At 43.7% G+C, this 121,896-nt stretch overlaps 4 protein-coding genes and 1 non-coding gene across 10 annotated transcripts in view; all 5 read right to left on the reverse strand.

Moving 5' to 3' along the window:
* The window catches only part of LOC143506057 (uncharacterized), a 6,162-nt gene extending 3,648 nt beyond the window's left edge, over positions 1-2,514 (reverse strand). The window contains exon 1 of the mRNA XM_076996237.1: positions 1,382-2,514. Coding sequence (XP_076852352.1) covers positions 1,382-1,943 — 562 coding nt within the window. The 5' untranslated portion in view covers positions 1,944-2,514. The remainder of the gene's footprint in view (positions 1-1,381) is intronic.
* Positions 2,515-5,251: 2,737 nt separating this feature from the next.
* LOC143505770 (transient receptor potential cation channel subfamily M member 4-like) lies at positions 5,252-45,901 on the reverse strand. 4 transcript variants are annotated; one of them, XM_076996209.1, is made up of 30 exons: positions 45,810-45,901; positions 45,607-45,724; positions 27,920-27,981; positions 27,000-27,174; positions 26,062-26,239; positions 25,364-25,533; positions 24,253-24,430; positions 23,374-23,438; positions 23,029-23,262; positions 22,759-22,861; positions 22,403-22,521; positions 22,023-22,280; positions 21,840-21,941; positions 20,563-20,691; positions 20,295-20,424; positions 16,675-16,820; positions 16,418-16,530; positions 15,384-15,464; positions 15,203-15,271; positions 14,931-14,974; positions 14,581-14,813; positions 14,177-14,292; positions 13,895-14,027; positions 13,576-13,750; positions 13,317-13,482; positions 12,770-12,951; positions 11,381-11,513; positions 10,537-10,609; positions 6,303-6,390; positions 5,252-5,807 (listed from the first exon to the last, which is right to left on the reverse strand). In XM_076996209.1, exons 2-30 carry the CDS (start codon positions 45,670-45,672, stop codon positions 5,773-5,775), a joined length of 3,756 nt encoding a protein of 1,251 aa, XP_076852324.1. In that variant the 5' UTR covers positions 45,673-45,724; positions 45,810-45,901; the 3' UTR covers positions 5,252-5,772. The 4 variants fall into 4 exon arrangements, with proteins under 4 accessions (XP_076852324.1, XP_076852323.1, XP_076852325.1 ...); XM_076996208.1 differs by lacking the exon at positions 45,810-45,901 and having other exon boundaries at positions 45,607-45,803; XM_076996210.1 differs by lacking the exons at positions 45,607-45,724; positions 45,810-45,901 and adding an exon at positions 41,463-41,839.
* A 4,484-nt stretch (positions 45,902-50,385) lies between these two features.
* On the reverse strand, positions 50,386-50,492 carry LOC143509012 (U6 spliceosomal RNA). The gene has a single exon (XR_013129588.1). It is a non-coding gene; the product is annotated as a U6 spliceosomal RNA (small nuclear RNA).
* A 22,746-nt stretch (positions 50,493-73,238) lies between these two features.
* LOC143505744 (transient receptor potential cation channel subfamily M member 4-like) lies at positions 73,239-96,381 on the reverse strand. 2 transcript variants are annotated; one of them, XM_076996206.1, is made up of 29 exons: positions 96,182-96,381; positions 93,561-93,622; positions 92,859-93,027; positions 92,204-92,381; positions 91,787-91,956; positions 89,509-89,686; positions 88,644-88,708; positions 88,326-88,559; positions 88,042-88,144; positions 87,689-87,807; positions 87,309-87,566; positions 86,700-86,801; positions 86,115-86,243; positions 85,137-85,266; positions 80,435-80,580; positions 80,213-80,325; positions 79,915-79,992; positions 79,728-79,808; positions 79,554-79,600; positions 79,224-79,456; positions 79,014-79,129; positions 78,774-78,906; positions 78,505-78,679; positions 78,198-78,363; positions 77,256-77,437; positions 76,845-76,977; positions 74,765-74,837; positions 74,078-74,168; positions 73,239-73,626 (listed from the first exon to the last, which is right to left on the reverse strand). In XM_076996206.1, exons 1-29 carry the CDS (start codon positions 96,245-96,247, stop codon positions 73,592-73,594), a joined length of 3,765 nt encoding a protein of 1,254 aa, XP_076852321.1. In that variant the 5' UTR covers positions 96,248-96,381; the 3' UTR covers positions 73,239-73,591. The 2 variants fall into 2 exon arrangements, with proteins under 2 accessions (XP_076852321.1, XP_076852322.1); XM_076996207.1 differs by lacking the exon at positions 79,915-79,992.
* Positions 96,382-106,196: 9,815 nt separating this feature from the next.
* scaf1 (SR-related CTD-associated factor 1) lies at positions 106,197-114,976 on the reverse strand. Of its 2 annotated transcripts, XM_076996203.1 has the most exons (10): positions 114,796-114,976; positions 113,799-113,852; positions 113,546-113,662; positions 113,318-113,394; positions 112,911-113,011; positions 109,060-112,818; positions 108,320-108,402; positions 107,888-108,193; positions 107,648-107,776; positions 106,197-107,350 (listed from the first exon to the last, which is right to left on the reverse strand). In XM_076996203.1, exons 2-10 carry the CDS (start codon positions 113,850-113,852, stop codon positions 107,192-107,194), a joined length of 4,785 nt encoding a protein of 1,594 aa, XP_076852318.1. In that variant the 5' UTR covers positions 114,796-114,976; the 3' UTR covers positions 106,197-107,191. The 2 variants fall into 2 exon arrangements, with proteins under 2 accessions (XP_076852318.1, XP_076852319.1); XM_076996204.1 differs by lacking the exon at positions 113,799-113,852.
* Between the last annotated feature and the right edge of the window lie 6,920 nt (positions 114,977-121,896).

The following is a 121,896-nucleotide window of genomic DNA, read 5'->3' on the forward strand; positions in this document are numbered from 1 at the left end:
AAGTCTCTGGGAGTGCAGAATTTAGGTGAATTCACATTCTCTCTCTTTTGCTACCTCTCTGCTGGTAGCCACACAGCCAGGTGTTTTAATGCTGCGTACAGACAGTGTCCCCAGACTAAAATGAACCAGACGTCATACAGTGTTTGCATAGTTCTTATATGTGGGACTAAAGCATAACAATTAACATATTCTCACACCAATTAATTAATTAATTAATTAAGTAATTAATTAATAAGCCATTAAAATATGAAATATATTAAATATTAAAAATGAAAACATCAAATTCCAATAAATTACAGCATATGCATTTAAAGATAACCTTTACACAGAGGCTCAGGAAATGTGTTTTTGTTGACTAATACTTAAAGAATGAGAGTATAGGTAATCTTTTAGTTTGCAAACATGTTTAAAAAAAAGAATGAAATAACTAGAGGTTAGCATGAAACAGGGTATGTAAATATGACAGTAAGCCTATATGGTAGATAAATATGGCTTACAAACACACAGAAGTTACAAAATTACAAACCAGGGTAGTACACATTACATTTGCTTTGACGCTATTTTACAGACATTTACGGTGGATCTCTACAGAGAAAGAATGAGATGTGAGAGATGTAGTGAAAGAGAGAGAAACTTGAATCATTCAAACCAATCAGTCTGTTATCTGGGTCTCCCCAGAACTATCCAACCTCCTCCTGTCTCTCTCTCTCTATCAGCCCCCACTATACTCTCTTCTTCATTCTGTCCTTCTCTCTAGTGTCCTAGTCCCCTGCTAACATCTCCCTCTCTCTCCTTCTTTCTCTGTAGTATCACATGGAGACACGATTGCAGATAAATCCAAATTCAAACGGGAAGGGTGGAGGGAAGAAGGGACCCCACTCTTACAAACGAGACACAAATCAAAAAATGATCTGCTCTATAGGGGCAGCGTGAGGCGTGGGCTCACACCGCTGGCGCTGGGTTTGCTTTTTTCTCTTTTAAGTCCTCAGTTCATAAGTACTGCACTGTACTGCACTTCAGGACTCGACACAGTCCGCCTTCACAGGGCCCACAGAACTCATAGCTCTATTTAAGCAGGGAAGAGAAGACAGAGAGAATCAGAGACAGCCAGGTTGATGGAAAGCTAGAGAGGGGAGGAGGGACTACTGCAGAGCTCTGAGCGTTCTGATTGGATAACAAAACTGACCGGGGTAGATCTATGAGTGGTGGAAAACAGCATGCCTGCTAGAGCTAGGGAGTGGCCAAATGCTCCCTGGCTCCTCCCCTCTCTTACCCCAAATAGGTGAAGATCAGCGAAGGAGGAGTAAGAGGGGGTTCGAAGAACTAAGAAATAAGGGGAATACAAAGCAAACATTAAGGTAATGTGTGCAAGGCTACATACCTTCATGGTCGTCGTCGTCATCATCGTCATCATCATCATCATCGTCATCATCATCATCGTCATCATCATCGTCGTCATCATCGTCGTCATCATCGTCATCATCATCGTCATCGTCATCATCGTCGTCATCGTCGTCATCATCGTCATCATCGTCGTCATCGTCGTCATCGTCGTCATCGTCGTCATCGTCGTCATCATCGTCATCGTCGTCATCGTCGTCATCATCGTCGTCATCATCATCATCATCGTCATCATCATCGTCGTCATCGTCATCATCATCGTCGTCATCGTCATCATCATCGTCATCATCGTCGTCATCGTCATCATCGTCATCATCGTCGTCATCGTCATCATCATCGTCGTCATCATCGTCATCATCGTCGTCATCATCGTCGTCATCGTCGTCGTCATCATCGTCGTCGTCATGGTCTGCCATCAGCCCCTCCTCACGGACGAGAGGTAACTCCTGGGCTTTGACAGCAGCAGAGGGAGCAAGGGGCGTCTGGAAGCTGCAGAGAAGGACCAGCAAGAGCCCCAGCAGCCAGCTCTTCAGGGTAGCCATGACTGTACGGCGCGGCGGAGCAGACCCTCAAACACAGATCTCACACTCCTCAGTGCAATGCCCCTGCACCAGGACCTCACAACTCAAAGACACTCAACAGACACCTGGTGGCCTCCTCAGTATATCCACCACTCACCCAGTGACATGCACTCGCACTCACACGCTGGGGAAGCTCTGGGCACGGCAGTGGTAGCACAGGTGACCAAAGCAAAGCCTGGAGTTACAAAGTATTCCAACAGTCCAAATCCACACGCTTGTTCCCAGTGCTAGACAATCCCCTGGGATTCAGGTGTCCCCTCTAGCTTCTGAAAAAGCACCACACGCAGGCGGATTGTGAAAGCTTGGAGAAATGGAAGCGTGACGATGATGAGCCCACCGAGCGGTGATTTAGCGTGTTGAGACAGGAGGAGAGGAGTGACAGGCTAGGCGGCGACTGCAACACAGACCTCACTAACAGTGCGTGGAGGAACAGAGAGACAAACCCGGGGGTAAGATGAGATGGGGGCGGGGGTCATGAGGCATGAGTGACAGGGCCAAGTGTTGGTCGGCTTGGGCCACAAGTACAGTCCATACGCTTAAGAGAGAGGGTGAGAGACAGAGGGGGGCATATATTGCTCGCTTTTCTGCCGTCATCAAATGTTGGGGTTTAACTTTAGAGAAGGCAGTGGCTATGGGGGTAAGGAGAGGATGACCATATATCGTGAGCTTGTGGGTGGAGGGAAAGAGTGTGAGTGAGAGAGGGAGGGAGAGAATATCTGGTCTATATCAAGAGGATGAGTTGTGAGAGAGGATCATTTAATAAGTCCATATGTGAGACGTAGCGATTAGCATATAGGATCGTCTGCACAAGGCACGATCAAGTTCATGCACTTTTGAACACACGTCTGCGGGCTCACAAGGGGACAGCAGTGACAACAATGTGCCGCATGCCGTGGTGTTCTCTCTCATTGAACTCATGAGAGTAAATTCATAGTCAGACGCTTGCCCAATGTAAATCAGGTGGGTGGGCAAATGGAAAGCAGTAAAGTATAGATTCCAAGCCCTGCAGAGCCAGGGAGAAGACCCCTGATATATGACTGTTGTGTTAAGTGATCAAAGGAAAGATTCACTCAACCCATGTTCCTGTCCTCTTAACTGTAGGAAGGTTGTACATTCATTGGAGACCCATCTAAATGCTCCAACAGAATAATGAGCCAGCACATTTAATAACCCACCCATACACACATCCATACCCACACCCGCACTCACACACACACACCCACACACAAACACACACACCCACACACACCCACACACAAACACACACACCCACACACAAACACACACACCCACACACAAACACACACACCCACACACAAACACACACACCCACACACAAACACACACACCCACACACAAACACACACACCCACACACAAACACACACACCCACACACAAACACACACACAAACACACACACCCACACACAAACACACACACCCACACACAAACACACACACCCACACACAAACACACACACCCACACACAAACACACACACCCACACAGGTGGATCAGAATTCTGCTTTCATATTTGAGACCACAGTAGATCCACAGTGAACGTATCCCTCCAAGTGCCTTTTTACCCCTTGGTCTGTGCATGTCCTTAAAATAGTGCGCTGAAAGCAGGCTGGGGGAATAGCTCCCTCTATTTAAAACCCAACACTACCACCGTCAGGGTAATGTGACCTTCTCTGGCCCAGTGTACCACTGACACCCAGCAACACTCACTCAACTACCCCCACAGCTCCACCACGCTCTCCCTGTGTCCCCCTTCTCCACCCACCTGCTCCCATAGCAGCTCCTCATCTCCTGACATCCCGTTTCTCACCTCCTTCTCTTGGGGCCGCACGCTGGCCTGCGTTTCAGCCGTCTGGTTTAGTCTGCAGCCATGCACGAGGCTTTGCCCACTAGGTCTGTAGGACGAATGCCAAGCTAGGCGAGAGGCCGTCGCCAGTTTTGTAACTGTTGACTGTAAAAAGTGGATGTTTCAGGGCTCTGAGGAACACTGACAGTAAGGAAAAGGGCAGAGGATTAGACATGGGGGGGGGGGGGGGGGGGGGGGCGGCAGAAAGTGCACAGTGGCTGAAAGTAGAGATGCATCCCAACGTGCCTCTGAGATTTTTGTCCCCCCCCCCCCTCTTCCCTTTCAGCCCTCTCTCTCTTCCCTCAGCCTAACAGTGGTGGCTAAGACACACAACCTGGTCTCAGTGTTTGACCCACATATTGAAACTACAGCAGGATCAGGCCAGAAGTCATGAAAACCAAGTCCTGTGCCCTGTTTGGGTCAGAGCTGCCGCACATGCTTCCTCACACTCCTCACACTGTGGCAGCATCAGTGTACAAACCACTGCTGACAAAGCCACATGAAATCATGACTGCACTGAATGGAGTCCAAAGTTACAGTTCATAGTCACTGTAAAATCTTTACAAATTTCAATGTCGAACTCTTATTAGTATTATTACTAGTGCTGTCAATTCCAGGTGCCACGATTAAAAGTCCTCACCAGGATTTTGCTCAGGCTTCCTGGATTGTGTTGATTCCACTAATTTTACCTGGATTGCTAATTAGAAAATCTAGCAAGCTTGAGCAAAATCCTGGTGAGGACTTTTAATCGCGGCACCTGGAATTGACAGCACTAATTATTACTATAAGATTTTGTACACATAGCAGTTAATAAATAAGGATTTATATTAGGTCTTGTATTGATTAAAATTTGTGCAGAAATTTTTAAGGAGGACATTCCTGATCCCTACAAAGACCTCAGCAAAATACTGCTGGAATATAAAATATGCCTCAGTGTAATGAAGAAAAGTATGGCAGAAAATTCAAACAAAGCGTACAGGTCTGAGAACTGGCCCGAGCAATTTGCCATGGATTAATGTATCTAATTTTTATGTCAACTGACGTCAATAACATTGTTTTTTTTGTCATTACTAAAAATGCCTGCATCAGAAAAGACGAAAACTTTAATGTAGACGGTGCATGGCAAACTTGATGAATTTGCAAATATGCCTTTTAGGTGTAGGGTAGTGGCCAGATCTTCACAAGGATCTTGGACACAGCAGGCAATTCTCCACGGCTAGTGAACATGAGAAGACGATCCTGATCTGGCCCCCAGTCTTCCCTTGTATGGTTCCTGAGAGACCAGGCACACGCCACCCTTGGAATCCGATGATCCCTGAGACAAGGGGGCGGGGTCACCAGCAAAGACACCAAGGAGAGTCTAAGAGCGTAATTAAAGAATGAGACAGACACAAGAGCCACCCACGGTACTGCAGAAATTATTTATATTTAGATATTAATATAGCCCTTAGTGATGATATAAAAGAGTTATGAGCAAATATGTACCTACCTATAAACCATAGGACCCCGTCAACCCCCCAAAGAAACCTCCATCACCCCACAAAGTTTACAAAAACAATGCAAAATGAAAACAATGGACTTAATTAGACCTTTCCTCATAGTCAACATGAGCATTACAAACACATCAGAGTTGCTCATAAAGATTTTTAGAAAATTTCATTTATCGCACTTTAAATCAAGTAAAAAAATAACATTATTACAAGATTATGGCACATAAATGTTAGGGGAGATAATGCAGAGAGGAAAACAACCAGGAGATGATCAGACGTACTTATACAAAACTGAAATACAAAGACCATCCAGGAAATTTCCCCCTTTGACCACAGCTGAGACAACCTGGATATTGATGCATGTGTGTGCTTATGGGCACATGCTCGTCTCCTGTGGCATTTTTGAATTGCCGGTGTTTTAATCACTGCTCCATCAGCTCGTTGAAGAGGGGTGGGTCAGGTTCATGTCTGGAACAGCAAACACAGTGTAGATCAGACCTACTGCACTGAGCGGAACTCAATTCAACTCAACTCAACTCAAGAGCAAGTAAAATGACAGAATCAGACTTTAGTGAACATGATGAAAACAGAGCTCTGCTTTATGCGAGGACCGGATAAAGCCCCTCCGTATGCCAGCATGTACACCACTCGCATTTCTGATATCTGTGTCTGTCCCAGTCGTCTCCCTGAAGTCAGCAGGGTGCCAGTGGTCTGATCAGAGTCGTCTTTAGACATGCAGCACTGAATATAAATCAGTTCTAAGAGCTTTCATGAGGTCTGTTTCAGCAATGTGTATATATAAGGGTGATCTAAAATAAGCAGAACTCTGTTAAGTCACCGAGAAACTTAAGCCTACAAGTGCCACTGCAGTAAGATGGACACACACACACACACACACACACACACACACACACACACACACACACGAGAGAGAGCGAGAGATGGAGAGGGAGAAAATGACACCTCTGTGAACAGGACGAGGGCGAGTCGGTTTCATCAAATGTGCTAGCCCTTCCATCATCCAGCAGAGGGAGTTAGAGCAATACTCCAACTGGAAGAGAGTAAGACAGATAGAGAACGACACAATAAATCCAAACTATTTAGAAGGAGACCTGAGGCACAGCTGCATTTATAACCATGTAACATTGGCCAGCTAATATACACTGACGGCACTGGAATGCAGTGTGTGTGTGTGTATAAGTGTGAGTGTGTATAAGTGAGAGACAGTGAAATGATGGACGGTCAGCAATGTGTGCTGAGCAGGCAAACTCGACAGCTGTGACTCAGATGAGATGCTCATACAAATGCATGCAGTATGTAGAATGCTAACACACAAAAAAATACAGTATGGAATACACTAACACAAATATATGCAGTATGCTAATACATACATTATGCTGTATACTAACACACTACATACAGTATGTAGTATACTAAAACACAAATACATACAGTATGTGTCAAGTTGAGGACCCTGGCCCCTTTTGGGCGTGTGTATACGTTGTTCACGTGCATTGTCTGCGTCAGTGGATCTCCGTGGTTAGGGTTATGTAGTGTGATAATATGTCTCACCTGTGACTTGTCTCGTAATCACGTGGGGCTAATGTGGTTTGTCCATTTAATGTGCGCTTGCGCAGTGTCCTGTGCTCGTCGTTGTCTAATGTTTACACGTTACTGCGTCTGTTTCGTCTGTTTCGTGTAACATATACCGCGTATATGTTAAGTGAATAAAGTAACGTTTACTGCTACGTTGGATTTGTGTCTCGTCCTTCTCGCCAGTGCCATCGTTACAGAACGACGAGCCACCAGAGACACAAGACAATGCCAGGCTATAAAAGTAAGAACAAGCCAAAGAAGGGCAAGAAGCCCAGCAAGCGGCATCACCGCTCTTCATCCTCTCCCCCGCGCCGCGAAGTACCGCCGACACTGGTGCAGCTGGAAGAGGACCCGTTCTGCGGAGCCATGCTGCGTCAGGCTCGAGAAGCCAGCAGCGCTGAGCAGGCGGAGAGCTTCCACGAAGCTGCGGAGCGATGGTGGAGACAGCAACACCCCTCTCCATCCCAAGACCCCTCGCCCCTGGGGGTAGGTCACCTCGAATTCTGCTCAACGGAGAGGACCCCCGAGAGCGAGTTCGGGGAGGGGGACTCTCCTAGCGAGGCGGAGGAGCAGGAAGACGAGGAGGAGGTCTACCCTCCGTCCTTAGACGACGCCTCCACGGTCGACTACGGTGGAGAGGGAGAGGACTACCCCCCGTCGCTAGAAGACGCGTCCACCGTCGACTATGGGGAGGAGGAGGAGGAGTCCGAGGAAGAGGACTACCTCCCTCCGCCCGTAGGTCCCTCTACCACCATGAAGGAAGGCGGGGAGGAGTACGACGAGGAGGAATACCCTCCGTCGGAGTGCTCCGCATACCCTGAGGAAGAGGGCTCCTATACCGAGGAGGAGGAGGAAAGCCCTCCCCCCTCGGAACTGTCCGCCGGGACGGTGAAGAGGAGGAGGTGTCCAGAAGCGGGCCCATCCCCTCATGGACTGTTCCTGGGGTGGCAGCTCAGGGCAGCCCATGAGCTGGAGCCGTGGCAGTGAGGAGGAGATGGAAGCAGAGGAATCCACTCCCACTGCCAAGTCCAGAGGGAGATCCCCGGGCGAAGAGGGATTCCCGTACCGCCCACCGAGGGGTGGGACCAACCGCGCTGCACCTGGCGCGTCGGCCAACCGCGCTGCACCTGGCGCGTTGGCCAACCGCGCTGCACTTGGCGCGTCAGCCAGCAGCAAGGGTAGGAGGAGCACCGTCCACCGCAGCGCCTGCAGCACCAGTGGCTCCCGGTCTCTCTCCCCTAATCGCCCTCCTCCTGGCGCGCAGCCTGGCGCCACTGTCATGTGTGTCCGTCCCAGTTTTCGTCTGTCTTCCCGTATGTGTACCGAATCCCTTTTTCCCGTTTGTTCCTTTGTGTGTAAGTGTTCCTGTGTGTATGTTTGTAAATGTACCGTTTAATGTGTCTAACGTCTTTTCCCCCGTCTTCCCAGGGGGGGTGTGCTAGGCGATTCGTGGCGGATGCTTTGCCAAGGGCAGTCACCTCCCAGACGCAGGACTGAGCGCGTCGGATCCACCCATCGTTGTGGGTTCGGGGCACTCGGTCCTGTTGGCACCCCGGGACGGGTAGTGCCCTTGGAGGGGGCCCGTTGAGGACCCCGGCCCCTCCCTTTTGGGCGTGTGTATACGTTGTCCACGTGCATTGTCTGCGTCAGTGGATCTCCGTGGTTAGGATTATGTTGTGTGATAATATGTCTCACCTGTGACTTCTCTCGTAATCACGTGGGGCTAATGTGGTTTGTCTATTTAATGTGCGCTCGCGCAGTGTCCTGTGCTCGTCGTTGTCTAATGTTTACACGTTACCAGAGGTGGGTAGGAACGTGTTACATTTACTCAGTTACATTTACTCAAGTAGCTTTTTGGACAACATTGTACTTGTAGGAGTAGTTTTAATATGAAAGACTTCTACTTTTACTTGAGTTACTTGAGTATGTGGTGAGAAAAACGCGACTTTTACCCCGTTACAATCGGATTTGCGCCGCGCTACCGTTACTTTCGTTTTGTAAATAATTAGTCTTTTCAGTGAGAAGACTGACCAACGTCTCGTCACCTGAATATGAGTGACCAATCAAATGAAGCCGGTCAATCACGTGATCACATACGCAAACTTTCTCCACCGTAGCAAGAAAGTGACAGAAAAACCTCCCGAGCATCCCTGACCTCATACAGCCAATGTTCACATTACAAACGTGTAAAAGGACAGCTATATAATGCGCTGCAAGGTTGCCAAGTTTTCAAGATCACTTTTAGTGAGATTTAAACCGGGGTGAGGGATGGGGGTTTGGGTGGTGAACATAAATTGTTGACGGGGAGGGGGGTGTAAAATGGACACAAATTAAGTATTATATCGATCGATCGCCAGTGGTTGGCGCCAGAGTGAACTAGTAACTCATTGAATCATAGATGTGGATCAGAGGTAAATAAACTAGATTTTTTTCGGCATGAGAATTCGGGTGTGTGCCGTGTAAGCGTGTGAAGACAGTCAAATGCGTGTGTCTCACGCTCAATGCGTGAGAGTTTGCAACCTTGGCGCTGCCAATCGTGTCTGCAAACGTCTGGACATTTCAGCCTACAAGAACTCAACATCAAATATGAGGAAACATGATGCGATAAGTTTGCTGTATGTATAATTTTGTGTAATGCTGTATCTCTGAGGCATAACGTTTGTATGATGTAATTATTAAACGTAACGCAGTGCAATACTAAAAACCAGTTCTCACACTGATTGTACACACTAGCAATATAGGATGATTAAGTCTGCTACAAATTGATTCAGTTGGTGTCAAGTTGTAGCTACACGTATTGGCTGACAGTCTCATCAGTTAGTGCCTTTGTGGAACACATTAAAGTTACACAGGCCTAATAATTAGGAACAAACAAAAATACATATTATTTATAATAAATAATTTATATATAATATTTATTTATAATACATTATTTTTATCATTAAAAGTCATTGTTTCCCGTAATTCAATTTCCCATGATGTAATTTACTGACACGAGACAGTACTCATGCATTTACTCACTACTTGAGTAGCTTTTAATCAAAGTACTTTTTTACTTTTACTCAAGTAAATTTTTGGGATGCATACTTTTACTTTTACTTGAGTAACATTTGGTTCAAGTAAATGTACTTTTACTTTTTTTGTTGAATACTCTACCCACCTCTGCACGTTACCATGTCTGTTTTGTGTTCTCCGTGCACTTTACGCACTATATGTTAAGTGTGAATAAAGTAACGTTTACTGCTACGTTGGATTCGTGTCTTGTCCTTCTCGCCAGCACCATCGTTACAGTATGCAGTATGCTAACACACAAATACATACTGTATGTAGTATGCTAACACACAAATTTATACATTATATAGTATACTAAAACACAAATACATACAGTATGCAGTATACTAACACACAAATTCATACAGTATGCACTATGCTAACACACACAAATACATAAAGTATGTAGTATGCCAACACAAATGTACCTTGGAGCAGAGGAATCCTGAAAGGAAATGAACACGACACACCAACACAAACACTCACACACACTCAACGCCCGTCCTCCCCCAAGCAAATGTATATGGTGTAGAGAAACAGACAGACTAACCTGGGACTCCAATGCTCGCAACCTGCGGTCATGGTCTCGAATCTCAGCCATCTGCTTTAATACGTTGTCCACCCTAAGAACACACATACACACACACACACACACACACACACACACACACACACACACACACACACACACACACACACACACACACACACACACACACTTTACTGAAAAGTTTATTCTTTTTTCTCTACTCCCTTGCCAGTGTGGACATTCCAGGTTAAGAAACTAAAAGTCCCCACCAGGATTTTGCTCAGGCTTCCTGGATTGTGTTGATTCCACTAATTTTACCTGGATTGCACTAATTAGAAAATCCAGCAAGCTTGAGTAAAATCCTGGGAAGGAGTTTTACTTTCTGAACCTGGAATGTCCACCTCTGCTCCCTTGTACGATTTTAAAATGCCTGCCACTCTAGAGCATCATCTCAAAGGATCTGCTGATAATGACCCAGAGATCCACAGAGAACACAACTTTACACCTCTTTTAACACTGAACCACCTGCCCACCTGTTGCCATGGTTATATGTTTTGACACACAGACACTGCAATTTCATTCTGATGTATGAACAGATTGACAGTGGATTTAGTCTGATGTAGTTTACAATGCTGTTCTGCCCAATATGGGAAATCCCTCTACAGTGCAAATGACAACAACACTGTAGATATGATTAGTTATTAGTTACTCAGAATACATCCCTTTTTTGTATATACAGTTTTAACTAAAACTGTAAATCCTGTTGTGTGCATAGTGCATACATGGTGGAAACTGCTGGTATTCCTCTTTAAAACACCAGAAAAAGAGTGTAGTGTGGTTCCAGCAGTGAGGAAGAAGGACTAACTTGACAGAGGTGCGTTTCAGTCGCTCTGTGTCACTATCACGCTGTTTTTTGCTTCGTGTGGAGAGCAGGTTCTCTTTCTGCAAAGACTCCCATGTGGTCAATCTACTGACCATTTTGTCCTGAAGATCCAACACTAATGGAGAGAGGGAGAGAGAGAGAGAGAGAGAGAGAGAGGGAGAAAGTGCAGATGGACAGTAGAGATACAAGCAGGTGATGATCAGGAGTACCCGTATACATGTGGTTGTCAAAGTCCCACCGTGCAGGGCCAGACCTCAACTCATCTGATCACACTCCTTAACATGCACTCTATCAGATGTGTGACATGAAATCATCTGAGAACAGCAAAGCTAACAGGAAACCCAAAGACCACATGGTCAGTCATGTTTGGACCTCAGTGGCGTCAGAAGACATCCCCTCTGAGCAACTCTGATGAACCAGGACACTTGAGCCTAGGCTACATCATATGACAGCTCACTCAACCAACAGTGATGCCACTGGTTCTGTTCTGTATTCACGAAAACAGTTAAGGAAGCAAATGGCATGACAGGTGTTGTTGAGGGAACTGTAACACCAGCGGATGGGCAACCACGATAACTACTTAAAATAAAATAACAGTAATTGAATTTGTGTGGAGGTTCTGCCATTTCCTGTCCAACACAGTGCACTACATAGGGTGGAGGAAGTGACTTGAAATGGTGCCATTTATCTCTGTTCCTAAGAAACCTGTCCAAGGAACTGTTTGTAAAATAGAACTGAAACTGAGTTTCACTTAGGAAATTAAAATTTAGAAGTGATTCTGTGAATAAAACAATGCTCACTGCTGTTCATAAATATACATCCTCAGTAACTGACACCAGGATAATTTGTCTTATCATTGTTTGATATAGTTCTTATTTTGCATTTGTTCTAGGTATAAGCATTGATTCCTGTATTTAGCAGTATTTTAGTTCAACAGTATCTGTAATCTACTGTACTGGCTAGGACGCTTTCTATGAGTAGATGAGAAAGCATGTTTGTAAGTTACGTACACTAATTAAGAGCACCTGCTGAATGCCAAAAATATAAATGCAATATGTAAATGTACTATGCATATTTAGCAGAGTAGTTTACTATTTTACGTGATGTAGGTCACAGTTCTCCTGTATGGACTCACAAAAGCGTCATTTTACAGAACATATGCTGGCTAACTAGTATGCTTGATTTAATGGGATGAGTGTTAATGAAACAGGGATCATTTAATGATCATTTCCATCATATCCATTAAATAGTAAAGTCTATTTATTTTCAGAATTCTTTTACTGTTTGTGTGTACTTAAAAGTCTTAAACATGGGTCATTCGCTGGTGCTTATGGTAAAACAAACAAACAGACAAAAACCTGGTAAACTTACTAAAATGTTTTAACTTCATAGAGGGCTTGTTGCAAATGACCCTTTTGCAGAAAAGGTGCAGGTGTGAGATGATGATGAAGGGCGGGGCCAGACAGGGTCTGGAGTGATACTCCACTATCAGGTTGTAGCGCTGGAACTTCCAGTACACGTCACTGTTCCCCTGGACCTTATTAAACGTGTAGCTGCACAAAGACCACACATACAAACCATTGATTACTAATTACACCACATACAACTCCAGAGTCCACATCAGGAATCTTCAGTCCTCCTACAAAGCTGCCTTTCTGGAGAGTACCATTTCATACAAATTCCACAAAACTCTCTACACACCATCAGTTACTAAATATCTTTTACATAATTTTGGATACCAAGAACCCCACATGCATCATAAGTTACTACTCAGCACTTACATCAAATGCAACAAGTTCACCGGTGAACTTTAGACATGCAGCCTTCACACGTCATTGTATTTTAACACTAAATCAAAATTTGACTCTAATTTAAAAAAGGACATTTCAAAGAAAAACAAACATCAGACCGCTAATACCTGAACATGGCAATGAGCAGGTTGAGTAAGAGGACGTTGGTGACGAGGAGGTATACAGACAGCAGTACAAGCACAAGCCAGTTAGCTTCATGCTGTGGGCATGGCTCCTCCCCCTGATGGATAAGGGTGATGTTGTCTGTGCATGTCTTCTCTCCTCGCTTTAGAACTGGAAAGAGAGTTCAGATAATGCACAATCCACTAGAAATTAAACAATACAGTGTGATTTGTTTTCCTCTATCACAGTCACTCACACACTCACCATCTATTTCATCCAGTGGTATTTGTCCATAGATGTGCAGATATGGCCTGTAGAAAACTCTACGAAAGATCCAATAAGGTCGAGGGTCATAAGAGTATAACAGCGCCTGATTGGCTACCCCATAAGCCATCAGCCAGACTCCCAGGAAGAACAAAAAGAAGAATACATCTTTCACCTAAGGGAAAACATAAAAAAATTTCTTAAGATAAGAAATACCTTATTGTGTGTGTCAAAGTTTCTTCCATGGAGAAACAAGGTGTCCTGACCCTTACCATGTCTATGAAAGGTTTAATCCACTGAGGTATCATGGTATTCTTACCATTTTTCCAACGATGATGATTTTTGGTCCCAGCTGTTTGTGCACAGCAAATATGTGAAGGAGGCGAAGAGTGAAAACCATGTAGTCCACACACAGCACTGGACGGCCAAACTCATACGAGTAAGGGAACATCCTGCAACACACACACAGTTGTGCATGTCACATGTCAACATGTATATCCCTTTTTCAGAACAATGAACACAAACACAAACACAAACACACACATACACACACACACACACACACACACACACACACACACACACACACACACACACACACCTGCAGATGAGTCCAAGACAGAATAACACGATGGCTGTGAGGTCACACTTGTTCCACCAATCTGTGATGTATAACTTCATACTCTGAGAGAAACTGGTAGTCTCTGCAGCATAAGACTTTGAAAAGAGAGATAAGCCATTGTGTGTATGTGTACATATGCACACACATATGTATGCATATCATATCTGTGTCATATACTAGGAGTCATATACTGACTCCTGTAGTTTAGTAGTAGTCTTAATCAATGGTGTCTTGAATTCTGGCCTATTTGTACTATTTCCTAGGATGTATTCTGTGATCAGAAGCAAAGCACTTTGTAAGTCGCTCTGGATAAGAGCGTCTGCTAAATGCCGTAAATGTAAATGTAAATGTAAATGTAAATCTGTGCACATCTGGTTCTGTACCTGTCGAATCTCCTCACAGACCAGAGTAAACACCCAGAAGTACAAAACAAACTCTATGGGGGCGGGGCCATTTGGGGGTGGAGGCTTGAACTCAACCAGTAGAACGTAGGCAAACAGGAAGAGGAAGAGGAAGTACATCAGCACGTTGCCTATGAATGAAGTAACCGGGGCATACCAGAACTGCTTCCATCGATACAGAGTGAAAAGATATTTTGGAATAGCAGGATCGGACTCTGTAATAGAACAACCAAAAATACATCATTCCCAATAAAAACATTATACCAATAAATACATTTTCCTCATGACATATTTACAATAAAGTTGTAAATAAATGTATCCCTCTTGTCTACCTGTGGGATCATTTAGAGCAGGACCATCTTCAATATCCTCGTCCCTGAAAAAGATAGATAGATAGATAGATAGATAGATAGATAGATAGATAGATAGATAGATAGATAGATAGATAGATAGATAGATAGATAGATAGATAGATAGATAGATAGATAGATAGATAGATAGATAGATAGATAGATAGATAGATAAGGGATTATACACATTTCTATTAACAGAATGAAATTCTAAATGAAAAATGTAATGGAGATGTGTAGAACATGCTTATTACATGTGTGGGACATCAACAAGAGGAATATCTACAGTGTCGGCTTCATTGCCATCCACCTGTTCAGAGTCACTGAAACCAGAGAGTGAGTCAGTCAAGAACAGATGAAAGTCGTTTACTACATGGTTGTGTTGGAGACACCATATGACACATTTGTATGAACACCCATGGTTCTGTAAATTACATGGGCTGTGTAGTATCATCCACATTGAAAGGTCTCGAGTTTGGTGCTTGCAGTCTGTCTGTGTGTCTGCTGTGATGTTCCCTAAAAATGAAAAAAAAAAAACAAGAAGCATAAGACGTTTACTGTCTATGCTTGTTCTGTAATAATTTTAACACCCAGTTGATATTCAATCTCAATATAGGAACGCATGTTTTTTGCGCTTTTACTTTTCAGCATTTAAAATATTACAGAATCGAATAATGTCTCACAATTCCAGCTTGGAGAAGGCAAGACCAGACACTGACCTGCAGAGGACAGGAGAGATCAGGACAGGATGGGAAAGGAGGGAAGAGCACAGGAGAGAAGAAGAAGAAGGAGGAGAAGCAGAATGAGAAGGAGAAGGAGAAAGAAAAGGAGGAGAAGAAGAAGAAGTAGGAGAATGTAATGCCTAGCTGTGCCCCCCCCCCCCCCCCCCCCCCCCCCCCCCCCCCCCCCCCTTCTACGTGCAGTCTTTCTGTCTCCCTGGTCCACGTGGTTGGGTTTTCCCTGTTCTAGCTCTGCCTCGTTGCCCCGTTTCCATAGTCCCCTGTTGTCTGTCACGCCCCTTGTTCCTTGTGCCCTCGCCCGGGTAATTATCGCTCTCACCTGTGTCTCACGATCCTCCCTGTTTTGTCTGCATTTATACTCCCTGCATTTCCCTTGTCCCTTGTCGGTGATTGTATGTAGTCGTTGTCTCCTTGCTCCAATTTTCTGCGCCCTGTTCGATAGCATTTTTACCTCATTTACTCTAGTACCATCCACGTCGTGTCTTTTGTATGCCCCACTGTGTTTTCCTCATTTAAGTTCCTGCTTACCCTCATCCATACCCTCCCTTTGTTTGTTCGTTCGTTAGTTTTCTGTTTCCCTGCTTCCCCGTAGTATTATGTTTTGTTTCCTAGTGATTTTGTTTAGTTTTCCCTTCCTTTGGTTTGTTCTAGTTCAGTGTGTTTGTTCAGGTTTTCAGGAGGAGAAAGGAGGAGAAGGGGAAGGAGAAGGAGAAAGAAAATGCTCCTCACCTGAAGCTGAGAAGGTTGGTGTAGATAAGGGGCGGGATGAAGAAGCACATGACCACCTTCCAGACTTCTGTCCTGCTGCTCATGTCTCCCCACCAGATCTGAGACAGCAGATTCTGTCCCCACAACAGAAAACCATCATAGTCAAAGAGAACCAACGCCTCTATCTAGAGGAAAATGGGATCTTAAGAGCACACTTCTGTTGAACACAAGTGAGACAGCAAAAGGCCGAGCTCGGAGCACAGGGCAGAGCATCAGACCTGTACACCATCATGACTGAAGAAGAGGCGGGCGTCAGCCGCCACAGCCATCTGTAGACAGGTAACTCCGCCCCATGAGGGGGATATCCTTATGAGTAGAGTGAAGGAGCGGTCCTCACTGCTCTGGTAACAGGCTGAAAACACATCTGTGGGAGATGAAGGTGGTTCAATCACATACACTGGTTTCATAATGGATGCACACTAAGAAAACCCTTCTAGCAGCAACTTATCCAGTGAAAACTGCCACAGTGAAAATTCTGATGAGGTACATGGATAAATAAACATCCACATTTGGCAAATCCACAAAATTAACCTCACCAAGCTTAATTCATGATGCAAATGTCTCCACAAAAAATGTCTCAACAACATTAATGCTACATTAAAGCTATCATTCAGAGATTCTGAGACAACTGTACTACAAACAACATGGTGATAAAAATCTTCATAATCTTCATTAAACTTAAATTATACCCATTACTGGGCTCACCTCCTCTGCTAATTAAATTTGTAAATTTGTAAATGTGCCATATTTTGTCAATTGTGATCTTTTACACCGCAATCGAAACTTGTCCTCCGCTTTTAACCCATCTGTGCAGTTCACACACACACACACACATACACACACACACACACACACACACACACACACACACACACACACACACACACACACACACACACACACACACACACACACACACACACCAGTGATTACTAGGCGGCTGTGGTGCACACATGCCTTGCTCAAGGGCACCTCAGTCAGTGCCTCAGGTCTGGGAATCAAACCCACGACCCTCCAGTCACAAGACCAGTTCCCTACCACCAGGCCATGACTAATTACAAATCATCAATAGAAATAAGATGCCAGCCATAGAGTTTGGTCTCGTTAACAGACCCTATCCACACATGTAATAAGCATGTTGTACACATCTCCATTACATTTTTAATTTATAATTTCATCCTGTTAATAGAAATGTGTATAATCTTTACTTTGATGCTAGTATCTCGGGAAAAGATGGATGTCCCCCAATATCCACCACGTTAAGATTATTTTACACTGTGACAAATAACTGTCATGGAAGTAAAACAAGCGATACTTTCTATGGTAATATATGTAATATATTCTATGTAAATATTTTTCAGATGTGATTTTTTGCTAAAATAAAGTGCAAGACAGGAGCTTACATTTTTTTGAAAATTTCCAACAGTATTGGCGATAAGAGACACAGAAAATATGCAATACGTGGAAGTGGCCAATAATGAACTGCCAGGGTAATATATAAAATAGTTACTTTCCATCTCCTGTCCCCAAGCTTATCCTGGTATTAACTTAAGACTTGACTTGGATTCTAGCCAAAAGACTCCTGACTTGACTTGGACTATTTTTTTAACTTTTGAACATCTCTGGCCCTATCTGCACCATCTCCAGTGTAAGTATGGATAAGGCCCTATCCTCACTCTCTCCAGTGTAAGTATGGATAAGGCCCTTCCTCACTCTCTCCAGTGTAAGTATGGATAAGGCCCTATCCTCACTTTCTCCAGTGTAAGTATGGATAAGGCCCTATCCTCACACTCTTCAGTGCAAGTATGGATAAGGCCCTATCCTCACTCTCTCCAGTGTAAGCATGGATAAGGCCCTTCCTCACTATCTCCAGTGTAAGTATGGATAAGGCCCTATCCTCACTCTCTCCAGTGTAAGCATGGATAAGGCCCTATCCTCACTCTCTCCAGTGTAAGTATGGATAAGGCCCTTCCTCACTATCTCCAGTGTAAGTATGGATAAGGCCCTTCCTCACTCTCTCCAGTGTAAGCATGGATAAGGCCCTATCCTCACACTCTCCAGTGTAAGTATGGATAAGGCCCTTCCTCACTATCTCCAGTGTAAGTATGGATAAGGCCCTTCCTCACTATCTCCAGTGTAAGTATGGATAAGGCCCTATCCTCACTCTCTCCAGTGTAAGTATGGATAAGGCCCTATCCTCACTCTCTCCAGTGTAAGTATGGATAAGGCCCTATCCTCACACTCTCCAGTGTAAGTATGGATAAGGCCCTATCCTCACACTCTCCAGTGTAAGTATGGATAAAGCCCTTCCTCACTCTCTCCAGTGTAAGTATGGATAAGGCCCTATCCTCACTCTCTCCAGTGTAAGTATGGATAAGGCCCTATCCTCACTCTCTCCGGTGTAAGTATGGATAAGGCCCTATCCTCAATGTCTCCAGTACAAGTATGGATAAGGCCCTATCCTCACTCTCTCCAGTGTAAGCATGGATAAGGCCCTATCCTCACACTCTCCAGTGTAAGTATGGATAAAGCCCTTCCTCACTCTCTCCAGTGTAAGTATGGATAAGGCCCTATCCTCACTCTCTCCAGTGTAAGTATGGATAAGGCCCTATCCTCACTCTCTCCGGTGTAAGTATGGATAAGGCCCTATCCTCAATGTCTCCAGTACAAGTATGGATAAGACACTATCCTCACTCTCTCCAGTGTAAGTATGGATAAGGCTCTATCCCCACTGTCTCCAGTCCAAGTATGGATAAGGCCATATCCTCACTCTCTCCAGTGTAAGTATGGATAAGACCCTTCCTCACTCTCTCCAGTGTAAGTATGGATAAGACCCTATCCTCACTCTCTCCAGTGTAAGTATGGATAAGACCCTATCCCAGGGGTGGGCAAAATTGTTGACTTGTGGGACACAATGGGTTCTAAAATTTGACAGAGGGGCCGGGTCAGGAGCATTTGGACATGCGCTTTAATTAATTATTTTTACACATTTCAATTGAAGGTGCAAAGTTAATGAAATCAACATTTACTGGAAAAAGATAAATGGAACACTTTCAACATTCAAAACATATTACCTAACAAAATACTTGAGTTCAATAATTTCTAATAGTTTTAAACCCCGCAAAATCCTGGACGGATTGTCTGCCTGCAGCAGAAACTAGAAAGGGGTCTTTAAATTGAGAGCGATGTGCGGCATGTTAATTAAGCTACTGTACCCCTGCTGTACGTAAATGTGCACATTGCGCTTAATTAAAAGAAACTCCTCCAAACTTTCCATATGCATTTTTTTCATAATACAGTAGAGAAACTGCCAACCTCTGAGCAGTAGCTGCTCGTCCTTCTGTTCACTGCTTGCAAGCGTAGTTTGCATGCTTCCTAGCAAAGTGACGGCTGATTTTACTCTTTGAAAACTGCAACCGTTTCTTGGCATACATCAGACATCATCATACATACAGCCGTTGATCAGACCTCAGTGATTTTGTTGTCCACTCCTTATTAAACACTCAGCACTCAGTGTCCACTTTTCTTTTATTTGGTCCGCTCATTTTTACCGAAGGCCAAAAACAGCAGCGGGAAAGTTACACTGCAACAGAGGTCAATGTGTCTGGACTAGTGGAGAAACGAGGGTATTGCAGGGGAAAGGGTGAAAAGGGGAAATAAGTTTTTTTATTTTATAACTCTTTTATTAATTTAAAGAGGTTTTTACTATAATTTGGACAAGTTCGGCAGGCCAGATTAAAAAACTTAAAAGTGGCTGTATATGGCCAGCGTGCCGTAGTTTGCCCATGTCTGCCCTATCCTCATTATCTCCAGTGTGGTGTGGTTTGAACTGGCTCACCTTGTGCCAGATTCTCGAACTTCTGCGCCAATTCTTTCATGGACAGCTTCGTCTCTGCCTCATCCTCCAGTTTGGACAGCTCCCTCAGGATCTTGCATGCACTCAGAGCACTCAACACAGACTCTTCTGTCTGGAAAATTGATGAAGAGCAGTACCAGATAGACATATTAAGCTCTGAGTCAACAACATAGAATTAGTTAAAAACATTCAACAGACTGAATATATATTGAGGGATGTGACCAAAATGATGGGAGAGAGGATCCGTTACCATCTCCCAGAAGAACATGGCCATCTCGCTGCGATTCTGCAGAACAGCCCAGATGAAGAGGGAGGCCCAGGGGTGGGCACACGTTTTGTGGCGATACGCACAGTCACTTTGCAGGAGCTTGGTCACGTGCTGGAGCAACAGATTACACAGTTAACACATGCAACTTGCTAAAGGCAACCTATACCAAACCCATCCTCACAGACCCGGAGACAGGTCGTCTCTATCCAGAGTCCTCAGACAGAACAAAAATTGACCATCTGCGGAACCCTGAGGACTACAATGGTTCCAATACCCACTATTGCAGGGGTGTCAAACTCATTTTCACTGCGGGCAATGTCTGCATAACCGTTGCCCACAGAACTTGTAAATCTTCTCCTTAAGGTTAAATAACTCTGAATTTATTACTTATTCAAGTTACAAATATTACATATATATTTGCATAGATATAAAAAATGTTTGTTGTTGCTCTGTTAATCCTTTTAATTTATTATGTTATGAAAACCACATTACTCCATCAATGAACGATCAAACTATCTTTCTTTAAGTGAATAAAGAAAAATAGCGTCAAATATATCACATTTACTTTGTTCAAAACTTCAAATATCAAATAACTGTGAAAATAGCAATTGTGCTTCTAAAACACTCTCTTTGAAAAACACTTTGAAGTACGTGTGATTTCTTCAGCCACAACAAATCTAGCTTTTACTGACACATTGTTTGTGGTTGTGACAGAATGTGACAGAATGTGTTTCCCAAACACATTCTGTTGCGATCGCAGTTTGCCTTTTAATTCTTTGGCAATTTGTTGTTTTTCTTGTTTTTCATGTAGGCATACTTAGCTCCGTGTTTGGGCTCAAAATGCAGACGTAGATTGTACTCTGACAACCACCACTGCTTCATAACACAAAAGACATGCCGGTTCGCTTTCCCATCTTTCTTGAAACACCCTTCCATCTGCACCGATTATTCTCTTCCTGGAAATTTTGGGATCATCATTTGTATTTCTCAATTTAACTTATTGGGAAAATCGCATTGATGTGGAAACACTGCAGTGTCGAGATGCCGTCACTTCGCGGGTAACATAATTGTGGGAAATGTAGTTTTTGGTTACTGCACGTATTTGACATTTTTTTTAGACAATTAGGCTTTTTAAGCTTTTGTGGGCCACATAAAACATTTGGCCTACGGGCATTGAGGTGGACATCCCTGCACTATTGTTTTGGTCAGTGTGTTGGTAAAATGGTTCTGATAGATGATGTGACAGAGGAGAAAGGTACCCGTGAAGCTTTCCTGGAGCTTGCTCCTGGCTCTAGTCCCAGCGCTGTATAATAAAAATGCTGGCAAACACCTCCAAAAATTTCCCGCAACAACCGTGAAACCTAGCAAACAGATGACACAAATTATGTCTACCAAGAATTAGATCTCCACATACAATTACAACCACACACCCACACTCTCACCTCAAACAGGCTGACTCCATGGCTACAGGAGGGCCCCTGTACAGGCTTGCTGGACTGTGAGGGACTTTGCCGTTCGCTCAGGTACGTCTGCAACAGCGTGTACACCAGGGTGTTGTCTGGTAGCGACTGGTACAGACTCTCCAGGCGCTCGTACGTCAGGTACTGCAGGATGTTCAGGCCGTTCTCTGTGAAGATGCGCACAAACTGGGGCTTGTCGTTCACCAGAGCATCTGTCATGGACTCCTCCAGATCATCGTACTGCCACAGACAGAAAGAAAAAGTGACTAAAGCATTAATGGGATAGGATGTGTATACTTCACAGAAGTTGTGTAGGTCTATTGTGGTATGTGTATGCCAATTATGCTTGTATTTACTCTAACCTTCCACTGGATGTCACCATTGAAGAGTTCACTATTGGCAATGTCTACTCTGTTCCAGGCTACAGCCAACTTAAGCTCTTCAGTGTACTCCCTGGCACTACTGCTTAACTGCTTACATGCTGTGCAATTTCACACACACACACACACACACACACACACACACACACACACACACACACACACACACACACACACGCACACGCACACGCACACGCACACGCACACACACACGCACACACACACACACACACAAACAAACACACATAAAAACAGTTAAAAATAAAAGAACATGCATAAATCAAACAGGTTAACATGCACACTTATTGTAACACAAAAGGCAATATAAATGTGCTTACCTTTCACCAGAGCTTTCAGAACAACTGTGTCAAAATCATCAGGACCATCCTGATCACCATTAAAAACACTAATCAAAGCTTTATTCTGATAGATGCTCAAAGCCTAGAAGGAGAGAGTGAGAAAGAAAGAAAGAGAGAGAGAGAGAGAGAGAGAGAGAGACATTATTTGGCCAATCTTAATTAATTTCTTTGTCCCTCTTGTTAGCTAGCCTTCCATACACCCACCCCCACATGCACACACTCACACACACCACTCACTACTCCTCTCACCTGGTCCACTAGCTCCTCAACTGTTTTCTCGAGGGGGAAGTGTCTTTTGATCATCTCTCGGACTCTGTCTCTGAGCTCAGCTTTAGAGCTCTCTCTAGCTTTAGAGGCCTCCCCATCCACAGGGGGCTCTGTGGGGCTCAGTTCACTCAGGAGCTCTGTGATCAGATCAGCTGCTGGACCCGATCCATTCAATACCAACCATGGTGTTACTTTCTTCAGGGACGCATGCATTCTCTAAAGATGGACACAGAGACATAGTATAGTTCCAGTGGTGTATTGTAGTTACCTTCAGGTAATACACGTTCAAACTTAATCCGAGTTATATAGAAACAATTTCCCACATACCTTCAACACTGAAGCCTCCCCAGAAACCAGCACACACATCACAGGTATCTCAATGTTACCGCTGCCTGTGTGTATGTGTGTGTAACGGACAGAGTTATTGCTGCATGCAACATAGTTTACAGACCATAATACTTCACTGATATCACTAGTTGGAACCATTTACAACTGGATTATATATAAATATAGACAGTAAATTCAAGAGTTTCTGTCACCAAGGTTACTGTTTTTAAAGTGAATGAAGACCCTGGTCTGAGTTTTTCAGATTCCCAGAACAAGCTGCAGTGACCTGATGCTCACATGTAGCCATAGGGCAATATGTGCCTGGCCAGGGCAGTAATGTGGGTGGGACAGTAAAGGGAGACGTAGCAGACACCCCCAGCCATGTGGGTAGGGCTTAAACCAGCAACATCTGCATGGATGTGTGCTCTTACACAGGTGAACCCTTACATTCACTCTAATGAGTGGGGTTCTTACAGGGCAGAACATGTGCAGGAAAACACCTACTGTTTTTGTTTCATTTATTTTCATTAAAATGTAAATTGAGCAATTAAAGTAAGTCAAAATGATCTCACCCTGACTGTAGATGCAGTGCATTTGGTACTTTGATTAGGACCCTGCACCCCTGAGACAAGCTCTGTAACTCTGTTATTAAGTCTTTCAACCATTGTGGGAAAATTATTATGAAATATACTGAAGCCAAAATGTGTGATGTTACACTTAATATTAATACTGTCATTTATCTAGCCATTTATCTTTACTATAGAAAGTTGAGCTTCATAAGATGCAAAGGGAAATAGGGACCTGATAACTGCATGTAGTCAATCTGTTAAAAACCCTGTTTTTTGTGGGGGTTTTTTAGGTGCTGCTTGTTTTCCTCACCCCATATTCCAGTTCGTTGATGGGAAATGTAGTCCTCCAGGTTTGTTAAGAAGCTCATCTCTCCACCTCGACGGTTTACACTACCATCATCCACCAGGAGGAAGCCCTGATAGTTATTATTCAAGTAAAGAGAGTCCTGTGATGTGTTCTGAACGTAATATTTTGCTGGGAAGCTACCCTGCAAAAGAAAAGGTGGAACACATCTCTTAGAATATTGCAGACATGGACAAGTTTGACAAGTGTATTTTGTTAAATCCAAGTTATGTATAGGCAAATTAATTTTTTATTGGAAAGATTGGTTTGACAAAGGTATTATGATATTATGAGATTCGTATAGGGATGGTCTGATAAGAATGGTATATTTGAGTTATTTTCCAGACAGATGCTTCTGATAATATTTGGTTCTACCAGTTAAAAGATGCACCAAAACCATGAAAGATGATAAATGAATACATAGGCTATGTGATGGTCCTGTACCAAAGTCAAGCAATTTTGGGTTAAGGTGGATGATATGTAATATAAGGTAATGTAATATAATGGTATGCACATTTTGTCTGTTTTTATTGTCTTTATTGTCTGTTTGATTGTTGGGTCAATCAGCGTTGGACAGGAGAGACAGATGTATATATAACTGGATACAAAGTTCTATTTGAATAAATATCCAGGGGGACTGGATGACAAAAATGGAAAGAGTAGGAGCTTTCGAGAAGGCTTGGTCTGTACAGACAGGGAAATTATATGTATATACCAACTGCATTGAGGAAACGGTCTAGGTACTTGTTATGCTGTCCCCGACTCCCCATATATTAGTTCATGTGTGTCTGTGTGCGTTATTCGTTACACCAGTCCTCGTCTTGTTAGTGTTATGTGCTCCTCGGTAATGTTTGTGTATTTAGCTGTGCTTGTTACATGTGTTTGTGGTCAGTTGTCTTGATTTTGCCTTTCACTTTGTTATATGTGTTCTCTGTTTAAAACAACAATGAAAGTGAAGAAATATTCTGTTGATTTGGTGTCCTGCCTTGTTCCTCGTTTATTTATTAAAATAAATAAAATGTGAGTAAATAAATAAATAATATTTGAATTAGTGCATAAAAAGGTGGCCAGTCCTCACCTTTGGGTTGACAAGCTGCTCCCGGCTGCACACCAGCCCCCAGGGGGCGACACCCAAGGCCACAACTTTGGAGTGTGAGGGGGATGAGGCGGCAGCTCTGTGGTCCCTCACCGCCTCTCCCACACAGCGCGCTACACCCTCACTCAGCCCACTGGTTACGATCCAGGCTCCTGATGCCTCAGCAAAACACACACACACACACACACACACACACACACACACACACACACACACACACACACACACACACACACACACACACACACACACACACACACACACACACACACACACACACACAACCATGCAGTATGTAGTGACATCACCAACCCACATTTGTGTAAAGAATTACAGATTTGAAAATTCTCTGATAATTATTTGTGATTTTTTTGTAATTAGTAAATTACAGTTTATAAACAACTACCTTAAAATATTTGAGGATAATAATACAGAGATGTATTTAAGAAGATAAGATCACAGAGTCTAGATGATATGATAAAAATATTTATGTTCCACACTTGTTCAGGAAACACAGTCAAAAGGTAAAACAAAGTTCCATTATGAATGAAACTAGTTTTTTAGCATAGCCAACTCCTCCCACTGTTTCTGACTATACACACAACTGCCATGGTACACAACCATGACAAATATGTGCACTGACATGAGGAGGAAGTGACAGTGCAGAAGGCAAAGGTCACCTGTGCTCTGTGCTGCCCGCACCAAGCCTTGCCTCAGAACCTCTCGAACCCAACCTTTGATCTTCTCATGACTCCCACCCACAACAGAAAGTACCAGGTTCGGGGCTGCCAGACCCCAGTCTGTAGTCATCAGATCGTAGACAATCTTAGCAGGGGTGTCACAGGACAGGCGTAAAAACTGGGGATTTAAATACAATGTAAAATTTTATTTGTGTGTGTTAAGGGAAACACTGAGAATGTGCAGGTGTTGCTTTAGGACTATGTTTGGAGTGCGCAATGTTGCTTTAGGACTGTGTTTGGAGTGTGCAGGTTTTCTTTAGGACTGAGTTTGGAGTGTGCATTTGTTGCTTTAAAACTGTGTTTTTTGGTCAACTGAAAGGCACACAATGACACAAAGTTTATCACATAGCCACATTTCAAACTACGGTCACATGACAAACTTCTAAGATGGATATCTGGCCTGTCCTGTGACACACACACACACACACACACACACACACACACACACACACCAAGCCAACATGCTTACACAGACATATTTCCTAATACTATGAATGAATAGAATAGTATGAATATATACGTGAGTTGTATATATATATGAATATATATCCATATATGTGCATATGCAATCACATGTTTCTTTATTGATGGCTGATGAGACACATCACTGTTGCCACAGAGACCTTATTGAAATACACCATAGCCAGAACCCAGCAGAACTAGACATATCAATCTAAATGAGGTCTCCAGATTACAACACTTTCTTGATGCTACACCTAAAGTATTAATGTATTCATGAGACATTACTAACAAATTAAGAAAAGCTATAGTTAACTAGAACTATAAACTGCATAAAATATACTTTGCATGCATGTTTGAAAAAAAATTACAAATTAATAAGATCTATTTCGAAGAGTGTGGGTGTGTGTGCCACCTACATGACTGTGTCTGTTGCCAGCACCAGCAAACTTAAGCTCTCCAAAAGCGTCTGTGGGGTACTCAGAGGTGTGCACGGCACTGTCCCACTGACACACCATAGCGGAGCTGAAATAATCCCGTGTGGCTGTGGCACCATGGTGCCCCTGTTCTGCTCCACACTGACACATCCCTGTACTGGAGAGATGAGAGCAGGAAAGATACAAAGGAAACAAACAAACTGAACCTTCATGGCAGGGAGAAAAGACACAAGTCCTCCCTCTCTGTTATTGGTGGGCATTCAGCTTACATGCCTTGTTAGAATTTCAAATACCTGACATGAATAAAACATGCTTAGTCACAATTTATTTGCTTGAGCATTCTTGTAAATCAAAGAGCTAAGCTTTCTTCAGTGCTGGTCAGTTTACTACATGAACATACCCTTCATATCAAAATAGATTATAGACACACCCACGCTCACACAGTCATAACTCCTTATCATAGTGAATATAACCTATGTTCTCTGAAGTGTTTTGAAGCTGAAGGTTTTATCTCATTAAACCCAACCTAAAGAATGACATTTTCTAAAGAAACATGTGGGTTGGTAGAAAACATGCAAAACATGCAAAACTCATTGTATCTTCTCCTTAAATGATAAAAGGAAGTGACTGGGACTAAATGAAAGCTCGTCGTATTGCCTCACTGTTCAGCTGTTGTAACTCCTTTTTGTCTTCTTTTTACGTCCCGCCTTCATGAGCCAGACCAGTGAAATGTTAGGCTATTGTTTTTTGTTACCGGCCAGTTTTGGAAAATTCCATAGGTGACAACACAAGAGTGTTAACATAAATCAGTGATCACTCTGATATTAACAGGTCCTGCTGACAGCTCAGAGCTCAGATACATAGACAAGAGAGATCTTGTCCCACAGCCAGGACTTCCATACCTGCTTGTGTCTTCCACAAATGTAGTGCACACCCTCTTCTTTATTCCACGTGGTTGCCGACTCTGCAACACAACAAGCAGGTGGCATTAGACATCAGCCCACCACTCCTGCTGCCAGTAGCTATGTGATGCACTTTAGCAGTGGCAGAAACAGAAAGGACTTGGACTGTCCAGTCAGAATGTTTACTTCTACCATATAATCTATGCGATGTGGATTAAATAAAATTCACAACTGCATTTGACTGCATTTTAAGGCGTAATGCTTTGTGATCAGATCTTAAGCACAACTCTCTGAGACATTCATAAGTCAATTACACAAGAATTTAAGTTACTACTGGTGTAAAATCCCTGGTGCTCAATATCCATGTTGTATAAAAGAACCATCACCAGTCTAGTTAGTGTCCAACTGTGAAGGTAGTCTGCAAAAAATAAGCTCTTTCAATTACACAGGAATAAATGGTCAAACAGTCTATGAGAAGGCTAACTGATTAAATGGCTATGTTAATATAACTGTCTGGAGTATGAGCCTGGAGTGTCAGTCTGGAGTGTCAGTCTGGAGTAGGCTATGTCTCTGGAGCAGTGGTGGACAAAGTAAATATATTTCGTTACTGTACTTAAGTAAATTTTTTGTGTTTTTTTTATTTATTTTATTTTACTTTTACTCCACTACATTTGAAAGTGAAATATCTTACTTTTTACTCCACTACATTATGCGAAAGCTGTCTCATGTGTTCAACAAAGTAACGTCAAAACAAAAGAAGCGCAAAGCACGTGCAGCAATCAGCGTTCAGTTCAACGGTAATGCAAACGGCATACACTGAAAGAAAATACTTTAAATGGATGCAGGGTTGCCAACTCTCACGCATTGAGCGTGAGACACACGCATTTGATCGTTTTCACACGCTCTCACGCCACACTTCCGATATCTCACGCCGAAAAAAAATATCCAGTTTATTTACCTCAGATCCACATATATGATTCAATACGTTACTAGTTCGCTAGCTCTGGCGCCATCCACCGGCGATATAACACTGAATCTGTGTCCATTTTACGTTCGCCGCCACACACCCCCCCCCCCCCCCCCCCCCCCCCCGCTCAACAACTTTCGTTCGCCACCGGCTCCAGGTTAAAATCTCACTCCAAGCGAACGTCAAAAGTTGGCAACCCTGTGGATGAATCTACTGATTGTAATGCGCCACACGTAACATGGCCTTTTTAAAGTAGTCGAGGAAAAAAGACTCAAGTGCCTCTCTGCCTGCTTCAGTATCATACGATTTCTTCTTCTAAAAATTCCCCATCCAATTTTAAAAAGCATGTAGAGGTAAGATAATTTCTTAGGCCTACTGGTCATTTATCTTAATGAGAAATCTAACAATATCTTGCAGCAAACCGTTTCTTTGTGTATGTTAAAATTAATCCGACGTTATAATTGTATCCATGGTTAGTTAGCTAGCTAGCTAAGTAGGCTATTGCTAGTACTCAACCGAAAACTGTCTTAGCGCCACTCAGCATGTAGCAAGTTAAGTTAGCTAGCTAGTTATTTGTTTTACCATAGTTCATTGTATTTGGAGCTTACAACTAAATGCATTGATATTGTAAAATAATAAACATTTGAACATAGCACTTTACGTTAGAAAACAAATTATATTTAACCCTAGGTTTTACATGCAGAGCATGGTGCTAAAACATGACTTTGACTGACTTTTGACTAAAACAGTTAGCAGGTAGCCGCTAGTTGATATTTTGTCTTAAAGTTTGTGCTTTTGCATATACTAAATCTGTCTAAAGTATTCTGCAATAACTAAATTATTCTGTATCCTATTTGGATTGTGCAGTAAAATACAGAAAATGTTTATTTTATTCATCAAATAGAAAGAGATTGATATTGCAATTGCAAATAAATCTTTAACCAAAATATTGCTTGTTCACAAAAAATGACTTGATAGCCACTTGATCCTACCAAATAGAAATTACATGCCTTCTTTGTTTTCTGCTTATGATAATTTTAATAAACAAAAAAAAACTAAAACTATAGCCTAATCATAGAATTAATAATATTAAAATATGTGTGTACAAAGAGTCGAGGCTGTCCACATTAATTAGTTGATTATGCAAGAGTCATGGTATAGAGATAACAGGATATTAAAACCTTATTTATAGAGCCCAACTGATGGAACATTACCTTCAGTACTTTTGAAGGCCAATACTTTTGTACTTTTACTCAAGTAGAAGTCTAAAGGGAGGACTTCTACTTGTAGTGGAATAATGTTTTACCTTGGGTATCTGTACTTTTACTCAAGTACGTGGTTTGTGTACTTCATCCACCACTGGTCTGGAGTGTCAGCCTGGAGTGTGAGTCTGGAGTATAAGGCTGGAGTATGAGTCTGCTGCAAACAGTGTGATTGTCAGTCTTTACACACACCCTCTACATCTGTCAGTGTCTACACCTTCAGGCACAATGGCCATTGTTACAGTCCGTTAGGCTTGATTTTCTCTTGACATTTCCCCCCTTTTGCCAAGTCTGACCTAGAGGGTATTTACCCTGCAAAGTGAAGGATGTTAATGTGTATGATAGTAATTATGGTGAATATATATATTCTCTATCAGACAAGTTGACCAATCTCTTTGCTCAGCGGATTGCCACTAGCTGCCGGCCCATAAGCATGGTTAGAAACCCTATCTCAAAGACTGACTTTTAGTCATTACTTGGGTAGCTGTAACATACTGATCAGGCAGACAAGGATCCAAGTGCGGATAATAGGTGCTTTTATTGAAACAACGATCACAGAGCTATCAAACAGGTGAGTTACTCCGTTCAGGGTGTGTTGTGCAGGAATGTTGTAATCATAGTCAGGACAGTCCAGGGTCACGCCGGTAAGACAGAAGCCAGGAGGTGCAGAGGGACTAGGCAGGGAACGAGGTCTAGGAGGAGAGCAGAGGTCGGTACACAGAAAGGCAGTAACACAGAGAGAACGCTTGGTACGTGGCATAGCAACAATACTTCACAACCCGGAAGAGAGAGGGGGAAACTTATATAGTTGCAAAGGGGAGGGGCAATGAGTGGCAGGTGAACAGTATCTGCATGGTGATTATGTGCTGTTAATGACAGTAGCACGCATATTCTGATTGAGCCATTTTAATCTAGATTAATTAGTGGCGAACGTAATTTGTCGGGTGGGTGGGTGGGGTGGGTGGTTGAACGTAAGTTGTTGTTTCTCCGCCAGTTGAGTATGATGAGGCTCAACTGATGAGGCTCAGGGATTCCGTGTCATACAGCGCCGTGCTCAGGGTCCTAGTGCCTGTAGAATTAATGGCCTGGTTAACGTAATTTAAAAACCAGGATATTTCCACAGTTTTAAAAAATATCCCGGGACGCCCGGGACAGGACGTGAAATACGGACATGTCCCGGGAAATATGGACGTTTGGTCACCCTAATGTATGGAGACCCATTTCCAACAACCATCACTCTAGTGTTCTAATGGTACATTGTGTTTGCTAACTGTGTAAGGAGGCTATTGGATATTTAGAAAACCCTTGAAAACCCTTGTGCAAGTAGGTTAGCACAGCTGAAAACAGTTTTGCTGATTAGAGAAGCTATTAAACTGACCTTCCTTTGAGCTAGTTGAGAATCTGGAGCATTACAATTGTTGGGTCGATTAAACTCACAAAATGGCCAGAAAAAAACAACTTTCAATTGAAACTCGACAGTCTATTCTTGTTCTGAGAAATGAAGTCTATTCCATGCGAGACATTGCCAAGAAACTGAAGATTTCCTACAATGGTGTGTACTACTCCCTTCAGAGGAGAGCACAGACAGGCTCTAACCAGAGTAGAAGGAGAAGTGGAAGGCCCCGCTGCACAACTGAGCAAGAAGACAAGTACATTAGAGTCTCCAGTTTGAGAAATCGACACCTCACAGGTCCTCAACTGGCAGCTTCATTAAATAGTACCCGCAAAACGCCAGTGTCAACGTCTACAGTGAAGAGGCGACTCCGGGATGCTGGCCTTCAGGGCAGAGTGGCAAAGAAAAAGCCATATCTGGCTAATAAAAGAAAAAGAATAATATGGGCAAAAGAACACAGAAATTGGACAGAGGAAGACTGGAAAAAGTGTTATGGACAGATGAATCAAAAATTGAGGTGTTTGGATCACACAGACGAACATTTGTGAGACATACTTTTTACTTGAATTTATAATTCATTAATATAATAATTTATATTAACTTATATATATTTTTGCTGATGCTGGTCCAGTGTGTCGCGTGCCAGTGATTATGCCTCGTGCCATAGGTTGCCGACCCCTGCTGTAGACGGTCAACCAGTTTCAGCTGTGGAAAATTCAATCAAAGCAGGCGAATACACCACAATTAAGCCAACTACAGGAAAGTCTGATGTATGGAAGTCATATTCCATTGTAATTAATGGAGAGGGAAATCGGCTTGTTGTGATTGATATCAGAAAGTGTTGGTGTACGTCACCTGACGGCATGTGTTTGGACTGTGGTAAGAAATGGGACAGCGCGATCCATCGCTATATTGCTGTTTTAATAAATACATAAGAAAATTTCAAGTACTAAATCTAATTAATTCAATTCATATTAGGATTGCGGGCGGGGGCGACAGAAATGTGTATGTGGCGGGCGGGTGCGGGATTAAAACAAGCGATTTTTTGGCCGGTGCGGGCGGGAGCGGGACTAAAACAAGCAGGTGCGGGCGGGAGAGGGATTAAAACAAGCGATTTTTTGGCGGGAGCGGGATTAAAACAAGCGGGAGCGGGCGGGAGCGGGATTAAAAAAGCAGTCCCGTGCAGCAAAAGAATCGATATTTTTGCCGTGGTATCGATCTGATACCGATCCTCACCTTTGTATCGATACTATCGATATAAATATTGATCCGCCCACCCCTACCATTAAGCCAATCAAACTTGTGGGAGCAGCATCTGGAAGCATGGGGTGAATTTTCTCCAGATTACCTCAGCAAACTAACAGCTAGAATGTCAAAGGTCTGCAATGCTGTAATTGCTGCTAAGGGAGCATTCTTTGACGAAAGCAAAGTTTAAAGTAGAAAATTATTTCAAATAAAAAAAAAACATTATTTCTACCTTGTCAATGTCTGGACTATATTTCTATTCATTTTGCAGCTCATTTGATAAATAAAAGTATGAGATTTCAGGGAAAACACAAAATTGTCTAGGTGACCCCAAACTTTTGAACGGTAGTGTATATATTTTTTAGGGATGCAACGATGCAAATTATTAATCGACTTTAGATTAATTGTCGATCAAGAGGTTGCTCGATCAAAATGTATTAATCGCTAGAGGGCACTACTGTAGTAACTTGAACAGAGTGTAAGAACAAGAGGTGAACACATGTCACGAGAGACCAGGGTGGAAAACAAAATGAAGCGGCCGAAAAGAAGTGCGGTGTGGGACCATTTCAACATTGTTAATTTAATCAAAGAAGTCAACAGTTCTCTGTGTAATGAGGTATTGAAATACAACAGTTCCACTAGCTCACTCAGTTATCATTTGAACACCGTGCATGCAGCTGTCCTGCATGGCACCAGTGGACCTGGTCAACCTAAAATCACAGCTACACTGGGAAGGCGAGTGTGTGATGAGAGAAGGGCGGAGGGCATTATAGAGAGGATATGCAGCATGATCGAGAGAGATTTGATGTCAATCAACACAGTTGACGGTGCAGGATTTCAGGATCTCATTGCGTTCCTAGAGCCAGGCTACAATATCTCTTCGAGGCCATCAATAACCTCCCGCCTCGAAGCTCGCTACGAAAAAATGAAGAGTGAGCTAAAAACAAAGCTAGCTACTGTTGTAGCCCTGACAACAGATTGTTGGACGGCTCTAACAACAGAAAGTTACATTACTGTGACGTGCCACTACACTGACAAGAACTGGCAGCTAAAATCTGCAGTGCTGATTACGACGAACATGTCGGATAGACACACCGCTGACAATTTAGCTGACAAGCTCAATGATGTTGTGGAGACTTGTTGGGACTCCCCGGTCGCGTTACAGCGTGTGTTCACGACAACGCTAGAAACATTGTCCAAGCAAACAACCCCACACGAGTCAGCTGGAAATCAGTTGCATGTTTTGCACACACACTAAATCTCGCAGTCAATGATGGCTTTGCTGGAGCTGGGGTAAGCAGAACAATGGTGGCAGCGGGAAGGTTGGTGAAACATTTCCACCACAGCACAAAGCCCTGGAAGAAAAGCAACAGCAAATGTAGCTTCCACCGCATCGCCTCATTCAATCTTGTAAAACCAGGTGGAACTCCTAGTCATCGCCTAGTCGAACAGCGGAGGGCCGTGTTATATCCTATGCTGCCGGATCCACCTCCTGATCCTCCGGGCCTGGATTTGGCTACCACCTCACTCTGGCCCCACCCCTCCACTCAGGCCTTGTGGATATATAAAAGGACGAAGATCCCAAGATGGAGGGGGAGAGAGATTAAGAGGAGACAGAGAGGCTTTGTGTGTGATATTGGTGTATGCTGCTGTTCGGATATATTGTGTGCTAGCTCTTGTGTATTTGTATAACTTTGTGTCTTGGTGTGTGTTCTGTTAGTCTTGTATGAGCCCTGTGGGAGAATATTTGTGCTTAGACACTAGTTGTAGGGAGTGGTGCCTTTTTTTTTGTGGGTTTGTGGTTGTTTGCTGTCAGTGTAGGTAAGCATTGTACTTCTTTTGTTTTAGGATTAGTTATATTATTTTGGGGGGGTTGTTTGTAACGGTCGCGTTACTGTGTGTGTGTGTGTGTGTGTGTGTGTGTGTGTGTGTATATATATATATTAGTGGTCGGCCGTTAACGGCGTTCGTTAATTTATATATATAAAAATTATAAAATTAAGATATAAAAATGATCGCCGTTAATCTATTCTTAAAGTTGGGTTGGGAACTGGGTCAAATGGGTAAGCAAACTATGATGACTTTCAACTTGATAGTAGCTCGGCTGTATTCCTAACAAAATTGCACAGTAGGGGCGAGAACGAGTTTTCAAACCTGTGAATTACAAATCGTACGTGTACACGGATGCAGCCACGAAGTCGCCAGGTTTGCTTCATAGAAAATTCATTTTAGAAACGTAAAATGTTACCGGAGCGGAGCTCGGAGGGGTCCTTTACTGCACGGTCCTAGCGCTAGATTCGTCGCTATTTAAATATTTATTTTTAACCGTTAAAACTGCAGAGGACCAAAACCGACTTTTGAAAAAGTCCCCCCCCCCCAAATTACATCCGTGAGGTTAAATGTACTAAATGTTGGCTTACATTTCAAATATCATGTTTAGCTGAATAAACATGTTATCAACCCCTTTTAATTTACAGTATTGTAGCGTCGGCCCAATGGGGGACGGCTCTACTTTCCCATGAGCCCCTGCGGCTCCGGTTCTGGTTCATGTTATATGTAATGCTATGATGTGTGTTATTGATTATGTACCTGATTATGTGTGTGTTATGTAGTTTAAGCCACCCTGTATTAGTTTATGTAGTTGTGTACTGTCTGAATCAACCTGCCATGTGTGTGTGATGTTACTGTGCTAATGACCTGCCCTCATGTTTCATGTCTTATTCGAGTTTGTTCCACGTGATCATTCCCCAGCAGTCTGATTGCGATTGATAGGTATTTGAATAAAACCAGTCTGTTTTGTCAAATGGATCGGTTTATTGCCTCTCCTTCCTGTACCACGCCTCAATTGGTGTCAGAAGTGGCCCTAAATGGAGAGATGGGACGCATCTCGGAGGAGATCGAACGGCTGAGGAGGGAGATGGAGAAACTGAGTGGCGCGTCGAAGAAAAAGCAACAGTTGGACGGCTCAAGTGATGGCGGCCTGCCGCCCTGGGCACGGCGGACGACGGCGAGGAGGGGCGTGACAACAGCAGTAACCCCGCCTACTCACGCGTGGGCAACAGAGCCGGTGGCTAGCACGGCGCGACGGCTTAACCTTCCGTGCTACAACGGCGACGCCGACTGGGCGGCATTCGAGGCCCAACTGGAGGTCGTGGCGTGCTGCGAGGGGTGGTCTGACGCAGAGACGGCGGCGCAACTCTGCTTGGCGCTTCAGGGTCCCGCGCTCAGGGTCCTGGTAGAGTTACCCGCTGAGTGTCGGCGCGAACTCGCGCCGCTGAAGAGGGCACTGATGACGCGGTTCGGGAGACAACCCGACGAATCGGCGGCGAAAGAACTTCTTAGGAACCGGACGCGGGGCCGGGGGGAACGGATAGGCGTCTTGGCCTCTGAGGTGGCCCTGCTGGTGCGGCAAGCCTACCCGTCTTTCCCACGGGAGGCCCAGCAACAGCTCTCCCTCGACTACTTTATGCGCGCGCTTGAACCAGGCGAGCTGCGGGTGCACGTCAGGCTGGCAAACCCGGCCACCATCGACGCTGCTGTGGACGAGGCGACCAGAGCCGAGACGGTACTCTCCGGCAAAGTTGACGGATGGCCCGCGGCGGTGCGGCGCAGGGTCGGCCCTGCTGACAAGACGCTGACCTGCTGGAGGTGCGGCGAGATCGGCCACAAAGTGAGCACATGTATGACACCGGGAAACGGCACGGGAGCCGCCCGGTGAGGGACGCGGCGACTCCCCAACGCCCCAGAGAATCCTCCAACATTGCCTCGCGAGTTACGGGACTACCTGGCTACTACATTAACTGTGAGTTGAGCGGTACTTTCTTTCTCGCACTTATTGATACGGGGTCTTCGGTCTCTCTGCTTAGGCCTGACCTAGTGCCGGATGACACGGGGGGAGCCTTAGCGTTTTCGGGTAGGCGCACCGAGCTGACAACGGTGACGGGGGACCGCTTTGAACTTCTCGGGCGCGTCTCCGTGACGCTAGATTTCGGGCACGGGCCGTGGAATCAGTCCTTTTGGGTTGGGGGCATCAAGGACCCATGCATTTTGGGCAGCGATTTCCTAGAGAGAGCGGGGGCAGTAATTAACTTCGGTAGCGGTAGCCTGACTCTTAATGGCCGTGAGGTCGCAATTCACGGGGGTACCGAGACGGTGGAAAGGCCGTGTACTGTGGCCGTGCGACAGGCGGGGAGTGACACAATGGCGCCGCTTGGTGTGGACCCGGTTCATGACCTGTGGGAGCGTAGCTGTGCGGGGCTATCTGAAGAGCAGGGCCAGTCGCTGTGGGCGCTACTCGAGCGGTTTAGAGAGGTGTTTGCGGTTAGCGAGCGCGAGTGCTCGAGGACGGGTCTCGCGGCCCACGCCATTGACACGGGGGACGCGCTGCCTGTTCGGCTGAGGCCACACCGTCTACCGCTCGCTAAGCGTTTGGCAGCGGAACAACTGGTTAGCGAGATGGCTGCCGCGGGGGTGATTGAGCCCTCAAGCAGCTCGTGGTCTGCACCCGTTGTGCTGGCCAAAAAGAAGGATGGCAGCTGGCGGTTCTGCGTTGACTACCGCCGGTTGAACGCAGTGACGAGAACCGACTCGTATCCTATGCCGAGAGTCGACGACACTTTGGAGCAATTGGTGGGTTCGGACTGGTTTAGTTCGTTGGACCTCCGCAGCGGGTACTGGCAGGTTCCCCTGGCAGGGACGGCGAAAGAGAAGACGGCTTTCTCGATCGGTACGGGACTGTGGCAGTTTACCGTCTTGCCGTTTGGGCTCTGCAACGCACCGGCGACCTTCGAGCGCCTAATGGAGCGGGTTTTGGCGGGGGTAGCTAGAGAAAAGTGCGTTGTTTACTTAGATGACGTGCTAGTACACGCTGCCGGGTTTGAGGCTGCATTGGCGAACCTGGAGCTGGTACTGGGCCTTATCAAAACGGCGAGCCTGTCGCTTAACCCTGCCAAGTGCAACCTGTTACAACGCCGGGTTAATTTTCTCGGGCATGTAGTGAGCAGGGAGGGCATCGCGACTGAACCGAGTAAAACGGCTGCGGTCCAGGACTGGCCCACACCCCGCACGGTACGCCAGGTCCGAAGTTTTTTGGGGTCCGCATCCTATTATAGACGGTTTGTGAAGGGTTTCGCGGAAATTGCTACACCGCTGCATCGTTTAACGGGTGGCGGGAGTACCAAGTTCCGCTGGTCCAACGAGGCGGATAGAGCGTTCCTCACACTGAAGCAGAGGTTGTGCAGCACACCGGTTTTAGCGTACCCCACACCGTCGGGACAATTTGTGGTCGACACTGACGCCAGTGACCACGGGCTGGGCGCCGTGCTCTCGCAGATGCAGGACGGGACGGAGCGTGTGATCGCCTACTTTAGCAGACGGCTAGATAAGGCTGAACGCAATTACTGCGTAACACGGCGTGAGCTGTTAGCGGTCGTGGAAGGGCTTCGGCATTTTCGACCGTATGTCTACGGTGTCCCGTTCAAGCTGCGCACTGATCACGCGTCGCTACTGTGGCTGTTGCGATTCCGCGAACCCGAGGGGCAGCTTGCGAGGTGGATTGCGAGACTACAGGAGTTTGATTACGCGGCTGAACATCGTCCGGGTCGTAACCATGGAAACGCTGATGCCTTGTCCCGCCGTCCGTGTTCGGAGTCGAACTGCGCGTACTGCCAGCGAGCGGAGAGCAGAACTGCTGAGGTGGGGCATTGCGCGGCGGTTGGTCAGGCCCCCTTTGCCCCACCGACGCTTTCGTGCTTTACCAGGGAGGAGTTGTCCACGGCCCAGAGAGGGGATTCTGAGTTGGAGTGGGCACTACGCGATATTGAGGCGGGGTCGACGCCGGATTGGGACGCTGTAGTACGGCTGGGCCCCGTAGCCAAAGCTATCCGATCAAGCTGGAACAGCATGAGGGTGGTGAAGGGCGTCTTTTGCCGCGTGTGGGAGGATCCGAGAAACGGGCGAAGACTGACTCAGGTGGTAGTGCCGCAGCGTCTCCGTGACACTGTGCTGCAAGCGGTGCACGGGTTGCCAGGTTCAGGGCATTTTGGCATCACAAAGACGCTAGGTAGGCTGCGGCAGCGGTTCTGGTGGCCAGGGTGCCGTGCTGACGTAGAACTCTATGTCCACTGCTGTGACGTCTGCGCCGCAAAGAAGGGTCCTGCTAAGGCTGCGCGCGCTCCCCTCCAACCGATGCAGTCAGGCTCCCCCATGGAGAGGGTAGCGGTGGACGTTCTGGGCCCATTCCCGGTCACGGACACGGGGAATAAGTTTGTCATTGTGGCCATGGACTATTTCACCAAGTGGCCAGAGGCCTATGCCGTGCCGGACCAGAGCGCGGTGACAACAGCAGAAGCCCTGGTGAACAATTTCTTTTGCAGGTTCGGCGTCCCTGAGGTCCTGCACAGCGACCAGGGGCGAAACTTTGAGTCGGAGGTGATGGGGGAAGTGTGCAGACTCATGGGCGTGCACAAAACACGCACGACTCCCCTTCACCCGCAGTGCGATGGGCTGGTTGAGCGGTTTAACCGGACCCTGGCCACTCAGCTAGCCATTGCCACCATCAGCGTGATTGGGACAAGCGGCTGCCCATTGTGCTGCTGGCCTGCCGCTCAGCGGTGCAAGAAACCACGGGGTTCACACCAGCCATGCTCATGTTCGGGCGGGAGCTGCGGTCCCCCGTCGAGCTGGTCTTCGGAGCGACGTGCCGCCCGGACCCCTTTTTGTTAGGGACTTGTTGGGCCGGCTGCGCGATGTACATAGATGGACCAGGGAGAACCAGTCTGCGGCTGGGGACAGGCAGAGGCGCGCATACGACATGCGATGCTACGGCGCGCCTCTGCTTGTGGACTCGGAGGCCTGGCTATACAACCCCCAGCGGAAAAAGGGACTGTGTCCTAAGCTGCAGTCGGCCTGGGTCGGGCCATGCAGGATCCTCAGCCAGTTGGGAGAGGTGGTCTACAGAATCCGTTGGGGGCGACGGCGCCTCGTGGTGCACCGCGATCGCCTGGCCCCATACTGGCCAAAACTGTTGGGCGCTGTACGTCGCCCGGACTCTCCTGCCCCCATTTCTCCCTGTGCTTCCCCTGTTACTCCCCCCTCCGTGTCACCCGTGACCGAACCGGCCAGACCGCAACGTGTGCGGAGACTGCCACACCGCCTGCAGGACTACGTATGAGTGGCTGAGTCATACTATGTTTGGGTTATGGGAAACGACTATGGGGATGTTAAGGTGTTATACTGTGTATTACATGACTGGTCTGTCTTACTGTTTTGCTTTGCCGATGTTTAAAAAAAAAAAAAAAGGCGAGCTCTGTTATTGTTGGTGCTCCGTTGTACTGTGCTGTTACTGTTTTTTTATCGTACTAGGGATTATTGGGCATTGTTAAATACTGGTGGTGTTCCGCTGACATACTGATGCGCCCTGTTAGTCGCCGAGGACGGCTGACCTCTTGGGGGGGGGGGGGGGGGGGGGCAATGGGGGACGGCACTACTTTCCCATGAGCCCCTGCGGCTCCGGTTCTGGTTCATGTTATATGTAATGCTATGATGTGTGTTATTGATTATGTACCTGATTATGTGTGTGTTATGTAGTTTAAGCCACCCTGTATTAGTTTATGTAGTTGTGTACTGTCTGAATCAACCTGCCATGTGTGTGTGATGTTACTGTGCTAATGACCTGCCCTCATGTTTCATGTCTTATTCGAGTTTGTTCCACGTGATCATTCCCCAGCAGTCTGATTGCGATTGATAGGTATTTGAATAAAACCAGTCTGTTTTGTCAAATGGATCGGTTTATTGCCTCTCCTTCCTGTACCACGCCACAGTATGTAGGCTTACAAATTCATGTTTAACTGAATAAACCGTTGAACACAAGTAGCCTACATTTTATTGAGCATGTTTTTTTTTTCAAGTATCAAAGTAGAACAGCTTTCTCAAGCAGTCATTGATGCATTTTGGAAACAGGAGATGAGCCCCTGGTCTAATGCACCCTCTGTATTAAGAAACCCTATCTCAAAAACTGACTTTTAGTCATTGGGTAGCACGCATATGAGCCATTTTAATATAGATTAATCTTCTAGATCTAGTGCGGGGGGCGCCGATAGTATGTTTGCATACACCTCAGAAAGTATGTAATTGCAACCCTGATGTATATATGTATGTCTATTGTTTCAAATGCAAGAACTGAGCCAGTCCTTAATTTACTTCTTTTTTTTATTAAATGTATTTTGTTATGCCATAAAATGTCTGCTTTCTTTTCCTAATGCATAATTACTTGAGGAATCTATAATACAATATAATACAATATAATTATCATAATATAAGATATACTTTTTGAACTCAGTGTTTTAACTATTTAGCTGATATTTTTAAAGGCCATATTGAAACACTGAAATTCAGGTGAAAAATGCTGCTTATCAATTAATCGAAAGATCAATCATTTGTTTTTGCATCTGGAAAGCGTCCTTGAGCATCTTGAAAGGCGCTATACAAATGGAACTTATTATTATTATTATTATCAATCAACTAATGATTAATGAATGTATTGATAATTTGCATCCCTAATATATTTATTTATAAATACCATAAAGATAAAAGTGACTTGTAACGTTGCATGCGCAACGGAGCGAAGAGACGGACACAAATGCTGAGAAGAGCGAGATATTTTATTAAAGGACATACCGTATGCAGAGTCGTTGTCACAAGCGGGGGTCGTAACGGGAGAGCCATCAAGGTGGGACAAATACAGGGGCATAACGAATCAGGTAAAACAAAATCAAGGCAGGGTAACACAGAACAGAGAACAACGGGCGATCAGGACTAAGTACAATGACAGTGTGAACCAACACAAACCGACAGAGTAGACAAAACCACGGATGACTCGACTGGGGGAATGACGGGACTTAAATACATAGAACTGAAACAAGGAACAGGTGATAACAATGACACGGGGCGTGGTAACAAACGAGGAATCACGGAGACAACGAGTAGGGCGGGACAAACAGGCAGGGAATACAGACATGAGGGAACCCAGAGTGACAGCTACGAGAGGGGGCGTTGCCCTACGTGACATAACCCCCCCTCAAAGCGTGCCACTCCGGGGCACGCAAGGGCAGACAGGACAGGGACAGCGGACACAGGACAGACCGGAGGGACAGGACCAGACAAAACAGGACGAGGGACCTGGGACATGGCCGGGACTGGAGACAGGGAGACAGGCCAAGAGCCGGACAGGGACGTGGTACGACACGGGACACAGGGAGGCCGGACAGGAGCAGGAGCAGGGCCGGACAGTACTGGACTGGGGACAGACACGGGAGTGGGGCCAGGGGACAGGGCAGAGGCACACACTGAGGCAAACACGGCTTGTACAACCGAGACTGGGACAGGAACAAAGTGGGTCACAATCCGGGGAACAGACACGGGAACCGGGACAGAGAGGACACCACTGGAACCAGACACAGGGACGGGCACAAGGACACGAACAGGCACACAGACAGGGACTGGGACCAACACAAAACCAGGGACAGAACATGGGAGCAAGGGGAACATGGGCAAAGAGACAGGGGCACATGGCAGAGCAGGGGGCACAAAGAGTCCAGGCCCAATAGAGGGCAGCACAGTCTCAAGGGGAACAGGCGCGGTCCGCTGGCGGGCAGCGGGGACAGGCGAGGTCCGCTGGCGGGCAGCGGGAACAGGAGCCGGCAGGCGGGCAGCGGGAACAGGAGCCGGCAGGCGGGCAGCGGGAACAGGAGCCGGCAGGCGGGCAGCGGGAACAGGAGCCGGCAGGCGGGCAGCGGGAACAGGAGCCGGCAGGCGGGCAGCGGGAACAGGCAGGGTCCGCTGGCGGGCAGCGGGAACAGGCAGGGTCCGCTGGCGGGCAGCGGGAACAGGCAGGGTCCGCTGGCGGGCAGCGGGAACAGGCAGGGTCCGCTGGCGGGCAGCGGGAACAGGCAGGGTCCGCTGGCGGGCAGCGGGAACAGGCAGGGTCCGCTGGCGGGCAGCGGGAACAGGAGCCGGCGTAGACGACCTCTCCTGGGTCGCAGGGACAGGAACCGGCATGGACTGCTGATGGGCAGCGGGGACAGGAACAGGCGTGGACTGCCTACGGGCAGCGGGGACAGGAACAGGCGTGGACTGCCGACGGGCAGCGGGAACGGGAACAGGCGTGGGTGACCTCCTCAGGATCGCGGGAACCGGCCGCAGAGGTGACATGACGTCCTCGGGGGGCGGAGTCGCCGCACTGACGTCCTCGGGGGGCGGAGTCGCCGCTCTGACGTCCTCGGGGGGCGGAGTCGCCGCTCTGACGTCCTCGGGGGGCGGAGTCGCCGCTCTGACGTCCTCGGGGGGCGGAGTCGCCGCTCTGACGTCCTCGGGGGGCGGAGTCGCCGCTCTGACGTCCTCGGGGGGCGGAGTCGCCGCTCTGACGTCCTCGGGGGGCGGAGTCGCCGCTCTGACGTCCTCGGGGGGCGGAGTCGCCGCTCTGACGTCCTCCCGGGTTTCAGCCTGCCACTCCTTAGCTGAGTGGCTTGTACGACCCCCCAAAAAATTCTTGGGGAGCCCTCGGGGTTTAGCTTCCGGGAGTAGCGGAGGGAGGTCCTCTTCTGGCAAGATGACTTCTGCATGCGCTGTGGCGACGGGGCTCTGAGTCGGAGGCGTGGTCTTCCTCCTTCCCCGGTCTGGTCTGCGCCTGGAAGAACATACAGACACAACTGCTTCTCGGTGGCTTTCATTGTGACTCCGCCTCGTCGGAGGTATCGGGAGCTCACAATGGCTTTTGAAAGCCAACCGAGAGCCAAGCCAACGCTCGTCTGCACATTCATTCCGTCTGCTCGACTCTCGCGCTACAGGCTGGAGTCGGGCAGACACATAGCGCTTATCAGGGAGCTCGTCGCAAAAGCTGGAAACCGAAAGTGATTTCGCTTTGTTTTCATAGCGACGAGACTCCCCTGTACCCACAGCGCAAGGGGAATTCCTGTCTCTGGTTCGTTCACGCTGTAATACCGGAGAGTCGAACCGAATTAAACCAGCCAACATCTCATTACAGCGATTGAACTTACCAGAGTCTCGCTCTCTCGCTGTGTCCTGGTAAGATCCGTGGTTATGTAACGTTGCATGCGCAACGGAGCGAAGAGACGGACACAAATGCTGAGAAGAGCGAGATATTTTATTAAAGGACATACCGTATGCAGAGTCGTTGTCACAAGCGGGGGTCGTAACGGGAGAGCCATCAAGGTGGGACAAATACAGGGGCATAACGAATCAGGTAAAACAAAATCAAGGCAGGGTAACACAGAACAGAGAACAACGGGCGATCAGGACTAAGTACAATGACAGTGTGAACCAACACAAACCGACAGAGTAGACAAAACCACGGATGACTCGACTGGGGGAATGACGGGACTTAAATACATAGAACTGAAACAAGGAACAGGTGATAACAATGACACGGGGCGTGGTAACAAACGAGGAATCACGGAGACAACGAGTAGGGCGGGACAAACAGGCAGGGAATACAGACATGAGGGAACCCAGAGTGACAGCTACGAGAGGGGGCGTTGCCCTACGTGACATGACTAAAGTGCAGTTTATTGTTCAGGTGTTTCCTTCACCATGCATGTTATCATTCACCACAATAGTTGCACAATTTTTAAAATTTTACTTTACTAAAAGTTGTTTGTTATTAACCTCAAGAGTTAAAATGTTTTAAAGTGAGTCATTAGCTGCTTATGACAGGGAGACGGTGTTAAAAAGCAGTGTAAAATTGCGGTGTTCATATTACAGATTTATTTACCCAAGGAGTTTCTGACAATCTGTCTTCAGTTTCTGTCTTCAGACAGACAATAAAGACTTCTTATTCTTAATAGATTTTTTGAGCTTCTATAAATAAAGGTATATTTCGTTGGGTACAGTTTAAAAGAAAGAAATACTCATAGTCCTGGTAATGAACTATTAGGCCTTTAGCGTTTAGTGTTTATAAATGGGTTTATAAATAGTAATATATACCCTGAGGCTTTGCGCAAGCTTCTAGTTAGTTTAAAATGTAAGCTGTGTGCACAAATGGTTGAGAGAGAGACAGAGAGAAACCCAAAGAAAGACAAAAAAGAGCATTATCCAAGCATTAAACTTTGAATATAATCGCTAATGAATTAATTATTAATTTATGAAGTTTCGGTTATCAGAAGCAGTATTTTCTCAGCCCTATAAGTTATTACAAATTATCTGATTATGCATCTAGACAATCGAGTTTACGTGTCGTGTGTCTTCGGTCACATGATCCGTATTCTAAACGTTTTAGACGAATCTCAGTCCCTGCTGTCGTGGTATGTATGCAAGTCAGTACCTGCAGTTATGCAGTCTAACCGCTATTCATTTAGCGTCGCAAAGAAAAGAAAAAAACTGCGCGAGGACACCTGTAAGGCTTGGTCGCGAGAAGTTCGTCTATGGCATTCAGCACAGCTGTGCTTAAAACACGCGCAGCTTCATGAAACACATAATGATCCGAGGCTGTGTCAGACTGCAGGATCACTACCGAGTTGTAGTCATGAAGTTACTTTCAGGCTGTTAGTGTATATATAGCCTAGTATTTGTATTATTTAATCATCTGCGGTTTTAGTCCTCAGGGCCACTGAGATAGCCGCAGAACTCCTACAATTGTACAAGGAATTAAAAATCCCTTGTACAAGGAATTAAAAAATATCAATAAACAATGTATATAATTAAATAATTTATTTTGGCAAGTCAGTATGAATTTATTTTTAAGAGAGTGTCGAAACAATAAAAGCGACCCATACCGTCTCATGCAGAGTTGATATGATAAACCTACCTGACAGTTGTCGGATTTTTTAGATCCATCTCCGATCGCATCGTTTTCTTTCTCCAGATGTGTCATGGCAGCCTCTTTGGTCTACGTCCTATGTTATCGCTTCGTTCCCACAGGCTTCCTGTGGGATATTCACGATCACTTTTAACTTCTTTGACAGCAATATACACAATGAGTGGTTTCAAAACCTTGCTGCTAAAGCCAACCTTGCTGCTTTGCTCCACCCACACACCGCCTCTGAAATGTACCTTTCCTTCGCAAAAATTCGTGACCCCCACAATCCCAAATAGGATCTCTACGTTACATATTCCGGCTACGCCCAACACAGGTGTAGGAGGTTGGTCTAGAAAAGAAAACGCCTAGTACCCAATCGTACCAACGTTATTAGAAACGCTAACCTTGTACCTACACGCAGTAGCCACTAAATTAGGTCTTTAAAGGTGCATTTACAAGTATCCAGTCACTCTGTAGTGCTTTAAGAGAATGTATATAATGATATACATTCATACATTATACATACATTATACATTTTTGGGGCAATTTTTTCCTAATGCAAAAACCCAGAATATGATTCATTATCGTTGTTAATCCATGACTGTTTGTTTTTCTTCTTGCCACATTAATGTGAATATTCAGTGTTATTATTTAACTTTTAACTTTGTAAAACAAATATATAAAAAATAAATAGGACTTGTAAAAATTATAAGTAAATAGGACTAGTAACTAATCTTTTTAGAAATGTTCAAACATTCCAACATGAATGCATTTTATATCCAAACTCTTTAAAAATTACGTTCTGAAAGTGTTTGAGTAGGCTAAACTGTATGAGTGCTGACCAGTACCTGGGTTTGTTATCATGGTTCTATACTGCAATGATGTTCTTCATGGGATGTACCCATGCCTAATTTTATGACTACGTCCACAATATGTGTGTGTGTGTGTGTGTGTGTGTGGTGGAGGATGGGGTTGGGGTGGCTTAAGTTATTGTTTGAATTTTCAACCTCCCTTTTGGTAGATCATGTTTCAGAAGCTTGCATGACCGGTCGTGCTGTTTTTTTGGAGGGTGGGGGGATTTGTACTTGTTTTTTGTATTTGTTTTGTGTAACTGCTACTGGCTGTTAAATTTCCTTTGGGATCAATAAAGTATCTATGTAACAGGGAGTCAGTCCTCACACTGGTCATGTACTCCATATGACATACAGGAGATTAGCAAAATCCTGGTCTGTTCTCCCAGAGTAAACTGACGGCTTCAAAACTGGCAGGAAATAATTCTCTCAGACAGCAAGGGTGGGGCGTAGTAGACTGCTAGGAGGAGGGCATTTCCTGCCCTCTGTGAATAAGCACTAGGGAATCTGCACAAAAAAGGGCCAAAGCTCATGATAGCATGCCACTACGGAAATATAAGTACACAGCTCATTCTGACAGCACAACACTACTGAAATATAAGTACATTAGTGGTTCTCCTTCCAAAAGAAACGTGATAGATAAGATACCCTTAAACTGCACTAAACTTGGGGAGAAGAAGGTGTTTTTTAAGTGCTATTGCACTGCTGTAGGCTAATGAGAGCAGTTTCTAGATCCACCTTGCCCTGCAGTGCAAGAGCTTTGAGATCATGACGTCCTGCACAGCTCCAGTCATTTGCTATGATTACTTAACGATGTTAAGTAACTACAACCATGGGTGAGGCTGAGGAATGTGTGCATTCAACACTGTGGCTCGTTGTCAACAACTCTGTCATATTAGTAGATCATGCACTGGAGAGAGAGCACTGAAGTGAAATATGTAGAGTAGTAGGAACCTAAAGGGCCAGACACAGAGGCAGAAGGAGAAACAAACACATTTTCATATTGGCCTGTCTCTGGTCACAGCATCTCGAAAGAAAACATACTTTACAACCACATCCACTGTGACTGAGCAATTTTTACGAAATACATAGGGATGCACCAATATGGTAATTATGGGCCGATGCAGATATCCGATATTATACATGCACATATCTGCAGATGCCGATGCCGATATACATGGACATTTAAAAAATATAGTATGATACCCCACATTGTTATGCAAATAAATGTCACATTTATTAACATTTTAAATTTCAATCATCAATCATAAACTATTCATAGTTTAAACTATTTTTAAAAGTTAAATAAAATATTAGCATTATACTAAAAATTATAAATTAAATTAAATGAATAAATAAATTAAAATTAACTTAAAGCAAATGCTTAAACATAAACAAATATGTTTCGTAGTACAATAATTATCCTTCAGAACTGCCTTTGTGCTTCTTCACAATATCAAAAAAAAGTCTGAGCTAAACATTTTTTCTGTTTGTTTCATAAGGAGAGGAATTTTTATACTGAGCTTATCTAAATGCAAAAACACAAATCAGTTATAAGGCACTGCACAATCATTAAACTGAAATAGATCAACAACCATAACATAATTTACAATGACTTTCCTCTACTCGAATATAATTAACAATGTTTAAGAATATAAAATACTTATTATACAAAGGTATTAAAAATTTTAAGCATATATCCTAAATGCGAAAACACAAAAACAGCAAATCACTGGGCCGACATGCGCAGCGGCAGAAGCCATGGTACGACCTCAGATCGGGTCGGGCTCTGGCAGAGAATCTAAACTCTACATTAAATTCTTATTGTTGGCAATTATAATTTTAAAAACGATAAAAAATAGTTTTTTTCTCTGATTTAGAGCTCATTTCCGCTGTTGTCTGGGTGTTTTCCTGAGGGGCCTGCGTTTCTTCCAGAATTTCGTCGTACATGTCAAAGAGGGAGCACGTCACTTCGTTGTCCTAGCTCTTTATTCTCGTGGACAGTAGCCTATTGTAGCTCACTTGTTTGCCCTGAGCGCTCACTCGATGCTTTCTCTATCTCGGTTTGGAACGTTTTGTGTGCCTGTAGTTTCACTTCTGCTGCAAAAAAGCGATCTTTGTAACTTGGGTCGACAATTAGACGAAGGTAATGAAAATCTAGGTTTTTCTGTAGGTTTCCCAAGCCATAAGACTATGCGCATAGTCCAAATTGGGTTTCCGGTTCAAATGTTTTTTTGGTTTTTTTTCCCCTTTTGATACAGAACAATATACAAAGATACAAACTCTCATCAAGGATGTAATAACTACAAATTACAAGCTGGGTGTAAAATATGATTACAAAAAAAAGTACAGCAGAGCACAGCCAATCAATGAGAGATCTGCATCTCTCTCTACATCTGCAGCCACAAAAGGCCACCCGAGTCCCTTGGTCTTAGCAAAGTCCCTGTTGAGTACCATGACCTCCGGGATGTATTCAGCAAATGGCAGGCAGGTTTTCTACCGCCCCACTGGTCATATGACATAGCGATCAACCTGCTGCCAGGAACCAGTCCCCCACGTAGCCGGCTTTTCTCCCAAGCGGTGCCCGAGCGGAAGGCTATGGAGACTTACTTAAAGGAGTCCCTGGCCGCAGGACTCATTCGGCCATCTACCTCCCCTGCCGGCACAGGGTTTTTCTTCGTCAGGAAGAAAAACGGGGGCCTAAGGCCCTGTATAGATTACAGGGGCCTGAACAAAATAACAGTAAAAGACCGTCATCCTATGCCTCTGATGACTGCTGCCTTCGAGGCCTTGCAGCAGGCTACAATATTCACCAAGTTAGACTTGCGTATTGCCTATAACTTGGTCCGAGTACGGGAAGGCGACGGATGGAAAACCGCTTTCATCATGCCATCAGGGCATTATGAATACCTCATGATGCCATTTGGCCTCATGAACGCCCCAGTGTTTTTTCAGGGGTTCATAAATGAAGTACTGCACGAAGCGCTAGATCGTTATGCATTCGTCTATTTGGATGACATCTTGATTTATAGCCGGTCTCGCCAGGAACATACCAAACATGTGCGTCGGATTCTCCAACTGCTATTGGAGAACCACTTGTATGTCAAGTTGGAGAAGTCAGTTCAGGGTAGCCCAGAATAGGTTGGCCATAGACCCTGCCAAAACCCGGGCAGTGGCTCAATGGCCTAACCCCACGTCACTGCGTCAGGTCCAGCCTTTCTTGGGGTTCGCTACCACAGACGCTTCATAAAGAATTATAGTGCGGTGGGCGGGCCGCTCATTGCACTGACTAAGTGGTCCTTTCAACTGGTCTCCCGAAGCCCAGACCGCCTTGGACGCTCTCAAAGCGCTTTTTGTTTCTGCCCCCGTTCTCAGTATACCTGACCCCGATCTCCTGTTCGTGGTGGAGGTTGACGCCTCCGATGAGGGAGTCGGGGCGGTGTTGTCACAGAGGACAGGAACCCCGTCCAAACTCCATCCCTGTGCCTACTATTCCCACCGACTTACGCCCGCAGAGCGGAACTATGATATCAGAGATAAGGAGCTTCTGGCCGTAAAGATGGCCTTAGAGGAATGGCGGCACTGGTTGGAGGGGGCCAAACATCCTTTTCTAGTTTGGACCCACCACAATGTAAATGTGAATGTAAATGTGCTGTATTTTGTCAATTGTGATTTTTACACCGCAATTGAAATTTGTCCCCCGCTTTTAACCCATCTGTGCAGTTAGAACACACACACACACACACACACTAGTGATTACTAGGGGGCTGTGGCTCACACGTGCCCAGAGCGGTGGGCAGCCCTAGCCTGGCGCCCGGGGAGCAGTTGGGGTTAGGTGCCTTGCTCAAGGGTACCTCAGTCATGGCCTCAGGTCTGGGAATCAAACCCACGACCCTCCGGTCACAAGACCAGTTCCCTACCACCAGGCCATGACTGCCCAAATGTGGAGTCTTTCACAGATTTGCGTGTCATCCTTTCGCAGGGGCCATGCTAATCTTCTCTGTATCGATACAATTTTAGTATATGTGCTGCCGTAGCAAGCACATATACTAAAAAACAAAAACCTGGCCTACTTCCAACAGGCCAGAAGGCTTAACCCCAGACAGGCCAGGTGGTCCCTGTTCTTTGGCCGGTTTGACTTCGCCCTCTCCTACCGGCCTGGGTCAAAAAATATCAAACTGGACGCCCTGTCCCGCCAATGGGAGCCGCAGGTGGATCAGGTGGTCCCTAGTACCATGCTGCCCGCCGCAAGAATCATAGCCCCCATCCAGTGGGATGTGGAAACGGCGGTCAAACGGGCTCTGGCTGCGGAGCCAGATCCTGGGGGAAGGGGGGGGCGCCTGGGCGGCTGTACATGCCCTCCAGTCAGTGCAAGGGAGTTATGCAGTGGGGCCACGCTTCTCCCTTTGCTGCTCACCCAGGGGCACGGCGAACCACTGAGCTCGTCCGCAGATGCTTCTGGTGGCCCGGTATGGACAGAGCTATATAAGGGACTATGTGGCCGCTTGTGCAGTGTACTCCAGCAACAAGTTCTCTCGGTCTAAGCCCTTGGGTCTTTTGGACCCGCTCCCGGTTCCGTCCCATTCCTGAACCCACGTGTCCATGGACTTCGTGACCGAGTTACCTGCTTCTCGGGGTAACACCGTCATCCTCATGATCGTGGACTGGTTCTCCAAGGCAGCTAAATTCGTAGCTTTGGCCAAACTGCCTTCGACCCGAGAGACGGCCCACCTGTTTTTAGAGCATGTTGTGCGTGCTCATGGCTTCCCTGTTCCCATGTGGTCTCCAACAGGGGGCCTCAATTTGCTAGTCGGTTTTGGGTGGCCTTCCTCAGGCTCCTGGGGGCCAAAGCCAGCCTCTCGTCTGGGTTTCACCCACAGTCCAATGGTCAGACTGAAAGGGTCAATCAGGACCTGGAACAAACCCTTCGCTGCCTGGCTTCTTGCCTCCTGGACGGACCGTCTTGTTTGGGCAGAATACGCCCACAACACCCTGTGGCACTCATCGCTTAAGATGTCCCCATTTGAATGCCTCAATGGGTACCCCCCGCCTATGTTCACTGAACAGGAGGAACAGGCTGCGGTGCCTGGGGCCCGGGCTCTTGTCAAGCGCTGCCGTTTGGCTTGGAAGAGTGCCCATAGGGCCCTATTGTCAGCCTCAACCGCCCAACGTCGCTATGCTGATAGGCACAGGCTCTCTGCTCCCTCATTTCGCTCTGGTCAGCGGGTCTGATTGTCCACCAAAGACCTGCCTGTCCGTGGAGGTATGAGGAAATTGGCGTTACTTAGACCCGTTTAAGGTCGTGCGGCGATTGAACCCGGTGGCTTTCCGTCTGGGGCTTCCTCCCTCGCTTTGTGTGCACCCGGTCTTTCATGTGTTGCGGCTCCGGCCTGTCCTGTGTGGTCTCCCCCATGGCCCCATACTGCCTGTTCCCCGCATCATCGATGGGAGTCCGCTTGACACTGTCCGACGCCTCCTTGACGTTCGCTGGGTTCGGTATCAATATCTTGTGGACTGGGAGGGGTACGGTCCCGAGGAGCGGTCCTGGGTTCCGGCCTTGCGTGTCCTATGCTCTGACCTTATCCATGGCTTCCATCGCGATAGGGCTATTGCCCTGGGCCCGCGGGGAGGTTCTGGGGTGGTTCTGTCAGGGCTGTACCCGGAGCCGCTCCTCCTGTCGCCACAGGAGGGGACTCACGAGCCAGTGCTCGCTCCCGAGCCAACACTCACGGACCAGCGCTCGATGGGCAGATGGGTACAGGAGGGCCAAGCAGTTTGCGGCTTTGACTGTCACAGAGGCAAAGCATGGGTTTGGGAAGAGTTCAGTGAGACCATGGAAAGTGACTTTCGATCGGCTCTGGGAAGATTCTGGCAAACTCAGGCAACTCAGGAGGAGAAAGCGGTTCCTGACCAACACTGTATACAGTGGGGCTGGGGATCTGCTGATCTCGACAGAAGATTAGGTGGTGGTAGGAATACTTTGAGGATCTTCCCAATTCCACCATCACACTTTCTACAGAGGAAGCAGAACTGGAGGACTCATACAGGGATTTGCCCATCATTCGGGATAGAGTCCTGCACCGGTTCGGGTACCCGCGGGCAAATAGATGCTGAAATGGGTGGGTTTTACACATACCAAAATGGGTGGGTATGCGGGCGGGTAAGTTAAAATACGGGGGGGTAGCACGGGTAGCTCGTGAATAAGTGGTAATTTTTAGTAGACTTTTATTTGCTACATAATGAACATAGTGTTACCTTTTGCCGGATTACCGCCTCCCGGTCGTACTTGCGAAGCTCAGGGGGAGCTTACTTATACCATAGCTCCGTTGGCCAGAGCGGGCTGAATTTACTCTTCACCCGTTTTGGGGTAATACCCAAACTTCGGTTGTTTTCCAGCGGAAACATGAGCAGAGGCTGGTTATAACGCAGTACCGGGCATTTATTGTAGCTTGATTGGTGGGTTACAAAGCTAAATGGGTGGCCATGCTAGAACAAGGAAAATTACGAGAGAGAACTTAGCGTGCTGCTCCCGCCACAGCAGATAGGCAACTATCTGGTAAAATGCAAGAAAAAAAATTATGTAGACAACCGGTAGTCACTGTGAACCTATGCGATTTTTAGTTGTTATACTGGAATTTGTTCCCTCTCATTTTCCATTGTGTTATGGCACCAGTTGGCTACATAATTTTTTTTCTTGCATTTTACCAGTTGCTACTTTTAGATAGGAATACTGTTCCTGCACAGCAACCTTAGATTTTATTTTGTGTTGTACTGACATTTTTTCAGAGGCACATTGAAAAATAAAGTGCTCTATAGGAATACTTTCGATTTGAGTGATTTTCACGGGCATGGGTGGGTAACGGGTAGAATATTAACGGGTCCGGGCGGGTACGGATTTAACTTTAAAATAGCCACGGGTTCGCGGGTGGGTACGGGTGCTGTACTCTGCGGGTATGGGTGGGTGTGGGTCTCAAAAAACGGACCCGTGCAGGACTCTGACTCGGGATAAGGTGAAAGAAAGGCGACCGGAGGGTGAGCTCCAACTATCGGGGATAATACTCCTCAGCTTCCCCAATAAGGTCTATGCAGGGGTTCTGGAGAAGAGAGTCCAGTCAATAGTCAAACCTCAGTTAGAAGAGAAAGAATGTGGGTTCCATCCTGGTCGGGAACTCTTTACCCTTTTGAGTGTCCTAGAGGGTGCATGGGAGTTTGCTGAAACCAGTCCACATGTGCTTTGTGGATTTGGAGAAGGCATTCGACCATGTTCCTTTGGGGATTCCTCTGGGACGTGCTCCGGGAGTATAGGGTACGGAGCCCGCTGCTACGGACTATCCACTCCCTGTACAAACAGAGCAGGAGCTTGGTTCACATGGCCGGCAGTAAGTCAGTTTGTCTCAGATTCTGTTCATGAATTTTATGGACCGAATTTCTCTGCGTAGTCAAGTGGCGGAGGGGATTCCGTTTGGTGGCCTGAACGGAACGAAAGTTGTTGAGCGGGGGGGGGCGAACGTAACACTCAAATGGGTGGTGAACGTAACACTCGTCTGAAAATAAATTCTCCGGTTTAAAATATAGTCTCCCGTTAAAATTTTTTTGGCATTTGGGTCCGTATCCAGTTAATCAGGAATGTGATTGGGTCCGGACAGGACGGCGTTTGGGTCCGGATCCGGACCGCGGTCCGCCATTTGGTGATACCTGATCTAGATTAATTTCAAGATTTCAGTGAGATTAATCTAGATTAAAAAAATTAATCTATGCCCACCCCTAATAAATATGTAAATTAAGCTGAAGGTGCTGGAAAATACTGAAAATAGACCTACAAAGTGCCGTACAAGTTCATGAATTCAATCTTGTAACTTCGCACGCACAAAAATCGAGAGGTGCACGACTTCGCGCATGGGCGGAGCCACCGCGATTGCGTCATTTTTGCCGCGCGGACCCTTGCAGCAGTCACAATGTGTCAAGTGAACCTAGATTACAAGCTCAAGTGTTCAGTGAAGGCAGCTGCAGAGTAAACGAGACGCGACCGGAGCATGCGCAGTTTTCTCATAAGCTTGACCCGGTGACACCGCCATCTAAAATGTTTATAATTGTAACGAGTAACTATACAGCACGTAAAAAATTTATTGGAGTAAAAGTATTACACTGATGGAAAATATGTAGTGAAGTAAAAGTGGAAGTAGGAGAAAAATATAATACTTCAGTAAAGTACAGATACAGCATTTTAGTACATAGATCAGTACAGTAGTGAAGTAGTTCTACTTCATTACTATACAACTCTGGGAACAAGAGATTGACAGGCGGATCGATGTTGCAGCAGCTGTATTGCAGACACTGTACTGGACCATTGTGGAAGAGAAAGCTGAGTCAAAAGGCATATCTCTCGATTTACTGCTCAATCTACGTTCTGACTCACTCTTACCTATTGTCATGAGCTCTGGTTAGTGACCGAAATAATGAAATCACTAGGGGTGACCTGCAATAGTCGCTGATTTGACTATAGTCGACTATACCCCCTAGTCGACTATGAACATCATAGGCGAATGTACCATTCTAACTGCATGTGGGTGCCCAAGGATGCTGCTAAGAATTCGTTGTTACATGAAATGTCTTTGTTTTTGTTATTTATAGCCTTTTGTCAAATAAAATCATCCTAATTTCTGTTAATAAATATTTTTAAATGATGTGTGGGCATGCCTTCCTCTCAGAGGGCATTTCCTTACTACACATTAATAAATCACACCCTGCAGTTGCACAATCCAAATGATGTCACAGTGGGGAGGCCGGGTCGCCACCAGAGGGCGCGTGTTCCCGTTCCCAACGCATGAACGAGTTGGACCGGACTGGGCCAGCTGGTGCGGGCTGACAGTATGCAGCGGAGATCAGAAAAAAACCAACTTGTCCCAGAAAATACGGACCGGACTACGAAAACATACAGCAGTTTAAATTGTAGATAACATGTTATTTTAAATGTACTGCTGTTGCCTCTGCAACTGCAATTACCTTAACACGGTTAACACGGACGCAAGTGGCGGTCTTCAAGGTTCCAGAGCACTGTGCACTGTTTTTTTAAAGCTATTGAAATTCTTAGATTAAAACTAACCACCACAAATAGGTAAGAGGAAGAAATACCCACGTTAGAGTTGTAGGTTGTTCTTTAGGATGCACTTTGCATAAAACAACTTGTTTGGTGGTCTTATGGTGGACTATTTAACAACTTGTTTGGTGGTCTTATGGTGGACTATTTAAAAGCCACTATGTGACTTTGTAATCGTATTATTGCTGGAATTAATATTGTCCATATGACAATAAACGCCATCATATACACTACATGCCATGTATAGATTCATATACAGTATACACACACACACACACACACACACACACACACACACACACACACACATATATATATATATATATATATATATATATATATATATATATATATATATATATATATATAGTGGGCCAGTCTGTCAGGAACTCCCGGGCCACTTTTTCTCCCCAGTCCGCCCCTGTCCCCGCGTCTCAGACGTCACAAATGAGCGGAGCTGAACACGCTACAGGATAGTCGGCATCTGCCGAGATTATAATGGCTACTAAAAAACTTCAAAAGTATTTTGAAAAAGATAAAGATGAATCAAACAAAGTAAAGTGCAAGTTATGTCATCAACGTCTTTCATTTCGCACGACAACAACAAACATAGCATACCATTTAAAACACGTAAGACGAAAAAACAGTTTAGCCGTTTGTCATTTCAGTCGTGTCGTCTCGTCGCGTCTCGGCAAGTAGGCCTATAAACTTTTTTGTTGTTGTTTGCTTTTTAAACTTCGTTACTTGAACCTTTCCTTATAATTTTTTTGCTGTTGTGTGGCAATTTTTATATATTTTCAGGCAGGCATATTTTGTTTAAAATATTTTTGACATTTTGCACAGTGCCTGTCTGACAGTTCGATATGCGCACTGCGCACTGATGGTGACTTTTTTTTGTTAATTTTCTCTAACGTTTCATAAAAAAATAAATAAGTTGTCACGGTGAGGCGGCCCCCTACCGGCCGCCTCCGTCCACAGCGGCTGTTGTTGTTGTTGTTTGGTGACGTCATGTGCGTTCCGTGTCTCGTCACATTCCGTGTCTCGTCCTTGGCAGCACCCGAACGTCACAGAACGACGAGCCAACCAGAGATACCCGAAGATGCCAGGCTACGCTACTCGGCCAAAGAAGGGCCAGCGCCCTAGCAAGCGACGCCATGCCTCTTCACCTGCCCAGCGCAACACCACCACGCCGACTCCCGAGCAGCTGAAACAAGATCCAGTAAGCTCGTACATGCTGTGCGCGGCACGGGAGACAGATATTCCCGAAATGGCAGAGGAGTACCGCCAGTCAGTGGTACGGATGTGGAGATAGCGACATCCCCCTCCCACCAGGGACCTATCGCCAATACGGGTAGGCTCAGTGGAGCTCTGCGCAACGGAGAGGACCCCCGAGAGCGAGTTCGGGGAGGTGGACTCTCCAAGCGAGGATGAGGAAGGGGAAGAAGATGCTTACCCTCCGTCCTTCTGCTCCGCCCCCACCGTAGACTATGGTAGGAGGGAGGAGGAAGAGGACTACCCTCCGTTGGTGTGCTCTGCGCCCACCATAGACTACGGTGGGAGAGAGGAGCAGGAAGAGGACTACCCTCCGTCGGTGTGCTCCGCGCCCTCCGCAGACTACGGCGGAGAGGAGGAGGATGAGGAGGGGTCCTACACTGAGGACGAGGAAGGCTCCTACACCGAGGAGGAAGAGGAGAGCCCTCCCCCCTCTGAGTTATCCGCGGGGACCGACGCCAGCGCCATGGACTTCTCCCGGGGTGAGAGCCCGGTCGAGTCCATGAAATGGAGCCAGGCAGAGGAGGAGCAGCCGATGGAGACCGACAATGGACTCTCAAGCGGTCTGCCTGGAGTGTCCTTCAGCCGCGCTGCACCAGGCGCGTCCGCCAGCCGCGCTGCACCAGGCACGTCCGCCAGCCGCGCTGCTCCCAGCGGAGGGTTTGCAGCAAAGGCAGGATGGGGAGTGCCCACCGCAGCGCCAGCAACTCCCGGTCTGTCTCCCCTCATCACTCTCCTCCTGGCGCGTAGCTTGGCGCCTGTTTCGTGTGTGTGTGTGTACCAGTGTTTGTAAGTCTTCCGGTATGTGTGCCAAACCCCCTTTTCCCATTCGTGCCTATGTGTGTGAATGTACCTGTGTGTGTATTCGTGTCTGTTCCCAGGGAGGGTGTTCTAGCCGGTTTGTGACCGAGGGCGGTCACCTCCCAGACGCAGAACTGAGCGCGTCGGATCTGTCCATCGACGTGGGTTCGGGGCACTCGGTCCTGTTGGCACCCCGGGATCGTCCACGTCTGTGGATCTTCGTGGTTGTGGTTGTGTCTTGTGATAATCCGTCTCACCTGTGGCCCGTCTCGTAATCACGTGGGGATTATGTGGTTTGTCTATTTAATGTGCGCTCGCGCAGTGTCCTGTGCTCGTCGTTGTCCAAGTCTGCACATTGTGTTAATCGTCTGTGTGTTTCTCGTGCGCTATTGCGCAATATCTGTGCCGAATAAAAAGTGACGTGTGCTCTAAACCCGAGGATTCCGTGTCTCGTCCTTGGCTGCACCCGAACGTCACAATACTGAAATGCAATTAATTTAGATTAATTAATTACAAAGCTTCTGATTAATTCGATTAATTTTTTTTATCGCGTCCCACCCCTAGATAATACTGGTGTCCGTCTCTCCCTCCCCTCTTCTCTCTCTCTATCTACAAGATGAGAAACTACACAACCCAGCAACACACAGTAAAGGATTCTAAAGACACTTAACATACGTTTTATGGACATTTTTGAATTTAAGGTTAAAATTATTAATGCATTGATTAATTGGTGTTTTCAATAAAACATTTTTATTAGGTTGATCAAGCATTTTTAGTCATTTACATGTAAGTGTTATTAAAAACAGCTCATCTCTGATTGAAATTACTTATAATCAGTGTTGCGAACGGCGTCATTTTGTCAGTAACGGGATAATATAATTAATTACTTTTCCTGTCGTTACAACGCCGTTGACGTTACTGGTCATTAAAAGCGGTGCGTTACTATATATTGATATACTAACAGTAATCGAGTGGACCGCTGCCCAGGCTAGAGAAGAGTAACAGACCTCGATAGGTCACAGTTCTCAGTGTAACACCTGTTTAACTTAACAAGTCAGTAAGCGATTGGCTAAGGCAGTGTTATGGTAGCCAATCAGATCCAGTGTTTTTACACATGCGCCGAAGCACGCCAGTGACATACAAACGGAGAAGAGGCAGAAATGGCGAGTCAGGAGCAAGCCGAAGAAAAATTTGCATTTTCAAGGTGGCGATATAAACATTATTTAAGAAAATACAAGTTCCTGAATGTCTACCAGACTGGGAATTTGATTTATTTAAGAATAGAGGTTTTATTGTTAAGTTTACTTCTGTTGGGAACAAACCAGTTGTCTCAGGTTGAGAAAATTTAATTTAATTTTATAGATGTAAATGCACTTTATATAGTGTAACTGTTTACTTTTGCTTTTTTTTTTAAACAAATATTTGGGATTTTAAAGGATTTTATCCTGCACTGGTCTGTTAAACACCTTTCTGATCTACTCATTTCAACTGACTGTGAAAACTGCTTTTTCAAAAAAATCCTTATTCATTGGCATATACCTTTTTTTTTACTGTAACGCAAATAGTTACTTTGCCAGGTAACGAGTTACTTTTATTATAGAGTAATTCAGTTACTAACTCAGTTACTTTTTTGAACAAGTAGTGAGTAACTATAACTAATTACTTATTTAAAGTAACGTTCCCAACACTGCTTATAATAATACAGTCTTCAGTGCTGTGCTCTTATACAACAGATTTGCAAAGTAAGAAAAGCAACTGAATATTGCTTTAGGTACTGTATGTACTGCAGAGACCTCACCTGAAGCCCTCCATGACTCCAGAGTGACCCATCATTGGATGACACAAGTGTGACACAAGATGACACAAGTGGCCGTTCGCACAGGGTTGCGCAAGATGTGCGGACTCGCGCGCTATATTCACTCGCAAAAATTTAAACCTAGCTTAACACAACGAATCTGGCCAAACACCTGAAGGACCGGCACGCAGATTTGTACAAAGAAATCCAAGAGGTTGGTGATTATTCCCATTTCTAGTATTACTACAGCATACAAGATTATGTGTCCGATTATGGTATCCTAGCAAATGTTTGTCATATTCTTGGTTCAAGAGCTGTAAGTGCAACAGCATACAGGGAGAAAAAAAGAGTGATCATACTACAACGGATCAATCATTTATGAATACTGAACTCTACTCTAATACTGAAGTTTTAGTTACTTTTTGCACTAGCCTTTTTTGACTTCTAAATGTGAATTCCAGAGTGCACTACTATTATTTATTTTTCTGTTTAATGTGGTAGGAACTACGCCTTTTATTTATTTAATATACAATATTCATTTGTTTGTTTATAAATAAAATTAAATAAAAAGGCTTTAAAATGGAAATTAGCACAGTATCTGACTTTGGTATCGAAAATGGTATCGAATTTCAATATTTTTTAAAGTATCGTATCGAAGTTGTAATTCTTAGCATTGTGACAACACTAGCACATGCCACTCCTGATTAGTCATTCAGCACACCTTCTGTTAACGTCCCAGATTTATATAGAGTACACTGAATACTAGGGTTGGGAATCATTTACTATCTCACGATTCAATTCGATTCCGAATCGAATAATCGAAAATAATGTGCTTTGGTAAAATAAAATGCTTTTTGTTGTGTTAACAAAATTCTTTAGCTTCATTTTGCAAGCTCTCAGGGCTGGCTCGGATGCAGTTCCCCCAGCCCTTGCTAGGGGCACCAGAGTCAGTCCCAGACTAAACCGGCGTAACCGTACACAGCCAGGTCCCTGCTTTCTCTGTGGTTGCTTCTTGTTTAATGGTGTCTCGCCACCTCTCTCTGTTATGCTTTGTCTTTACTTATTTGATATCTATCTCCTGCGTCGCTTCCTGACTCATCTGAAGTTTTCCCAATCCTGTATTTCTTCCTATCCGTTTTGCCTTTATTTTTGGGAAAGGTTTTATTTTGCTGCGGCGTTTTTTGCCAGTTACTTCTGCTGGCGTCCTTGGTTTCGTTTTCACGTTGCATTTATCCGTGCTGTTTTTAGTTACTGTTGTTATTTTGCTTCTTTCTCCCGTCTCTCTGCGGTTGAGTGTTATTTTCCATGCATTGTATTTTCTATTTACTCCGTGCCCTCAAGGTTTTTGTTTCTATTCTTTTGCGCGTTGAGTCTTCCGAAGTTGTTTTGTTTGTTTGTTCTCGGTTGCTGTGCGCGTTTCCTTCTCGCTAATACATGAGTATCAAAGTATCAAACGTCTTGCTCTTGCGAGCCGGCACTTGGGTCCACCCTTCTCTATATTATTTCACGCGGTGTGTACGTTCCCGTGCTCACCGCGTTACACAAGCCTTGCACACATGCTACATTGTGTTAAGTTCGGTCTTCCCTGGCATTCGGTAAAAACCAAAATGAACCCATATTTTTGCCTTAAATGAAAACGGAACAAGTTGAATATCTCTTTCCTCTGTTTGTTTTGAAACTTTTCAGCACATGCGTGTCCCAGAATCTGCTGCGTAAAGTCGTAATTCGTAAGTCGTAAATGCTGCGTAATTTTGTAATTATGTAACCAAAGACTTCACCACGACTTAGAATCGATTTTGGGACATTTAAAATCGATTCTGAATCGTAGTAAATGAGAATCGATTTTTGATATATGAATCGATCTTTTGGCACACCTCTACTGAATACAATGATACACCTGTCCACCTGTTGCCTTTTATATTTCCATCTTTTAAAGAATATGATAGCGACAGGCAAGAGAGAAAAGAGGTGAGGTTAATGATGAGGCATCAGTTGAGTAGTTGAAGCTAATACAAATCCTAACAACTGTAACTGTATCACTCCGCCCCCTGTCAATCATTCTTCCTCTCCTGTTTTTCCATTCCCTTGTATTCCTCGTAACAGGCCTGCCCTTCTTTGTCAGGGCAGGCTCAGATGCCGTGCCTTCTACATCCACAAGAGGCACCCAAGTCAGTCCTAGACTTAATCGGCGCAATCAGCAATGATCCGTTTCACCTGTTGCCATGGCTTCTTAAGGAAGCTTGTAGAGACGGATCATTGCTGATTCGTTTTGGTCATGCCGGTACGCTGTCAGCCCTTCTCTGTTTTCTCTGGTGTTGCATTTTGTTGTAAGGTGTCTCGCCACCTTAATCTCTCACTTACCTATACTTATTCGAGTCTCTATCTCCTGCGCCGCTTACTGGCCCATCTCAAGTTTTCCTCCAGCTATCTCTCTTCCTATCCGTTACTCTTTTATTTTGGGAAGGGTTTTTGTTTTGTTGCGGCGTTCGCCTGCTGCCAGTCTTCCCCTGGCGTCCTTAGTTCCTTTGTCACGCGTTGGAAGTTATTCCGCATTCTTCATTATTTTCTCTCCCGTGTGTTCACGGTTTTGTTTATTTTTATGCGTTGAGTTTTCCGCGTCCTTTTAGTTTCGTTTTCACGCATTGAGTTTATTCCGCATTTGAGTTTTGTTTTTGTTTGCCTGTGTGCATGTTTTCGTGTGCACAGTTTGGCTTTGCTGGCTTTATTTCCTGCCTGCTTTATACGGCACTTGGGTCTGCCTCTCCCTACGTTTTCTGACGCGGTGTGTGCCTGGTGTACACCCCGCGTTACATTCTTTATGGTCACCTGAGTCTTCCCCATCATAGTTAATCATGTATTTAAACATTCAGTTCTTCCACAGTCCTTGTCGCTCTTTGTGTTTGCTAACCCCTGTGTTTCTCTTTGCTCTGTAGACGCGATAACCTCGTTCGTCATTGATTTTCCTGCCTTCTCTGTTCTGCTCTTGCTCTGGTGATACACAACATTTTGCCCGTTGATGGTTCTATAAGGCTCCAAAATGCCATTGGATGGTTGTATGTTCCAAACCTGTGTTGTAGACAAAAACACTGGCTTAGATCATCTTCAAACCAGCTTCTGGAAAAGGTTATTCTTAACTATAATCTCTGGATCAGTATCTTGGTTGAGTATGGTAGCTATGCATACATCATGTTTAACCTACCTTGTATAGAAGCGTATGTCTTCGTCAGAACATGCAAATCTCCTCAAACAGAACCGCTGTCTTACCGATAAATCTTCTACTTGAGACCGTAACCTCTCTACCTCTTCACGCAGCTCATCAGTCTGCATGAGTGCTAGATCAAGGGCCACGGGATCGGGGACAGTGCAGTAGTCATGTTCAAACAGGTGATTCTCTTCCACTGGCTCCTCTTCACCCAGAGGTTCATCAGATGGATGTTTTCTCCTTTGCCAAACGCTTGTTCTCAATACTGGAACACTGTAGTTGTTCCATTGAAATAAAACTGGAACAGCTCCTTTGTGAAGTCTCCAATGTCCGTTAGTTTTCGATGGTTCAATTAGATCCTCTTGAAGGAAATGTCGACTGCACACCCTTGTATGGTTGGTAATAGCAAAACTGTCCCATCTAATGTTTACAATCCATGTTTTACGTAAATCTTGATCCACCGGTAAAGTATGAAATCTAAGTACTTAGCAGAGGCCTCACACAGGGGTACACAGCAATGTTCTGCTGTAGAGCCAATACATCGCTTTAAAAGGTCTAAAGCTCATGTTCAGTAGGAAAATTGTGGGCTAATAGGTAACAACTGCAAAAGAAAAAACTAACAAAAAAATGGTCAAATGTGTTTACAAATAGAAACCACACTCACCGCCGAACAAGCTATTTGCTACTGTAAACGCAGCACCGGAAGTAGCCAAACTGGTTTGTTTTTAGGCGGAAATACGTAGGGACTACGTCGTGCATAGAGTCTATTGAAACCTCTGTTTAACTACATCATATCCAGGTGAAATTATACCACAGATACCATGACAGGCGATACTGAGATTAGATGATGAACGCTGCACAATACACGTGAGCATACTGCATTTGTACAGTACAGTTAATAATGTTGGAGATATCATTAATATTCATGTAGTTACTAGCACTTCAGTGACATATAAATGAATCCAAACAAAATAAATACAAAAACAATTTATTGGCTTATAGCTACTATGACCTTTACTTTGACCAGTGTCATTAGTGGACTTAAGTAATCAATGGTGGTAAAACATTTATTCATTAATTTCTGAGAAGACTGAAAATTAAGGCATTAATTATTAACTAGTATAGTTTTGGTCATCTCAGAAATTGTATAGAGTCCCATAAATTATTTAAAGTATGTTATGCTTTAATAAAATCATGTCTACAAAACAGGATCGTATTCTAAAGTCGTTACATAAACTTGGCCTCATACTCCGTTGTCAAGTTATATATGTATGCAAATCTGTATGCAAAGCATGATTTGGTTACAACATATTTGTTTATGGCATGCAGCACAGCTCTGATTTAAACCAATACAGCTTCAGGAAATACCTGTTTATCAGAAGCTGTATCAGACTAAACGCTACACTGACTTTAGATTTATATTTACTTTTCATTTACATTAATTGTAGTCATGAAATTTCTGGTATGTTTTTTTTTTTTTTTTTGGAGGGGTGAATGTTCAGTAATCAATGTCAAACTGAAATATCCCAATGATTCATTTCCCATATTCTCAAAACATTTTAAAATAAATATTTTAATTAAATTGTTTATTTTGCAAGTGAAAGAACAGCTCCGGACCCATCATTTTGGGTGTGTGTTAAAAAGAGCTTTAGGGGAGAGTGGGGACAGTTGCAACACTTTATGTATTTCCTTCAGTATCTCAGAGACCATTTGCAATAGAAATACAATTTTTTAAATACATTAAACTCACATGTCACCTATACAGCCATACTGATGCAACATGTCTAAATATTATTGTATTGTAGTAAATTACATTATAATGGAGAAAGTGAAATGTTGCAACCATCCCCATATAAAGGGATGGTTGCAACAGTCCTGATGTGACGCTCGGGGGTCGGCGAAGGACGAGACACAGAATCCTGCCTTTTTGACTTACGTCACTTTTAATCATACAATGATTGCGCAATAGCGCACGGATAACAAACACTCACACAGCAACGTGTAGACTTTAGACAACGACGAGCACAGGACACTGCGCGAGCGCACATTAAATAGACAGACCACATTAGCCCCATGTGATTACGAGACGATTCACAGGTGAGACACATTATTCACACAACAAAGCTATCACCACGGAGTTCCGAAAACGCAGACAGAGCACGTGGACAATGTTTACACACGCCCAAAAGGGAGGGGCCAGGGTCCTCAACGTGACACCTGAGGGACAGTTGTAACCCTTATAAAAATGTAATCAAAGATTATTCTTGAGAATCATTATTGTTGTTTTGTTTAATTGTGATCTGACAGTGTTCAATGAGTTTACTGATGTGATAAAAAGTGGGGAAGGCAAAACAGCCTTGTTAACCTATTGCAAAAACTGTTGTACAATAGGAGTAAATAACATCCTTACAAAAAACACAAAGATAGACTTGTGAAAAACACAACACAGCTATGTTGGGTTCTTTTAATACAATAAACAGAACACTCACAACACTTGGGTTAACCTTTACAATTACACAAAATTATAAAAGAAACAGACCTAATGTAACACTCAGATTAATTATTATTCATTATTCACTGTCTGATTCACAGTTGTGGCATACGTAAATGGAACTGCCATCAGTGCAGGCTTTATGGGCCCACTGCTTACACTGCAGACATTGCAACCACACCTCTTTTGGTTTGGAGTAGCTCTCCAAACAAACTACATAAAATGTATCATCTCCCTCCGAGTTGCTCTCCTTTTCTTTATGCTTCCTGTTCTGCTTTTTCTTTCCTCTCTTTTGACTTATTTTTTCTGTTGACTCCTTTGTTTTTTTTCCGGTTCCAATACCTCCTTAACAGGGGTGTCTGTAAGAATGGCTGACTTGCATTTTTTTCTCCTATTTGTTGTTCTGCGTGGTCCAGCTTTAGGGTGAGGTCTGATGGCCTCAGGTGAAAACTCATGTCCTTGTAGACCTGCAGAGGGGGACAGGTCTGGCAGTAGATGAGACTGCCCATTTTGTAGTGGAGAAGCTGCAGAAGAGGAGGACAGACCAGCATGCACTGGAGGAGCTGAGGAAGAGGAGGACAGACCAGCATGCACTGGAGGAGCTGAGGAAGAGGAGGACAGACCAGCATGCACTGGAGGAGCTGAGGAAGAGGAGGATGGACCATCTTGCACTGAATGAGTTGCAGAGGAGGAACCAGACTGACCTGGTGACACTGGAGGAGCTGGCTGGTCTGCAACCAAAAACGGAGCAAAATCTGAATCAGTGAATATCTCTCTATTAAATGGCCAAATTCCAGCGGATTTGAAACCAGACTGAATATTGATTGGTGTTCCTGACACTGGGAGGGCTAATCTAACAATTCCAGGTAAGTCATATATAGTCATTGGCAGACCTGGGTGGGATCTCATCCACGAATCACAAAAGGAATTTACTTTCCCTTTGAGAGGGCCAAAAACGCTTCGGTCATGTGGTTGCAGCCTGTGCGAACAGTGGGGTGGGAAAGATAACATTACAATTGCATTGGCTTGGCAGAAATCAATTCCTCTGACAGAGATATGGGAGGAATGGTTATCCAGTATTAACAGAACTCTAGCATCCAACGACGCTCTTGTGTGATGTTGAAAATGATGTAGGAACTGGATAAAATGTTCCTCCACCATCCAGCCTGAGGAATTGGCTGCTCCAATGCAACTAGGTTGGCCATCCCTGATGAAGTGGTCCTTAAAGTGAACCCGTGGGAATATGAACATCGGAGGAATCATGTTCCCCAAAGCATTGGCAGCACATACAAGGGTCCCCCTCTCTCCTGATGTTGCTGACCCCACCTGTCTGTCATCACGCCTGGCAACAATGTGCAAATCCCGGTTTCATCCATATTCCAAATGTCCTTACCTTCAAATTTGTGTTTGTCAAGGACATTTTGAAGGTTGTCAAAAAACATGAAGACATTGTGTCTGTTGAAGTTAATGTGCCTTGACAGGCTGGTTGCTTGAGGGCATCGTATCGAAAGACTTGGTTGTCTTTTCATGAATCCCATGAACCAGTCACGGCCAGCCAAAGAACACTCATTCCAGGTTTCGGGAAAATTGCATTTATAATTAACAGCAAGCAGAAATGCAAGTCGAAGAACCTGAGAAATAGAACATGAATGGAAATACATGGAAAATGAGAATTTAAAAATAAATGTTATTTATCCTTCCAATATTTCATTATCTCATACTGGTCATACTCTCTCTCACAATATTCACATACACCTACATTTTTTAAAACATTACTCTTACTTACCTCTTTAGTGCAGAGCCCATAAAATAAGTCTGCAGCTGTCTTTAAATAATCTGCCAGGAGCTTTTCCTGGCGGTCAGAAAAAACCCTCCTGGGAGTCCAATAGCCTGTCCTGATCTCCTATCCTGGACCTAAGCTCTCTGCCTTTTTAATGAAACGGTGGAGTGTTGTGTGGCAAATATCAAACTCTCTTGCAACTCACTGTTCTGCCCTTTTTCTGCACTGTCTCTGCAGCTAAATTGAGAATGTGTAGAGGGACATCCCTATCTGTTTTTCTTTTCCTGTCTTGTGGCATACTGAAAAAACAGAACATATAAATTGCAAAATCTTGCACCCAAGTCTGACTTTTTCAAAGAGCAGGCTATTGATATACATGATGTATTCATGATCAGGCCAATAAAATTGTTCAGTTTATATTTTATCTAATTTCCATTATTATTGTCATGAGGGACAGTTGCAACAACATGTTGTGCCTGTGTCTCCCCCTATCAGGACTGTGATGCCCGCTATTCGTTTACAGAGGGCCTGGCAGTTATAATTCAGTGCAATACCAGTTTCAAATGACAGTAAAATTGACCAATCATATCTTCCCTCTTAGTGGGCGGGCTTAACTGTATGATAATTTCTGCCCGCTGTGGTGACGCTAGCTGTCGTTAGCGTACAACTGCTAGCTAGTTTCGATTCATTCCTTTGATGCCCTCGTGCGCATTGTTTACATATTCCGCTTCCGAGGAACATGGAGATGTGAACCTTATTTTGTTGGAACCTTATATTGCTTAAGAAGTTATCTAGTACAGATATTATCGTTTGTTGCATTTTTAAAGCTGTACTGTCGTCTCAATTTTTTAATTGCAGTTAATTAGGAGAGGAAACAAATTTTTTTCGGGGGGGGGGGGGGGGGGGGGGGCGTTTGGGGGGATGGGAGTGGGCCCGGGTTTAATGGTCACGGTTCACTACTGCTTTTAGAAGTTAAGAAACTGCAGATTAAAATGACACAACTTTCCAATACTTGATGCAAACAGATTAGACACTATGAGAAAAATTCTGTTCATAAAATGTTTTACTTTTTTACCTTGTTTTTTTGTTCACCCAGAGACCTAAGGCCATGACTGAGGTGCCCTTGAGCAAGGCACCTAACCCCAACTGCTAGGGCTGCCCACCGCTCTGGGCATGTGTGATCCACAGCCCCCTAGTAATCACGTGTGTGTGTGTGTGTGTGTGTGTGTGTGTGTGTGTGTGTGTGTGTTCTGACTGCACAGATGGGTTAAAAGCGGAGGACAAATTTCAATTGGGGTGTAAAAATCACAATTGACAAAATATGGCACATTTACATGTTCAAAAGTGGCTGCAATCTTGCAGAAAGAAGGATAGTCCAACTGAGCATGTGCAGTATGACTGTCAACACTCTAGGTTGTTTCTGATTTGATAAATCTGCAGTGTTGCAACTGTCCACCTACTAATTCAGTCCAGTTTTGCCGAATTCCGATTCCCCTCGATTGAACGCGCATAAAGACGCTAAGGATGATATTCAGGAGTATAATTTCAACAGACTCCTCTTATTCTTTGTTGAACATAGAGATGTGCTTTATATGGAATAGCCTACACATCCAGATAAGTCACCAAAATAAAAAAGGCGTTAATTATAAATTATACGACGTGACTGTAACATATTTAATTGAGCAATTGAGTCTAGATAATTAAGACATAATTGGGAAATATTTGGCAAAAATCTTATTAAAAATGAAATAAGTCAGGTTGTCCGTAAGATGTATAAGATGTAAGGTTATCAGTAATGACGAGGAACAAATAGGCCTACTGTGAAGTCCCGTGGTCAGAGGTGAACTTCGGTATATGAAGTATGTTACTGCTCCAGGCCTGAGAATTAGAATATATGTAGTGTTCTCGTAATTCAGAGAATGAAAGGCAGTCAATTCCATTGGTAAAAACCACCATTTGGTATGTTACATTTTATTAAAAACATTTAACACCCACGAATCAGTGTGTCTTTGTTTGGATATAGATAATTCTGCGCCGTTTACTGTGACAGTTTGGACTTGGGACAGCATAGAATCCAGAATCCTCCGGGAGACCCCAATCATTCTCTCCCACACTCCACCCATGTGAGAGGAATGGGGAGGATTAAAAATCCATGTACAACCTTCTTTGCTGAGGAACTTGGAAACATTAGGCTCTCCGCCGTCTTGTATGAGTACTTCTAGCTCTTTACAGGCCCCCTTGAAATTTGTGCCAGTCCGAGCGGATCAGTTTCACGGGACCTCTGATGGCAAGAAATCGGCGTAGAGCATTTATGAAGCTCGATGTATCCATGGCCTCTATGAGCTCTATATGAACAGCACGCACACTGAGGCATGTAAAGATAACTGCCCATCTTTTGCTGTTTGCAGCACCTCCACGTGTTCGTCGAGTGGAGACACTCCAACGACCAAATACATCAACACCTACATTGGTGAGGGGCGGCTCTGTACTCAGTCGGTCTGAGGAAAGGTCAGACAATTTTTGCTCAGCTGTCCTACCTCGGAGCTTCTTGCATGGGACACAGTTGTACAGCTGTTTTGCAATGCATCTCTTGGCCCCAACAACAACAATCCAACACCCGTGAACACCCGTCCTTGATGTTTCACTCCTTCATGGTAGTAGCGGATGAGCAGAGAACCAACGTGACTTCGACCAGGAATGATGAGAGGGTGTTTCTCCTCTTCAGAGAGAGACGATTGAAGCAGCCTGCCTCCAACTCTCAAAAGACCATCACCATCGAGGACAGGATCCAACTTTCTTAGTGGACTACTGTTCTGGATTTCTCTCCCTTGCTTCAGACAAGCTACCTCAGTGCAGTACACTTCACCTTGGATGCACCTTATGATAACCTGTTTTGCTTTTGACAGGCTGGCCGGAGAGTGGGCTTTCAAACACTGATGCCAACCTCTACATTCTGTGTTCTGTTTTGTAGTCGTGGTTTTGATGGTTTCAATTATGTGAATTAGAGTGGCAATGGCATTTAAGAGGGACTTCCATGTAGAGCTCCTTTCAAATCGCTGAGAGCCCAGGTTTGAGTTGCTGCACACCGTGAGCTGAGATCGAACTTCCACATCCAAATCTGCGTTAACAAGCTCGTAGTCTGCTTTTGCAGAATCGTCTTCTGTGGAAAGTAGAAGGAATTTTGGCCCAGTGAGCCAGTTGGTTTTTGAGAGTGATGCTGCAGGTATTGACCTGGTTGCTATGTCTGCTGGATTCTGGGTTGTGGGTACATATCGCCATTGTTCAGGGCTTGAGAACTTTCTAATGCGTTCCACTCTCATACTGACATACACGTAGAACCTGCGGGCAACATTGTGAATGTACCCAAGCACAACTTTGCTGTCTGTATAAAATCTTGTGTCATCCAACTTGACATTCAGCTCTCTAGACACTAGCTCTGCAATCTAAACTGCTAGGACAGCAGCTCCGAGCTCTAGTCGTGGGACAGTATGAACTGACAGAGGAGCAAGCTTGGCTTTCCCCATAATGAACCCCACATGGTTAATGCCATTGTCATCTACCACCTTCAAGTAGGCTACTGCAGCAATGGCCCTCACTGAAGCATCTGAAAAAATGTGCAGCTCCACACGCTGAGCATTGGCTACAGAGGTGCTTGTATAGCAACGTGGAGTCTCAAAGTGGTCAAGTTCTTGTAGTGATCCTCTTTTTCCCTTTCAGGCGGCAGGGGCTCGTCCCAGTCGACAGTATTGTGGGTGAGTTCTCTCAGCAGGAACTTTCCTTGTATTGAGATTGGTGCCACCAGTCCAAGTGGATCAAACAAACTATTCACCGTGGCAAGCACACCTCTGCGTGTGTATGGCATTGTCGTGATCACGACCTGGAAGGTGAACATGTCCTTTGTCAGGTCCCAGTTCAAACCCAGACTGTGCTGCACAGGGGGAGAGTCGACACCCAAATCAAGATTCTTCAAGTCCTTGGCATACTCAGAGGATGGGAAGGGTTGCATCACTGCCAGAGAGTTTGAAGCTATCTTATGGAGGTGTAAATTAGACATAGCCAGCATATTGCGCGCTGCATTAAGTAGGCTGATTGCTTCATGTACAGACGGCCGAGAAAAAAGTCCATCATCTACATAAACCTCCTTGTGAATGAGCTCCTTAGCTGCATGACCGTACTCATCTTCTCCATGCAGAGAAGCACGTCTGAGGCCATAAATCGCTACTGCTGGTGAGGGTCAGTTGCCAAACACATGCACCCTCATACGGTGTTCCACAACTTCATCTGTCGGGTCATTGTTCCTGAACCAAAGGAATCGGAGGAAGTTTTGATGGTCTTCTTTTGAAGTCCTCTTTTTGCTGCACTCAACCAGTCACTCGTTATGTTGGTATTGGTAGGTCGAAAAAAAATCTGACGTTACTATCTTGCAAGCTAATGTTGAGCTTTAGCACCCATAAAGCTCTGTTTCTAGGATCGCCCTGATTCAGATCATAGACCTAATTTGCATAATTGGTTATTTGCATATAGCTGCAATCAAGGCTGTAGGAGAGACGAAAACATCTTTGGAGTGGCAAAAAGTGAAGAAAAAACACCCCAAATATGTTTTGAACTACAAATGTGACTAAACCCGCGAGTTTTCAATTTTTATTTTTTTTAAAGCATTCATGTGCCGCTCCAAACAGAATTCTGTTACTAGCCTCACGAGAACTGCCACCTGCAGTAGTCTGGGTGGCAGTCCTTGCGAGGCTAGTGACAGAATTCTGTTTGGAGCGGCACATGAATGCTTTAAAAAAAATAAAAATTGAAAACTGAAAATACGGGAAAATAAAAATATGGGATGACACCGGGACAGAGCGGTAAAATACGGGACTTTCCCGGCCAAAACGGGACACTTGACAGGTATGCTCCAGTCGCTTCCTTTTTTTCCCCAACCATACCGAATTCATACCGAACTGTGGGGTCCATACCGTGGTGTGAACCGAATCGTGAAGTTTGTGTACCATTACACCCCTAGAAGATTCTGATAACTTGTGAAAGATTTTCTACCACTGTGGCCATGGCAGGATGCAATACACCATGAACATAGTGCACCACAAACATAGCCCTGGTTGTATACTACAATATTTTGCCAGAGCAGTATATCACCTTTTCATGTACAGTGAGTCTCTGCTTAATGACGGGTCTGGACAGACCGGAGTTATGACTGACTTTTTATTAATTTATTTATTTAAATTTTCGGACTTTTCGGTCTCTAACCCCGTCATTAAGCATTGTGGTTTGGCTCCCAATCACTTTTCATGTAGTATTTAGTATGTAGTAGGCCATTTGGAACACAGCCCTGGTCTGTATTTCAGGAGTAAATGGACAGCTGCAAAACCTACAAGAAATGGTTCTCTCAGGAATCTCAGTTCATCACAGCACAGCACAGCACTACTAAAATATAAGTGGACTACTTTATCTCCTTCCAAAAGAAATATGGTAGATAATATTCTCAGTGTCACCTTAGTACAAAGATCATGCACTGGAGTGGAATCTATAGACTAGTAGCTAGGAACCACAGAGTCAGAGAGGATGGAAGACCTGAAGGGGTAGCATAAAAAATTAAATATGTCAAAGTTCTCCATAATTCTTTTACATGTAAAAATAATGTCTAACATGCTAACTTTTTCAATGAAAATTAATTATAGCAGTTGATGTAGTTAGCTTATTACATTTAGATAGTAATAACTCCAATGAGAAAGAATATCATAAGGTTGTGACACCTCTACGTGGTAAAAGCTGTAGAGAATCATGTGATGTCACTCAAATGGCAACATCTAAATTAAGTAAATGAATTAAAAGTATCATATGACTTTTGTTAAATAAGCCCCACTAGAGCCATCTGAGATGTGAAGCTGCTTTATTATAACTAGATCTGCCAGTAGTTAGATCTAGTTATAATAGACAGGGCAACAATGCAATCATGAAATCATGTCATGATCAAATAAATTTGCTGTTAAGCATTTCTGGTCATTAATCTTCATTGCATCACAAAAAGAAGTCCAGAGTACAGTCACATCCACTATGACTGAAAAAATCTCATAAATGTCACTTCACTTAAGTTGAAATGGCTGGTGAGTTTCTCCATTCTAACTTGTTGTAAAGAAAACCAGTGTGGGCATAAGTCTACACTCAGGAATCACTTTTCACTAAACTAATGACTGCCTGCCAGATTTAAACACTTTGTTACCAGTTGTTTCCTTCTTTTCATGTATAATAAACATTCTTCAAAGAACAAATTTGACACATTTACCATGATCAGAGACACACTGATCAGAGACACATTGATCATTGAACTGAGCCACATACCTTTGGACCTTATTAGACTTTTATTATTAAAGTTAACACATTAACATTACAAATCACATCAGTATTACTCATAAATACTTTTATAAAATTGCATTCACTGGTCACAGTATTTGTTATACTTTAAATAATTTAAATAAACACTTTTACAAGAATGGTGATCCTGACAGGAAAACAACCAGGAGATTACCAGACATCATGCTTAAAAAACTGAAATACAAAAACCATCCAGGAAGACTGTTGACCACAGTTGAGACAACCTAGATATTGATGCATGTGTGTACTTATGGGCATGTGCTCGTCTCCTGTGGCCTTTTTGAATTGTCGTCTCCTGTGGCCTTTTTTAATTTAATCACTGCTCCATCAGCTCGTTGAAGAAGGGTGGGTCAGGTTCATGTCTGGAACAGCAAACACAGTGTAGATCAGACCTACTGCACTGAGCGGAACTCAATTCAACTCAACTCAACTCAAGAGCAGGTAAAATAACAGAATCAGACTTTAGTGTACATGATGAAAACAGAGCTCTGCTTTATGAGAGGCCCTGAGGATAAAGCCCCTCCGTATGCCAGCATGTACACCACTCGCATTTCTGATATCTGTGTCTGTCCCAGTCGTCTCCCTGAAGTCAGCAGGGTGCCAGTGGTCTGATCAGAGTCGTCTTTAGACATGCAGCACTGAATATAAATCAGTTCTAAGAGCTTTCATGAGGCCTGTTTCAGCAATGTGTATATATAAGGGTGATCTAAAATAAGCAGAACTCTGTTAAGTCACAGAGAAACTTAAGCCTAGAAGTACCACTGCAGTAAGATGAACAAACACACACACACACACACACACAGAAAATGACACCTCTATGAACAGGAGGAGGACGAGTTGGTTTCAGGTTACTCTGTGCTAGCCCGTCCATTATCCAGCAGAGGGAGCTAGAGCAATACTCCAACTGGAAGAGAGTAAGGCAGATAGAGAACGACACATTAAATCCAGACTCTTCAGAGGGAGACGTGAGGCACGGCGGCATTTGTAATAATGTTACATTGGCCAGCTAAGATACACTGAAAGCCAAATGTAAAATTAAAATTAGATCCCCTTGATCTGTCTGTCTGTCTGTGAGAGAGAGAGTGGTTTGTCTATTTAATGTGCGTTCGCGCAGTGTCCCGTGCTCGTCTTTGAGTGTCACTCGTTGGTGTGTGTTGTGTTAAATGTGCGCTATCTGCGTGTTGAGTGTTCCTAATAAACGTAACGTTGCTGTCTGTGATCTGGATGTCGTGCCTCGTCCTTCCGCCCGCACACAGCGTTATAGAAGGCCTATTTGATTGGGTATTTGATATGGCATTTGATTTAAGTACCTTCATATATCACCTATATAAGCAGTATACAGTTGCGAAGAAACTGAGGACACCACACACACACACAACCAAATACTCATCCACACACACACACACACACACACACACACACACACACACACACACACACACACACACACACACACCTTATGTATGTGTGGAGAAACAGACAGTTCTGTTAAACACCTACCTGGGTCTCCAATGCTCGCAGCCTGCGGTCATGGTCTCGAATTTCTGCCATCTGCTTCAACACATTGTCCACCCTAAACACACACTTAAACAGTTAAACATTTCAAACACAGACACGATGATTTCATTCTGCTGTATGTACAGATTTGCAGATTTTGGTCTTAGTCAGTTTACCCTGCAGTTCAGCAATACCACTATACACTGTACACTCACCAGCCACTTTATTAGGTACACCTGTCCAACTTCTCATTAACGCAACTGTCGAATCAGCCAATCACATGGCAGCAACAATGTAGACATGGCCAATACAATCTGCTGCAGTTCAATCTGAGCATTCAATCAGACAGGCTGGTCTGAGTATTTCAGAAACTGCTGAACTACTGGGATTTTCATGCACAACCATCTCTAGGGTTTACAGAGAATGGTCTGAAAAAGAGAAAATATCCAGTGAGCGGCAGTTCTGTGGGCGCAAATGCCTTGTTGATGCCACAGGTCAAAGGAGAATTGCCAGACTGGTTCAAGCTGATAGAACAGCAACAGTAACTCAAATAACCAGTCATTACAACCGTGGAATGCAGAAGAGCATCTCTGAACGCACTACACATCAAACCTTGAGACAGATGGGCTACAGCAGCAGAAGACCAAACTGGGTGTCACTCCTGTCAGCTAAGAATGGGAAACTGAGGCTACAATGCGCATAAGCTCACCAAAATTGGACAATAGAAGATTGGAAAAACATTGCTTGGTCTGATGAGTTTCGATTTCTGCTGTGACATTCAGATGGTAGGGTCAGAATTTGGCATTAACAACATGAAAGCATGGATCCATCCTGCCTTGTATCAACGGTTGAGGCTGGTGGTGGTAGTGCAATGGTATAGGGGATATTTTCATGGCACACTTTGGGCTCATTAGTACCAATTGAGCATTGTGTCAACATCACAGCCTACCTGAGTACTGTTGCTGACCATGTCCATCCCTTTATGCCCACAGTATAACCATCATCCAGTGGCTACTTCCAGCAGGATAACACACCACGTCATAAAGCACGAATCATCTCAAACTGGTTCCTTGAACACTACAATGAGTTCACTGTACTCGAATGGCCTCCACAATAAGTTCTCAATCCAACAGAGCACCTTTGGAATGTGGTGGAATGGGAGATTCGCATCATAGTTGTGCAGCAACTGCGTGATGCTATCATGTCAATATGGACCAGACTCTCTGAGGAATGTTTCCAGTACCTTGTTGAATCTATGCCATGAAGTATTAAGGCAGTTCTGAAGGCAAAAGGGGATACTAAGCAACCCAATACTAGCAAGGTGTACCTAATAATGTGGCCTGTGTACATAATAAAACTGTAGACCTGAGTAAAGATTGTAGATGTTAATAAAATAACACTGTACATGTCATTAGTTATTACTAGTTCAGAGTACATCCCCTTCCTGTAGGTACAATGTTATAAAATAAATGTATAAAATCAACTAAAACAAACCTTGTTGTGTGCATATACTTGTGTACCACGGACGTAGTTTTGGGGGGGGACGGGGGGGACATGTCCCCCCCACTTTTTCAAAAGCCGGTTTTGGTCCCCCCCAGTTTTTACAGTTAAAACCAAATATTTAAGTAGCGACGAAGTCATGTCCCCCCCACTTTTTAACGGTTAAAAAAACAATATCCAAATAGCGACAAATCTCAACAATCTCAACAAAACCCCCGCTCAACAATTTTTGTTCACAGCGCTCAACAATTTTCATTCAACCCCCCCCCCCCCCCCCCCCCCCCCCCCCCCCCCCCGCTCAACAGTTCGCCACCCCAGGTTGTGTCCCCCCCACTTATGAAATCAAAACTACGTCCATGTTGTGTACACAAACTATAAATCTGGTCTGTAAGGCATTATGCATCAAACTAGTTGATGTTACAGCTTTCCCTCAGGTTGGATTAATGACTCCTGTCACAGACAATTCTGACAGTTCTGAATTCTGAATGACTGTTTACTTTCAGTGCATACATGGTGGAAACTGGTGTCTTTAAAACACCAGAAAAATAGTGTGTGGTTCCAGCAGTGAGGAAGAAGGACTAACTTGACAGAGGTGCGTTTCAGTCGCTCTGTGTCACTATCACGCTGTTTTTTGCTTCGTGTGGAGAGCAAGTTTTCTTTCTGCAAAGACTCCCATGTGGTCAATCTACTGGCCTTCCTGCCATGAAGATCCAACACTAACAGAGAGAGAAAGAGTGAGAGAGAAAGAGAGAGAGAGAGAGAATGCAGATGGACATTTTAAAAAATGGTAGCTGGCAGGACAGCAGTTGAATAGTTGCAGCACAAATCCAAACAACAGACCACATGATCAGTCACATTTGGACCTCAGTAGCATCAGGTCATGCATGTTATTTGCATGTTGTTGCTAAACTACAACTAGCCTAATGCTACTGTAGCCAAGTAAGATGCAACAGTTTTACATGATATATTTCCAATATCAAACTGGTATGCTTACTGAAGTGTGTTATCTTGATAGAGGCCTTTTTGCAAGCAACCCTTTTGAAAAAGAGTTGCAGGTGTGAGATGATGATGAAGGGCGGGGCCAGACAGGGTCTGGAGTGATACTCCACTATCAGGTTGTAGCGCTGGAACTTCCAGTACACGTCACTGTTCTCTTGGACCTTATTAAACGTGTAGCTGCATAAAGATCACACATACAAACCATTGATTACTAATTACACCACATCAGGGATATCCAGTCCTCCTACAAAGCTACCTTTCAAATTACATTTTGATACCAATCCCATAGAATTTAATAATAATTAAAGTAAATAAAGAGATGGCATAGATCCGATACCACATTATCAGCAAAATATATATATAATAACTGGATGTCAATCCACATGGAAAGGAGAAACTACTGTTTTACATTAGGTGAACTGGAAGTTTTGAATAATAAACAGGAGAACAAGCTACCTGTCGGTATGCTTACATTTACACTAGAAAGAATACCCATGTTGTAATCATTAACAATTGCATTTTTGTTATTGGTTTTAAGCAGAGGTCTTGGTAGGGTCTTGTACTACAGGTAGTCCCTCTCTGTATCTTTGGTTATACACAATTGATGTGATGTCACGCTTAGGTGGGAGGTGGTATTTATACCAATATTTATATGGTGTGTCTATATTATTCTTCTGTTTATTTATCTGTAAAAATATCTGATTATATATGATTATATAAAACATATATAATCATCCTACACACACACACACAAATACCTGAACCACAGCTCCAACGTGTTTTATGAAAAAATATCGCATCAATACCAGGCAGCATTCAAATGAAGAATATTACATCGGCTTGGTATAGGAACGATGTTATCATGCCATCTCTACATTTAAAACAAATTTTAAAATAATTAAACTTTAATGAAAAATAATGAACACAATACTAATACCTAAACATGGCAATGAGCAGGTTGAGTAAGAGGATGTTGGTGACGAGGAGGTATACAGACAGCAGGACGAGGACAAGCCAGTTAACTTCAGACTGTGGGCATGGTTCTGCCCCCTGCTGGATAAGGGTGGTATTATCCGTGCATGTGTTCTCGCCTCGCTTTTGAACTAGGAAGAGGTTAAGTACAAAAGTAAGTAACAGAATAAACAGTTCTCTAATTATAAATTATGAAAAAATTTGATTATTTCACTTATAAGTTCACACACACACACACACACACACACACACACACACACACACACACTCACCATCTATTTCCTCCACTGGTATATGTCCATAGATATGCAGATATGGCCTGTAGAAGACTCTACGAAAGACCCAGTAAGGTCGAGGGTCGTAAGAGTATAACAGTGCCTGATTGGCTACCCCATAAGCTAACAGCCAGACTCCAAGGAAAAACAAAAAGAAGAATACATCTTTCACCTAAGGAGAAACATAAAAAATATCTGTTAGATAAGGAACAACTTTGAAATGTTTCGCCCATGGAAACAAGGAGGTATTGTGGTCCGTTTCATACCATTTTTCCAACAATTATCATTTTAGGCCCCAGCTGTTTGTGTGCAGCAAATATGTGAAGGAGGCGAAGAGTGAAGACCATGTAGTCCACACACAGTGCTGAACGGCCAAACGCGTGCGAGCTAGGGAACATCCTGCAACACACACACCAAGATGTGTTTGTGATAGGTACGAATATATCAGTCAAATTTACAGAGCACACACAGCACACACACATGCGCACATGCACACTCGCACACACCTGCAGATGAGTCCAAGACAGAATAACACAATGGCTGTGAGGTCCCATTTGTTCCACCAGTCTGTGATATAAAACTTTATACTCTGAGAGAAACTGGTAGTGCCTGCATCATAAGACTTTGAAAAGAGAGATAAGCCATTGTGTGTATGTGTACATACACACAAGCATGTGTTGTATGCATATCATATCTGTGCACATCTGGTTCTGTACCTGTCGAATCTCCTCACAGACCAGAGTAAACACCCAGAAGTACAAAACAAACTCAATGGGGGCGGGGCCATTTGGGGGTGGAGGCATGAACTCGAACAGTAGAACGTAGGCAAACAGGAAGAGGAAGAGGAAGTACATCAGCACGTTGCCTAGGAATGAAGTAACTGGGGCAAACCAGAACTGCTTCCATCGATGCAGTATGAAAGCACATTTTGGAATAGCATGAACCGACTCTGTAATAGAAGAACCAAAGGAATATAATCCAAATAAATACATTATCCTCAAGACTTTAGATTCACAGTCACAAATAAATTCTCCCCTCATTTTTACCCATGGGACCTCCATTTAGAGTGGCGAAGAATTCGGGGTCCTCGTCCCTGAAAAATATAATTAATAATAAATATATAAATAAATGGACAAAGTAGAGGATTACTTTAAATGGATGTAATCATAAATGAGAAAGCATCTACAGAGGTGTGTATAATTTTAGGATTTGCTCATTACATGTGTATGATATCAGCTAGAGGAACGTCTGCATTGTCAGCTTCTTTGCCATCCACATGATCAAAGGCACAGATCTCCTCCCTAAAACAAACAGAGTGAATCGATCAAGAGCAGATCAAAGTCATTTACTGTATGGTTGAAATGTTGAAGGAATTGGAATATGTATGCCCATGGTTCTGTAAATTACGCGGGCTGTGTAATATCTATATTGATGGGTCTCGAGTTTGGTGCTTGCAGGCTGTCTGTGTGTTTGATGAGATGTTCCCTAAAAATGAGAGATGATCAGACACGATGTATAAGAAGTTTACAGTCCTTGAATTTTCTGTAATTTGTTGGCACCCAGTTGATGTTCCAGCTCATTATAGGATGAGAAACACATGTCTTACTTTCTCAGAGTAAAAGCAAAATCAAGACTACACTGACCTGCAGAGGACTGGAGAGATCAGGACAGGAAGAAGGAGAAGGAGAAAGAGAATGCTCCTCACCTGAAGCTGAGAAGGTTGGTGTAGATAAGGGGAGGAATGAAGAAGCACATGACCATCTTCCAGACTTCTGTCCTGCTGCTCATGTCTCCCCACCAGATCTGAGACAGCAGATTCTGTCCCCACAACAGAAAAGAACACCATCATAATCAAAGAAAACCAACACCTCTCTTTAGAGGAAAATGAGATCTTTAAAGTACGCTTCTGTTGCTGACAGCACAAGACCTGTACACCATCATGACTGAAGAAGAGGCGGGCGTCAGCCGCCACAGCCATCTGTAGACAGGTAACTCCACCCCACATGGGGGAGGTCCTTATGAGTAGAATGAAGGAGCGGTCCTCACTGCTCTGGTAACAGGCTGAAAACACATCTGTGGGAGATGAAGGTGGTTCAATCACATGCACTGGTTTCATAATGGAAACACACTAAGAAAACCCCTGCTGATAATAGCAGCACCATATCCAGTGAAAACTGTCACAGTGGAAAGACTAATGTTGAGATACATGGATAAGCACAGCATTCTGGAATCCAAAGTTGACAAACCCACAAAATTAAGCTCGCTATGCTGCAACTTACTATTCAAAAAAGTACATTAGAGTACATTGCAGCTACATTAAGGCTACATTAATGCCATATTAAAGTTACATTAAGGCTATATTTAGTTTTTCAGTTGTTATTTTTTTTAGATGGCATAGACCAACCCCTTTGTGTGCATAGGTCTCCAAAATCAAAATAATTTTATTAATGAATTTTCAGATTAATGGATTTTCAGATTTTCCAGTTAAACAGTTAAACTTATGGTAATTGATTTTATTCAAGTGCTTGATTCTGTTTTTGATTCTGTTTTCTACAGTTCTACAGGCATACATGGTCATACTCTGGATCTTATTGTTTGGAACTGATGACATGCTTTTCTGATCATAGCCCTATTATTTTTAATTTCAAACAATTTTCTTATACCCCTACTGCGAGAGTACATACACACACTTCTGTTGGCCACTATCAATCTATAAGCTGACATCACTATCAATCTATAAGCTGACATCACTATCAGTCTATAAGCCATCTATGACATTTCTCAGAACAAATTCTTTTGTGATTGTATTTTCTAAATTGAGCAATGAGGAAAAAGTTTCATTTTTTATTCTTCTTGTTCTGACATTCTTGATTCAGCCATGGATGAATGACAGTACCCGATTACTTAGGAAATAGTCTAGAAAAGCGGTGAGAAAATGCAGGAAAGACAAACCACAAATATGCTTCCAAACTCTAAGAAAGCTTTTAGCAAGCGGTTAAAACAGCTAGAGAGAATTACTAAAATAATATCTAGAAATTGCCATAGACCTATGGTTTAATATAATTAATTATGTGCTAAATTCCCTAATTTAGTTTTTGGAAAAAATATTTGTTTCACAGCTGTGGTTTTTGAAACTTTTTAGTCTAGTTTTAAAGCTCTTCTTAGTACACAGTTCACCTAAATAGAAGTGACATGATTTATTACTTGCTGTGGACACTGGTAGTTTTGTTAGATCTCAGTGCTGTCTTCAACTCTATTGATCATAATATTCTTACTGAATGCTTTAAGGACATAGAATGCATTCTTACATAGCTTTAAGCGACAGGGGATAGTCCTAGACTGGTTTAAACCATGTCTGCATCGTAGGTCCTTCTCACTCAATGTGGGCAATAGTTTTTTATCTGTTGCCACCACTGTATATGGTGTCCCCCAGGGCTCTATATTAGGTCCTGTTCTATTTTCAATGTATATGCTTCCATTATGTAATCTTATGTAAATGTTTCTAATCATCAATATGCTTATGACACGCAACTTTATCTTTCTCCAACAGCTAATAACATGCTCATTGAGATGTCTTAGCAAGTGTTTAGATGAAAAAAAGTCAAATGTCAACAACTTTTTACTACTAAATGAAGACAAAACCAATGTTATTTTCAGCCCTTCTAAGGCCACTATTATTTAGAAGCGTTCTCACAATATCTAAGGCCACATGTTAAGAATATCATTGATCACCAAGATCATTAATGCTTCTCTCAGCACCGGTTCAGTTCCTCTAAGTTTAAAGCTGGCCGCTATTACTCCTGTACTAAAGAACCCAGGACTTACCCCTGATGATTTTAATAACTACCGTCCCATATCTAACCTGCCTTTCCTGAGTAAGGTGCTCGAGCGTGTAGTCTCTGTTCAACTTAAAGAACACCTCATCTCTAACAACCTCTTTGAACAATTTCAATCTGGTTTTAGAACGAATCATAGTACTGAAACTGCCCTGGTAAGAGTCATGAATGACCTACTGCTGGCAGCTGATTCTGGACTAGTGAACATCCTTGTCCTCCTTGATCTTACTGCAGCATTCGATACTGTCTGTCATGACACATTGCTCCACAGACTGGAATCCTGGACTGGGATCACCGCCATGGCAATGGCCTGGTTCCGGTCATACCTCACGGACAGGCAGCAGTTTGTTTCATTGGAAGGTTTTAGATCAGACATTTTGTCTCACTCCTACGGTGTCCCTCAGGGTTCAGTTCTCGGCCCCCTTCTTTTTATCATCTACATGCTTCCACTTGGTGATATTATCCGACAACATGGTCTTCAGTTCCATTGCTATACAGATGACACACAAATATACATCAGCACGAAGCCTTCCAACCCATTGCCTCCTGATGCATTGGTTAGCTGTTTAGTTGACATTAAAAGATGGATGAATAACAACTTCCTGAAACTGAACAGTAATAAATCTGAAGCCATTCTTGTGGCATCACCCTCCACACTCATGAAGATTGGCCAACCAACTATATCTCTTCCCGGTTTCGTCACATCCTCGGTGGCACAGGTTCGCAATTTGGGTGTTATTTTAGACTCCACACTCTCTCTGGATGCGCACGTAAAGAACGTCACCAAAATAGCCTTTTTCCATCTTAAAAACATTGCCAGACTGCACCCCTCTCTTACTGACTCAGTGGCGGAGACACTTATACATGCTTTTATTACTTCTAGACTTGACTAGTGTAACTCTGTTTCAATTGGACTCCCTATGAGTAGCCTCAAGAAGTTGCAGTATGTCCAGAATTCGGCAGCTAGACTACTCACGCGCACCAGGACATGGGAACACATTACCCCCATATTAAAAGACCTGCACTGGCTACCGGTTCATTACCGTATTCAGTATAAAACACTACTTTTGGTTTTTAAATCCCTGCATGGTTTGGCTCCTTGTTACCTTTCTGGCTTACTCTCTACATATACACCATCACGCTCACTTCGGTCTGCAGATGCTCACCTTCTATCAGTACGCACTGCAAAACTCAACACGTATGGTAGAAGAGCACTTAGTGTTGTTGGTCCTAAGTTATGGAACTCTGTCCCCCTCTATCTCCGCACATGTACATCCCTAACTACTTTTAAGAAGCTCTTAAAAACTTACCTTTTTAGTATTGCCTTCTTAAATATGTAGGTTCACATGTGTATGTGTTTATGTATATGTGTATATGTGTGTCCCTTTTCTCATCTGCTGCTTCTTTCTAATGTTTTTAGTTATTTAAATGATCTATTTTAAATTGTTGTGACTTATTCTAATCCTTTTTAGTTTATTTAAACTCTTGTTGCCTATTCCCTTGTAAAGTGTCCTTGTGTGTCTTGAAAGGCGCTTATAAATAAAATTCTATTATTATTATTATTATTATTATTATTATTATTATTATTATTATTATATCTGTGCTATTTTTTATTCTGATCTTAGATTTGATCAGCAGGTCAATTCGGTTATCAAATGCAGTTTTTAGCAGCTTCATATAGTCACAAAAATGTAACAATTTCTTATATTTCATGACTTGGAAAAGGTTATTCTGGCCTTCATCATGCCTACATTGCTGTTATTGTCTGTATGCAGGAATTAATAAACCTTGAGTGCCCTTCGGTGGGTCAGAATGCTAGACTGTTTAAGGTGAGAAAACAAACCACATCACAACAATCTTGATTTCTCTGCATTAACTTCCTGTCCATTACAGAACTCAATTTAAGACTCTTTGATTAAACAAACATTGAACATTAATAATGAAATGTGACCTTTCCCAATGCTGCCCATTCAGCAAGTGAAAGTGTGGATAAGGCACTATACCCACTTTCTCCAGTGTAAGTGTGATGGTGCAAGGTATCCCATCACAGAATATTCTTATTATTGAATTCATTGCACAAGGGGAGCTATTTATCCCAGCAGGGATGGATCTACCTGTGGGGGGATGAGGGTCCCTGGCCTTCAGTAAAGTTTTTATTATGTATAAACACATTAATGTTTTGGGAGAGTAGCAGGTAACACCGTGTGTATATATATTTGTAAAATGTGTTTTTGTATGTTGTGAGTTTTAGACAATGTCGACCCTAGAGGGGACCCTAGAGGGGTTGGTTTAGCCTGGGACGGAACTATGTTTATAAATACCTAGTCAGGTGTATGGAGGGGAATCCTCCTCATTTGTAACATGATGAATGCTGTGATATACCACCTGTGCCTAAGAGGAGCTTAGCTGTTGTTAACCGTTTGTGTTAGTGGAAAGAGAAATTATTAGAGTAAACTAAATGCCGAAAGTGCACTTTGGTGAAACCTTCACGACCATTTATTGATGTGTAAACTGTCTGGTTTGTTCAAAGGTGTCGAGAAGATTAATAAAACACAGTACACAGTAATGTTGGAGTACCATTTTACTATCATCCACCTCTACTGTCCACATCCACCCCTGCAGTCTGGCTACATGGCCATGCGTAATTCCGCCACAGTAAGCATGTATAAGGCCCTATCCCCACTGTCTGCAGTGTAAGTATGGATAAGGCCCAATTCCCACTGTCTCCAGTGTAAGTACGGATAAGGCTCTATTCTCACTATCTCCAGTGTGATGTGGCATGGACTTGCTCACCTTGTGCCAGATTTTCAAACTTCTGCGCCAACTCCTTCATGGACAGCTTAATTTCTGCCTCATCCTCCAGTTTGGACAGCTCCCTCAGGATCTTGCATGCACTCAGAGCACTCAACACAGACTCTTCTGCCTGGAAAAGTTGCCAAAATTGCCATTTGTGATTTACATCCCAAACAGAATTAGTCCTCTACATTAACCCATCAGTGCTCAAGGTCACTTCAGTCATGGCCTATGGCCACAACCCTTCGGTCATAATACCAGTTCCCTAACCACCAGACCATGACTGCAAAAATGAGCAGTACCATACAGAGACAGGCAGTGTGACAAAGACAAACAGCAAAAAAAGTACACTGCACATGCACTACAGTCCCTGACATAAGTTATGTCACTTATCCATGTTGTGGAAACAAAAGCTTATAACCTGACTTTAAATTCATCGATTGGTTTTAGAAATGATTCATATGAAAGTTGAAACCCTCCCAAATGAGATTTAATTTACGAAAATAAATTAGCTTTACTGCAGAAATATTAATCATTTAATGAACACAGAAAGGTCAGATTTTGGCAAGACAAAAGTTGTCGCCCACAGAAAGTAAGATGAAAATCAAACAAATAATTAACTTTATATACAAATATATGCTTCATAACACTGGTGAATGACGTTGTGGTGCTATTAGAGCCATATTTAATATTTTGTGTGGCTTCCACAAGCTTGAAGGACCGAATACTTTCTGTGTTCATTAAATGATCAATATTTCTGCAGTAAAGCAAATTTATTTTTGTAAATTAAATCTCATTTGGGAGGGTTTCAGCTTTCATATGAGTCATTTCTAAAACCAATCGATGAATTTAAAGTCAGGTTATAAGCTTTTGTTTCCACAACATGGATAAACAACAGAACTTATGTCAGGGATTGTATATGCCAGCTAAATATAGCACTGTGTCAACAACACAGAATAAGTTAAAAACATCTGTTACCATCTCCCAGAAGAACATGGCCATCTCACTGCGATTCTGCAGAACAGCCCAGATGAATAGGGAGGCCCAGGGGTAGGCACATCTCTGGTGGCGATACGCACAGTCGCCTTGCAGTAGCTTGGTTACGTGCTGGAGCAACAGATTGCACAGTTAACACATGCAACTGGCCAAAGGAAACCTCTCCCAAACCCATCCAGACCCTGAGACAGGTCGTCTCCATCCAGAGTCCTCAGACAGAGCAACTAAATCGACCATCTGTGGAACCCTGAGGACTAGCGGATGTTGTGATAAGTCACAAGAAAGGGGACTGCATCCCAAATCACCAAAACAAAAGGAATGAGATTTTTTTAACTTGCACACAGCATCTGGATAATGGACTAATTCACTGTTTTTGAGTTTTGTACGAGTCCGAGTTGAGTTGAGAGTAATTAGGGAGAAGTTTCAAGTCAAGTGACTTCAACTCGAGTCGCTCACTTAAGTGCCCATCTCTGTGTTGGTACCAATAAACACAGTGGGCCACTGTTGTTTTGGTCAGTGTGTTTGTAAAATGGTTATGATAGATGATGTGACAGAGGAGAAAAGTACCCGTAGAGCTTTCCTGAAGCTTGCTCCTGGCTCTAGTCCCAGGGCTGTATAATAAAAAGACTGACAAACACCTCCAAAAATGTCCTCCAACACTCGTGAAACCTAGGAAACAGATAAGACAATGCATACAGTACAGTAAAGTTTGGAAACACCTTCTCATTCAATGCATTTTCATGACTATTTACATTGTAGATTCACTGAAGGCATCAAAACTACACATGTGGAGTTATGTACTTAACAAAAAAGGCGAAATAAAAGAAAACATGTTTTATATTCTAGTTTCTTCAAAATAGCCACCCTTTGCTCTGTTTACTGCTTTGCACATTCTTGGCATTCTCTCAATGAGCTTCAAGAGGTAGTCTCCTGAAATGGTTTTCAAGTTCAGTGATGTGCCCATCCCTACCACCACACACCCTTACCCCTAACCCTACAACCACAACACTACAACCACCCACACCACCATACAACCTGACAGACACCCCCATCCCTACCACCACAAACTCTCACCCCTAATCCTACAACCATCCACACCACCCTACAACCACACACTCACACCCCTTACACTACAACCGTCCACACCACCATACCACCACACACCCACACTCTCACCTCAAACAGGCTGACTCTGTGGCTATAGGAGGGTCCCTGTACAGGCTTGCTGGACTGTGAGGGACTTTGACGTTCTCTCAGGTACGTCTGCAACAGCGTGTACACCAGGGTGTTGTCTGGTAGCGACTGGTACAGACTCTCCAGGCGCTCGTACGTCAGGTACTGCAGGATGTTCAGGCCGTTCTCTGTGAAGATGCGCACAAACTGGGGCTTGTCGTTCACCAGAGCATCTGTCATGGACTCCTCCAGATCATCGTACTGCCACAGACAGAAAGAGAAAGTGACTAAAGCATTGATGGGATAGAAGATGTGTACTTCACAGAAGTTGTGTAGGTCTATTGTGGTATGTGTATGTCAATTATGCTTGTATTTACTCTAACCTTCCACTGGATGTCACCATTGAAGAGTTCACTATTGGCAATGTCTACTCTGTTCCAGGCTACAGCCAACTTAAGCTCTTCAGTGTACTCCCTGGCACTACTGCTTAACTGCTTACATGCTGTGCAATTTCAACACACACACACACACACACACACACACACACACACACACACACACACACACACACACACACACACACACACACACACACACACACACACACACACACACACACACACACACACACACACACACACACACACACAGTTCAAAAATACAAGAACATGCATAAATTATACACAGGTAAACATGAGCACTTGTTGCACACAAAAACTGGTATCTGTCAGCTTACCTCTCACCAGAGCTTTTAGAATGACTGTGTCAAAATCATCAGGGCCATCCTGATCACCATGAAACACAGTGATCATAGCTCTGTTCTGATAGATCCTCAGAGCCTAGAAGGGGAGAGAGGGGGGGGGGGCATTACAGGCCACTTCTATACTTCTCTTGTTAGCTGCCCTCCATGGAACATACATACAGAAAATACACCCACCCACCCCCACATGCACACACACACCCACACCCACCCACTCACTCACCCTAGCATGTTCACACACCACTCACTACTCCTCTCACCTGGTCCACTAGCTCCTCAACTGTTTTCTCAAGGGGGAAGTGTCTCTTGATCATTTCTCGGACTCTGTCTCTGAGCTCAGCTTTAGAGCTATCTCTAGCTGTAGAGGCCTCCCCATCCACAGGGGCCACTGTGGGGCTTGGGGCACTCAGGAGCTCTGTGATCAGATCAGCTGCTGGACCCGACCCATTCAATACCAACCATGGTGTCACTTTCTTCAGGGACGCATCCATTCTCTGAAGATGGAGAAAGAGAGATAACATTGATCCATTTGTAGTTACCTGCAATAGAGTTCCAAAGAAATAGAACTTTCCACATACCTTCAACACTGAAGCCTCCCCAGAAACCAGCACACACATCACAGGGATCTCAATGTTACCACTGCCTGTGTGCGCGCGTGTGTGTTTGTGTGTCAGCAGTAAAGAAGGACAAAGAGACAAAATAGTTATTCCTGAATGACATTGATCACACAACATAATACTTATATCATTAGTTGGAACCATGCACACCTGGATTATAAATACAGATGGGACAGTACATTGGGGTTGCTGTCACCAAGGATACTGTTTCTAAAAGGATTGTTGACCCTGGTCTGAATTTCTCTGCTTCCTAGGACATGCCATTGCTTGCTATTCACATGCTTCTGCAGGACTGTGTGTGTCTGTCAGTAATGTGGGCGGGGCTGTAAAGAGGGAGAGAGCAGGCCCAGGCAGACACGTGGGCGGGGCAAAATCCAGAATGACCATGGCTGCAGCTGCATGATGTGTGCTTTTACACAGGTGAACTCATTCCTCACAATCTCTATCATTACTCAGGAGTGGGGATATTACAGGACAGAACACGTGCAGGAAAACACCTACTTAGATATGTTCTCAGATATGTTTGTTAAAAATTATATCAAAGGATTAATTAAGTCAAGCTCACATGGGATATCTTTTGATGGCCGTTTCATTTCTAGTCTGATACCATTTCATAATTATGAAACATAATGGCACCAAAATGTGATGTTTCACTTAATATTAATACTGTTTAACCATTCATCTTTACTTTCACAAGAGGCTAAAGGTAATAGGGATTTAATAACTGTGAACAAAAAACATATATGGGACTAATAAATCTTTTCTTAAAAAGACACAGATAAAATGTTTTCAGGTTTTTTGTTAAGATGCTGCTTGTCTTTCTCACCCCATATTCCAGTTCGTTGATGGGAAATGTAGTCCTCCAGGTTTGTTAAGAAGCTCATCTCTCCACCTCGACGGTTTACACTACCATCATCCACCAGGAGGAAGCCCTGATAGTTATTATTCAAGTAAAGAGAGTCCTGTGATGTGTTCTGAACGTAATATCTTGCTGGGAAGCTACCCTGCAAAAGAAAAGGTGGAACACATCTCTTAGAATATTGTAAATATGGATAATCAATGCAGTCTGCATGGATTAACAGTGACATCTACATGGAATGTAACAGCAGCATAGTCTTATTTAACAAACACTGCATAAATCATTTCATTGTACATTAGTACAGTATAATTTTTTTTTTGCAAAATCAGTGGATTACACAAACAAGATCACTTAAGGAAAAAAAATCAGTGATCATTTTAGGTGCTGGAGTTCTCTCTGGACATCAGTCAGCTTGGAGATTACCTGTCCTCTGACTACTGCTGCGCTGACCTGCAGGCACCAAAGCTGCCAGATAGCATCACACTCCGTCCACTACAGAGCTGCCAGACTTTGTTTTGTTGCAAACAGGCGCTTGTCTGTTCTCTACACAGTCTAGTTCCAGGAATTCCAGGAGTCCCATAATGTTGTGGGAGTCCCATGTGGGCTTCATTAAACATCAGACAGGTAGCAATGTTTTTATTTTTTTCATTTTCAAATGTCAAAGGTTAAAACAATTCCACTGAGAATTTTTGCCTGTTAAATAATACTGTACTGCTAAATAGTACTGCCCTCAATGTCCATACAATATTGCAAAGGCATGTCACCGGGCAACACGGTGGCTTGGTGGTTAGCACGTTTGCCTCTCAGCACTGGGGTCTTGGGTTCAAGTCCCTATCTGAGTGGAGTTTCCATGTTCTCCCTGTGTTTGCGTGGGTTTCCTCTGGGATCTCCGGTTTCCTCCCACAGTCCAAAAACATGGAGGTTAGGTAAATTGGCAGTCAACATAAAATTCTCCCTGAGTGTGTGTCTATGTCTCTATGTTCAATAAAAAGTAGTGTCTGTGTCTGCGTGCGTGCGTGTGTGTGCTTGTATGCCCAGTGGTGGATGGTGCTTTGCCACTAGGGTCTGTCCTCTCTCCCCTTCCTGCACCCCATTCAGTCCCCCAGGGGGCTATGGCTTCCGGTAGAGAGTACGCTGTGCTGCCGCTTCTCGCCGGTGTGTGTGTGATTGTCTGTGACTTGTACCTGTGTTAAAATGTAAAGCGCCTTGGGAATCTGGAAAGGCGCTATATAAATCGAACATTCATTCATTCATTCATTCATGTCAGCCAGAACAGTGCCACAACATCCAGAGCCTTAAGGAAATCAGGGCGGATCCCATTTACCGCCGGGCCTTGCCGCCAAGGATTTTCACAACTACCCTGGTCACCTCGGCCCGAGTGATGGGCGAACTCTTGGCCTGAATCCGTTGGTCGGGAACCACAACCCAACCAGGCCCAATAGGACTCTTTCTTCAGCTTGAGAGCTTCCCTTACCCAAGATGTCAACCATCGGGTTCGGGGATTGCCACCATGACAGGCACGGACAACCTTGCGGCCCCAGCTCTGGTCCGCTGCATCGACAATGGAGGCACAGAACAAGGCCCACTCGGACTCATGTCTCCAGTCTCACATCTGCCGGATGTGGGACCTAAAGATCTTTCTGACAGGTACCTCTGCCAGATGTTCCCAGTAAACCCTCATGATACGTTTGGATCTGCCAGGTGGTGATGTTGACAGCTCAGCTCCTTTCTTTACCTCTCTTACAAACGCAAGTCCGACAACACAACTGCAAAGTCAATCATCAAACTGCGACCTGAGGTGTCCTGGTGCCATGTGCACTTATAGACACCTTTGTGCTTACACATGGTGTTTGTTATGGACTGTGACGAGCACAGAAGTCCAATAACAGAATACCAGATCAGAGAGGCCATTCTAATCACACCCTTCCAGGTCTTACTGTCATTGCCCTCATAAGCATTGAAGTCCCCCAGCAGAACATTGGAATCCCCAGAAGGGTATTTTATTTATTGTTTATTCATTATTTATTCTATGTTTTATATTTGGACTCTGTAAATGTTCTTGTAAATCTTGGTTAAAAAAGAAACATATCTATTTATAGTATAAGCGCTTTAAAAAAGATATATGTATGTTCTATAGTTCTATATCAATAAAAATGTATTATTATTATTTGAAGTAGTAGTAGGAGGAGGAGGAGTATATGGGGAAAGGTGTAAATGATCTTGGCTGAAGGTGGCCAGTCCTCACCTTTGGGTTGACGAGCTGCTCTCGGTTGCACACCAGCCCCCAGGGGGCGACACCCAAGGCCACGACTTTGGCACGGGAGGGGGATGAGGCGGCAGCTCTGTGGTCCCTCACCGCCTCTCCCACACAGCGCCCTACACCCTCACTCAGCCCACTGGTTACGATCCAGGCTCCTGATGCCTCAGCAAAGCACACACACACACACACACACACACACACACACACACACAAATACCCCAAACAAACAAAAAAGTATATTAAGCAACAAATGGTGCTAACAAGGACATTACATTATGAACAGACTGAACAGAGTGTCAGGCACTGAGACAAGTAAACAGACTGGAAGAACAAAATGACAGGAAACAGTGCAGAGTAGTACAGACATGAGCAGGAAGTGACAGCACAGAAGTCAAAGGTCACCTGTGCTCTGTGCCGCTCGCACCAAGCCCTGCCTCAGAACTTCTCGAACCCAACCTTTGATCTTCTCACGACTCCCACCCACCACAGACAGTACCAGGTTTGGGGCTGACAGACCCCAGATGGTAGTCATCAAATCATAGACGATCTTAGCAGGGGTGTCACAGGACAGGCGTATAAACTGGGGATTTAAATAAAAGCAAAATGAAATGTGTGTGTTATGGGAAAAGACTTCGACAATGTATAAGACTGTGTTCATATTGTGTAGATGTTTCTTTAGGAATGTGTCTGGAGTGTGCTAGTGTTTCTTTAGGATTGTATTTTTGACTAAATGAAAGAGACAATGACACAGAAAGCCTGTCACATACCACATTTCAATCTAAGGTCACTAAAACCTGAAAGATGGATATCTTATCTTCTTTCCCTCACATATGCACATACAGTCATATTTCCTAGTATTCTAGGCATAAGCAATCTCAATCACTCTGAGCTTCAGCTCATGTATTAATGGATTCAATAAGATGATAAGCTCTATTCCAAAGTGTGTGTGTGTGTGTGTGTGTGTGTGTGTGTGTGTGTGTGTGTGTGTGTGTGTGTGTGTGTGTGTGTGTGTGTGTGTGTGTGTGTGCGTGCGCGGCCATGCATGTGTGCCACCTACATGACTGTGTCTGTGGCCAGCCCCGGCGAACTTAAGCTCTCCAAAGGCGTCTGTGGGGCACTCAGAGGTGTGCAGGGCACTGTCCCACTGACACACCATAGCGGAGCTGAAATTGTCCTGTGTGCCAACATGGAGCTCCTGTTGTGCTCCACACTGACACATGCCTGTACTGGAGAGACGAGAGCAGAAGAGATACAGAGAAAACAAACAGAGTGCAGTTGAATCAGCTGTTCCTGATTTGCATGCAGGCTGTTTTGGGCTGAGATGAGGGACTGAAAGGTCCGGCTGCAGATACTGCAAACAGCATCCACTCATCACATTACAGAGCTGGTTTCCTACATGTCCTTTTTTGCTCTAAATAAAAGTTTGATCTTTTATTCATGTGCAGTTTCCATTTTGTCACTCCTTATAGTGTTCCAAACTAGTGCAATGTTAAGGATTACTTGACAACTGAATGTGTGTGTTTATTTTGGGATAGTCATGCCACATTTATCAAATCATGATAATATCATAATATTCCTGGTATTTCCCAACTCAGGTTCACAGTACAAAATAGAAAATCCAGTACCAGTATGAGATATTAACATGTGTATTAATAACTCATATCGGTGACCAGTTTGAGATTTATACTCATGAATATGAAAAGCATGGAAGTGACCATGAAAATGAACTCTGAAAACAACCTGGTCTCATGCGCTATACCTGCTTGTGTCTTCCACAAACGTAGTGCACACTCTTTTTTTTATTCCACGAGGTAACCGACTCTGCAACACAACAAGCAGGTGGCATTAGACATCAGCCCACCACTCCTGCTGCCAGTATGTGATGCACTTTAGCAGTGGCAGAAACAGAAAGGACTTGGACTGTCTGAATGTTTACTTCTACCATATAATCTAAGCAGTGCGGATTAAATATAATTCACAAATGCATGTGACAGCATTTTAGACATTCATAAGTGAATTAGACAAGAATTACATTTACTACTGGTGGACAATCTCTGGTGCTCAATATCCATGTTGTATAAAAGAAACAACACCAGTCTGGTTAGTGTCTAACTGTGAAGGAAGGAAGTCTGCAAAACACCGTAAAGATTTTACAGCTTTGTCTTTACAGCAGTTTTTAAGAGCACACAAAAGTACTTAAATTATACAGGAATAAATGGTGAAGTAGTTTAGTAGTTTAATTTAGTGAAGTAGTTAGAAAACCACAAGGTTAAAGTGTTCCGACTATCCAAATTTCACTAATGACATCAGTTTATTTACATAATTAACAAAATACAGTCAAGTAGTTTAACTGGAGTCAAAGCCAGGCATCTCAAGTTGCAAAAGTTGATTTCAGGGAGGTTACCCCCCCCCGGAGGTTAAGTTGTTGGGGGGGGGGGGGGGGGGTGGTGGCGGCGTCGAATACTATAAGTAAGTTGTTGAGCGGAGAACAGGCCAATCAGAACCCCCTCTCTCTCCTTCCCACTCGCAATTAGAGAAAAAAAAGTCTGTGTGCGCGTTTGTGATGGTCACTCGATCTGAATTCCGGGAGATTATATGTGACTCGCGGGTATCAGGGAGACACTACCGAAATGCGGGAGACTCCCGCAGCTTCCGGGAGACTTGGGATGTCTGCAAAGCTGATCAAGGTACAGTAATATTAGTTTATGGAACAGCGATGTAATAGGAATTAGAATCAAATAAATTACATTAAATTATATTGAAATAAGAATCACATTAAAAATAAAATGTAAGCAAAAAGAAAAAAAGGCAAATAGGCAGACCCAAATAGTTTTGTGTTCACTGATCCAAAGTTGAAAAATAAAACAGGGATTTGCAGAATTCAGCTGACATTACTGACAATATGGAACTTGTAAACAAAAAAATGTGTGAGGTAGCTGGTGTATTAACAAAAAAATGTGAATTAGGTCTTCGACAGTATGGGCTAATTCTGGGGGTGGGATGTGTGCTTACAGAAACGTGATGTAGCCTACATGGTACATATTTGGGTGGGTTAGTCACACGAGTCAGCTCCTTTTACAGCACGACCGGTTTTTGATTCAGTTTTGAAATGCCGAAAAGGTCATTGCTCCAATGTTTACCCCATGTACTCCATTTACCACGGTAATTTCTCACACTTTGAAAATCATATTTAGATCCAATTTTAATTTTCCCCCATAAAAACTGTTTTTTAATGTCATTATCAAATCCAAGAGTTTGAATCTTAAAAGTGGGTCACTGGCTGCTTATGACACGGAGAAAGGAGCGATATAAAGTAGGCCTAGCAGTGTTACAGATTATTGAGATTACAGATTTATTTACTCAAGGAGTTTCTGAGTCCTTTTGTTTGTTTGTGCTTGAGTGTCAGTATCTGAGAGAAAACAAGCTGTTTCAAAAGTGTATCTTCATACGAGTTGCATTAAAGCTGAAAATAAGAAGGAAAGAGTGGAGCGGGGTCTCTTTCGCGCTTGATTTAACTATGTCCAGGTGACATGCCTAGCACGGTACAATATTCGTAATCATGGGCGTGGTATTGGGGGGAAAAGTGGACCTGACTACCCAGGGCCCGAGTAGGGAGAGGGGCCCATTGTGCTCATGTGCCTCGTTTACTGGCATTTATAGTGGTCCACTGACATTGAGAGTGTACAGGGCCCAGAATTTGCTGCTACACCCCTGTTCGTAATATTCGATGGTGGTAAAACCTTAATTCATTCATTTCTGAGAAGACCGAAAATTAAGGAATTAATTATTAAGTAAAAGTTTAGGTCATCTCAGAAATTGTATAAAGTCCTATAATTGATTAAAAGTATGTTATATAAATATGCATTTATAAAATCGTGTCTACACAATCCTAGTGTCCTCTGTCTTCAGCTTCAGGATCGTATTCTAAAGTGGTTACACGAACATGACCTCATTCTCCGTTGTCAAGGTATGTGTATGCAAGTCAGTACCTGCAACGTCACCAAAGAAAACAAACACTACGCGAGTACAACACCGGCAATATCTTGGTCACGAGATATTTGTCTATGGAATTCAGCACCCGCTGTGCTCTAAAACCAAATGCAGCTTGAGGATTTTTTTAATCTGAAGCTGTATCACACTACAGGCTACACTGACTTTATATTTACCTTTCCATTTTATTTACATAAATTGTAATCAATGCCACACTGAAATATCCCAATAAGTCCAAGAACATTTCTTCTCAAAACATTTTAATTACACATTATTTTAATTAAATGAGTTATTTTACAGGTGAAACTCTGTTGGTCTGCAAATAAATATTTCCTGAGACGATACAATAAAAACAAAAGAGACCCTCGTGCAAATATATGACAAACCAACCTGACTGTTCTCGGTTTTTCTAGATCCATCTCCGATCGCATCGTTTTCTTTCTCCAATTGTATCATGACAGACTCTGGTCTACCTCTTATGTTTTAAATTATCTCGTCGCTCCCAGAGGCTTCCTGTGGGATATCCACGATCACTTTTAACTTCTTTGGCAGCCACATACACAATGAGTGGTTTCAAAACCTTGCTGCTAAAGCCAACGTCTTTGCTCCACCCACACACCGCCTCTGAAATTTACATTTCCTTCGCGCTCTTCCGCAAAAATCCGTGACCACCATAAATCCCAAATAGGATCTCTACGTTACATTTGCCGGCCACGACCAACACTGGCGTATGTATAGAAAAGTATCTTCTAGTACCCACTTTATTAAACCTATGTTGTACCTACACTCAGTAGGCCCTGTGTTAGGTCTTATAGGTGCATTTACAGCTGTCCAGTCTCCCTCTAGTGCATTTAAAGAAGTGATATGTTTAATGAAGTGTACACGTTTGTGAAATGTGTGGGAAAAAAATTTTGGTTTAATTTTTAAAATACAATCCAAGATATACAAGACATCATAAATTATCATTCATTATTATTCTAATAATGAGAATTATTATTTCAGACACATTTACATGTGCATTTAGTTTGTATAATATAGAAGCATTTTAATTCCTTATTTCATGTTGCATTGACACATTTTCCAAGCTATATATATATATATATATATATATATATATATATATATATATATATATATATATATATATAAAGATAGCACATCCTAGATCTCAGTTAGTAAAATATTCCAGTTGAAAATCTTTATTACATAGTGGAGTGTGTTGAGAACAAAATAACATAAAAACGATCAATGTAAATCAATATTATTATCCCATGGAGGTCTGGATTTGGAATCATACTCAAAGTGGAAGAATCAGTGAAAATTCCTCAAGACAAGTTAAAATGAGACTTGGAAGTGTGTGTGGATTAAAGTGTCAGTAAACTCCAGGTCAGTCTGTGGTACAACATGGCATTGGTGGATGATGTCCCAGATGTGCTTGATTGGATTCAGGTCTGGGGAACGGGCAGGCCAGTCCATAGCACCAATGCCTTCATCATGCAGGAACTGCTGGCACACTTTAGCCACATGGCCTAGCATTGTCATGCATCAGAAGGAACCACTACACCAGCATATGGTCTCACAGTGGGTCTGAGGATCTCATCCCAGTACTTAATGGCAGTCAGGGTACCTCTGGCTAGTCCATGGAGGTCTGTGTGACCCTCCAAAGAAATGCCACATCGTTATTGACCCACTGCCAAACCAGTCATGCTGGAGGATGTTGCAGGCAGCAGAATATTTTCCACGGCATCTCCAGACTCTGTCACATCTCCAGACTCTGTCATGTGCTCAGTGTGAACCTGCTCTCATTCGTGAAGAGCACAGGGCGCCAATGACGAATCTGCCAATCTTGGTGTTCTCTGGCAAATGCCTTCACAGAAAAGATCAGAGAAAAGGTTTGTGGCACTACCTGCAGAACCACTCCTCTTGCTAATTGCCTTTCATTTCAACCTGTTTTCTGTTCCATTTGCACAACAACAGGTGAAACTGATTCACAATCAGTGTTGCTTCCTAACTGAACAGGTTGGTGTCACAGAAGTGTGGTTGACTTGGTTACATTGTGTTGTTTAAGTGTTCTTTTTATTTTTTTGAGCAGTGTATACATTTACTGTAATTTGAAAATGTATAGAAATATTTAACAAAATACACAAGGGCATCAGGACTCCAAATATAGAAAGTCCATCTATATTTTAAGATTCCTAAGGGAATGCATTTTAAACCCTGACTCCTATAAGATCTTTGTTCTGGGAGAGTTTGAGTATAGATTCAACTTTACAACTGCTGACCAGTACCTGAGATTAGTGTATTAGTTCAGTACATAGAGCAATGGTGTGAGTTCTTACAAGTCCATTATATTCCAACGTCCATGCCGTGTACTTGTGCACTGATATTGGACTCGTTACTTTGAGTGGACTGAAACCATTCATGGGATTGTTGAGAGCTCAATTATACTGCCTTTGCCCATGTCCTTGTTAGGACCAAAAAGGCCCAAGCCAGAGTCTACGAAACTGCTTGAGAAACAAAGATGAGTGGTGGACTGAGGGAGAGGTCAATTTCTTATTTATTTACATGAATTTCCAACCTTCCTTTTGTCTGCTTGCTTACCAGAAGCTTGTAAGACCGGTTGTGCTGGTTAACGGGGAGTCAGTTCTCAGCCGGACAGGCGCTGTACTCCATATGACCCACAGGAGACTATCAAAGTATGAGTCTACATTTGAAAGAGCACACTACACTACACACTGTATACTACACTCAGTATGTACAGTATTCTTGTGCCTGTAGTAGTATGCAGTATAGTATTCAGTAAAAACCAACACAAGCCATACTACAAGGTCATGTGAACTTATGAAGGCTCCATTCACTTCTGAAAGATTTTTCACCACTGTACTGAATGGCAGGATGCAGTTCATTATAAACATAGTACACAATGAACACAGTACACCATGAACATAGCCCTGGGGGGTATTCCAGAAAGCGGGTTTAACAAACTCTAAACTTAACCCTGAACTCTGAGTTGTTTTACCCCGATCTGACATACTCAGAGTTTTCGGTTCCAAAACGGCTGATCGGAGTTAAAGTAATCAGGGTCGCTCAACTCTGAGTAGATTGACTCAGACAGAAGCGTGTTCACGCGTAACTATTAAAGGCATTCTTAATGGAACACAGATAAATAGGATTTATCATGGACTTAAACGCGAAAATCAGCTGAACATCGTATTTCACACCGCTGTAGCTTGAAGTATTAATGACTGCATATGCAGAATATTTAGATATTATTAAACGTAAATGTAATACTGCGGTAGCTGCTAGAGAAAGGCAGTCAGCATGTCAAAAATTGCCAACAGAGTTAATGCGTGAGTGAAAATGATATTTTATATTTAGCAGAAGGGTGCGATTATATTATTATTTTCTCCACCTTTATAATAATGTATTGAGTTTTTAAATATTTTTAATTGAACACTTACTAATTCCAGGTCTAATCTGAGTGGTGTGAAACACACATGGCATCCGATAAAAATGAAGTATAAGAATATTGTACAAAGTGGTATGGCTGTACATAACTATATCTTATTCTTGAAATATATTCTAAAATATATTTATTTACAGGAAAAATGAAATAATGATACATAACAGTGAATTTGACTAATGTATATTAAAAGGTTACAGGATGGATGGGTGGGGTTGGTGGTGGTGTATGATTTAATGTGGAAAGCAGTGATTGCAGATGGAGTCTCTGACAACTCTACTATCTCTGTCACCCACATGCATGTAAGGTTCCTCGTCTGTGGGCATGTCAGAGATGGTAGGCTGTTACTCTTCCTAGATGGTTGCAATGTTGTGTAATACCACATATGCCATTATTATGTGGCACGCTCTATCAGGGGTAACTCTGAGCCCCTTCAGGCACTGGAACCTGGCCTCGAGGATTCCTAGGGTCATTTAAATTCTTGCCCTGGTTTTGCTGTGGGCCTGTTTGTAGTGGGACTGTGGTCCAGGTGCAGGATCTGAATAGGGAGTCATAAGGTAGGCCTATAGGACAGGCAGGGATAACCTCTGTCTCCATGAAGGAGGCCGTCATAGTGTCCTATAATCGCACCAGGGCTTGCAATGATTTAACTATTACACTGCATGTGAACAACTAGCATAACTACATCAGGCCTACCCTGTTCAGATTTGTTGTACAGTGTGGAATCATGCACGGATCCTGGCCATCTGGCTTCAACATTTGTGATGAGGTGGGAAGCATCACATATGATCTTGATGGGGAGAACAGTCAGTTACAATAGCTACGTTATTCTTGTTACCATTAAAGATAAGTACATTATTCATTAAGGGTTATAAAGGTTAGTTCCTGTACATTAATGCTATGGATGGATTTTCTGTTTATGTAATGGCCTTCATGTTCTAATGGTGATGGAATAGGTAGCATATGTAGGTTCCATCAATGCAGCCAATCACTCTAGGAAATCCTTAAAATGTAAATGGAATGCAGAGGTGTCAATTCCAGGTTCAGAAAGTAAAAGTCCTCACCAGGATTTTGCTCAAGCTTGCTAGATTTTCTAATTAGTGCAATCCAGGTAAAATTAGTGGAATCAACACAATCCAGGAAGCCTGAGCAAAATCCTGGTGAGGACTTTTACTTTCTGAACCTGGAATTGACACCTCTAATGGAATGAAGTTTGTTATATACTGCTTCTCCTTTGCTTAATTTCCTTATTGTCCGTGTGAATTAAAGACAAACCAACAATGCTGTGGAATTCCTCTTTGATGTCCATAACTGGCTTATGCCCAGGAAACACCACAAAACTGAGCACTAGTCATTTTAATGCCAGACATAGTTTTCGGACAGACCGACATACAGTAGCTTTGCTGACAGATTGCGCATACACTATAAAGAAAACTTTCACCAGCAAAAAACGAAGAGCGATGTATAATTATCTGGAGAGAATTTAGGGCTGATCCGCGATGTGTAATATTTGAAATGTGACGCTTAATAATGTTATTAATGTAAGTAATGGATTGTGCTGAGTTTCCGTGAATTCTGAGTTAACTTACCCGGTTTTCTCGCTTAACCCGCTTCTTGGAATACCCCCCTGGTGGCATACTGGAACATATGCCAGAGCAGTAGGTCATCTGAGTATCTTTTACGTACTAGAAAAATTCATTTTGGTCACAGACTGTATACAGGATTCTGATGTGGTTCTCAAGCACTACACATGTAGTATGTAGTAGGCTATTTGGAACACAGTCCTGATCTGTATCCCAGGAATAAACTGATGGCTGCAAAACCTACAGGACATAATTATTTAATCTACACTGAGAGGAGTGTAGTAGACATTTAGGAATGATGGGCAATCTGAACTCCTTAATAGAGGGGGGAAAATGAAGCACAAAGTTCATGACAGCACTGCACTACTTAAATATAAGTAAACTACTGGTTCTCCTTCCAAATGAAATCTGGTAGATAAGATACCCTTAAACTGGACTTCATGGTGAACTCGGAGAGAAAATTAATGCATTTTTAAGTGGTCCTGTTGCACTGCTGTAGGCTCGTGATAGCTTCCACATTCAAGAATATTAAACTCATATTCAAGAATATTAAACTCAAAATAGACAATTAAAAACAAATATTCTGTTTACAAACCTTTTTTTGACTCTCAATATTAACGACAGTTTTCTCAATTACAAAACGTCATTTATTGGTTATGGATTCTGTTTTTTGATTCTCAAAACTTTAGGACCTATTTTGACTCCATAGTGGCGATTCAGATCAATAGCCTCAACGAGGACATGCAACGCAAAACGTTACAATGAAAACTTGCCATCGTTAAAGGCAAAAAAGAGTTAAATTATTGTCACTCATTTTTTTAAATTAACATTAATTATAACATATTATGCTATGGGTTAAGTAGATATATTACATCTAGATAGAAAAAAACAAGGTTTACCTCACTGAGTTCAATTATATCATCATACTAAAATGTTCTTACGTGGGAGTCTCTCTCGAGATAATTTAGCTGACGCTCGTATCAGAGCGACTTAACTTACAAAGTGCTTTGACATCTGAACCAGACTACTACTAAACTACAGGAATAATTTCAATACTTCGAATTGCAATTAATCATAGGCTCAATATCTTAAAAACTACAGGAGTTAAAACCGATACCTACAACTGACGTATTTAGCATACGAACAAGGAAAACAGGAAGAGCCAGAAGATGTGATCAACTTAAAGGGATTTTGATAGTGATATAAACAACCATCACAGACTATGGAAGTTGGCCTAGACATGCAGGTGACAGAACTGAACTTGCATTCATTCACCGTAGTTGAAAGTGAATGATAGTTTCGTAGCAACTTTGATAACAATGGTCATACAGAATTTACATCACTTCCTTCTCAGAGCAGCTTGGCAGGCGCTATTTACAAATGTATATACAGGTGTTGGGGTTTCCATTAGTTGTCAGTTATGATGATCAAATTAAAATAAATAAACACTTGAAATATATCAGCCTGTGTGTGATGAACGAGTATAATATACAAGTTTCTCTTTTGAATGGAATTACTGAAATAAACTTTGTCTTGATATTCTATTTTTATGACCAGCACCTGTATAGGCTATGGTGCGTTTTTGTTTGGTGTTCAGTCTAGTTACGCAAGTACATTCTAGTACATTCCTGTATGTATGTCCTTCGTTGACTGGACACACACGCATCTAAACTTACAGTACTTGATATAATTAATCTTAACCCTCTATGGCATGAATTTTTATTTTAGGAGGAAAAAATTTTTTCATTCTAGTATTTGCTAGATTAGGGGTCCCTTATAATATATAAATAATAAAATTTGCCCCCCCACCCTCCTGCCCCCAGATTTTGGTTTGTTGCCTCAGGGCAACAAGACGCTATGAGGGTACTAAAACGCCAAGGTTTTCTGTAATTTTCATATAAGTGTAATGAGGTACAAAGAAGTATTAATCACATTAGAAGTTTTATTTCACAAATTCCACAAATGGTTTATCAATCTGTGGGTTAGAAATTAGCTGCAATGTGTGTTTGTGTTTCTGAATGTTTGTTCCTGTGGGGTACAGATTGAATCAATGTTTCCCTTTTTTGGAAAGCACAAAGCACTGCTGTACCCAAGAACTACTCCAGTTCTTTAGTAGTGAGGTTAAGGGTTTGTTGGTATCACACTGAATGGCATATACAGGGGTTGGACAATTCAACTGAAACACCTTTCATTTTAGTGTGGAAGGTTTCATGGCTAAATTGGACCAGCCTGGTGGTCAACCTTCATTAATTGCACATTGCACCAGTAAGAGCAGTGAAGGTTCAATTAGCAGGGTAAGAGCACAGTTTTGCTCAAAATATTGCAATGCATGGGCATCCAGTGGTTCAAACATTGTATCCTGAAGACGGTGCCATGTATCAGGATGACAATGCACCAATACACACAGCAAGACTGGTGAAAGATTGGTTTGATGAACATGAAAGTGAAGTTGAACATCTCCCATGGCCTGCACAGTCACCAAATCTAAATATTGTTAAGCCACTTTGGGGTGTTTTGGAGGAGAGTCAGGAAACCTTTTCCTCCACCAGCATCATGTAGTTACCTGGCCACTAGAAGAATGGATTAAAGTCCCTTTGACCACTGTACAGGACGTGTATATGTAATTCCTAAGATGAATTGGCGCTGTATTGGCTGCAAAAGGAAGCCCTACACCATACTAATAGATTATTGTGGTCTAAAACCAGGTGTTTCAGTTTCATTGTCCAACCCCTGTAAATTTGACTGCTCTATAATAACTTCCAGAATGCCTTCAGAAAAAATATCTGGAAGTGTTGATATAGGGACACAATATTGTCTGATTTTGGAAGGCTGGCCTGCAAATTAGTGATGTTGGGACTGTGGTGTGTTCTCCACCAAGGTATGTTTGAAACACCTTCCTCTGATACATCATTATCATCTTCATTTTCATCTGTTTTCAAAAGAAACCATAAAGCATAAAATTACAATAGGTCATATACAACTGTCATAGCCCGCTGATGCGCGCACACACACACACACACACACACACACACACACACACACACACACACACACACACACACACACACACATTCATACACACACACATTACATACAGTATGTTCAGTATGACTGGACCATCATCATCCAAATTTTCCCCGTCACTGTCCTCAATCTCACTGTCCTCACTGTCCTAAGGTTTGACCCTAACTGATGGATCATGTTCCTTACACCCATAACATGTTCTTGCATCCTTTTCCTGTGAGTAATGGTTGATAGGACAGCAAAAACAATGTTATATAAATAACTGTGAGTCCCTGCACATCTCCATCCATGAACATGTCATTGTACAAACTAAAGTGGTCTAACTGCGCAATGTTGCCCTGAGGCAACGAATGAAAAACCTAAATTTTAGAATATAGATAAAGAGAAAAAGTGTCTTTACTCAATCAAATATGCTTTTTCACATATTCCTGCACATCACAGATATTTTTTAATACAAATTTAAAACATTTAAACATGTGAAAAAGTGATATTGATCTTACCTTTTGCTAGCAGTGTGTCCAAGCATGCTATGCTCCAAAAAAGGAGTGCTCCACCCCCAGGTGAAAGACACACCCACACCCAGACCAATTTTTATTGGTGCCAGACTTATCAGCTGATTTAAAATGTGATGTTTTACCAAAAAAAATTTAAAGAGGCAGTGTGGGGGGAGAAATAGTGGTTTGTTGCCTGAGGGCAACACCATGCCATAGAGGGTTAATAAAACACGAGCGACTAAACGGTTTAACTCACCGTTAACGGCCAGCTTTCGTTTTCACGGCATCAGTGCGAAGAAAACATTGGACTAAACTGCCCCCTGGTGGTCGAAACTAGTATAAACACTAACTATTAGCCATTAGCGCCTAAGATTATCGCGATTCGTACTGGAAGTGTAATGGGAAACAATTTTCACAGAGGTGCTAATGGCTAACAGTAAGTATGTCAAGTGTCAACCTTTTTTACTTGAACGTCATCTACGTTGGTCGAGAATTTTTACTCTATTTTAAATTTTACTTAATCTTTCTCTTGTGTTTGCACTGTTTTAAAAATGTATTTATTGTTTACAAATAGCAACCTAAAAGGCTGGCAGAATGATAAACAAGCACATTTTCATATTGGCCTGTCTCCGGTCACAGCGTCTCAGAAGACAACACCCACAGTGGCTAAGGGATTTTTATGAAATACGTTTAAAATTCACTTAATCTTTCCGTCCACTTCGCAATTGTTTTTTTTATTATATTTAAATATTTTCAACTATGCGTCGTATGCCGCTTCTACTAATACAGACACTCAAATCAAATAACCACCGGCCTGAGCAGGTGAAATCCAGCACGCGCGAACTGCGTCACGAGCTGAATCGTCACCTTTCTGAACGGCTCCGAGCGCTCGCTCGCCACAGCGCACAGTGCGCATGCGGGGCTCGTGTAATCAGGTCCGATCACACGGCAGGACGAACACGGGTCATTGATTGGCATTATCAGAAAGGCAGTGAAAGAAAGGCATTTGGGGCTTAGGACTTAAACAGCCAGTGTTGCCTTAGGTCTCTGAAAACACACATGCCATGGACTGTTAACCTAACAGTATTTTAAAATAAAAAACATGAGGAGTGCATATGCGAATAATCTGCCGTCTCCTGTTTCAGGTACAATAAACAATAACAAAAAGCAAAACTTTAGCCATTTAGAAGTTTTTCATCACTTTCCCTCTCTCTCACAATCATTTTCACTATGATCTACAGACACGGACGTAATTTGTCCCCTGCAGTTTTTACGGTTAAAAACAAATATTTAATTACAATAGGTTTCCCACACTACGTGTGTGAACCCTAATAAATAGCGACGAATCAAGCGCTAGGACCACGCAGAAAACGACCGCTCCGAGTACTCACGCTGAAAAAATCTAGTATAATAGTACCCCCCCTCGGTCAACGATTGACACACACACCCCGCACCCCAGTTCTCAAGCCATTTGTGTCTCCCCCACCTATGAAATCAAAATTACGTCCATGTCTACAGATACACTTCAGTTGGTTGTCTGCCAATTTGTTTGTTTTCTAAATCATAAGAAACCTCTTTAGTGCAAGTTTCAGTTGCTAAATTTTTAAATTAGCCATATTTTAGGTAATGCAAGTATCTACTCAATACACATTATTATGAATTTGATGAGGACAAGTTAATGAAAGTGGAAGTGAATGGAAGCCTCTGTAGCACGTGTGGACCGAGCCTCGATCTGAGAGGGTTCATCATCCACTCTGTCTGTGCCTCTGGTGGCGGCTCACCAGTACTACAGGATGCTAGGATGACCTCCTCCCGAGAAAACACCAAGTCAGAAATGTTCGTAACGGGTGCTGGCACTCAGCTTTTATATCTCGACATTGGCGATTGACCTGTCCCAGTCATTACAGTATCCTGAAGTACAAATACAGTCTAAGACACATGCATCTCTCCAGCCATGCCGGTACACGATTTGTCCTAGGTCCAAGTTCTGCACGTCTGGGTGTGCGAGTGGTCAGGGTGGCGGTGGTACAGGTCTCTGACTTGGTGAGAGTCCGTCCACCACCCTCCCCTGGTATTCTGCTACAACGAAACCAACATAAGAAGGACTATGATTTAACAGAGCGACAGTTCTGTTCAAAGAAAAACAAAAAGTAAAACAAATAAATGTGAAGATGAAACTGGTGCCTGTTCCCAGCGTGCACACATTTGTTTACTTTGATCCAAACCTCTTTTTTTTGGAGGGGGCATTAATAATAACATAACATCCTCCATTATAACTCTAGATTGACCCTGTCTGGGTCTGGGGCCATAATAAATGAGAATCATCTCTAACCCAAAGTAGAGATCAGACCTGCATTACACTGACATTCACATTAAAGACAAGGAAATAAAAAGTCAGTTGAACCTTATATACTCTCAGACTCACAATGACTGACCCCTGTACATCACAGATGAGGGAAAATACTCTGGTGTAATGTCCAACAATGTGGACAGGCTGAGCTGGTGTGCACTTGAGTGTTGTGATTGGAGAGAGAGGTGAAAGGTGTAGGTTTAAATGTGTGTTCATCTCTCCCTCCTGAGTCTGTCATTGTTTTAAAGCATGAGTCACACTCCTTTAATCATATGCCTGGACTGTAAAACAAAAAAAAAAAAAAAACAGACAGAGGAAGAGGACTGGTGCACAAGAGTTTCCACAACAGCCGCACGTGCAGAGTGGTGCAAGAACTGGCACTCTCGCCTGGTTAGTTCAGCAGGCACCAATCACGTGCAAAGATACAGACAGGATCCTCAGACGCCCGTTTGATTAGAACGAAGCATTAAAGTAGTCCATGTCCAATCACGTGGAAGAGTGCAGAGTGGTGGATTCTCTGTCTTCCTTGTCCTCCTCGTCCATTTTGCGTCCGTGCTTCCTGAAGTACTTGTACCTCTGGACGTAGAGCTTGACCAGGTTACTGACTTTCACTGGGTTGATCTCCCCCGTTCTACTGTGGCAGATCTTAGGGAGACAAACAAAACTCAGTTACAAGTGTGTGACATGATGCTGCAGGTCCTGAAATTGTGAAGAGTTCATCCGCTAAAGCTGGTTCTGACACGGTCCATTCCCCTGCGACCAGTTAACTCAGCCCACGCTTGTGCCATGCCTGTCTGTTTAAATCATATTACATTATAAATTTAAGGTCACAATCAAAATGATCCAGTGTGTGTGTGTGTGTGTGTGTGTGTGTGTATGTAACCTTCCCTGGACTGCAGCTTTATCGCACCCCCTCACCCGCCTGTTTTAAGGCAGTTTTACCTTGTGCACCGCTTTCCTCAAGATGTCCTTGTACTCCTCTTTGTTGATGTCTTTGCGCTGATAGTATGGCTTTATGGCCAACTTCACTTCCTCTACTGCCCTCTCCTGGGTGTGCAGCTTCTTTAAATACTGAGAGAAAAAGAAGATTGAGGGGAGAAAACCCACACTGGAACAAATAGCTTTCAGGGCATGGTGATGAGGCACTGAACAGACGGACTGTGAAGGGTAAAGAGGACATACCTTATCAGGGTCTTTACTCTCACTATCCCAACTCATCTCACTCACACCCCCTGTTGCCACCGTCAGACCTGCGGGCAATGGAGGCGGTGTCTGAGCACATCCACCACCCAGGGAAAGTCCAGGGTGCAAATGTGAAGGCGGAGTTTTGGTGCAGCCGACCAACGGAAGGGAGCCATGGAGGATAAACTGGGCTGGAGTTGGACCCGAGGGTGGGACGTGTGATGGAGGGGGAGGGGCTTGAGAGGAAGAGGAGGAGGAGGATGAAGCATGTGTCTGTGACTGGTTCTGGTTAGCCTGAGAGAGGATCTGTTTAGCCCCCCAAAAAAGGAAACACATTTGAGAATGAACCATATGAACAATTTGCATTTTTGTGAATTAACTACAAAAACAGCAAACGCCACACAGACTTTGTTTGATACACAATCACCTCACCTGACTTGTGGCCTGAATGAACTCTTGCGCTTTGGCTCGACCAGCAATATTAGCCTCTTCCATTTTGAACAGGAGAGCAGTCACTGCAGGACAGGGAGAGCATGTTACACTTCCAAATGAATCGTTACACTCTGCTCAGTAGTCGGTTCTTCTCTGGACCTGTTTGGATAGGCACTACATAAGTGTTTACTGGTTTGAAACTCTGCTGTAATATGCTGGTCTGATAAGTTGGGAGGTGTATTAGAAGAGAGAGCATTCATTCTGAGCAGCGCTTCTACATGGAAAACCTTGGAGTTCTCTCAATAATTGCCTTAGATTATGACTAATATTTTTTTGTTAATTTGGATTTGATTACATTACCAAAAAACTGCTTATGTAAAAATATATTTGTGTAATATATACAAATTATTTAAAAACACAAAGCATGTATGTGTGTTTATAATTTTTCAGTTAATACCAAATACACAATAACAAGGTATCCACCATTACTTGGCATCAACTGGGACTTCTAAAAAACTATATATATATATAGTACTGGTGGAACCTTGCTTATCAATACAACTACAAATAAGTGTTAGAGAACTGTACTGTCCCTGCTCTAGCATGTCTGATTGAAATTAACTGTGGGGCTAGACTCTGAACACTAGCCTAAACAAACTACAGTGTAACAATCATGTAGTAGACAATACATACAATACATATTCAGTATGTCTAAGATTAAAAAGTAAAAAGAAGCTTACATGCCAATACACCTCCAGCTGTGCAGTCCACCCCCGCCTGCAGGCTCCATGGCAGGGGTGGAGCAGCAGGGGGTGGGGGTGGAGGTGGTGGGGGCTTGCTGACTGAAGATGATGATACTGACGATGAGGAGGATGAGGAAGGGTCAGCAGAAGGTGGAGGAATGGGATGAGAGAGGGATGCGCCTGCGAAGGTAGATGATGAGGTGGAGCATGGTGGAGATGCCTTCTGGTCGTCCGGGGGGAGGGGCTTGGAGCCGGACTGCAATATGCAGTCCCCTCGCGACTGCGGAGGGCTGGGGGGCGACTTCGATGACGCAAGCTGTGTGGACTGGGACAACGCAGGGCACTCCTCTGAAAGGAAGGAGGGCTCTGGTGTCTTGCAGCTGCTGTCTACCGTCTGAGAGTCCGGAGACGATTCTCTAGTGTCCCGAGGAGGCGGCAAAGATAGCGGGGGTGTGTGAGGGGGTGAGGACGAAGGCGGGAGGACACTAGTAGATGAGGAAGAGGACGATGATGAAGATGATGATGAAGGGGTGGGGCCAGGAAGAGCGGAGGGAGGACTAGACGGTTTTGGACCAACTCCAACCAAAGGCTGAATGTCGGCACCTGCTCCTGCCCAACCAGACCCTAACGAGCTGCCATCAGCACTTTTAGCGTCCAGCCCATCCACCACCAGACCCTTCTCTCTGGGCTTCTTCCCCGGCCTCCGCCGGCGCTTGGCGGCTGAGGACGACGTGGGAGACGATGCAGACGATGACGTGGAGGTGGTGGAGCTTGGCTTGGCTTTCTTTGACTTCAGGCCCGTTGGGTTGGTGCAAGAGGGCGGAGCAAGGGTACTGCGCTGCTTGCCACTCTTGCCTAGTTCCTTGACTCTGCCGGGCAGGGACAGCGGTTCTGAGCAGGGCTTCAGGAACGGAGACCTACTCTCGTTGTCCCGACGGAACACCACAGCTATAGACCCTCCCACGACTGAAGGCCCTGAGGCTCCGCCCACCACCCCAGCAGGTCCGAGAAGGTCGATGCCCAGTTTACTGCAGTTTCCTGTGGTGCTGCTCACGCCCTCCCGCACCAAAACAGAAACCTTAGACTGCAGCTTGGCTTTCCTGCTGCTTCCAAGCTTCTTGGACCTTCCGGAACGACCAGACTCCTTCTTGCTCATTTTTTCCTTTCCCGTCTTCCGACATCTTTTGGTGATGGATGAGGAGGCACTGGGAGGAAGAGAAGCCATGTTTCCAGAGGAAGCAGACAGAGGCGGTGAGAGTGAGGGCAAGACGTTTTTGCTTTTTGCTTTGGGTCTGTGAGAAGAGGAAGAGGTGGAGGACTCAGACTGGCCCACTTTTTTGCAGCTGGATCTGGATTTCTTCTTCTGATGGTGGCGGCTGATTTTGGGGGCTGATGATTTGAGTTTGGGGATAGGGAGAGTGGGTTCGGGGGGAGGAGGAGGCAGCAGAGGAGAATCCTCTAAGGATGGGTAATCCGAGTCCAGCGCCTCTCCATCCAAAGACAGCATGTCCAGATCCTGGTGGTCGGACACGCGATCTGATTCGTAGCCAGGGTAGTGAGGAAGAGAAGGAGGGGGAGGAGGAGTGAGGGAGGTGGGGCGTGACCTGCTCCTGTGATCCTCCTCCGCTCTCTCTTCGTCATCAGAGCGTCTCCTCCGTTTCCTCTTGTGCTTGCGGGGTTTGTCTGAGCCTTGTGCGGGGCTCTGGGAGCGGTTCTGGACATGGGCTGGAGAGCCAGGGACCGTGGTAGTGGTGGTAGTGGTGGGTGTAGTGGTAACAGTAATGGTTCGTTTGATGGCAAAAAGATCTGAGCCATTCAGGTCCTGAATGGAGGGCGGTACGACAGGTCGGCCATCTCTTCTCCTGTCCCTCTCCCTTTCTCGCTCCCGTTCCTTCTCCCTCTCTTTCCTCTCACTGCTTTCCCTCTTCCTTTTTGCGCTCCCCCTCTCTCGGCTACTCGACCTCCTGCTTCCTTCGTCCCGGTCTCTCTTCCTTCCCTCTTTCCTCCTGGAGTCTTTCTCTCGGTCATCTCTCCTCCTGTCCCTATATCGCTCTCTTTCTCTGTCCCTATCTTGCTCTTTTTCCGTTTCTTTTTCTCGGTCCCTGTCTCGATCACGTTCTCTCCCTCTGTGCTGGCCTTCTGAGGGACTAGACCAGGACCTGTGGCTGTGTGCATGCCGCGAGGCATTTTGGGATTGCGAGTGGGAGGAAAGTTCTGAAGTGCTCAGGCGTCTGCTCTTCCTCTTGCGACTGTCACTTCTGCTACTTCTCCTCCTGTCCTTCTCCTGTTCTTTCCGCCCTCTCCCACTCCTCTCATCATCTCGGTCTTTCTCCTTTACTTTCCCAGCTCTTCCACTCCTCCTCCCATCATCCCGTTCCTTGCTCTTCCCACCCAAATCCACTTTTCCCTCTTTCCTCTTCTTCCTCTTGTCCTTCTCCTCGCCTTTCCCCTCTTTCCTCTTGCGTCGGTCCCTCTCTTTGGAGCTCTTGGATGACTTGCGACTCACCTTCTCTGTGGACAGGGGCGGGGAGGCAGGAGGGGAGGTGGGAGGTAGTGGCGGGGCAGCGGGAGGAGCAGGAGACATGGATGCAGAAGAGCGGCATCGGAATCTCTCTTTTCGCCGGATGGTGAGTTTCCTCCGCAGGTCTCCCACGCCCACCGTGGGAGCCGGTTCCCTATTCCATTCTCCCTCGGCTCGGACGGACACAAAACCTTCACCGTCCAGTACCCGGAGGATCCTTTCAGGTTTGAGACCTCCCCCCTGCAGAAAAGAAGGGCTTCCAGAGGACGGAAGCAGCACCTCCCTTCTTCTCTCCAACTCTCTTTCCCTCCCTCTGTCACTTGCACCCACTATCTCTCCTTCTTCTATTTCAGAATGCTCAGAGTCATCCACTCTCCTCTCTCTCACAGCTTTCCCTCGTTCCCTTATTCGTTCTCTAACGGGTCTAATCCTGTTCGAGTGTGTTGTCGCATCCTCAGACGTATGAACGGGGCCCAGGGTCTCTGTAGAGTCTGGCGGTGACCCAGCCGTCTGAGCGGCAGGCTGGCCTTCCTCATCTGCCCTGAGCTCATGCCAGATGCTTCCAACTCGACCTCCTCCATCTCCATTCCCAGCCACCTCCATCTCATTCTCTTTCTCCGAGGCCGGGGAGCCAGTGGGTTCAAACGGATCATATTTATCTCCTTCTTCTTCATCCTCCTCCTCCTCCTCTTCATCAGCAACTCCTCGTTCTCCCTCTCCTTCTGTGGGGTGGAAGGGGTCGTAGATCTCCGTCTCTGGGCCCTCCCAGTGCCCATCACCATACAGGTGTGGGGACAAGGAGAGACGGCGCGATGCACTTGAGGATGATAGGGGTGGGGCAGTGTGTGAGGGCGGGGCTAGAGAAGACGAGGTGGACGACACGCCATCTCCCGTTGCTTTGCTGACTCTGCCGTCGCCAGCATGGCCACTTCCCTCGTCCTCACGATAGCCCGTGCCCATTCCTCCTGGAGAGGACGAAGAGGAGGGAGAGGAAGACGGGGACGAGGGTGCAGAAGAAGGCGATGAGGGGGACATTGAGGGGGACGAAGGGACAGGGCTCTTGGCAGTCTCAGTCACCCTCTGAGAGGGGCAGAATGAGGACGGCCTGGGCATATGTGGTTTGCGGTTTTTCGTTGTGGGTGTGGGGAAAGGGGCAGGGGTCAAAATGCAGTCTGTTAAGGCCTTTTCTAGCCTAGAGGCTGTTAAAGGAAGGAACTGTCCATTAGATGTGTATCCTAAAAGAACAACAAAAAAGGAGGGAATGTCACACAATACACAAATGACCTACATATGTGTAAAGTAAGCCACATCACGGATAACAGCTTACCTGTCTTTCTGAATCCAAAATGAAAGGGACCCGGCACCAACAAAGCCAGTGAAGAAGAGCCTTCTATCCTTACCTCTGCTGTGAGTTCCACATCCAAGTCACTTGAAAGGGACCAAATCCACATCAGCAATTGCAAAAGTAGTTTTGTGACTATATTTCCTGCACAGCATTTAATAGCCTGTGACCACAGGGCACTGAGATGTCGGTCATAGTCATCTGCTGTGACACTATACTACACATGTATCTCATACACTACATGTATCTCAAATCCAACACACACATTAAGCTCAAATAAAGAAATTAACAGATCTGTCCGAACAGGTCAGCTAAACAAAGACCCAACCCATCATAGATGATAAATGCCTCACTGTCTTCATTCTGATCACTTCATATTCGCTTACACATACCTGTCGGAGAACTGCTGTTGAGAGCACGTCTGAGGCATAAGGAATGCAGTATTGGAGAGACGAGCAGTGGAAGCTCCCTACACAAGCAAACATGGCATGACACTTACATGACACTTGGGTCAACCTCTTGTGCTGACTGAATTACAGACAGATGGTCCAAATGAAAGAGGAGGAAGTGATACATCTCACTTCCTGTGACAGACTGACGCTTTGGCCGTTCTATATTACCAGCTCACTGGGCTCATCATCTGTGGTCTCTCCGTTTCCTTGGTAACACCTTAGACCAATCGTCTTTCTGTTTTCCTCCGATTCCTTTTCTTCCTCGTCGTCTGAGTTATGCTCAGGCTGTGGCGGGACACAGAAGCATGAGTGAACCTCATCATCTGGCTTTTATGGATTGATGATGTCAGCACAAACACGAACTAACCTGCACCTGATCCATATAAAAACGCATCCCTTAATTGTGTAAATGGCCACTAACCTTAGCCTGCAGAGGGCCTGTTTCATCCCCATCATATTGCCCCTCTGCACCCATCTAGAGACAGTGGAATAAAAACCCATAACCCTCAAGATACCAATTCCAAGACTTCCAGAAAAAATATATATATTACTTTTTTCGAAGGTTTTAAGAACTGCAAATAACTCTCGTCACTATATAAAAAAATAAGGCGATGTGCCATAACAACTTTCCATTAGATATGAAATTTTGCTAGCAGTCAAACGTATTTTGCGAAAACACGCAACCACCGAGACATCAACGGTGTCTAGTTATTACATGTCACAGAAGATGTCTGTCTTGACCATCATGCGGGTTAGGTCAAGAGGTATTCAAAATCTACACCGTTTTACTTTTGGAGCATTTCTTCTGAACACAACACAGATCGGTCATGGGCTTCGTGCCACCGTTGATGTCGCGTACGAGTAGTGACTGTCAATAATCACTCTGACCGAAACTACAACGCGTAGTGCCGTGCTGCGATCTTACATTCAAAATCCAATAACCGGCAGCCTGGCTAACTGGCTAATATGATGCATAATGCTTCCCTGCCTCTTATCCGTTTGTTAACACTTGCAATTCATCAATCACCACTAAAATAAGGACAAATCCTTAAATTACCAACTATGCCAGTCCAGACCACAGTGACAGCACATACCGAGAATACTGCTGGAGAGCTCACCTAGCTACTGCGGATTAGCCAACCGAGCTAACTAGCTATTGAGACAACGAGAGTTGTTTAAAAGCAAATCAGTGACCAAATATGTAACAGTTCAGCTATCGTCGCTGCTACGTACATGCACTACTGTGACAGAGAGTGAATCTCACATTATTTCTGAAACACTCAACTGGTTGTTGGTTTTGCTAATCAGCTAGCATCACAGTTTCGGTAGCCTGGCTAACTAGCCTGACTGACTCCAGACCTTCCTACGGGGTTCCAGCTAGCATGCTAAACTGCAGCCAGGCTAACAAAATTACTTACCGTCACCAGGCAAGAGATAAGGCAGTGGGCGAATTCCGCAGTCGCAACTTCGTAATTCTTTGAAGCACTTCAGTAACCTCCGAAACGGAATATAAAAGACTGAAACATTTTCCTATTAAGAACACAAAAAGAGGCCCATCCCATCCTAGTCCGCCATTTTACTCCCCTCACTGTAAACCGGCTGAGAATTATGGGAAATGATGTTTTATTTTTGTTTTTTTGGTTCACTCGGGATTTTATTTCTATCGTTCATCATGACTCATTCACCTGTTTCAATTCCAGTGCCTCCTATCGGAGAGGATGTCATCACGCTATGTTGAGCTCTGGAACAGTTTTAAAAATTGCATACGTAAAGTAAATATAAAATATAACTCATTACACGTCGCATAGGGTGTACATCTACATATATATATATATATATATATATATATATATATATATATATATATATATATATATATATATATATATATATATATATATATATATATATATATATATAAGTTGTGGGCCGTTAACGGCGTTATTATATTGTGTGTGTGTGTGTGTTCAACTTTAATAATGCTGTAAAGATCTGAATTAAATCAGTGTATTTGAAATGGTGTGTCTGACTTACCATGCAAACTTATCTAGCTGACCTTTATCAGATTACACAGGTATTTTTAGGACATGTTTAAATCTCGACTAAAGACTTATCTATTTACTTTGGCCTTTGATTAGTCTGTTACATGTTTACCACACAGGGCTGGACTGGTAATCTGGCGTACCCGGTGGGCCAGTCCTCAGGTATGGCGTCAAATCCAATTCAATAATCGCGAGCGCGGAAAATCATTTCGCGCAAGGAAAAGTGCTTATTCGCGCGAGCAAACCTACTCTCGCGCGATCATAACGACTTTCACGCGAGCAAAACTACTCTCGCGCGCGAGGAGAGAGTTGCTTGCGCGAGGAAAATTTGTCACACCCTTTCTGCTTGCGATTAAGCTCCTGCTCGCGGAGCAGATCATTTGATTTTTGACAGTCGTGGGAGGGACCCAGACAGGATTGGCTTCTGGATGTGAATTGTGATTGGCTGTCAGTAGGGTCCGTTTCATGTATATTTTTTCGCGATATCAACGCATTTAGGCAGCTGGATGCTCCAAATACTATGAATTATGGTAAAACAAATAACCAGCTAGCTATTTAACCTAGCTAGCTAGTTATTTATAAGTCTGACGTTTGCATTGTTTACATTGTTTGTTAGCTAGCTAAGTTGGCTATTTGTATTACACAAAATAAAACTGCCTTAGCAATGCACTTGGCATGTAGCTAGCAATACACAATTAAAGCAGAGGGATAAATGGTTCAATACAGGTACTAGATATGTTGCAGATATCTTCCCATAATTTGGTAGAAATGGGAAATGTTGTCAGGGTAAATTTTGCAGAAAGTGCAATTCGCTTCCATGTCCTTTATAAACCATTGTTAAAAATGTTTTTGATGGATAAACTGTAAATTATTTTAAAATATACTTCTTTCACTTTATGTATGATATATATTTTGCTGGCAAGGTCCAGATCTCTTTCCAGTCGAGGTTGTTAAAGATGGTGTTCCAATAGATACATATGGATTAGATACAACATCTTTCTGAAACAGTGAGCATATATAATGATTACTATTGTGTGACGTAGAGAAACATATTTTCCCTATTTCAAGATTGGTTGGGTCGATGGGTAATAATGTTGGATCATGTCCTGGTGTACTTTTAAATAGCATACTCACTCCAGCATATATAGCATTTTATAACTAATTCAGCAAAAGGAATTGCAACAGTGAATTTTATTACTAAATCTTAGTTACTAAATATTTACTAAATTCTTGATTTGTCAGTAGAGAGCCATTTGAGTTAAATAACTGTTGTACCAAGAGTATATTGTGAAACCATAGATGGTAAAATAAAGATTTGTTTCTATATACAATGTATTTGTCGTTGCAATCTCTAGGTGAATAATTATCAAAACAATTTTGGATTTTTTAATTTTCAGGTTGGTCTTTTTTTCATTATATCATTCAGGCCATGCCATATATGACCTATGTTGCTATAACTCAAACCATGTAAACCAACTCTGAAAGCAAGGGGACAGTCCCCCTGCTTATATACATTCCTAAACACCATTCAGCAGTTCTAGCAAACAGGTTATCTTAAGCACAGCATGTTCCAAAACATTGGCGCCCAGCAGGCTACTTTGTCTCACGTGTGTGTCTCCTAATATGGACTTCCCTAGAGTTAGCGGAAGAAACTGATGTATCAGTTGAACACAGCGAAAGCTAAATGACCCAAGTATAGTAGACTAGTGAGTACCAGTTAACAGAGTGCTCTTACCCTTCGCACTCTCCCTGACCTGGGTCACAGTATAGCACAAATGCATAATATTAACTAAACATAAGTACATGATTACACTGAAACACACTACTTCATTATTGTAGTCCTTCTGCTTAATCAGAACGACATGTACTAAATCATAACGTTCATAATGATCTCTTATAATCTAAATGACGTGACCTAATCAAGAATGACAATTTCTGTCACAGTGATCAACTCCTAATTTCAAATGCTGTCATGGATTGAGGTTCCTGTGATGTGCTCCAAGTTTGGTTCAAATTGACCTGTCGGGGACGCTACTGTACACAAAAACCTCTAAAATCATCTAAACTAATGCTGTAATCCTGTCATGCAGAATAGAGACGTAATGATTCTTGTATGATTCAGACCAATGAGCCAAATAACTTTGTAATTACATCTTATAACAAAAAGTATACTGCCTGACCAGGAATGAACATTTTATTTCACTAACATTTCTTTTCATCGCTGTAATATCTGTATGGTAGTACTTTGGCTCCATCTACTGGCCAAATACTGGAACCTACTGAAAAGCATTGCTTACATGAAACACCTTGCAAACACATACACACAAAGCTAATCTCAGCATGTGATTTAGTTCTATGATCTGAATCATTTTTTGCCAATACATTTAGCCACATTTTGATTTTTTGTAGATTTAGTGCCTCATCTGAGATAAAAAAAAACACTTCATACATTCATATCAAAGGTCAAACATTTGCTCAAAACAACACATTGGTTTTCTTTGGCTGCTTAGGCCTATACGTGTGTGAACCTGCAATCTCCGCTTGTGGCTAGATTTAAATAATTGTTTTTATTAGTCTGACTTGCATAAAAAGTCAAATGGTTTATTATTTTACATAAAAAAATGTTTTAAATAAAGTTATTCAACTGTCCACATATGTGGACACCATACAAGAACAGAGTGAATATTTTCTATAAAAATTGCCCAAATATATAACAAATTGTGAGAATCTATCCTCTTTTCGTTAAAACAAGTAAGTTTTGTTCTGTTAAAATAATCTTGAAACAAACAGCTCTTAACATTTGAACAGTTGTAACGATCTGCGCTGGGCAGAACAGGGAGGCGGACACAAACGCTGAGGAGAGCGAGATTTATTAAAGGAAATTCCAAAGGCAGAGTCGAAGTCACGGGCATGGGTCATAACGGGCAGGCAGTCCAGACATGAAATACGAACAGACATGGCAAAACAAAGAACAAAACCAGGCAGGGGAACAAAGACTAGGCTGGACGTACTCACAAAGATGACAGAACAGAAACAGCGAACTTCACAAGGGCATACGGAACGAATGAACAAAAAGACCATTACAGACATGGGAGACACTGGGACTATTATACACAGGACTAGACAAGGACCAGGTGCGAACAATGATAACAGGGGCGTGGCAGACAATGGGAAATCACAGAGACAACGAGCAGGGCGGGATAAACAGGCAAGTAAACGCAGACACAAGGGAACCTAGAGTGACAGCTAGGAGAGGGGGCGTAGCCCTACGTGACAACAGTTAATTGCAATTTAATGCCGTTCAGGCTACAATTTAGCTTGAATTGGATAAATAAAGATAGGCAGTGATGTCAAAATATTCAGATTATTCCACAGCTATTTCCTTGTGTGAAATCCCTCAAAAACAGTCTCATCTATTAGTGAGTCTCGAAACAGGTTGGAGGATAACTCAATGGGTACCTCACCCTGCACTTTCACCTCAAAAATCCCCATGAACATAGGTGGGACTCAATGGGAATCAATACCCTTGTATCTCCAGATTCTATTCTTGCCTCTGACATTCTGTTTTCTTTGCTAATTATTTAAACCTCCCTCATTTCCTTTGTTCCCTTCCTCGTTTTGTTATTTTTCGCTTTTTTTTACTTCGTCTCACATCTGGCTCATATTCTCCTTCGCTGATGTCACTGTCACTGTAAGTGGACTCTGACGCACTACCTACTGGAATATCCTCAATAACTGTATAGTGTGATGTTGATGATCTACACTTCCCTGGTTGAAAAACAACACATAAACATGTGTGCTATAATGTACTGTCATTGAAATTTGAACCTTAATGGTGACCAAGAAAAGTCAAAAGCAGTTGGATATGGTATCAGAGTAGAGTACAAAGTTTATTAAAGACAAAAGACAGAAAAATAGAAAGATGGATCGATCCAGAGATCTCCAGTACACACACTCAAGAGCGTCTGCAAGAGAAAGCTGCCCCCCACTCACAGACCACAGTTCTTATACTATTTTGCTACATGATTACATCATACTTCCATGACATGAGTTAAGCATGTTAGGTCTCATTAGTGGCCCACGTGAGGTGAGGTGATGGGGTGAGGTATCACCTCTATCACTCCTTCCCTGCCACGGTACGTCAGATGCACCATTCAGATGCAGCTCATCCTTATCTACAAACCAGAGACCTTCAGGGCTGTCTGCCTTCATCTCACAAGGAGTGCCTTCACACAATTTACTACTTTATTACTAGAGAGAGTGCCTACAAGCATGTAAGGCATACAATGATCAACGTGTACTAGGCCTAACATATGTTCAATATATACCTTAATAACGTGATTTCCATTCTACTCACTACTAAGTACATATGTGTATATTGATGAATTTTACAATACTAAGTTATTTTACAATAATAAGACAATATATCAAACACACACACACACACACACACACACAAATGTTCTTAGATTTAGCTTTTTAGGCAATAAAAATGGAAAATTTTATATTTGTTTCTATTTACAGCAACAACACATTTTGTACAAATTTACTATTATTATTTATATGAACGGCTTAAAAATCTATGACATGGTACATCGTTCAACGTATTGCCATTACTGCATAATGCCCACATATGTGGACACTTGGTTTATGAGGTAAAAATCCTTAGATGTTAATGTGAAAACTAACAATACCTTGCAGCAAAACTTTTCTTTGTGTATGTGAAAATAAGTCTGACATTAGCATTGTATACATAGTTAGTTAGCTAACTAGTCGGACTTATAAATATCTAGCTAGCTAGCTGGTTATTTGTTTTACCATAGTTCATGGAGCTTCCAACTGTCTAAATGCGTTGATATCGTGAAAAAATAAATATGAAACAGACCCTACTGACAGCCAATCACAATTCACATCCAGAAGCCAATCCTGTCTGGGTCCATCCCACGACTGTCAAAAATCAAACAATCTGCTCCGCGAGCAGGAGCTTAATCGCAAGCAGAAAGGGTGTGACCAGAGCCGTAGAAAGAGAGAGTTGCGACACTCCCATAGACTCCTATTGTAATTCAGGAATGCGGAAGTAAACGTGCCATGGGGAGACCAATAGTTCCAAACATGCTATAGTTCCAGCATTGAACTGCGTATATTTGAAGCATTTCCGCGGCTGTTTTTCTGGTAAGTTAATGAATTATTCATCGTTTCCTATATAATCCTCCATAAATGTGATTAGTATTACTGTTATAGTTAAGTGGTCACTTGTTGTTAGTTTATTTCTGCATTTTAAATGCCGTTAGCTTAAATTACACTTCGCTAGCATTAGCTATGCTATTAAAAGCAGGAATCGCTTAGCGGTGCATTAGCCTCAGAGTATTCAGTCATTAGGATAATTGTTAAATTCAGTAATACCTATATAGATTTGATCATATTGTAATTAATGGTAACTATCTGAAGTAGAAAAGATGGTTGGATTGTAATGAAGTTACTCTTTGGTTGATTAATTAATTAGCTAGTGTTTCAGTGACAGGTGATAAAACCAGCTGCTTGTACATGGATGACCACTATTTATACAGGATGCAACAATCAACAGGTCTATATATAATCTCAACACAATTTAGTAACAATTTTTTTTTATTTAATTACGTATGATGCTTAGGATTGTCATTACCATCATAACATTTAAAATATTTTTTTTAGGCCAGTGGTGTGATGACCAGACCAGTGGAGCAATGTAGATTGGTGATTACTGCAGTAGCTGGTGGAGTGGGGATGAGAAAAACAGATCCTCCATACCTACTGAAGTTTAAGTAACACTGGGTGGCAGGACATTTGTAGGAGTTAAAGACAGACCAAGCACATTCATGGTAACAATGAAAGTATTTGATGGGGGTGTATTTACAGGTGTTACATGGCTTTGCTGGCTTTTCTTAGACATTTTCATCTGGCTTTTACTTCCAAAATGGCCAGTTTTGGACAGTGTGTGTTTCTTCCTCTCAGCCTGGATGTGCTTTGCTGCGATTCTCAACCTCAGCCTGATGTATCTGTTAGCTATTTTTTGTTTAACATCATGGCATGAGGGAAGCCTACTGTCTAAGAGCCTAGCCTCTATCTCCATTAAATGTTTTGCATTAGGGAGTGCCATAAGTGAGGCACTGGTCCTAGTTCGAAACAATTGATCGATTTTCCGAACTAGATCAAAAGCCTACTGTGATGGCCGACAAAGTGCACCTGACTTGAATTCCTTCAATTTTAGTAAAATACTGTGCTCTTCTTCAGGGCTCTCGTTTCTGTGCTTACATACACTCGTACTTGGCTCACTGCTTTCTGGTATACCTCTCTCAGTCTCCTCACAGCCTCCACCTTCTCTTATTTCACTTCCCTCACTTTCCCTTCTCTGTCTTTCCTCATTTCCTTCAGTAATATCTGAAATTATTGCATGGCATTGTTAGGTTTAAAAAATGGGGTAAGCAATTGAAATACAAA

Source organism: Brachyhypopomus gauderio, chromosome 2 (genome assembly GCF_052324685.1).
Source record: "Brachyhypopomus gauderio isolate BG-103 chromosome 2, BGAUD_0.2, whole genome shotgun sequence".
Taxonomy (NCBI): domain Eukaryota; kingdom Metazoa; phylum Chordata; class Actinopteri; order Gymnotiformes; family Hypopomidae; genus Brachyhypopomus; species Brachyhypopomus gauderio.

Coding starts and splice junctions, on each gene's coding strand:
- LOC143505770 (XM_076996209.1), bottom strand. CDS start 45,672: ATGACACATCTGGAGAAAGAAAACGATGCGATCGGAGATGGATCTAAA. Junction 27,982..45,606: donor AAAAATCCGACAACTGTCAG/GTAGGTTTATCA, acceptor GTTGTGTTGCAG/AGTCGGCAACCACGTGGAAT. Junction 14,028..14,176: donor TGTCTTGGACTCATCTGCAG/GTGTGTGTGTGT, acceptor TGTGTGTTGCAG/GATGTTCCCTTACTCGTATG.
- LOC143505744 (XM_076996206.1), bottom strand. CDS start 96,247: ATGATACAATTGGAGAAAGAAAACGATGCGATCGGAGATGGATCTAGA. Junction 79,809..79,914: donor ATAGATATTACACAGCCCGC/GTAATTTACAGA, acceptor TGTTTGTTTTAG/GGAGGAGATCTGTGCCTTTG. Junction 79,457..79,553: donor TCTAAATGGAGGTCCCATGG/GTAAAAATGAGG, acceptor CTTCTATTACAG/AGTCGGTTCATGCTATTCCA.
- scaf1 (XM_076996203.1), bottom strand. CDS start 113,852: ATGGGTGCAGAGGGGCAATATGATGGGGATGAAACAGGCCCTCTGCAG. Junction 112,819..112,910: donor TTTTGGATTCAGAAAGACAG/GTAAGCTGTTAT, acceptor TTGTTCTTTTAG/GATACACATCTAATGGACAG. Junction 108,194..108,319: donor TCATTCAGGCCACAAGTCAG/GTGAGGTGATTG, acceptor GGGGCTAAACAG/ATCCTCTCTCAGGCTAACCA.